A 115,336-nucleotide genomic window follows, 5' to 3' on the forward strand; every position below is an offset into this window, starting at 1 on the left:
ATTTACAGCAATTTACGTCAGTGATGTAAATTCACTGCATGTCTAATCACTTCAATGAGCAACATATTTTCATGAAGATGGACTTAAATAAAGTAAAGGAAGTGTGCTTTTATAACTCGTTGATTTGGTTATCCATTAAAACACCCAAATAAATGTCCTCAAAGACATGCAGCAAAAAACATGGTTTCCTTTGAAGTGTCAGTCATTTGGAATACGAATACGATAAATATCTGCTTAAATTCTGCACAAAGGTATGAAACAAATAAAACAAAGTAAAACGTGCCCCCCACCATTACCTTTGTAAAGTGGGACACTACTGGACGAGGATTAACATTTAGGTGACACTTGGGTGACATAATTCTTGAAGCACCAGATCAATCTATCTAAAAATATTTGAGAACTTTTGGCAACTATGTTTTGTATGTCCTTCTGTACTTTAGCTTAGGTAGACCAGACCACTGGCTGTTCAGTTACCACAGTATTAAGAAGAACAATTGTGAGTTTGACATCGCTTTAAAGGGGAGATATTATGGCATTTAATTATATTTTAAACAGGCCTTGAATGTCTTAAAAACAATCTAAAGCTTGTTTTTTCTACATAAATCAGAAATTCAGCCTGTGGGCCGTGTCTATAGTTTTACCGCTTCTAACCCCTTTTTCTGTGCTTCATTCTAAGGGAAGGGGGGGGTATGATAATGAGGCTCTGTGCTGATTGGCTGCTTGAATGACGTGTAGGAGGGGAGGAGAATAAGCCTCGCTCCGGGGAGAAGAGCAGCCGGCTACATGTCCCATGCCAGGGAGCTTCTGCGACAAAATAAAATCCATTGCTTTATTTTTTTTGTATTGACTGTCCTAACTGGCCGCGAGTTTAACGGTTTCAGCGGGGACAGAGAGCGTCTGATGTCACACGTGCTAGTCGAACGCTCGCATTCAGTTACACGGTGTAAACGGATCTTAGACCCCGTCCACACGTAGCCGGGTATTTTTAAAACCGAATATTTCCCCCCTCCGTTTATAAAATAATTTGTATCCACATTACATCGTTTTAAAAAAAAAAAACCTTCCACACATAACCGAAGATCTGCGTTTTCGACCACATTCATAAGCATTCCAAACCTGTAGATCATCTGCGGCTCCCGGGGAAGCTGCGCCTCCGCGGCGCAGCTTCCCCGGCAGGCGTGTCTGCTTCTCAGTTAACCCCGCCACGGAGCTGCCGCGTTATCGACACAGCCGTAGGGCTGCGTCGGTGTAACGCAGCAAACGGTGGTCAAGAGCAGAGACCATTTATTTAATAAATAGCTTGGAGAACAGATGGTGGATCATCTGTAGTTCTGTAGTAAGTAAGTAAGGTAAGTGTCGATGCAAAATCTAATTTCTACTCTCCCTCGCTGTTCAAACAGCCACCGCTTCTAAACAATGGCAGAGCTCGAGCCGGCGGAGAGAGCTGGTTGAGCAATATTCTACACCTTGGCTGATGTGGACATACAGAGCATAGGAGGCTATTTCAGCTGCTATATGGTTGGCTGTCTGTACAGTCATGCAAGTTCAATGCTATTAAAGAACAAGTTTTTTCATATAAAATAAACACATTTTTATGCAGTTTAGAAGTTTTGGGGCTTTTTTTTGGCTCCTGCGCTGCTGAAATCGGGGCGTCCTTTATTTCTATTTCTGAAAGTTGGCAACCCTAGGTGCAAAATATGCCATGAGCATCCCAATCTGGCCGATAAAAACTGTAACTTTTATACTGACTCTACAGACTAACACGCACCATAATTTGTTAATTCATCTTTATAAGTGAATAAATATCGTTTTGCCTATAACTTATTCCTGCATCCCTCTTTATCGATCCGGCGAGACGGGTCACCGCGTTTTTGGAGCCCCAAGTCACATATCCAGGGGCTCCTCTGAGCACCAGACCAAAATAATTATGTGCAGCCCTGCACATATCACATCTGACTGTAAATTACTTTTGTCTCTCACCTGATTTGTTTATTCCTGCCTTTTGTTCGTTAAACTTCTTGTATAAAAACCTTGTTACAAAATCACTCGAGGTCAGCATTTCAACCAGACCCCTGGTCTGTGTCGACGTGCTCACCGCCGGCTGAATAAAACTCATATACCACAAAGCGGACTTCTGAAATGGTTTGGTAAATTCCTCAACAATTTGGTGCCCGTGACCCGGATTGACAATAGACCTTCGATGGGAACTCCTTTTCCAGAACAACGGCACAATCAGCGACTCTATCTAAAATTTTAGAGGTAAGGGATCCACTTACAAAATCCCAAATTATTGTTGCTGAGTTGTTGTCGAAAGTCTGTGGACTGGAGTACCAGAGAAAAGGTTGGCGTCATCCTGAAACTTTAGGTAAGTCCGCTGTGTGGTCGTGAGCAAGGGGTTATTGGGAAAAGTTATTGTAGAGATGTTTAGGAATGCTGACAATTTCATAACACTTGAATTTGATTGTGTTGTGAGAATGCTTTGCTTATCCTGCCTTAGAATTTGACTCGCTCTTCTAAAAAGGTTTAATATCTCGGGTAACATTAAAGAGAGAAATGGCCAGAACGCCATGGTTGGTCTGAGTACCAAAAGAATAGTCCAGTGGGACTTATAAGCATATGCAGGACGTGAGGTCCATCTGAAGTGTTGGAACACTGAGATATTGGTGAGAAATAGACATATACTGTATGTAGAGGAACTGTTTTTATTTTATAAATGGGGATGACTCGCCCTCCCAAATACTTGGAGGTATATTTCATTTCAGTAAGAATCGACTCGCTCTCCTTACATAACAGGAATGATTTGTATGCTCAAGTAGACTGATGGTTGGAAGAACTAAAAAAAAAAAAAAAAAAAAATTGTGAATTGATGAAGCATTCCAACAGCACGTGGCCCCTGCAGGGACAACAGCGCCTTGCCCCAGTCCTACCTCATGCAGGGCTTTGAACTAGGACCCAACACCTTTGTGTTAGCTTCAAACTTCCTACCCAGCTCCCTACCCACCCCCCTGCAGACGACACCTGGAAGTTGGTTCAAACAGACTTGAATCACGAGAACACCCTATGGGGTAATTTAGAAGTCTGTGACAGTCATGCCAAATGTCTGATAATGACATTTGGCCACATATCACATCCAACTGTAAATTACTTTTGTCTCTCACCTGATTTGTTTATTCCTGCCTTTTGTTCGTTAAACTTCTTGTATAAAAACCTTGTTACAAAATCACTCGAGGTCAGCATTTCAACCAGACCCCTGGTCTGTGTCGACGTGCTCACCGCTGGCTGAATAAAACTCATATACCACAAAGCGGATGTGGCAGAGTGGAGGAGCTGCAGCCACTCAGGCTGACGGGACACAGGTGTGGCCCGTCAACCTCTCCACCCTGCCAGCCTTATAAGAGGAGAAGCTGCTGCTGAGACTGGTGGTCAGACTGAAGCTGAAGGAGCTGGAAGCACATGTCTTGGGTGATTTTGATATAATAAAAGGGTCTGCACTAAACTCCGTGTCTCCCCATCCTGTCGGTCGGGCCCCCGTGGCACTCACACTGCTACAGCGGACTTCTGAAATGGTTTGGTAAATTCCTCAACAGTTATCATAAAATCTTTTTTTTTTTAGAAGCTGTATAATAATTGAAATTTTCGATTGTGGTCACCCTTGATAACTTGAGCAAGTAACGTTAACGTTAGTTAGTGGTGATACACAACTTTTGTATGTGCTGCATGATTAAGTTGTTTTTCAAAAAGAAATACAATTTCAACATGTCCAAGCATCCCGAATCATACCCACTTTAATGACGTTTATAATAAACGAAATCGTTTGTAAATCCGTCAAGATTTCAGCAAGTAATGAGTATTTTTGTCTGTACAGACCACTCACCCTCCAACAGCAACGATAGCGCACCAAAGAGTGTCCCGACCCAAGATGGCCGCCGGTGAACGACGTTGGAGACTCCGCCTTGAGTCATCTAGCCTTTATATATATATATATCTATGGTTGGCCCCCCTTCACTACCTTTTGAGAAAAGAGGTGCGCTGGACTGTTATGTCTGGTAGTTCACAGACATACACTAAAAACTGTCACTTTAAGAACTGTTTCTGTTTACAACACTCCCTGTTCCGGTTTACGGCAGTTAGTGGTTTTTTCATGCGTTCATGTTTTGGTTCTGTGTAACGCTATCTTTCACAACATAAGAGACATGGCAAAAGAAATAAGAAGAAGCTTTCCAAAATTCAAAGACTAATTGTTTTATTATTTTATGTTGATCATAGTGTATTTTACAGCACGTATATATTCACATTTCAGACAGGTATACGTTTTTAACTTAAGGGGGAGGAGATGTGGTATTGCAGCAGATCCTTTGTTTGCATTTGTTCCTGCAGTTATATTCCTTGTTCTTACATTTAGTTATTTGGAGTTAACAACAGTAACACGTATGTTGCAGTACCTAATAGTCCCACCAGCAGGGGGCGTACTGAGGATGTTACAGATAAACGATGTTAGGAGAAGAAGAAGTCTGTAAACGGATATAAGACGTGTATGTTGCAAGCTGGTTCAGTAACCACAAACCGAGTTTCATGTGTAGACAGTGACTTATTTTGGGAAGATTTTTTTATTTATTTTTTATTTACTCTTAAGGCTGAAATATGCTTCTGCGTCACACCAACGCAGAGCACACGCCGCAGCCGTGACGCCGTGCTGAACCCTTCTGACTTCTCCGTCTCTCCGTTTGGTCGCGGTGCAGTACCCCCCGCGGCCACTAGTTAGCGATCTTTTTCTGAATGGTTTATCCGACTTTTTCCGGTCACAGTAAATCAAAGAGATAAGGACAACTATTGTGCAAAAAACAAAAACAAAATAAATCACATATAAACGAAGAAAAGAGCCCTGGAAGTTCACTACTGATTCAAACCGGAAACCGGAAATGCTTCGCTTTCAAACGAACCAATCACAGCCCTCTCGGTCTGCGTGTGGTCTGCGTCTCCTCGACGCGTAGTTACAATTTTCGGGAGGTGCACGTCAGAGAGGGCGCAGGTGACGGCGTGTCCTCTGTGTCGATCCAAACCACACGCCGTAGGCACGGCGCCATTTTGACGCAGAAGCATAATTCAGCCTTTAGTCCCTAGAGTATCCAAATGTAGATTTGGAGGCCGGATCTTCTGCTCCCAGGAACCATTACTATGGAACCAACTTCCAATCTGGGTTAAGGAGGCTGACACCACCTCCACCTTTAAAACCAAACTTGAAACGTTTCTGTTTAGTAAACCTCTAGTTAAGGTTAAGTAAACCTCTAGTTAGTGTTTAGTAAACCTCTAGTTAGTGTTAGTAAACCTCGAGTTAGTGTTAGTAACCATCATTGTTGTCCATCATTTTTGTAGTTTTTTATGCTGGTCCCCTTTTTCTCTTCTGTGTATGTTTGCAGGCCAGAGCCTCAGGAGCTGCGTGCTGACCTGCAGTCCCCCCCTCTGATCATCCCACTGCTGCTTCCACCTGTCTGTGTAGATGTCTGCTATATGCTTGCTGACATCCTGGCCTTCCCCGCCCCTCTGACCACCTCAGGGTCTGCTGTCTCTCTCTGTTTATATAGTCATCCCTGTAGGGCACCAGTTAGCGATTGTGTCTGTGTCTCTTCTCTCTCTGTTCTTCATTCTCTCTGTGTGTTTTGACTTTTCCTGCTCTGCCCTGCTGGCCTCCCGCAGGAGGGTCCTCCCTTATGATCCAGGTCCTGCTCAAGGTTTCTTCCTTCCTAAACTGTTTGGCTTAAGGTTTTTCTCCCACTAGAGACGTTACTACCTACCATTGTTTATGTTTATGTAATAATTGCTCGAGGTTCATGTTCTGGGTTTCTGGAAAGCGCCTAGAGACAACTTCTGTTGTAATAGACGCTACACAAATAAAATTGAACTGAATTGAATTGAACATAAACTTTTGATGGAGAATAATAGATTGTCTCTCTTTTTCTCTTTACTTTTCAACCTGCGTATCAGGTCAGCCAGAATCATTTAATGGCCAAAACATGTGGTTAAGGTTGTTTGTTGTATGGTTTGAAATGTAAAATAAAGACTTACGGTTCAATATTTTTGCTTTTATTTAAGCATATTTGTAATGCATTTGTAAATGGCCCATACCAGCCAGTGATATCATAAAGGTGACCAGAATAATTTTTTAATAGCAGATCAACTTTTCTATTGATTTTTGATCCACTGTTGAGGACTGCATGTGGAACAGTTTGTATTTTAAAGGGACGTGTAAAACAATGGATTGTATGCGAACCAGACTCCTGCTCCGATCATATAGAGACCGGACAGCCCTTAATACAGGGCCCCGGACTCCATACTCACTGAGCACCCCCCACAGAATGGCACGAGGGACACGGTCAAATGCCTTCTCCAGATCCACAAAACACATGTAGACTGGTAGGGCAAATTCCCATGAACCCTCGAGCACCCTGCGGAGGGTATGGAGCTGGTCCAGTGTTCCGCGACCGGGACGAAAACCGCATTGTTCCTCCTGAATCCGAGGTTCAACTATCGGCCGTATTCTCCTCTCCAGTACCTTGGCGTAGACTTTCCCTGGGAGGCTGAGAAGTGTGATCCCCCTATAGTTGGAACACACTCTCCGGTCCCCCTTTTTAAAGAGAGGGACCACCACCCCGGTTTGCCACTCCAACGGTACTGTCCCCTTCCTCCATGCAATGTCGCAGAGGCGTGTCAACCAAGACAGCCCTACGACATCCAGAGACTTGAGGTACTCAGGGCGAATCTCATCCACCCCCGGTGCCCTGCCATTGAGGACCTTACGAACTACCTCAGTGACCTCGGCTTGGGTGATGGATGAGCACGCCCCAGAGTCCTCAGCCTCTGCTTCCTCAGTGGAAGGCATGTCAGTCGGGTAGAGGAGATCCTCGAAGTATTCCTTCCACCGCCCGACGATGTCCCCAGTCGAGGTCAACAGCTCCCCACCTGCACCATAAACGGTACCGGCAGAGTCCTGCTTCCCCCTTCTGAGGCGCCGAACGGTCCGCCAGAATTTCCTCGAGGCCGACCGAAAGTCTTCCTCCATGGCCTCCCCGAACTCCTCCCAGACCCGAGTTTTTGCCTCCAGGACCGCCCGAGCCGCGGCTCGCTTGGCCTGCCGGTACCTATCTACTGCGTCAGGAGTCCCACAGGCCAACATAGCCCTGTAGGACTCCTTCTTCAGTCTGACGGCATCCTGTACTACCGGTGTCCACCTAGGATTGCCGCCACGACAGGCACCGGAGACCTTGCGACCACAACTTCGAGCCGCCGCGTCGACGATGGAGGCAGAGAATATGGTCCACTCGGACTCGATGTCCCCCGCCTCCCCCGGGATCTGAGAGAAGTTCTCTCGGAGGTGGGAGTTGAAAATGTCCCTGACAGAGGGCTCAGCCAGACGTTCCCAACAGACCCTCACAATCCGTTTGGGTCTGCCTGGTCTGTCCATTTTCCTCCTCCGCCAGCGCATCCAACTCACCACCAGGTGGTGATCAGTTGACAGCTCAGCCCCTCTCGTCACCCGAGTGTCCAAAACATGCGGCCGAAGGTCAGATGAAACGACAACAAAGTCAATCATTGACCTCCGACCTAGGGTGTCCTGGTGCCACGTGCACTGATGGACACCCTTATGTTTGAACATGGTGTTCCTTATGGACAAACTGTGACTAGCACAGAAGTCCAACAACAAAACACTGCTCGGGTTCAGATCGGGGAGGCCGTTCCTCCTAATCCCACGTGAGCATTGAAGTCCCCAAGTAGAACAATGGAATACCCAGTTGGAGCACTATCCAGTACTCCTCCCAGGGACTCCAAAAAGGCCGGGTACTCCACACTGCTGTTCGGCCCGTAGGCACAAACAACAGTGAGAGACCGTTTCCCGACCCGAAGGCGCAGGGAAGCGACCCTCTCGTTCACCGGGATGAACTCCAACACATGGCGGCTGAGTTGAGGGGCTATAAACAAGCCCACACCAGCCCGCCGCCTCTCACCCTGGGCAACTCCAGAGTAGTGGAGGGTCCAGCCCCTTTCAAGGAGCTGGCTTCCAGAGCCCAAGCTATGTGTGGAGGTGAGCCCGACTATCTCTAGCCGGTATCTCTCAACCTCACGCACAAGCTCCGGCTCCTTCCCCCCCAGCGAGGTGACATTCCATGTCCCCACTGCGAGGGTTTTGGTCCAGGGATTGGGTCGTCGAGGCACCCCGCCAAAACATCAACTAGAAATTTGTATTCTTAGCAGGTTTTACATAAATTCAGTGGAATCAGCCTTCCTCGGTTAAATTTCTTATTTGCAAATGTTTGACTTGCACAGCAGCTGTGACACTGTACTTTGGCAAGGTTCAGGGTGGAGCAACATTAGGTCAGAAATGTCTTTATTCCACTTTTCTACTCCTTGGAAATGCAAAACACTCAAGGCTGAACCACTGCCCCATTGTTAATGCTCTAGGGGCCAAATCCACAAAGAATAGATTGCGCCCGCAAATAGCGCTGTGAATTGCGGCGCATTTGCGCCCGCAATTTGCCCAACTTTAAGGTCCTATTCACAAAAGATTTTGCTCTAATGATATGCCGGCGCAAACACGCCCATAAAGTTTTGCGGCTGAGTGCAATTTTCCCTTGTCTGAGTAAGTGAGCGGAGCTGTTTCCAGCAGGCCCGGTTCTACGAGGGTGCATAAGCATCAGTTGAAAAGACGAAAAGAAAACTGACAAATGCGCGCTTGTTAAGCCTGATTTATGGTTCCGCGTTAAATCGACGGCGTAGCCTACGGCGTAGGGTACGCTGCGACGCGCACCGTACGTTCGCGTCCCCGCGTATCCTACGCCGTAAGCTCTGCGTTGGTGCAACGCGGAACCATAAATCAGCCAGTGTCCATCACTCATGCTTCCAGCAGTTTCCTGCACCAGCAAGACGCTGCTCTCTGCTGCTCCGTTAACACAAAGTAACGATGGATATTCTGAAGTGGTTCAAGCACAACCACGCCAGCAAGTTTACAGGACTGTATCAGAAAATTAGAATATTGTGATAAAGTCCTTTATTTTCTGTAATGCAATTAAAAAAAAACAAAAATATCATACATTCTGGATTCATTACAAATCAACTGAAATATTGCAAGCCTTTTAATATTTTAATATAGCTGATTATGGCTTACAGTTTAAGATTAAGATTCACAGAATATTCACATTTTTTGAGATAGGATATTTGAGTTTTCTTAAGCTACGAATTGTTTGTAACAAAGCAGCCCCTTACTGTATGGATGAATCCTGAGCTCCGTCCTGTTATTTCTATTTTTAAATCCAAGATAAGTCCACAACCCCACTTGATCTGACTGTCTACACAGTCATGTCTGACTGTAGATTTCACCCTTAATATCATTCAGTATCACACAGGCTTGAATGATATTGAAGAGAGAGAGAAACAGAGACAGAGGGGGAGTGAGGAGTGAGTTTGCGCGCAGTTAATACACGCTTCGAAAAGACGGTATTTGCTCCACTATTTTTGCGTGTGGCAAATAGCGCTGGCCTTTGTGAATTAGACGGTTTTTGCAATGAGGCTTATTTGCAATGGAGCAATTTTGCTCCAAATGTATGAATATTACCTAATTTACATGCATGCAAATGGCACAGGCGCACCTTGACACTATTTGCTTGGCAGCGCAGTTTGTGGTGCAATTCGCCCTTTGCGGGTGCTTTGTGAATTAGACGCTCTCTTTTTGTCTCATTTGCACCGGTTTAGCGGCCGCAAAAGCAGCGCAATCCTTTTGTGGATTTGGCCCTAGGTGTTTCTTTTGTAGAAATGCACCATCAAACAAGATTATATTTTGGTTTATGGTAGATCTGCCCTCAGTCGCCCCCTCACAGAAACCATGTACCACACAAGAGGAAGGACATGTCTAAATAATAAAGAGTTGACACATTGATGCATTCCTGTTTGTCAAGTAACGCGCTTGAAAGTTAACAACTTGCGCTTGACGTAAGCAGGTTTTAATTTCCGAGGGATGCTCCTCCTTAGAGTTTAGTTATCAGCAGTTGGTATCACATCTCAGTGGACACACCTCAATCATGACTTCCTGCTTTGCTCAATGGTGAGCAAACCTGAGCTGTGATACATCTCTCATCACTGTCTGTGAGTGAATTAAACAAGTGTGCAGTGTTGCATTTTTATCTTTTGTAACCGTCGGGCACTTTGGCTTTTAATCACATTTTAGACCAACATCAAGTAAAATAAGGCATTAAGGTATTTTGAGTTTAGGGAAGGGACTTACTTTTTCTCTTAGTTTCATTTCCCAGGAACCCACAATGGTGAGTAGCAGCTTTTCTGTGGTTTTTCTCCTCATTAATGCATCTCATTTATTATTTGTAATGTTGTTTATCAGTGTAAAGTGTGCCATTATGATGAATTCAACATATCATTCCATTTACATCAGGCTGCTGAAGAGAGACAGGGAAAGAGGTAAGGCACATTTTCAATGAAACAAAAATAATAAAGAGATGACCATGTTGGAAACAAAATTTAATTTATTAATTAATAGTGCTTTAATTAATTAATTAATTTAAAATTTTAATTTTTGGGTAATAATTGATTTTTGATTTTTCTCTTATTTTAGGGTCGAGTTCTTGGAAAAAGACCCCTTCAGGGAAAAAGCTTTCATAATCATTGAAGAAATGGTGGAAATGGAAAAGCAAACAGAGGGCAATTCAGCGTTGGTAGACGAGGTACGGCCAATGTGGACATGAAGTATGACACTGCCATTCATTTTCATTAACATATCCTTCCAATCATACAACATAGAAAATTCATGATCTGCAATCTGTCTGTTTTGACTTTACAGGTTCTTCACAGCATCTTCTTTTTGGGAGAGATCAGTTTTCCACCATTTTCCCCAGAAATGATCTTTCAAGGGGAAATAGACATGTATAATACCTTGAAGATGGACTATCCTCGACCTTTTGAACTCTACGCCTCTCAACTACCTCGACGGAGTCCAATGTCATGTGTGCTAGACATGGTGAGGCTGTCATTTGTTAGAAGATGGTCTGCTTATTTGTGAATTCTGTGTCATAGCAAAATCTCCCTGCTCCATCAGTAATTACTGCCTATAGAAACCTAACCACAGTAAGCGGCGCTGAACCATACAGTAACATACCATGAGATGGAAATATGCGAGAAAGTGGCTTTATCATGATGAGTGGTTCTCTTTGGGATCTTGTATTTGGCCTTCATCAGTCATGTTGAATCATCAAATACATGAATGTTCGCTGGAAAGCCTTGTTTTTGATGCACAACAAATGACCCAACAGAAAAAATTGACAGTCCGTCTGTGATTGGTTGCAGATTGTCCACCTGGAACGACCAGAAAATGAACTGCAGATAAAAAATAAACTGCGGAGACTCATGGAAGACCTGAGGGAAGTTGATAGGTCAAAGATTTTGTCGTCTTCAACCATCTGCGTCTCTCATGCCAGAACCTCAGAGTCACGCCACTATGGAGTGTCCATGTCCACGTTCGATTGTCTCCCTGGCAAAATCATGGTTGCTGCATCCTGCTTTAGTAATTGGGATGACTTTGTAGCTGATGCAGTCATGACTTACTTTCCGGATGAGAAGAAATACTTTGATGGAAGCATCAAGCTTCCTGAAGATATCAGGTGCCAGGCCTTTAACATCAGTGGGGGAACAGAAATGAATCCTTGCAAATCATGTGGCAATTTATTTGGATTAAACACGAATGAAACAGAGGGGTGGCCCTATGGCAACTGTGCTGAGGTTGAAAGTCTTAGCAATTTATTCAAGAATGAACAAGAAGTAAAAATCAGAGCAACACCACAGTCTGACTCTCGGACAGAGGAGAACAGGCAGAGAGCTAGAAACAATCTGTCAGGACATCTTAAGAAATGTTGGCTGAAAACAGTTAACTTTAAGTGGCATGATGATTTCTACACCTCCACCTCCATGAATAAATGATAACCCCTTGATGCCTGATGTGTGAAATAATAAACAGAAGAACATGGTTTTCTAAATTTAAAGTTTTATTTAAGTTTCCAATTTTTCTTTTTCCATCTCTATGAATACTTTGGGTAATTTTAAAAATGCTATCTATGTATTGTAATGTAATGTGTTTTTAATTTTTTTTTAGATTTTTTCATGTATCAATCTATTTTTATCTTTTTATTTTATTGTTTTGATGGTGGTGTAGAGGTCTCAGAATCGAAAATGTGACATCAGGCATCAAGGGGTTAAAAAAAACAGAGATTAAGGGGGGCACGGTGGCGCAGCTGGTAGTGCAGCTGTCTCACAGCAAGAAGGTCCTGGGTTCGATCGCCAACCCCACCATGGTTGGGGTTGGCGAAAGGGCCTTTCTGTGTGGAGTTTGCATGTTCTCCCCGTGTTCCCCTGGGTAGCTAATGGGAGCTACCCTCACAAAAACATGCACACAGTCCTGGGCTATACATGCCCCCTCTGGCCAACCGGGGACAGATGGGGTGGGGAGGATCCGGCCGGAATAACGTGATCCTTCCACGCGCTACGTCCGGCCGGAGAAGCCCCACCCTGTCTGGTGAAAAGATGCGGCCTGCTCACTCCTCAGGTTAAGGAGGAGACCTGAGCTCAGTGCAGGACCTCCCGGGGTTGGTAGAGGATGGCAATGCCCAGGACTGTCACTTAGGTAGGAGCACAGGGTGGTAAAAATGGGAAAAAAACCGGGATAAAAATATTTTAAAAAAACAAAAAAAAAAACAGAGATTATTAGATATGAAAACTTCAACGACACAAGGAATTGTAATAAATACAATTACAGTCCCCAGTGAGTCTCGTTTAGCATTCCTAAACTGGGGAGTTTTAGATTTAAAAGACGCTGGTTAAAGCGATGTCAAACAAAGCTAAAGTACAGAAGAACATACAAAACATAGTTTCCAAAATTTCTCAAATATTTTTAGATAGATTGATCTGGTGCTTCAAGAATTTGAAGTATCACCTAAATGTTAATCCTCGTCCAGTAGTGTCCCACTTCACAAAGGTGGTGGTGGGGGTCACGTTTTACTTTGTTTTATTTATTTCTTACTTTTGTGCAGAATTTAAGCAGAGTTTTATCGTATTCAGTGTCTCAGTCCAATTGACTGACACTTCAAAGGTGTTCGAGGACATTTATTTGGGTGTTTTAATCGATAACCAAATCAACGAATCATAAAAGCACACTCCCTTAACTTTATTTGAGGCCGTCTTCATGAAAATATTTTGCTCATTGAGGTGATTAGACGTGCAGGGTATTATGACATCACTGATCTAAATTGCTGTAAATTGATTCAGTGTTCAATGTCTTAAAAATAAAACACAATATGTTTATTTTGTCTCAGTCTCTCTTTCCTTATGCAACTATATTTGTATCTGTGTAGCTCAATTCACTTATTTTTAATGTGTTTAAACTGTGATAAAGCCAACATTTGTGATAGTTTATAAATACCACAAAAAAAGAAAAAAAAATAACAAGATAGGAGAAGCTTTCTATTGATAAAAGCATCTCAACATATATTATAAAAGGCTGAAGTGGAATTCACGGTTTGTACCAGACTCGCTTAACCAGTCAGACAGGAAACCTTTGCCGCGGTTGTATCAGCCTGCACAGATATTGAAAGTTAACAACTTCCGCTTGACGTAAGCAGATTTGAATTTTAAAGTGATACTCCTCCGCAGAGTTTAGTGATCAGCAGTTGGTATCACATCTCAGTGGACATCATGACCTCCTGCATTGTTCAGCGGCCAGCTGCACAGGTGTTTGAGGACATTTATTTGGGTATTTTAATCGATAACCAAATCAACGAGTCATGAAAGCACACTTTCTTAACTTTATTTTGAGTGTTCAATGTCTTCAAAATAAAACACGATATGTTTATTTATTCTCAGTCTCTCTTTCCTTATGCAACTATATTTGTATCTGTGTAGCTCAATGCACTTATTTTTTAATATATTTAAACTGTGTGATAAAGCCAACATTTGTGATATTTTATAAATATCACAAAAAAAGAAAAAAAATAACAAGAAAGGAGAAGCAAAGCTTTCTATTGATAAAAGCATCCCAACAAATCTTATAAAAGGCTGAAGTGGAATTAAAAAAAAAAACTAAAAACACTGTTTGTACCAGACAGTCAGACAGGAAACTTTTGCCACGGTTGTAACAGTTAATGGATAACAAAAAAGTCAATAAAAAATAATAAAAAAGTCACCAGTTTGTTTAGTCCTATTTTATTTACGTCAACATGGTAAAAAAGCACCACAGTTTCATACTGTATGTGTACAAGATTATTATAGTTATTTATCACAGAAAACAGCATCTCCACTTTATTTATCCACCTACGTGAATATACAACAGTATAAACTGTATAAAAATAGGGCTTTAATTGTAGTCCTACAACTTTCATTTTTAAAATTCAGATGGTACATCCACTGTATTCAAGGTGACCACAGCCAGTATATAGGCAAAAATAGGCATTTTTCACTTATTGATGATTTTTCAGGTAAAGTCCTTGATTTTTTTTAATCTAATTTATTTCAGTCGTCAATGGAAAATCAATAATTAATCGATCTCCATCTCTGAAAAGAGTTGATGCTGAGGGTGAATCAGAGGCAGTTCAGCATTGATTAGTCATAGGTGGGGGTGTAAAAACAGGCTGATACAAGTACAGTAAAAGTAGGTGTCAAATGCACCAGATGGCATCTGCTTCATCAAAAATGAGATTTAAGAATAAGAGCTGTATGTATTGATTTATTTAGAGGTTGTATCAGGGGTTTTTTCACTTGCTTGTGAAGTCAGCTGATGTAAGACCTGTGTTGATTATGTTATAACAGTGAAGCTCAGCTATGATGTTAATCAAAGTTCATGATTTGTTTTAGTTTTAAATATTGTAGTCATTTTTTTGATTTAACTGAATTAAACAGAACTTTTTTGTCCATCACCATGGAGAATATTCTTTGTTTGATTGCGTCAGAGACAGAAACAAAACCAGACACACAGGAGACAAAAAAAAAAGACAAATACAGTCCATTCCACAACCTGAGTCAGTGCTAGTCGCTTCACCTCAGAATTTTGATGTTGCTCTGGAATAATAAGCTCTTATGAAAAGTCTGTGGTTGCTAGAGGATCTCGATAGCGCCTCCTAGAGTTCACAGGCGGAAAAGGAGGAAAGTAGAGAGGATGGGAGCCCTCACTCGTCATGCTCCAGATTAGTTTTCTTTTAACTTGCATAGTGGTGCATTCACCACTAGATGGCAGCACTACTACGTTCAATCAAAAGTTATTATTTTAGCTACTATAATAATAATAATAATAATAACAATAATAACAATAATAATAATAATAGTAATAATAATAATAATAATAATAATAATAATAATAATAATAATAATAATAATAATAATAATAATAATAATAATAATAAATAACTTCATGATAATTACAGTGAAACCACATTCTCTTATGAAACCTCGGATTTGATTAGACGTAAGAAATAGAAAAAGCTGGCCAATCTTGTGGCTCCATTTCTAAAAAAACAAACTGAGATGTTCTTCAGTTTACAGAAATGGCAAGGAAATGCTGAAACAATCGTGCACAAGTGATCATAAGTCTTCTAACCGCTGTTCTTTTAGGGTTTGAGCTGAGTGGAGGAAATACAATCTTCAAACAGATGGATTTACCCAAAACACTAATTAAAAATTTAAACAGAATAAGAGCGTATACCAGGTCCAGAAAGATGGTTTGAAAATGAACTACTAAATTATTAACCCTTGGTCTGTCTGAACTTGCTGTGTCGACCATTTCAGCATCCAGATTTTTGAGAAGCAAACAAAATGCCGTTCCTGTGGAAAGCTGTCTGCTGATTGATGGGAAATGGGATTTATTTTCTACTGCTACGTCACGGTTACTTTGTTTGGCTTTTCCTGTGGCCTTCTCTCTAATAACATGTTTGTTTTCAGATCTATATTTGTGTAGCCAACTGCTACCGGTGAGGGAAATCCTGTCTGACCTCTTAGCCTGTTCTGATGAAAACACTGGCACTTAGTGACGTCAAGGAGAAGGAATGGGATTTTTCTCCCCTCCCTCCACTTTAAACCTCATTTAATTTGTGCCTCTAATCTTTGTGTGAACAGACGATCCTCTGTGATTTATAGAAATATTAGGACTTTCAAGTGGATGCCCTGGAAGGGCTCTCAGACACGGGGATAATGAACGCTGCATCGTGCTTGCATGCACACAAACACACAGATGGTTACAGTTAGACTGTAATACTTTTACCAAAGTTGCCCGTGGTGTTTCATGTCTGGAAAATCTGAGTAATGCTTATTCGAAAAAATCACTCTGATCTAATGTGGGCTTTCTTTAATTACCCTATAATGCATTTGGAAAAGCTCCGAAAATGAATACATATCATCATGATCACAACCGTTTACTGCATGTGTGTACTGTACATCACAAGCCGGGGAGTACCTCCCCATTTTTTTGAGAAACTGATTTAGTTTCAGTTTTAGTCAGTCATTTAAATGATTAAAAAAATGTCTTTTTTGACTGACCAACACAAAGCCCTGACACAACAGAAAATCTGCAGTTTTTTGGGGGCGATAAGGTATAAAACATCTTATACGGTGAGATGTTTAGGTGTGCAGGGGACCGTCGCATCCCTATTCCAAGATCAAAGTAGACATATCCAGCTTCTACATCTTTCTCCCCCTAACGTCACCATGCTTCTGGATCTGCTGCACTCCGAAGCTGCGAGACAGATTCATAAAGAGGCACAGCATGCAGGAGAGTGGAGCAAAGACTGAAAAAGCTGGAAAAAGGCTCCCTCTGTGCGGTACTCCGGTGGTATTTTGGCCAAAGCATGTCACAGACATTTCAGTAATACTTCAGGAAATTATGTCAGCCTTCGCAAACAAGGGTGTAGTCTGTCCCTTTGATTCAAATTGTGAAGAGTGAATTAGCATCAGAGCAGACAAGTGCAATCACTTAGAAATTCACCCACTTTCTGGACCGCGTCCACACACCCTACATCGGATGATCGGTCTGTTTTGCTTTTTTTTAATTGGACTGTCCGGTACCTACAGTATTCCAGTACTGGCAATGTTGTTTCCGCTGCTGCTTCTCCCCTCTGGAGACGGCTGAAAGGTGAAACCATCAAATCAGATCCCGTTCTTTTAGAGATCTAGTTACTGCCTCTCAGTGCCATGCTGCGCTGCACACACTGCATTCAGCAGCTCTAATGCTAAGCCGTTCCAGGCTTGCACTGCGGATCCCGAAAACCCAGTCAACTGTACATCAGTTTGGGTATAAACAGTAAACAGAACAGTGTGTATTGTGAGAAAATAAAGCTGCATACTAAGTCATTTGTTGTTGTTTTTGTTGGGACGTGTTGAAAGAGGCCAGTGCTTGCCACACACACATCCGGCACGGTTAACAATAGCTTTTGTGAAGGACTATCCAGATTTGCCAGGCAGTCCCAGGCCAGGCGGCTCAGCAGGGGGTTCGAGGGACCACCAAACTAGCGCCTCCAATCATGCCGTTCAGTGTGGCTAGTTCTGAATAGGTGACTCCGCTAGCCCTTTTTTGCACATTTTCATGTCACTGGTTGCTAACAAAAAGAGGAAAGCAACGCAGTGCTCGCGTTGGTGCCTGCCTGCGTGGAAGGAGTCGGGTCATCTCCAACAATCGCAGCCCAGGTGCTGTCTCTAATGAAGACTAAGAGCGTGTTTTGTAATTGACTGTTTGTGCTTTTCTCTCAAAACGTAACTCACTAACGGAGCTTTGTTTCCTGAGAAAGACCCTTTTTTTTTAATCACGCGTCATGGCTGGTCAGCCTCAGCTTCAGGGCCAACTGCACTCTTGTCTCCGGGACAAAGACACATAAGAGCAAGACCAGCATTTTTTTTTTCTTTTTTGTTTTTTCAACCTAACATGAAATCATTTATGAAGTGTTGGTGTAAGAGGAAAAAAGAACACTGAACGGCATCTCTTGAGCTCTTATATAACGGGCCATATAAGAGCGGATGGGCCCCAGCCCTAGTGAAGCTGTCATCTTCTGGAGTAGTAAAACAATGGGAGCGAAGGGTGAAAGATAACAGAGCACTACCCCTGCAGTGATAATAACAGTTCATTGGCTATATTTAGGGGGGGCACTCTTTAACAAAATTGCTTGCTGCGTGTCTGCGGACTTGTATTGCTCATGTTGTGGGGACATAAATCTGTTCATGCTGTCTCATCACAACGTGAAGATCTATATTGCAACTTTAGCTTTTGCTTGAAGACTCATTTCAGGTTCGGGGGAGGATAAGACATGCAGTAATTGTGGTGAGGGGCTAGGATAAAGTCCAGTGAAATGAATATGTCAATACAAAGTCCCCTGACGTGATGGAAACAGGACTTTGTATGAAAATGTGTGCGTGTGTGTGTGTGTGTGTGTGTGTGTGTGTGTGTGTGTGTGTGTGTGTGTGTGTGTGTGTGTGTGTGTGTGTGTGTGTGTCAGATGCAGCAAAGATGAGGCTGCCCAGAGGTGCCTATGCAGCTCCACAACAGCTTATAATTTAACTTTGCTTGTAAAAGCATTTTTAAATGGACTAATGTGCGCAGTTTCCTTTGCAACTTGCGGATGCGCTGTCACACTAAAGGACCGGCAGATAGATTAACTTTACAACAAAGACTTAAAGGGGACCTATTATGGCATCTAATATCTATTTTAAACAGGCCTTGAATGTCTTAAAAACAAGCTTTTGATTTTTTTTTGCTAAATAAATTAGAAATTCAGCCTTTGAGCCATGTCTTTATCATCCCAGTCTCTAACCTCATTATCTATGCGGGATTCATAGTGGGCGGGGAGGCTATGATAATGAGGCTCTGTGCTGATTGTTTGCCTGAATGACGTGGAAGCTCCGGTTGGCGGAGTTGTTTTTGTTGTTCCGGCCAGAGTTAGTTGTGGGCGTGGTTTCACGCATCGCTCTCGTTGTTACGTAAAGATGGGAGCAGAATCTGAACGGCTCGTAGATCCACATCACACTGGACGGCTCATCCGGGCGGCTGTACAGACACTGCAGAATTTGGTTTCTTTCCTCCTTCTCTGAGTTGGCAGGCTGAGGGGAGACCACTTTATATATGTTAAAGCAAGAAGAAACGTGTTTTTCATAATAGGTCCCCTTTAATTTGTAAGCATCCTTATACCGTCCTCTAACCATCCTCAGAGACTGCATGACAGGATTCATGCCAGAGAGATGCTGAGTGTTTGAATCAAGGTATGGCCGACCTTGTTTCAGACATGAAAACATACACACTCACAAGTTTATATCTGACCTTTTTGAAACAGGGACATTGTGGCCTTTCCCCGTCATTCTGAGTCTGGACCACAGCGCTCCTTTAATAAGCACCAGAGCTTGTCACCGAGGCATTCATTCCAATAAAAACAGCACTGACTCAAATGAGAGAATAATGACTTTTTCACTAGATTTTTTACTCACGTTTTAGGCCAGGAGGTGTGAGAAGGTCATCCTGCTTAGTGTTTTCTTTTGCGCTCCAAACTTTACTGAGAATAAAAATGTACGTTTTCTGGCCATGACGCAATGGTTCGGCATTAAATGATGTAATATGCACTCCAGACAGGAAATGTAAATCTGGTGTGTGTCATGTTAATGCAGTGAAGTCATATGCTGCCAGGCCCAGACTGGAAAAAGGTACTTCATGTGAACTTCATGCGGAGGGACTTGTGTTGCCACAGCGCTTTTTTCTTATATTTCTGCCATCCTTGTGGTGATGACTTGATCCAACAGAACGTGGATGTTCTCAGAGTTCATTTGGAAAATTCGAAGGCGTTAGCAGACTTGAAGAATCGTTTTGTCCTACCTTCCTGCGACTCAAAGAGTTTACGACTTTTTGCAGATGACGAAAGAAACATGCCAGCACCTGCAGTTCCTTGCACTGGACAGACTCCACTGACCTTTTGGTTCCAAAAACTGACTCAACACATCACAGTTAAAAAAATCTCACCACACCCTTTTCTTTCCCTTCTTGTGACGTCGAGGGCGGCATCAGTTAGCAGACAAGTTGGGATTGCTTAAAGGCTGTTGGCAGGTACCAGTGACACAGGACAGGCTCTGGCATCTCTGTTTTTGTCACACCAGATAACTTCCCTCAGTACTTTGTTAAGACATCTGACAGACGTTATGCACCTGCAGCCAGAGCATCTGATGCAGAAAGTTCTGTCTGGTGTTGTGCAGCTTATGTTACGTGAGGATGTTGTTGCATGCTCAAATGTGAGTCTTATGAAAACCTTCCTGGATGACCTTGAACTTCAGTAAGGCCATCACATATTCTGACAGTGAGGAATGTCAAGAAAGCTTTAGCTTTTCCTTGGGCAAGCTGGTTATTACAGTGGATTCAGCCACTCCAACACAACCTTTTTGTCTCCCCTGACTGTCTTTCTTAGTCCTATTTGGGAGTAGACGTGGTACCCAAGATGCAACCAAGGTTTCAGAGTTGTGAAATCTATTTTAGGCAACCCACCATTTGTTGCTGCTCCCAGACTTGCTGCTCTGTTTAGTCTTGAGATCGATGCTAGTGGGGCTGCTGCTGAAGCGTCCTTAACAGGGCACTGCAAAAATTAAACCACTTTGTCTATTGTCTTTTCTAAAATGCTCTCAGGTGTTCAAAGGACCTCAAGAAAGAAGCCCTTTGTTAAAGTTGCAGTGGACGTTTCGGCTTTAAATTCACTGACAGTTTAAGCTGCCCAGATGCATTCTGGGAGTTTGTTCCACAGGTGAGGAGCACAAAAATTGATTGCTGCCTCACTGTGTTTGGTTCTAACTCTGGGTGCAGCAAATAGGCGTTACCCTGACAACCTGACGGTTCTGGTTGGTTCACAATGGACCAGGAGATCAGAGATGTATAAAGACCATTCAGAGATTTATAAACCAGCAGCTGGATTTAAACTATTCTGTGACGGACAGGAAGCTGGTGTACCAAGCTGGTGTAAAGATCTAAGAACTGGAGTTATGTGATCCACTCTCTTGGTCTTAGTGAGGAATCTGCAGCGCGTTCTGGACTAACTGCCGCTGGATGATGGAGGTTCTAGGGAAACCCGTTAAAACAGCGTTACAGTAGTCCAGTCTACTGAAGATAAAATCATGGACAAGTTTTTCTAAGTCTATAGTCTATAAATCTTTCTAATTTCTAATCTGTCTTCCTTGGCTCCAATCACTGTCATTTCTGTTTGGTTTTCATTTAACTGATGGAAATTCTGGCACGTCCACTCGTTATCAATGCATTTAATCAGTGTTTAAATTGGATTATAGTCTCCTGCTGAGATAGTTATATAGATTTGTCTGTCATCTGCATAGTCATGACAACAGATTTTGTTCTTTTTCATAATTAAAGTGCGTGGGAGCATATAGATGTTAAAAAACAGTGGGCCCAGAATTTAACCTTGTTGAACTCCACACGTTATTTTGATAGCTCCAGTCATTTAGATAAAACTCAAACTAGGTAAGTCTAGAAAGTTCCACCTAGTTTTTCAAGTGGTCTAGCAACATATTATGGTCTACTGTGTGAAATGCAGCACTGAAATTCAGTTAAACCAAGACTGAAATGTTCCTGGAGTGGAGTTTAATTAAGGGCCTTAACGAGAGCTGTCTCTGTGTTGTGCTGTGGCCAGAAACCTGACTGGAAGACATCAAAACAGTCATTTAGTGTTGTGCAGCTGTTGTAAAACAGCTTTTTCTGTGATCTTTCTAAGCGGGAAATTTGATACGAGCCTATGGCTGTTCATGAGTAACCTGTCTAGGTTGCTCTTTTTGAAAACGCTCTTAATGACGGCTGTTTTTAGGCACTAAGGGAAAATATGTGAAAGCAGAGACATTTTTACAATCTCAAGAAGATGTGAAGCTATAAAAAAAACTGTAAAAAAATCCTGTTGGCAGAGTATCAAGGCAGCAAGTGGTGGAATTCAGGTGATGTACAGTGTCATCTAGGTTTTTATGAGTTATTGGACAAAATATTGTTATGGTTTCTCAATGGTGGACACAGACGGGGCCGTAGCACCAAGCTTTTCTGCTTCAATTCAATTCAATTTTTATTTATATAGCGTCTATTACAAGTTGTCTATAGGCGCTTTCCAGAGAGCCAGAACATGGCAGGTAAAAACTCCCATATAGTGGGAGAAAACCCTTAAGCCAAACAGTGGCAAGGTAAAACTCCCCTTTAGGAGGGAGGAAACCTTGAGCAGGACCAGGCTCACAAGGGGGGACCCTCATGCCGAAGGCCTGGTTCACTACGGCATTAAAAGCCTGGGATTTTATCATGTGCTTTACATAAAAACAAACAAACAAAAAACTTTGTAGGCATTACTTTTTGCTTTTGTTCCTCCTCTCTCCTTTTTTTTTTCTGGTAGCCTGATTTACTCTTTGAAAGAGACATGTTTGCTGAACAGCTAGAAATCTGAAGCATCAGAATTGACTGGTTTGCTTCACATCCATTATCCCATGTGAGTCCTGCCAGGTGGTGCAACAGAGCAATCTTAAATTTGAATTGGAACAGCAATTTTGAGATAGTCTTCATATGTAGAACATCGTTTCTATGATAGAGATAGTTCAATAAAAGAAACAAAAACAGCTTCAGCCTGGTGGGGGCAATGGTATCAATAATACTAATAATTTTACCATTAAATGTATCCACAAGCTCATTAACTGAAGGTGTGTAGAGGAGGAGAAGATTTGGAGAGGTTCAGTCATCCAGGAGAGTCGCCGTTCTTCTGCATCCGGGGCAGGGCTAAATAAGTTTTTTAACTTCTCCCTGCTCCATTTCGAGCATGCAAAGAAAGAGAAAAAAAAAAAACATGCCAGTGAGGCATGTTTTTGTTTATGATTGTTATGATTTGTATTATACTGTATTTATCATGATTATTATTTAACTATTATTCTTTGGTTTAAATATATTTATATATGTTTTTTTTTTTTTTAGCATGTTCGAAATAAGGTTTTTCATTCATTCATTCATTCATCCAGCGGACCCAGATGAGGTGGTTCGGACATCTGGTTAGGATGCTTCCTGGGGCCTGTACTACGAAGCGGGATTTGGGGTTAGCGAGGTAACTTCAGGTTTAACCCTGGGTTTTCAGGACTACGACGGTGGTTCACTTCTTACCGGGGTACATCGCCATGGTAACTTATGCTGAACAGCTAACCTGCTCCGGAGCATGTTATGTTCGAGATACAGATCGCCGGGTATAAAAGCACCGCCCACTGACCAATCAGCTCTCTTGGAAAATGGCATGCCCTTTCGAAGAGAATCCAGTGGAGCTCGGTGCGCGGATCGTGAGAGGATCCCTCCGATCTTCTTCTTGTCATTTTTTTTCCTGTTTGCTGCAAGTAATGTCAATGCTATTTCATTGTGCTTTTGTATACTGATATCATCCTAAAACAGAGAGTGATAGAGACACTAAAGCCTTGTACTTGTTGTACTTCTAAGATATGAAAGTGAGCCTACTTACCGCTTTGAATTATGTTTTTATATTTATTTTTTATTTGCTCCCATGTGCGTTTCACTCCGCTGGGGTTGCAGCTGAAGGAATGAAGCTACAATTGTCATACACGCCATACAAATACATCTAAGCAACACATGCATTTAACAGAATAGACAACTGTAATTATAATCAGATCTACTTATGCCCTAATGATGGGGCAGTGATGTTTATATCCCTATGAACTTACGCATTTATACAGTCAGCGATCTTTTGCCAGCTGTCTTTCCTGCATTTTGCAGCTGCAACTGTGTTGCTTTTTGCCTGTATTATATGCCTATACTCATCATATTTCCGTAAAATTATTGTTTGCTCTTCGCTACTGAAATAAGCGGCTCTGACAGCGGACTTCTCCATGCTTGCGATTGGTCATGCGCTGAAAACACCGCCCCTTTTATGTGCACGCGCTCATATCCAGATTGGAGAAACCTGGGTTGATATACCGAGTTGATAACCGCCGTCGTGTGACCGCTTAGCGTGATTGCAATTGTCCGGGTTAGTGAATCTGGATAAGGAAAAGATATCCTGCGTATGTTGAACTTGCTTCGTAGTACAGGCCCCTGGATGCCTCCCTGGTGAGGCTTTCCAGGCCTGTCCAGCTGGGACCCTGGGGACATGCTGGAGGGACTGTGTTTCTCAGCTGGCCTGGACACACCTCAGGATCCATCCAGTGGCAAGAGAGAGGTGACAAGCGTCAAGGGAGCTCACTGCATAAAGTCTCAGGAGTACACATAAGAAAAAACAGAGGAGTAAGTGGCCCCACATCAGCTTCATGCTTAGAGAGTTTTGTGTCCTTCATGAAAAAAGTGGTTCTAAGAGTGAGATCGGAATCTTCAGGCGCTCTGCTGAGTATCCATGTTGGCAGCATTGGGACTTTATCTTGATGGTCAGACCATTCCACCAAGGACTTACTAAGGTCATACTGTCATGTAAAAGGGGGCAGATTCTCAGAAGACAGCGAGTGTAGTGGTAGAGACCAGGTACGCAGAGTGAAAGAGTGACAGGGGAAAAAAGTGAGTAAATAAGAGAGAACCGAATAAAAAGCAGCATCATACTGCATTTCAATGGAAATTGTATGTACATAATCATATATGTATCAGACCGGGTTCACACATAAACCATTTCAGTTGTTAATCGAAAGAGTTGATTAAAATGTTTAAGAAATAGTAGCTGTCCCTTTTTGTAATGAGAAAAAAGCATAAAAAAGGCTTTCATGAATAAACTGAATAAAACAATTGCTACCAGCACATAATACAGTACATTTGTAATTGCTAAAGTATGCTAAAATAGAAGGCACGGAGTGATACTTAATGAAGGGGCAGTTAGCGAGTCATAAGAGCCAGCCTTGGGGCAAAACCGTCTAATCTTTCCAAAGAGCCGGACGTCCATTACTAGAAAGTCTCATATACTGATGTTGTGGTTGGAAAAGAGCAGGAGGGAGGGGAACGGGGATACATTCATCTCTGATTATATATATATATAAACTTTATTACAGGCTCAAATGTCCCACAGGGTATAAAGACAACAACATAAACTACATCAAATAAAAAAACATGTATAAAAGGTAAGAGAAAAAGACAAAAAAAAAAAAAACAAAGAAACACAGTGATTGTTATGCCCTGAGGCAATTAAAGTCAATCTTTCCACAATTCCTTCCAAATAAAGTGTACATCATTCATATAGGTCTGTTCTATACTTTTAATGTCACATACATTTTTTTTAATTTAATTTAGAACAAGCCAGATACACCACTGCTGCTTAGGCTACTGCCCCTGCAATGGATGGATGGATGGATGGATGGATGGATGGATGGATGGATGGATGGATGGATGGATGGATGGATGGATGGATGGATGGATGGATGGATGGATGGATGGATGGATGGATGGATGGATGGATGGATGGATGGATGGATGGATGGATGGATGGCTTGGTCCCTCTATCGTCTAGTCACTCCATAACTGTGATGGCAAACTGAAACATACCTGGGCTTTGTGGATGAAACATTTTGCCATATTTTTTTTAAGTAAATAATGACACCATGCTGTTTTTTACTTCAGGTTGTGTTTTCTTAATTTTAAGACCTGACTAAGACCAGAAAAATATTTCCTGTTTATGTAAACGCTTAGAAGTAGAAAAGGTTGTACTTTCTTTGTCACATGACTGTAGCTCTGTGACAATTAGACGGATGCAACCAAGGTACACACAGTACACTCCAACAGGTGTTTCCACTTGTTTTTCGCTGTTGAACTTCTTCTCATGTGCAGTACATCTGGTACTTTTGTTCTAAATCTTGGGACCACAATTTCTTTGTTAATCTCCGCTAGACTTCAGAACTAAAAACATACAGTATTAAGCTGCACCTGACCCTCTTGAACCAAATTTGGTGTCACATGTTGTTTTTGTTGTGAACACAGCTGGGAGGGATGTGTTGTATCCTGCAACTTCCCTTTTGCACAGGGAGTGGAAAAATCCTGCCGTGACCTGTGGCAGGGAGAGCAAGTTTATAAGTTGAGTAGTTTAAATCCAAAGTAAAGATTAGTAGGATGTACCAAGCACATTTAGATTTCAATGGGGAGCGAACATATAAATGTGCAAGCAAAGATTTAAGCACCATTGGTAATAATATATATATATATATATATATATATATATATATATATATATATATATATATATATATATATATATATATATATATATATATGTATGTATATATGTATATATATATATATATATATATATATATATATATATATATATATATATATATATATATATATATATATATATGTATAAGTGTGTATAAATATATATATAAATGTGTGTGTGTGTGTGTGTATATAAACATAAATGGATCCCCAGTGCATGGTACAGAGACAGTGCAGCACGTAAAGGAGAAATTAAGTTTGGATACCTCAAAAGATCAATACTCACATTTTTCAGACACAATCAACAGCCATGGGTTTTTCTGAAATGTTACCAAGGATTTTTATAAAAACAAATAATCAATGCCCACAAAGCAGGAAGCCTTGCAACAAAAGAAAAGAGACTTCAAGTTTCTTTTGTAGCTGTAAATGTGACATTTGTGAGGGAGAATAAAAGAAAGACATCCTTGAGGCCGAGGCAGCACGGGGGCTTAGTGGTTAGCACTGTTGCTTCACAGCAAGAAGGTTCCCGGTTTGACTCCCTGGCCCGGCGGGAGTCCTTCTGTGTGGAGTTTGCATGTTCTGCATGTTGCATTTTGCATGTTGCATGTCAGGTACTCCGGCTTCCTCCCACAGTCCAAAAACATGCGTAGTAGGTTAATTGATGATTCTAAATTACCCGTGAGTGTGCATGTGCCTGGTTGTTTGTCTCTATATGTGGCTCTGCGATAGACTGGTGACCTGTCCAGGGTGAACCCTTGCCTCTCGCCTGTAATTACATGGGATAGGCTCCAGTAGACTCCTGTGACCCTGGAAAGGATAAAGCTCATATAGAAAATGGATGGATGGATCCTTGAGGCCTGCTTAAAGGACTAGGAGAGCTTTTCAAGTTGTCTTGCTTGAGAAATGAACATCATCACAAGTCAAACACGTTGGGGAAAGGACTCATGAAAGATCATGTTAAAATTGTACTTTTTGTTTACACTCTGCAAAACTATGCTTGGAGAATGAAGACTAAAGAAATATCGGAAAAGAACAATCCCCAACTATTAAGCACAGAGGGGGCTTTACCAGGATTTGCAGAAAGTGGCCCAGAGAGACGATTCTATTAAATAAAAGTCCTCAAAAACAACACACGCTGTATGTGAACAAGCTAAAAATGCTGCTCTAAAACTGTCCTCATCATCCACACATTCTCCTGACCAAAACTCCATTCAAAATAAATAAATAAAAATAAAACTGGGAGTGGAAATAAAAAATTCAAGCGAGTAACATATGTATTGCGCAGCAACTGAGACCTCAACGTGTCACACATTGCAGGTTCACTCCTTTGCCATATATCAGCACAACATGTTTTCCTGTCATTGAGGAGGACACTGTGTTCCCTTCACTGTTTTCATTGGCTGGAAACCAGGGTTTCTGAAGCCATCATGAAGCGATAAGCCAATCAGGGTGGCCAGGCAAACCTCGGGGTTATCATCACTGCTGTTTACTTAACCCTGTTCACCACACATACTGAGCACTCGCGGGTGTGTCCATATGCTTTGTACGCTGCAGCGTGTCATTGTTATTACATGCAACGATCACGGGAGAATAGGTGCTGTGGGATCCCTCAACCTTTAAATCACTCACTCAAGGGAACATGCCAGCACATACACACACACACACACACATATAGCGTGTCTTTCTGTTGCTTGAGCTTCCTCTCCTCCCGCCCTTTTTGTTTTCAGATTCTGGACAGATGTGTCAGGGTTTGGGGGCGAGCCAGTTCCACAGATATTAGAAGTTCAGACACGGACCTGCAGAACAGACTCTGTTGTCCATGCACATCAGCACAGACACACATACCTCCTTTCTTCCGATCCCCCTCTTCCTGTTGGAGTTTGTTCCTGCTGTTCTGAGAAAAATAAAGCGAAGGCTTTTAAAAGGGAATGTCCCAGAAGTCAGCAAACTTTCGTGCCGGCAGGTTTCGGCACGGTCGACCGGTACGCACAGTCCTCCATCTTACAGCAGGCTCTCCAGGTTTGCCCCCGCTTGACCTTTGCTTGCCACCTTAAAAGGAATAGTCCTGCTGGGCCCAGGCAGAGAAATTAATCTGGACTTCGCTGAAAGTACTTCTTCTCCTTCATCTAAATTTTAAAGGTGAAGTTGCATTAATTCGCAAAGTAACTTTGACATGAGTGATGTTGTTTACTATTTCAATGGAGACACCCTACAATAGCTGGGGGACATTTTCATGCTGGCTTGACTTGTGCACAAGATGATGCAATTTTACATGGAGACACCTCCATGTACACTTCTATCAATAAAACACACTTCCCTTGTAGTGCTGAAGCTTGCAGAGACACCATACGCCTCTTATTATAAAGGCATTACATGAGGGAAGACATGCACACTTATTATGGGATAATGAAGGCCGGTTTGCAGACCAAAAATAACCTAGAACCACTTTAAACTGAATTAAAGAGATAATCATGTCTGATCTAAACTGGCCATTGTTGATTAATTGGCTCCAAAAGCTCTTGGCTTCTTGTTCTTATGAGTTTTCGTAGCTGACTCAAGTACGCTGCACTCACCCTTGCTCAGTTTAAAACGTTAACCTCTACAAATGACTGTTTTCATCGGGATGTCAGAGATTTGTTTAGTTTCTTTCCTATTTCTCAGCGCATTGCCAATTTCATTTGTTTTTCTTTGCAACGTTTAATGGACACTGAGCTCAGCCTTGACCTAAACAAATGTGGTTTAGATTCTGCGAGTGTTGCTATAAATATCCAGTCAGTCCTTTGGCAGCAGATAGCTGACACTTAAAGAGGGAGGCAAAGCATGATGGGAGGGAACTGCTTGCCTCCTTGCCTGCCATGGTGCATGTGGGGGGGGACTGAAATCTCTGCATAACCTAAGAAAACTTTCTCTTAATCTGTTTCACAGTCAGTAGCCTAATATACCAGGAATTTGCAATTACACAGCAGCGTTTCCAGCGGTATGGCGGGTCAGGCCAGATTTAGAGTTGATTGGCACTGGCTTTAGTGTAGTTTCTTTAAACGTATGGCTCTGTAGAGGGCGCATAATGCGTTAAGACAACTGGACTGTCTTAGTTAAACCATCAAAGAGTTGATTTGTATCCATTAGTCACATTTTATTTTTGGCAGTCATGGATGTATCAGTGTAAGCCAGAGAGAAGTTCACTGTCTAAGAATGTGAGTGCTTAATTACAAACGGAAAGACTGATCTTTATTAATATCTTCTTGTTTATTATCCCCTAAATCTCATTTATACTCCTCCTCACAGAGGGTTTGTTGTTATATTTATCTTTTACTTGGCAAGACTGATACTTCATGCCAGCCACACTCTCAGGATTCATTTGTTCTGCACATTATGAAAATCTCTGGTGGTGGGACAGACTCAGTTTCTGAGGTGCAATGCAAACATTCCAAGTGCTTTAGCCAAAGCAAAATTAAATTCCTCAAATGATTATTGCTCAAGCTCTTTTTTTTGTTCTTCTTCTTCTGCTATGCTCGCAAGTGAAAAGACTTGGAGATGTCAGAAAAACATTCCTCTATCATGCAATCTCTATTAAAGGGGGAGTTGTGTTCCCTGCGTTCTCAGTACTCTATTCCTGTAGCTTTCAGAGTCTCAGCCAGATGCAAGGGTGGCGTCTCACCATACGGCGATCCAACCCAAACATCTGCCTGGCAACGGCCGAGGCCTTCTCACTGAGACAAAACACAGGCCTGCTCTATGCGATACCATTACAAATGATTTCTCTGTTTGGTGGGGAATAATTGCTGCATGCTGCACAGATTGATGGAGGGTTGGAAATAAAGTTGGTCGGACTGGACGTTTTAACTCACCCAGCTAATCTAGCCATAACCCATTCCTCAATCAAACCACCGTTTGACTTAATACAGTGTGTCTTAAAGCATAAGTGTTGCTTCTGTGGCCTTAACCTCAAATCGACTGGCCAGAAATGGTGAAGTCATGTGATTATAACAGCACATTCATTAACTTTAGCGTTCAATATTCTAACCGAGGCCTGTAGAGTCTGAGATGAACATTCAGGTTTTCTGTGCAACTTTCCTGAGCATTGCACAGTGTGACCTCAAGATGAACTGCCAGGGACATCCATGCTGGGAAGATTCACAGCTGTCTTGAAGATTTTATGTTTGTGGATAATTTTTCACTTTGAAGATGTTTAATAATCTGGTACTGTTTGGAAACAGCTTTGTAATCCTTCTAATATTGTCAACAACGAGATAATTGATGATGTCTTTCATCTTTGGCACTGAATGTCCCAGAACACCAAAAGGACAAAGCATCTACTGATAGAAGTCACACTTGCGGAAAGTCAGTTAATTAAGTGCATTTGATTTGGCTGTGCCTGACACTTATTTTATTTCCTACTGAAATGCTGCTAAGAACTTAGAATTAAGTGTTTTACTCACCTCTAATTTTGTAAATTAAACAAAGGCACAGAGTAATATGTCATGTGTACTTCATATGAACTGTTTACCTCAGTTTAATACTTGCTAAGGTGAGGTTAATTTTTGAAATATGTCTTGACAAATAAAACCTTAAAAAATAGAAATAACAAAAAATAAAAGATAGTGCTTTAGTTTCAGAGACATCTGATAAGGACCTCTGATTGGAGCCCTGAGTGCTCAAAATACTGCCTTCCCTTTCCACATCTTTTCTACTTCCTCTTTCAAACCCCTACTTTCCATCTTCCTGTTTCTTTTTCTTGATGTTGCGGTCGTTTGAGATTGATGCATATATCAATGATGCTTTCTTCTGTGGTTTGACAACCAGTTTATCATTCAGGGATTTGAAATTCCACAGGATCTTTGCTCTTTCACTCTCGACCACTCTAAGGGTGGTAGAAATAAAGCCTCCACAGCTCACAAAGGGCCCGTTCTTGTGATACTATGATCAGTGCAGAAGATGTGTGACCTATAGAGATGTGGATATGACATCAATATCCACTGATTATATTCACACGCGGCAGCAAACTGTTCCAGTGTTATCTGAGGATCACAGTTCAATGGAGCCAAAAAGACTACATGATCTTGAAGTCACCACAACAGACCCCTTCCACCCCTTGGCTGCGCTGAGAAATTCTGTCCATAAAAATTACGAAAAGAACTGTAGACAAAGGGCAACACTGCCAGAGTCTCACTCTCATCTGAAGTGATTTATGACCAGCAATGTGGACTAAACGCTCCCTCCGTTTGAGTAGGGATTGAATGGGCTGTAGTGATGGACCCAATACTCCATTCTCGTGGAGCATCCCCCCTCCACGTTACATGGCCCTCTGTGTTTTCTCCAAATTCTCCAAAACACATGTGGACTAGCTTGGCCAAAGCCCTTTGCCCCCAGCAGGATCCTAGTGAGGGTAAAGCGCTGGTCCAGTGTTCCACCGCCAAGACAGAGCATGCATTGTTCCTTCTGAATCCGAGGTTCAGCCATTGACTAGACACTCTTCTCCGGCACCCCTGCATGGATCCTGCCTGTGAGGACGAGGAGTTCCACTGGAGCACACTTCTTCCCAGAAATGGGGAACCACCATCATCGTCCGTCAGTCCAGCGGCACTTCCACCAGTGTCCACACAATGTTGCAGAAGCATGTCGTCCCAAACAGCCCTGCAAGATCCAGAGCCTTGAAGGACTCAGAGCGGACTTCCTTCACCACCAGAGCCCTGCCACCTCTGAGCCTTATGACTACAATGACGACCTCAGCCCCTCTAATAGGCAAGCCCATCCTAAAATGTCCGGACTCAGCTTCCTTTGTGGAAAAAATACTGGTGGGGTTAAGAAGATCCTTGAAATGTTCCTTTCACCACAATATCCTCAGTTGAGGTCAGCGGTACCCAGCCCCCTCGAAATGCTCTGTATATAAGTTGCCTGAATCTTCATGGAGCTGATTGAAAGTTATTTCCTTTAGCCTCACAGGACTCCTCCTATACCCATGTTTTTGCCTGCAGATATCTGGTTTCACCGTTACATATCCACAGCCTCCAGAGTCCTATGGACTTATCAGCTCGTCAGCTTTCCTCACCCGGGGGGGTGGGGGTTTACGGATAGTCAACACGGCAACAGCTCCCAACAGCCACCTCGACAAAGGAGTTATGGATATGGCTCCTCTGGACTCATGGAGTTGTAGGTGGGAGAGGTTGTCTAGTGGCTACAGTGGTGGACATGGGCCTGAAGGACCCAGGTTCAAGCCCCAGAATTGCAACTAAGATGAACCACCTTGGGCCCTTGAGCAAGCCCTTAACCCCAATGTCTCCCCGGGCAAAAATGGTGAGTTTATTCTCTCAGATGTAAGTTGCTTTGGATAAAAGCGTCTGCTAAATGACAGTAGTAGTAGTACTAGTAGTAGGTTTTTCTCACAGGTTCTTCTGCCAGACTTTCACGCAAATCCCCCACTATATGTTTCTGTAACACCTGTAACACTCCTATATGGTTTTAAATTTGCTTGTAAAAGTAAAATCTAAAAAGTCTGTATTGAGATGCGTGTGTAAGTGTGACTTTAACTACTCGATGGCAATGGGATACCAGGAACCCAGAGTGAAAAGAATGTTCTGTTATTAGTGTGAAAGCTCCTCTTATGTGGATTAATCAACTGCTTTCACTTTGATCTCCAGATTCAGCGTAAGTGAGTTTGGAGGGCAGAGGGGGGCAGAGGGGGCAGGCCCACATTTCAGACACACAGACACACAAAAAACATATGTAGAACAATGTCTTTCATGAGTCACATAATCTAGGCTTTTCAAGGCAATTAAACATGTACAACTTGTACTTGTACGGGTGCGTGTGTGTGTGTGCGCGCATATAGTTGAAGGCTTATCGGCACCACTGGGAACCAAAATCTGTAAAACCCAACACAGTGTTCCAAGCTCTTAATACGATTTAAGTTTGTAATGTAGATGCCTGATTACATCCCAAGTGCCAGAAAAAAGAAAAAAAAATTGTGACTAATTTAGATTTCATAACAATAGAGGTGTTGGGGATTAATGAGGCGTGAAATTATAGCAAACAACCAGCCTTACTTGAGAAGGGATAGCAAAGACCAGGGGCCTCATCTATAAAGCTTGCTTGCGCAGAAAAAGCGCCTGAAAGTTGCGGAAGCCACCTTCTACGCAAATCCTCGGATCTAAAAAGAAAAAACTAACCGAAAAATCTGCTTATCTTTACGGCAACCCGGACCCTCCCGTAAGAATTTACTTAAGACACGGGGAACTGGCGACGCAGGGATTGAGGTGGTGAAATGAAGCCAGATTCATGTCATACTCTTAATAATGTCATCACACATCACAACATAGCCTATATCAGACTTAAAATAATAAAATAATAAAATAAAATAAAATAGCGCTGATCGTGTTCCTCTGTGTGAAGCTCAGTCAGTCAGGACTCTGGTGCTGCTGGAGCTGCAGCCTCGTCTTCATCCACCGCTTTAGGACAGAACAAATGAGGGGCTGCGTTTAGGGAGCCCCACGGAGCCCCTAAAGGGACTCAGATTTTTTTTCATATGAGTTTTACGCGAGCGTGAAACCTTTACGTGCAGGTGTATGGTGCCTAAATTAGGGTCCCGCGTTAAAACGACGCAGAGCCTACGGCGTAAGGTACGCGGCGACGCGCACCTACGCCGTAGGCTCTGCGTTGGTGTAACGCAGAACCATAAACCCGCCCTGAGCAGCTCTGAGGGGAGACGGGAGGGGAGGAGGGGGAGCGGGGGGTGAAGCAGGGCTGCGGGGCCGTTTTCGTATCGCTTTCATACAGTGTCTTGATAATTTGCAATTTAAGGCTGAGCCTACCTTTAGTTTTTAAACTGTAAAAAGTAAGGGGGGAAAAAACATGATTTTGAAAAGACGGAGGGACGTGTGTCCCCCTGTTGCGCCGGGAAACTCACGGCGTTTAGCGCAGCAACGGCGTGCTGCCACTTACTCGCTTTATTTTATTGTATACTGTTTATATACTTATTCTAACTTTTTCTGTGACCACCAAATAATGTGGTTTTCCTGTCCTCCACATCATCTACAACATCTATGTCTCCGTGAAAGTCAGTGTCACGGTGGCTGCTACTTCTCATCTCATTCAGGCTGCAGAAAGCCACTGCGCATGCTCAGTAGGCTCATCCATATGCATTTATGGGCGTGTAGAGGGCGGGATTAGAGGCGGAGTCAGCTGCGCAGGTCTGTGATTCATAAAGGAACGTTGCGTGCAAATCTGCGTGCACATGGTTTTATTGATCCGGATTTTTTTTTGCGCCCGGCATTTTCGGCTTTTGAGCGTACGTGCACTTTTAGTATGACTCCTACGCAGTCCATTTTAAATGAAGCCCCAGATGTTTTGTAAATTAATGAACTACAAAATAATTTTTGGCTCATTAAGGACAAATGATGGGAATCCTAATCCATAGGTGTTACTGATATTTAGTTTAGTTTAGTTTATTTAAGGATCCCCATTAGAAGCACACAAATGTGCCTCTAGTATTCCTGGGGTCCTGAACATAAAAATACAGTACAGTGCAGTCATACAATAAAAAAAACGACAACAAAAACATTAAAAAAAAAACAATTAAGCAGGCTGGACCTAAAATGATAAAAACATAAATTTAAGAGTAATACTGATAAACAGTAAAGTAAATAGAACCAAATTAAAAATAATCAAGAGAGAACAAAGACAATCAGACAGGCTGATTGTATAACAGACTATACAGACACAGAACATGCTCAACGGACGAACAGTATAATCCACAGAGTACCAACAAATAAACCAACATAAACAGACAGGCATAGCCACATGTGAGGACATACTTCTCTTATTTGGTGAGATATTTCTTGGTAAGTTTTTTGAAAGTGATTTTGTTATTTACAGTTTGTTTGATATGTTTAGGCAGAGAATTCCAGAGAGCTATTGATCTGTATATGACAGTAAGCTTGCGAGAATTTGTTTTTGGAGCTGGGAGCGATATATTACCAGAGGCAGCGCCTCTAGTGCTGTAACCGTGCTCTGATGTCATTTGTAACCGACGAGCCAAGCTCAATGGAAATTTGGTGCTAATAATGCATCGCAATAATGTTAGAAGATGTAATGATATTTTCTGCTCAACAGTCAGCCACATCAACTGTGCATACATGTAGTTTATGTTGGTTCTAAATGAGCTACCAAAAGCAAGCCGAGCCGCCTTATTCTGAGCAACCTGTAACTTCTTCAGATCATATTTTGAAGCTGAAGACCAAATTACAGGACAGTATTCCAGATGAGACAGAACTAGAGAATGCAGAACTGATTTCATTATTGAAGGAGTGATGAAGGTAGCACACTTTTTCTAGTCATGCCAATTCCTTTTCCCATTTTAGTGACAATGTTATTTATATGATTTCACCATGATAGTGAGCTATCAATGGTAACACCCATCAGTTTTAATGTGTTGACTTGCTCAATATTTATGGTGTTTATATCCAATTTTAATTGAGGGTTTTTTGCCAACATATGTCGAGTTCCAAACACAATGGACTTTGTCTTGGAGGTATTTAAAACTAGCTTATTGCATTCAACCCACTCATTCACCTGTTTTAGTGCATTATTTAGGGAACAAGTTACTGCTTGCTCAGACAAAGCAGCGTAATACAGGGTAGTGTCATCTGCGTACATAACTGTGTTGACATTTTGTATATACAAAGGCAAGTCATTGGTGAAAATTGAGTATAACAAAGGCCCAAGGCAGCTTCCTTGTGGGACCCCACAGTCCATTGCTTTCCAGTTCGAGTAGCTGCCATTAAGGAAAACACTCTGTTTCCTCCCTGAAAGATAATGCCTAAACCATGAGGTTGCAGTGGGAGAGAGGCCATAACATTGTAGCTTGCCAATTAGTAAGCTATGATCGATTACATCAAAGGCCGCAATGAAGTCCAACATTACTGCTCCCACTAATTTCTTATCATCCATGCCTGTTAGCCAGTCATCAGTCATATGTGCAAGTGCAGTGCAAGTTGAATGGTTTTTCCTGTATGCGTGTTGGCAGCTAGAAAGTAGATTATTTTCAGAAAAGTAGTCCATCAGTTGCTCAAATACAATTTTTTCAATAACTTTACTTAGTAATGGTAGTATACTACCATTAGGACTGTTAGGACCGCTAAACATTTTGTTTTTATCTTTTGGAAGAGGAATGATTTTGGCTTTTTTCCACATGGTTGGATGAATCCCATGGCCTAGGCATTGATTAACAATGTGACATATTGGAGTGGTAACAGAGCTGACTACAAGTTTGAGCAATTTACTTTCTAAGTTATCAGGGCCAGGAGAAATGGAGTCAGGCTGTGACATAAGTAGTTCGGCAACAGTTTTCCTATCAATCTGACTGAATTTGAAAAGGCAGTTTTTGTCTTTCATAATACTATTCTGTATCAACGTGTATGATAGTGACCCATCACTGCATTGCTTATTCGCTCTTAACTTTTCAACTTTACTTTTAAAGAAGTCATTAAAATGATTTGCAATGTCCTGAGGCTTAGTTATAGATTGCTCCATCTTCAGATTGTATGAACGAGATATGTGTGTTGGTTTTCCTGCCAATATTGGTTTTATAATGGTTACCGGTAGGTTTAGTCTTACTCTCTAATTGAATCTCTTTTAATGTTGTTATTGTCTTTCTTTATGTATTGCTAATTAGGGAAGATGCCCCATGTAGACATAGAGTTGATCAATCATATTAAATTGTCAACTATGGAGTTCTTACAGGGCAGCATGGTGACTTGAGGGTTGGCACTGTTCCCTAACTGGAAGAAGCTTTCCTGTACCCTGGTTTTTGTGTGCTGTGGATTTTGGGGATACACTTTTCCAGGTTGTGCCCCTGCCTTATGCCCATGGAAAGCTGGGATAAGCTCCAACAGACCCCTGGGACCCCAAATAGCAATGGGCATCCATCCATCCATCCATTTTCTATACTCTCTTTATCCTTTGCAGGGTCACGGGGGTCTGCTGGAGCCTATTCCAGCTCATTACAGGCAAGAGGCAGGGGTTACACCCTGGACAGGTCGCCAGTCCATCGCAGGGCCACATATACAGACAGACAACCAGGCACTCTCACAATCACACCTACGGGCAATTCTTAGTCATCAATTAACCTAGTAGTATGCATGTTTTTAGACTGTGGGAGGAAGCCGGAGTGCCCGGAGGGAACCCACGCAAGCATGCAACATGCAGAACATGCAAACTCCACACAGAAAGACTCCCGCCGGACCAGGTTGAACTGGGTATCTTCTTGCTGTGAGGCAACAGTGCTAACCACCAAGCCACTGTGCTGCCCTAGCAATAAGCAGCTAAAGATAATGGACAGATGGAGAACTCACATTGAAGAAGCGTATCATTTTCTTGTGTAAGCTGTGCTCAGTAAAAGAGGTTGATGAAGTGTTACACTCTTCTGGCACAGAGATGCGGCAGCGTGTGATAGTGGGCATTTCTGAAGTGCCTCCGCCAATCAAATTTACTCTTGCCAACAACTCCTCCACCCCCAGTTCACATGTATGCATTGTTACTATAAACACTCAGCTAACTTGGGTATGTTTGTGATGTGGCTGAAATCTGGCAGACCGCCCCCCCATCAGAATATCATAAAATCTGACAAAAGAAATATAATGTTAACTGCAAGGAAACTTGGAGATCACAGTCGTTCATTAACAACAACACCGATGCCCTGCATTGGGTCATAAGATAATCCAAATTCCACCTTAAAAGACCGGGAATGTTGACATAAAATGACCTCATAATCACATAGAAGATCCAGAAATGTTTCACATTAAAAAACCAAGGACTACCAGACTGCAGAGCGATTCCTAGAAAGACAAATTATTTTTTCCAATCTTACTTTGTGCATATCGTTGCTCTGTTAGCCACATATCTTTCTTATGTATTTCTCTTTTAAACCTCCATCTCAAACCCCACCTCTGCACCGTATTATGCTTGGAGAGGTAGCAGCATTCCAGCTCAGAGGTGACCATCAATAAAATCCAGTAGGCTGTCAACAACAGCACTCAGACCACCCAACCACAGACATGTTTTCCACATAGTCAGACCCACAAACACACACTTACACAATGAACACCAGTAAGACATGCACAACCACACACATTGCACCCTAGGAGAAACACACACATACACACAGACAAAGACTCACAGTGTCATGATGACCTTGGTTGTATGTGGCCGGACCCAGTTTTGTTTACTCCATGGTCTTTGCAGCGCAGAAGTTTTGACACAACCATTTGTGGAATCTTAATTGTCTCACACATGAAAACACAGCAGTGCTTTGATGTAGCTTTTTTCACTTGTACAAGCATTCTGTTCATTGTTTTCTAACAGCGCGGACAGTTTAGCCCATGGTGGTGGTGTGAGCCGAGCTCTGTGTGTGGATGACATGACCCTGAGAGTAACCTCTTCCACCACGTCTGGGATACTTAACCACTTCCCACAAAGGGCAAGTTAATTTTTATGTTTTTTTTATGTTTTTCGAATTGCTTCGGACATCCATGTGTTTGTGCGGTTGACCTATTTCAGTGGGAAGAGTCAAGCTGCTTCTGTTGCCATTACATAACTCTGTTACACTTTACCTAAGAATGCAAACACACAGAGCGGTGGGACTATCTGCCCATCGGGCCCAGCCAGGCTCCAGCCAGGCTCCAGCCAGGCTCCAGCCTTTCAGTTTGCAGGTTTTCATAGAAGGCTCGGTGCTTTAACGCAGTGCGAGCTTTGGATGGTCCTAGAACTTTTTCTAACCTAGACTCACTCTCAACATTTACAAATTACAAGAGTATTTGCACTCAAACCAACACAACTCATAAAAAAATGCTGCGGAAGGAACATTTTTGATGTAATCGTTGTTTTGGACTCATGTGATGCTTTATTGAAAACTGTAAGAACTCCTGGGCTGAAACACTGAGTAAATCTCCTTGAGATAACCTCTAGAGGCTTATGGCTTAGTTATCCAGTTGACTGCTTAACTGCCTTCAAAAAGTCGCAACATGTGCATCTACATGTGCACGTGGGCATGTGGTCAGCAGTTTCATGTTACTGACTAGAGGCACTGAACAGGTGCAGGTTTTGTCCTGGATCAATGAAGCCTGAGAAATGCAATGAATTATCTTTGTTTCTATAGAATCATACAAATCACTGTTTAATCACTATGCAGTTTTGTAAAGGCCTTTGTTTTCTTGTGCATTGTTATAGTAAACTTTGCTTTTAGCTTTGGTGGTTATTTTTGATCAGAATCAGCTTCTGTTTATTTGTGATCCCTCAGCGTACATCTCTTAGTTCTATTTTTTTAGTATCTGTAGGCTCTTACTGCACACTAAAATACACAAGCAGTGACAAACCATCCATTACTTACTGCTTATCCATGTCATTTTGTGGGGGCTGCAGCCTGAGCACGGAGGTCCAGACCGCCTGCGCCTGGACACCTTCTTCAGCCTTTATGGGGGACACCAAGGGGTTTAACCATCCCGCCAGGAACCATTTTCTCTATAGCATGTCCTGAGTCTGCCCCAAGACCTCATTCTGGTTAAATTCTGGTCATAACGTACGGCCTGTCCCTGGGTGCGTGCTCTGTTGTGGACCTGGCTGTGTCTGACCATTTCTGCGTGTTTTTTAACATCACCAGTTTTAACCAGCGGGAGGCCCCGGTGAGAACGGTGAGGAAACGTTACTCCTGAAGTGGCTGCAAATTTTATCCAGATTTTACAGAACACTCCTGCAGAGATTTTACCAGCACCCTGTGATTTTATCGTTGAAAATTTTAACAAAATACTCAAAACAACGCTGGACTCAGTGGCTCCGATTTTAACCAAAAGAATTAGCAGAAAACCTACACCCCCATGGAGAACTGAGGAAATAAAGAAACTAAAAATAAACTGCAGGAGTGCTGAAAGGAGATGGAGGAAATCAAAATTAACCATACATTATGAAATTTTATGCCAACTCCTTAAAAACTACAATAATACTATTAAAAAAGCAAGAACTTCACATTTCAAAAACTTAATTTTAAATAACAAAAACAATTCCAAATTCCTATTCTCCACAATAGATTTTTTAACAAATGGAAACCCTGACAGATCCCATAAAACAGCAACAGACCATTACTGTGAGGATTTTGCAGACCACTTCAGGGGTAAAATTGATGACATTAGATCCAGTCTTTTATCTCAACAGATTTTAACTCTTAACACACCTGGATCAGTGCTTTTATCTGAGGAAACACTGGAGAGTTTTGCCTTGGTTGATGCAGGGACACTTTGTAGAGTTTTCTCCAAGGTAAAGCCCACAACCTGCCTTTTAGACCCCATTCCCACACCGTTTTTTAAAACACTATGGATTCTTTGAGGAACAGCTTTTGTATTTGGTCAACTGCTCTCTTCAGACGGGTGTCTTCCCCACCGCCTTTAAAACGGCGGTGGTGAAGCCCCTTCTGAAGAAGAGTGGGTTGGACCCCAATGTTTTAAATAGCTACCGGCCTGTATCCAACTGACCGTTTTTAAGTAAAATTTTAGAAAAACTTGTTTTTAATCAAGTGAATGAATTTTTAAACTCAACACACATTTTAGAGGCTCATCAGTCCGGTTTTAGGATGAACCACAGTACAGAGACAGCACTTTTAAAGATTTTAAATGACATCAGGTGTAATTTAGATAACCAAAAACTCACAGTCTTGGTTCTGCTGGATCTAACCGCCGCCTTCGATACAGTAGACCATCACATTTTATTAAACAGACTGAAGCACCTGGTCGGCCTCTCTGGTACTGTTCTTAAATGGTTCACGTCCTACCTCACTGATCGTAGTTTCTTCGTAAGTATGGATACATGTTCCTCAGGAATCTATAAGATAAGGTGTGGGGTTCCCCAAGGGTCAATTTTAGGTCCAACTCTTTTTAATCTGTACATGCTGCCCCTTGGGGACGTCATCAGGAGACATGGCATCAGCTTCCACAGCTATGCTGACGATACGCAACTGTACATCGCCGTGTCTCCTGATGACACTAGGCCAGTTGATGCCCTTTTTAACTGTATTTTAGACATCAAGTCATGGATGGCAGCGAACTTCCTACATCTCAACCAGGACAAAACAGAGATTTTACTCATCGGTCCCGAAGGCCAGAGAGAGAAACTTTTACCAAAGTTACAGGATTTTAAACCCTCAAAATCAGTTAAAAATCTGGGCGTGATTTTTGACTCTGAGCTTACTTTTATTCCACATATTAAAAACATAACAAAGATAGGTTTTTACCATCTTAAGAACATAGCCAGAGTCCGCCCGTTTCTCTCTCAGGCTAGTACGGAGGTGCTGATGCATGCTTTTATCTCATGTCGTTTAGATTACTGTAACGCCCTGCTCTCTGGTCTTCCCAAAAAGAACATGTACAATCTACAATTACTACAGAATTCAGCCGCACGCGTGCTGACGAGGACCAGAGGGCGGGAGCACATTACACCTGTTTTAAAATCGCTGCATTGGCTCCCCGTGCGCTTCAGGGTTGATTTTAAGGTTCTTTTACTAGTCTTTAAGTGTCTTAATGGTCTTGGGCCATCTTATTTGTCTGCACTACTTTTACCCTATCGACCCTCGCGGACCCTGAGGTCCTCCGGCCTTTTAACCATACCAAAAGTTAGAACCAGGACACACAGGGAGGCGGCATTCAGTTTTTATGGTCCCCGATTGTGGAACAGCCTCCCGGAGAACCTCAGGGCCGCAGAGACTGTTGATGTTTTTAAAAAGAGGCTCAAGACCCATCTCTTTAATCAGGCTTTTAACTGACTCATTTAACTCTTTTACATTTCTTATGCTCACCCTTATTTCTATTGGATCTTACTGCTCTGTTTTATAATTAGTTTATCCTTTTTATCATAATTTATTTTCATTGTTTTATCTTAATGTTCTATCTAAATATTTTAGTCGTTATTTATGGTCTATTTTATACATTTTACTGTCTTATTCCTTTAGTTTTTAATGTCTTGCTTTCTAGACATACTTTTAGGATTTTACGTTATGTTATACTTTTTAAACTCTTTTAGTGTATTCTATCCTGCTTTCTTGTAGCTTTTAGCTCCAGTGTTTCTTTGTCCTGGGGGTGGTTCTGGCCTGGATGGTTGTGGAGCTCTACACCACGGCTTCACCGCTGTGGTGTGGACTCCTCTATCCGTCCGGGCCGGGATGGTCTCTGTGGGCCCCTCCCCTTGTAGCTGCGGGCTATGAGACCTCCTGGCATGGACGGCTCCCTGTTACCGTTTCCTCACCTGGATCCTCTGTGCCTAGCCATGTCTGCACCGTGTGTCTGCATGTGTGTCTGTGTGTATGGAACTTGGGTGAATTGTGGTCTGCTTGTGTCTGTCTGTGTGTGTGCGGGGAGGGGGGAGGGGGGGTGCATTAATACATTTTATGTTTATGTTTTATGAAAAGCACTTTGTGTTACATTTTTTGTATGAAAGGTGCTTTACAAATAAAGTTTGATTTGATTTGATTTGAAATCCTGTTGCCCACTAGAGCCACCCTTACAGGGGGGGCACATGTGATTTGAGAGCAGAAGCCTGCGAACAGGTTGGAAAGTAAAGGGTTAAAATTCCCAGAAACACCATTCCAGTGGCATCGTAGCCATGAGCCAGAACCCCCTCAAGAAGCTCTTGAAATGGAGGCACCCGACATTTATGCAAAACCAATTCATCGTCTGGCTATTCTCTCAACAGCGGTAGCGGCAATCACAATAATTTGTTAAAAACTAAATATGTTTTAGTCCATTTTCTTCAATGTTGAGATTTTATTGTTCATTGTTTTGAAGACAAGTCTTAGGAGAGTTACATTTATTTGTAAAACAGTATTCAATGGAAACACCAACCCCCTGCAGCACTATCTTTATCAAACTTTCAGAGATTCAATTTGTGTCATGGACATGCGGCTTGTGTTCCTCCCAGATGACTAAACTTCTCATCCTATCTCTAATGAGAGGGCAGTCATCCTGTGGAGAAAACTCATTTCAGCTGCTTGCATCTCATTCTCCTAGTTATTCCCCACAGATTATGACCTTCCTATCCTATCCTAAGTGAGGATAGGAAGATAAATTGACCAGGGAATAGAAAAACCTCTTCTTGTGGGTTATCTCTGTCTCTGTCTGTCTCTGACCACAACAGACCACTGCAGAGCCCTTATCATCGCAAATGTCGTATGGATCCGCGGGTCAGTCTTCCACGCAGTGGCGGCTGGTGATAAAAAATTTGGGGGGGGCGCACTGGTGAGTGGGGATTACAACACAACTATAAACTCTACTTGAACATAAATCATAAATTATTTTTATTACATATTACTACATATACTACATATACATATACATATACATGTAGCATATTTTACATAAACATATTTTACATTTTTCAAGTAACAAAATAACATATTTGAACCATTTTTCAGATTTTTTCAGTTATTATATAGATATTGACAGATATTGTCTGAAAATGGTTCAAATATGTTATTTTGTTATTTGAAAAATTAAAAATTTGTTTTGTTGATGAGAAAATAATGTTTCTCTTTTTTTCGTATTATTGTGAGGGGGGATATATATTGTTTTTCGGCACTACCTTGTTCTCTATAGCTGATATAACATGAATTAATCCTATGTGGGATCAATAAAGTTCTTATTTTAGCCATCTGAGAAAATTAAATATATTATATTTGGTGCCTAACTGTTTCCCAAGTATATTAGTGCGTATGTGAATGAATAAATGAGACGTAAAACATAAATTTCTTGGTAGAAAGGCGCTTTATGAAAATAAGTCCATTTACTTGTATTAGTTTACAGTGCAGTCTTGCCACATCCATCCAGCGTCGTTGACGTATCGCAGCAGCTCCATGGGGCGGATACGGATACATGTCTATGGCTGTGACTCCGTTTGTAGCGAGTGACAGATGCAGTCGCGCGTCTACACTGTCAGGGGTGTGACTTTGATTGACAGCTCATGAATCAATCAGATTGGATGAAGAATGACAGAAAACACGCTGATTGGCCACGGGCGGAGAGAGCTGTGCCCGGAGGAGAGTCTTTGAGTAGCCAATTAGAGACCAGCATGAAGTCACATGGAAGAAAAGTTTAAGAACATGCAATACACACTCATTTGGCCGGCGCCCCTCGTTATTGAAACCTATGTATTCCGGTCTGCACAAAAAACAACTCTGAATAAACCCAGTATGGGATGGGAAGGCTTGAAAAATTAAAAGTCAGACACATTTTATGAGTGCACAGATGTGATAATTACTTTTTATTACGTAATTTATGTGTACTGTGTCTATATTTTATTTTATTTTTTCCCTGTAATTTTAATGGGGGCGGCGCCCTAGCGCCCCCTATTGACAAGCCGCCACTGCTTCCACGCCATTCTTCCTCTTCTCTTCAACAACATTCTGGGATGCTAGAAGTCCTCCACCTGAGGCTGCACCTTGCCTGTCAGCCTTTACGGACTGAGAATCATGGTCTCAGATCTGGAGGGGATGATGATGATGATGATGATGATGATGATGATGATGATGATGATGATGATGATGATGATGATGATGATGATGATGATGATGATGATGATGATGATGATGATGATGGCGGCAGCAGGATCAAATAATCCGCTGTAGGTATAGATGGAATCCTGAGGCCACCAAATCGGACCACTTCACCCTCTGGAGTTCACTTTCTATCTGGGACGAATCTGACTTACGAACATTAACGGAACAAACTCTCAATCTATTTGCTCAGGAATGAAAAGGCCAGTAAAGAACAGAGCCAAAATCCAATTCTCCCAGAGCACCCCTCACAGAATACCTTGAGGGACACGGCCGAATGTCTCCTCCAAGTCCAAAAAGCACATCTGGACTGACTTGGCATATTCCCATTTCCCCTCAAGGACCCAGGCAACGATGCAGAGCTGGTAGGGCCAGAAAGGAACCTTCGCCCCTAAATCTGAGGTTCAACTTTCAAGTGGATGCTCTTCTCCAGCACCCCTGACACCTTACCAGAGAAACTGGGGAGTGTGATTAGATAATCCAGGGCTCTAATCCAGGGGAACTGCCCCTGATTAGGAGATGTTGGGGGCTCTGTACCCTGGTGTCCACGTGATGTTGCAGAGACATGTCAACCAAGACGGCCCTGCCATATCCAGAGCATTGTTAAACCTCCTCTGTAAAGACACCACACCACCTCTTGAACTCTCTCTGGGGGATTAGGTGCTCTGACATTAACACCTGTGGTTCGGCTTGAAACTGAAGGTTAGCTTTATCTCAATCGCCACGTCATAAAAAAATTTAAATAAAATTCCACTAGATGTCTCTTTTGCTGCCTCTTTACTTCAATCAACACAAGTGAATTTCAATCTTAACTGCAAAATTTATAAACCTGTTTTTTTTCTAACAATGGCGTCAGCTAACCTAAATAAAATGATTTTAAAAGCTTTCAATGCGCATATGACCCACAATTTTGATGCAACATGATAAAACCAGAAGTCACATACATCATATTCCACTATCTTTTGTCCTGCATCTATATGTCCATTATCCTCCCAGTACTCTTTGTCTTGCTAAAACTCAACAGAACTGTGCAAAAAAACTGCAAGACTAAGACTTCTGCACAGCACTCTTTATGGCCACATGGTGCATTGAAAGACCTTTGACCTCGCAGAGCCCTGTTTTAAACCTTACGAGCTGTCTTATCTTTAATCCCTTTTAGACTAGACTCTGGCCTCAGTTGCTGATCATGCTGCCAACCATTAGCTCCTGCGAGTGACGATCCTTGGATAAACACAGCCACAGTCAACACAATTCATGCCACAAAGAAAAAAAAAAAGAGACCACAACACACTGGTTGAAATGTTCAATCTGATAAGACATCGTAATCACAACTTGAATCAGAGCAAATACCACAGAACTGCCACAGATGTCAGAGAGATGTTCTGCCAAGTCCTGTAACTGAGTATAAACACTAACCCGTGATCTTGAGGTCCATATGTTTTTCCAGTGTACCTCCTGATGTTGCATTTGTAAACAAAGGCCTGCAGTGGAGCCCTGTTGCTTTAAATAGCCTATACATTTGACCTATTTACAGAGCAGACGTGTCACAAAGTCTGACACACATAGGTGTATGCAGTGTGTATGTGCAGGGCTGTGTATGATTTGCGACTTACATGTATTCTATATAAGAAAACGTCTATTTGGATAAGCAAAAAAACCCACATTATACCAGCCTGTTTGAGCTGTGGCCTGGCTGTTGCTGTAATAATGGATGTTTCACTGGATCTCTACAAATGTTCTGACAACAGATAAGATGGATGTCTCGGTTTACTTTAGACTGGGTGAAGCCCACATTTATAAACGGCCACTGGCTGATGGATGTTTGAAAGGGAGGAAGCTTGAAGATTACGTAAAACAGTCCAAAAATGGGCAGCTTGTTGAAGAGGTTATAATGTGTTAACGTCTTCTGCTATCGTGGTGAAATTCATTACAGGAGACAGTATGTGAGGAAGACTGGAAAGGTCTCTGGACTCTGGACTCTGGACTATGCTGGTACGTATGTGGTCACCACGACAGTACATGAGTCAAAAATACTGATGAACCACATTTATTCATGCAGTGTATGGTAATGAGCCAAAGTTAACTAAACTCAGTTGACATACCAGTTCGTTTCACAGAATAATTGATAAAATTCTGCAAAGAAACCATTTGGAAAAGCGCAAACACTTTGAAAGGCATATCTTGTGGTAACTTTGCCTGTGAAGGAGGAGATTCATGTTTCATTTCGTCCACCTTGTCTCATGTTGCGTTGCCATCCTAACAGATCAATCAAAGATGCTTATTTGATATCGCCCAGGTTCAAAACAGTAACTGTACACCAGAGCACCTTGCTCAGTGCTTTATACAACATTTTTAGAGCTCATACAATTATGCAGAGAAAACAACAAACAAAAGAAGGTCTGCTTTGGAGATTCAGATCAAGCAGACATTATCTGTGGTTTAAAACCTGAGGGTAAAACCTTTAATGTAATTTTTGTCGATACTTTTCAATCAATTTACAGCTCTAAACATTTGAAGACTGAAGACAGCATTCAAACTTCAAACTGTTGTGGGTGTCAGTTCAACCGACTTGGTCTTTATGGATCTTTACTGAGTTTTCAAGTTCAGTGGCGTTCGTTTGCACTTTTCTGAGGAAGTGAGTAAATAGTAAATTTCAAACTGACACGTTAGCTAGTAAACTCAAATTCTGCTTGCTTGTTAACTAGTGTGTGACAAATCTCCACAAATGTGTAGTAGTATAAGAGAAAAAAACAAAAGAAAACTCTTGACCAGTGCATTGTCAAGGCCAAAATGCTCACAGCTTAACAGGACTCATGGTTTTGTCGGGATCCCACCCCCTTCATGTGCACGTTGGCCAGTACAAAAAACATGTTGGAGCTTATTATGTTAACTTGTCACGGCAAAAATGATAATTACACATAAATGCTTTAGTATTCAAAGGTTTCAGCTTTTGATACGTGGCATCATAAATGCCAGAACTGTCTTGTGAGCCATTTAGTCTATAGACATGAAAAAATGGTCTGGGTATACATTTTCTGTTTTAATATCAAAATGATGGGCTTGTAAATGCCGGTTTGTCTAACAGTCATCAACTCCAGACTGAGGTTTGGTTTAAGTAGTAGGCTGTGGATTAAATGTGCACATACATGCATTTATGATCTAAAAGCCTTTAAATAACTTCATGAAACACAGAATCTTGTGCCGGTGTTATCACAAAGACTGTTAACGTGTTTTACGTATGACAGCAGCCAAGAGAGAGTTGATATGAGTCAGTAGTCTTGTTAAGCTTAAGTTACCAAGGTAACACAACGTACACTGCTTAGACGTGGTAACCCTAACAAATCACTGATTGTTTTGGGATTTTTTTGTATATTGTTGATTTGAGTGAAAACATTAGAGTTGAATAGGGAAACAGACCTAGATGTTTCTGTTCAAAGAATTCAAATCTTGATGTATGTATAAACTGATATTAAAACATTTAAACACATAGATGATGGTATAACATGTTGGTACACAGCCTATATCCTCATGACATGTATATTACATGACATGGCATGATATTAATAACAGTAAACGCTCATCAGGCTTTATAGGGCTACATTTTTACCGGGTGGGCACCTTGTAGGAGAACCAATGGAGACTATAGTTTACAGCCCTCCCTGATTAGTATTTAGTGCAACTAGAGGCAACTAGAGGCAATTCTCACATTCACTTGTCAGACTGAGCATTTCCAGATTTCAAGAGACCAAAAGACTGATTTATTAGTAAACTAGTGAGCATGCAGGACCCCTGAAGTTGTCTAAAAATGTAAAACATATTCTTACTAGTACCACTCAGGGATCTTACTAGTTAAGAATAAAACATTTTAGATAAACTAGTAAGTAAGCTGAATGTTTGTCTAAATGTCGGATGTTTTGCAGCTCACATAGACAGTATAGTTAACTAGTTTAGCCCAGAGGCTCACTATTGGGTTAAAAAGGGTAACTAAAAGTGGGTTAGATAGATTACAACAATAGAGAAACAAAGTATCAAATAAGAAAAGGTCAAAAAATGCAGTCAGTAATAAAAAATACAATAAAGTGAGAAAATAGGGGTACGTGGTGCAAAAAGTGCTCAAGTAAAAGCCCAACTAAGGACAGACCGCAAACTAGCAGAGAGACTGAAGTCTGAAATCAAGGATACACTGAAAAAAAGGAGACTTGCTAACAAACTTAAACGTATTGGTTCAATTAACAAGTAAATTAATTATATTAATCCAGCTGAAGTTAATGTTTGCAACTTATCATCTTATGTTGGATGTACTTAATTATTTCAATTGTTACTAATTGCACCAATTAATTCAAGTTTGTGAATAATTGTAATTTTTTCTGTGTATTGAATAAGAGCTCGAGCTGGTGTGATGCTGCTGACGTTGGTTCACCCGACTTGGTCTATGTGCTTCTTGCCAGATTTTCCAACCTAAGTCAAAAGTTCAGTGGCTGCTTTATTAAACTTTTCTCAGGCAGAGGTCATTTCTAGCCCAGTTTCGAGTCCAGTCAAATGCAACATTAGTGCCTTGCCACCCTGCCTGCAGCATTTAATACCCACAGACTGTAAAAATTGCTAGACCATAAGTCATCCGTAAGTTTTCAGAAGAGCAATTTTGCAGCCTCTGTGTCCCCGTTCCTGCCATTTTGCACATGGACAGAACAAACACCAGGACACCAGCTGGAACCTGATGTCAATAAAAGTTAGCCATGGCTTCCAGCTCTTTCAGCACATCCACGCTAAAGGAGATGTAGACCTGCAGGATATCCTGTTTCAAATGATGTTTCAATGGCAAAATCAGAAACCACTGTATTTAACCATTTCCATTAAAACTTTTTAGCAAAACAGAAGCAACAATTGACCCTTTGTCAAGCCCCCGTTGCTCAGTCGGACTAAAACTGTCATCTCTCCCGTCTACTTTACATTACACTTTATTTCTAATTATTGAACCAAAAAAAATCAACAGCAACTAGATATAAATAAAAAGGAACACTTCAGGTACCTTGTAGTGAATTTAAAAAGGTTTTTTTTTTTTTTTTTAAACAAGATCTTTTGATTAGTTTATCTGATAGCACGGTGGAAGGGTTGAACTGCGAGTCTGGCCGTCTACATAGCTTTATCCAAAGCAGACATTTTTCGTAATTTACCGTTGGTTTTGGGATTAAATGTGTTCCTGTGATTCTCTCTGGGTAGCGATTGTCACTTTTACAAGTGCCCTAAACACATGCTTAACCATTTTAAGATAAATAAATAAACGCTTTCGCGGTTGTAGCTATGGGTTGTAGCCTGCTGCCGAGCCGACTTTGTTTTGCCAGTACGGATCGGATTTCTGCCAATTTGGGGATAAAAATACGCTGCACCCTCACTACACTGTGTGCAGTTTGCTCTCAAGTTTCCTTTTACTAATACAAAGTTTAGAAAAATAATCCAGTGATTTAATGTGAAAAAAGTGCTTCCATTACACTTGAGCTAAGCTGGACTATTGACACTTCTGAAAAACCATTGTGTGAAAGTGTAAAAAGGTTGTTTTTTTTGTTCCTTTTACTAATATGACGTTTAAAAAAAAAAATAATCCAATGATTTAAATTTGGATACAAGGCAAGTAAAAACAACGCTTTTTCCATTGATGTGAACGAGAGAGACTGCTGTTTTGTCCAACCGGATATTCTGACCCAGATGTAGCAACGGAGAATGATTTTTCTGATTGGTCAGTCAGGGACCAATCAGAAGGCTGAGAAAGGGTCAATTCTGAAAGGGCGATACGGTGCTGCTGCAGGGGGCTGGTGTTTCCAGTGAACTGTGTTTTTCTGTTTATGAGCGTAATGCTCCCAGAATCTCGTCCTCCTAGACTTCTTTTCAAAACAAAGAAGAAGAATGTATCAATTTCAAACAAGATGGACAGAAAGATCTTAAGTTTTGAACAAATTATTACAACTGCTGTTACTGCAAAAATAGTGAACACAAGATGAAGACAGGGGAAGATCCTTCAAATGATTATTCAAAGGTAAAACCCCTATGTAATGCAGTCATGCATACTGATTAAGTTATAGCACAACTTCATCACATAAATGAGGCCAAAAACACATGCTAACTAGATGTCGATGGCGTTGGATTGACTGACAATGACATTGCTGCTGGAGACACGCAAATGTGAAAAAAGTGCGAGGGATAAAAATACGCTGCACCCTCACCACACTGTGTGCAGTTTGCTCTCAAGTGTTCCTTATACTAATACAACGTTTAAAAAAAAATAATAATCCAGTGATTTAAATTTGGATACAAGGCAAGTAAAAACTACACTTTTTCCATTGACGTGAATGAGAGAGACGGCTGTTTTGTCCAATTGGATATTCTGCCCGGAAGTAGCAATGGAGAATGATTTTTCTGATTGGACAGTCCAGGAGAATGACTTTTCTGATTGGTCAGTCAGGGACCAATCAGAAGGCTAACACAGGGTCAATTCTAAGGTTGGATATAGATTGACTTGCTTTTGAAGTCAGCCCTTAGTGGTCAGTCAATGAACTGCAACTTTTCTTAGCTCCACGTCGGCCTAAACGAGAGATGTCAGATCGTTGTTGCTTGGTGATACTAATGGCGCTTTTACATTAATACCTACTCAGCCCGACTCGACTCGCCTCGCCCCGGTTTTGCGCTTCTCCACTAGGGGTGGAGGCGGGTCGAGTAGATACTTTTTCTGTATCTATTCTGCCGAAGTTCTAATGGCGCTTTTATACTAGTACCTACTCAAAAGTCCAGACCAGATTCACCAGGCGCTTGGTCACTTCATAGCTGCTCGCGGCTCCCAGCTGACTTTTCAGCAGCGCCAAGACAAACAAATGAAAAAAAAAAAGCGTCGCCACTTGAAGCTTCTTTCACTCTCATTTTTTAACTTGATATCGAACACAAGCCACAGACCCAGCAGCACATCTATCATCTCCTCCAGGTTCTACATCCTTAGTGTTGTTGTCTTCTCCGTTTAGATCACACAATCAAATACGCCAGCAGCTTCGCTCCAACCCGCCTACTTCTCATCTGGGTGTCTAAAAAGAAAGGAGGGCAAGGCGAGTCGAGTCACGCTGAGTAGGTACTAGTATAAAAGCGCCATAAATTGCTGATTTGACAGTAATGTAATGTAACTGTGTCACCTGAGAGTGTCAGGTGACACATTTTTTGACAGGGATGGTTTAGTGCAAAGTACTCACGCATCCTGTCTTCAATTTGGACCCACTTTGCAGGATGAGATGTATAGCTTGACAATACCCTTTCTGGGTCTAGAGGCTCCATCAAAACTATATTGGGCTCGCTTATATTCGGCTGCTGTTCTTCCATCATTTTGTCATTCTGTGACGGCGCTGATGTTGACGGCACCAGTGCCACAGCGTCTTCCGCCGCGTCTTCAGGCCACGTCTTCGGGCCTGGCTCGGCCTTTGTGGTTCTGCGCATGCGCACAGTCGATTTTCAAAGTTTGATTGCCACGCCAATCATTTCTTGCACGATGTAAAATATTATGAGATGTTGAGTATTTGATCCTTCAAAATACACTACCCATAACATGAATTGCATTACACTTTGTGAACATTATACGATAAAGAGAAAAAAAATGGCAGAACACCGGTGTTCTGCCAATTTCTGCTGCGTTGCCAAAAAATGCTACCTAATGGTTTTCTACCTTTGTAGAGCAACAATTTTACTGTGTTTTACTCCCTAAACCACTTCCTTTCCCCCCAATTGGTCCTTGTCACTTGCCAGGCCGTCATTGTAAATAAGAATGTGTTCTTAATGACCTGCCTGGTTAAATAAAGGTGAATGACTGAATGAATATCAAATAAAGCGCTATAATTGTTTTTTTTCTTCTCTTTATCGTATAATGTTCACAAAGTGTAATGCAATTCATGTCATGGGTAGTATATTTTGAAGGATCAAATACTCAACATCCCATATCAATTTTACATCGTGCAAGAAATCATGGACGTGTCAATCAAACTTGGAAAATCGACTGTGATTTTCTGAAGGCTATACATTTTTTTAGAAAAATCACTTTTTGAATACACTAGAAACATTCTCAATATTTAGACACACAACAAAGCTCGTACTAAAATAAAATGAGCAGTAAAACCAGGCCACTATCCCTCTGATTGATGTGATGTTTCGGTGAGTTTTGACATGTTTGCAGCGCGCCGCTGGGGAGTGGGCGGGGCGATGGGCGGGGCCCCTCCCAGGGAGAGAAGGCGCGCCCCCGCGCCCCCGAGCGTCTGCGTGCTTGTGTGTTCGCGGGAGCGAGCCTGGGCCGGTCAGCTGGTCGCAGAGCGGAGGGAGAGCGGCGTGTGCACGTCCTGCTGCTCCGAGAGAAGCACAGCCGAGCCTGGAGGCGACGCGGCGGCGGACGCACCGAGATCCTCCCGAGCCCCAGACGCGCGGAGCCCGCCGTGCATCCTGCAAACCCCGCTGCCGTAAGATCCCTAGGAACTCATTTATCTCATACTGGTAAACTCATGCTCCACCATTGTAGCCAAACAAGCTGGTTTCTTATTAACCGACTTGTGAAGCCTCAAGCCTGAATTATGGTTCTGCGTTAAATCGACGCAGAGTCTACGCCGCCTTCAGATGGTGCGTTGATGTTGTTAGGAAAGAGGAGAAATTGTGCTGCATAGATACAGACCACGTCTCTACTAAATAAAACACTCCTTTTTTGAGGGTAATTTCTAAAAAATGCACCTACTGTCATGGCATTTGCTGGTGGTGGTGGAGGGAGTTTTACTCTTAAATGCAAAAGTCAACATGAGTGAGCTTGCATGCTCCATCACTGGCAGTGTTGCAGAGTGGTTATTTCTCCTCACTTTAACTGTGCTTCTTCTACTAATGCCCACATTTGTAAAGACGGTTATCTGGACCAGTAGCATGTTAAGGAGCTCCTGCACCATGGAGGATAAGCTATCTGAGTGTGTGTTGATGGTCTGTCATATGGCTCCTTTAACTGTGACTTAATATAGGCAAATCTCTGTATGCTGCTGATCTTCGCCTGCCTCCCTCCTGCTAGATTCAGGATGAAGTATCATAGGGGGATCTCACAGGAAAATGCATATAATAATAATAATAATAATAATAATAATAATAATAATAATAATTCATAATAACAAAAGCAAATATTTGAAACCATAAATGTACAATCAGTAAATAATACTCAACTGTAAACTAAGAGTCCACTTGTATTTGTAGAGATGTAGGATGAGCATGTCCACTGGACAAACACACCCTCCCACATGTGGCATTATTAAGTTGTTCGCAAGCTCGTTTAATTCTCTAGATCTCCCCATATGACCAGTAAAGCTGAATTATTTCTGTTCTCTGCAGGAGGAGCCACAAATGTCAGTAAATGTCAAGCACTTGGAGCTTTGGCATTGCTTTTCAAGCTTATTAGCTGTGCATACTATCAACAGGGCTTGCCCTTTTGGCCAGGGCTTGGATTGGTGGGAATAGCTCATACGAAGGAAAAAAAGGGTGATACAAAACTTGTAGATTAAGGGGGAAAAAATAAAGTGTGTCCAACTGTGCATACACATTTAGACATGCATTCTCAGTCAGCAGAGTGGCCTAAAGATAGCAGAGCCCCAGTGGAAACAGTAATTAGTGGGGTGAAAAGAGAAGGGGGGAGAGGAGAGGAAGAGGAGGAGGAGGAGGTGGGAGACATTGTTTGAACCATTTGATATCTGTTATATAATGTCCTGTACAATGAAGACATGCTGAGACAGAAAAGGAAGACGATTCAGCAGAGTCAAAAAAAGGTGAGGAGTTATTTACTCAGACAGATGCAGGATTCAGTTTGTGCATATATATAGTCATTTTGCTGAACCTCTGTATTAATTTGTGGTGCATTGCCCTTAAATCGACACTTTAGTTCCATACTGTAAAGCGATCTCTTCCGCTGAAGTGTTGTTGTTATCTTTGAGCCAGTTTAGGAACTTTTATGGGTAGATTGGGAGTTTTTAAAGAGAGCAGTGGATTCTGATGGCGTTTTGGGATTTCCACTAACAGATGAGTATGACTTTCTGGCCAAAACAATTAGACATGTGGAGACAGAAATCTGATTTAAAAATGACATTGACCAGGGCTGATGATTTATCTGTCTATTTTGAGAGGATCGGGATACGTTTCGAGTCCAACAGCAAGTAGGAAAAAAAAAAAAAAACAAGAAAAGGTTTAACTCTCTTGAATGCAGGAAAATAAACACAAGTTTAACACTGACCATGTGATGATCCAGCTCTTAAATACACACACATGCACAACGTCCAGCTGTTAACTCTCAGCAGATAAGGAAATAGCTGACTCCTATTTCAAGTTGCATAAGAAACTCCCAGTTTTCCTTCCACACCAGGCTGCAGGTGGTGAGTGGTCATGTGCTGCAAGTTGGAAAGGTTTTCATTTTTAGTCTTAAACCGCAGGCTTTGTTTGGGAACTGATGTGTGTGTGTGTGTGTGTGTGTGCGTGCGTGTGTGTGTTGTACACAAAGGCTGTGTTTACACTAGATTCAGTGTGCACACGTTTGTCCATGCGTGGACATTCAACTGCACATGCAGGTTTATTGTTCTGGAGGGAACCAGGTGTAGGGTTTCAGCTTATTAGAAATAGGACACCATATTTATCATTATTGAATGATATGTAGCAAATCCTGTTTTTTTTTTTTTCTCCTCAGTTATTTTGTTCATATTGGAAAGTCTTTTTCATATATAATTTATACTGTAGTGACAACTGTGATTATCTGCCTCTTTTTCTTTTTTTATTCAGTGTCATTTCTCTGCTCTGTCCCTCCTTGTGCAGGGTGCTGCAGATGTCAGAGGGTTTCCTGCAGGAGGGAACATCATGGCCTTAGCGGGATGCCCTGACTACTTCTTGCGTCACTCTAACTACCAGGTAAATATTTCATGTGACCTATATATGTTGACTTGATGGAGGCGTGCAGTAGCACATGAATCATAAATGGCATTTAGGTCTAGAAACATTTGGACCGTTACAGACCTGTCATGATTTTGCCTCCATATACAATCCAATGTGATGAAAGGATTAATTTCAGATAAAGGAATAAAGGAACTAAGCAAAGTACCTAAATTTTGCAGGGCTTTGCCAGGCTGTGGCTGCAGTCACCTTAAGTTGCTGCTTCATAAAGGGACTTCTCTGCCAAGCTTACAGTATTTGTGCAGAGATCAGGTGACTGACTTGGCTATTGAAGAATATTCAGTTTCTTTGCCATTCATTCAAACAGTTTTGAGTTGCTTTTCCAGCATTTTTAGGGTCACTATCCATCTGCACTCTGAAGAATTGTCGTATCACTTTTGTATCATTTGGCTTGATATAAGCATAGCGTAAAGCTCTGTACACATCATAATTCTGTCACATTATCGATAAACACCAGCCATACACGCCCTAAAAATGTCTAATAAAGCTTTCCCTACTTGAATGTCATCAGCAAACCGCTGTTGTAAACCCTCTGTATTTGCATTTCTGAAGGCGCCTCTCAATGGTATATTTTGACTATGATTTGGCCATGTCATCCCAGAGTTTTCTTGACTTCTATTCATGTTGTGAAGAGTTGTTTATGGCTTCTGTCACCAAGTAAATGGTTCTCTTTCTTTGTTTTTATTGAATATACAAAACTTAGCCATCTCTTGCTGATTTATGTTGTTTTTTCAGCCTAACAATGGCCTCCTTCACTTTCATTCCGATCCCCATGGACTTTATATTGAACAGCAGTCAAATTTCAGTTCAGTACCTGATATCAGTTCCAAACCTTGTATCTGCTTCATTTGTCCTGAAGTATTTTTATTTTTTCGTAAATTCTCCAAATATTTTTCAGTCCCTGAAAAAGGAAAATTGAAAATTAATCGAACGTCACATTTGGGGGATTTAACCCAAGTACTCTTGCCCATGTCAATGACTTCTGTTTTTGTCTTTTTCTTTAATTCAGTTATTACTTTCCCCACTTGTAAACATGAACTGTACCCTTAGAACATACAGCTGCATTTACATAAAAAAAATAAAAAAATAACTTTTTCATAACGTTTTTTGTGTCTTCACATTTTTTTAAAAAATAACAGAGATATGAACTATTTTATTAAAAAAGTATCTCAGTGTTAATATTTACAGCACAAACCTTGTCAGTGATTTATGAAGGAAAAAAATTTAAAACTAAATGAATTGCTCATTAAATGAAATGGAGGTATAATGTTCAACAGTGATGCTGTTTTGAACTCACTTAATGCTTGTCTTCACGAAACCTCTTAAAGCTAAAAGTCTTCACTGTTATTACATCTCGATTATTATTTTTTTCAATCTCATTATGGCGCTGAAGGTAAAATCCTAAGATCTCTGTCAGTGTGCTTATATTTCGGACGTAACTGGACATCTACATTTTTCCGTGAAATATCCAGTGAAAGCTCACATAGATGTGTTGAGCACGATTTAGCCTTGACTTTTACATATTTTTCTACTATATATGTTTTCAATTTATTTCCAAAATATGTTACTGTTGTTGTTGTCTTTTTTTATTATTAGATATGATACCCTTAAATATAGTGATGTTTTCCATGTCCAAGTGAAGAGTTGGTAGGATCCCTTTATGGTGTATAAATATTTCTAACATTCACATCTCAGTAAATGATTTTAAGATGCATTTAAAGATGGAAGTCATTTTGTTCAGTGCATGTTTATTCATCTTTGTTTGCTTAAAGTGAATAGAGGTTATCCAAAAGGGTTGACTACCTTTTGGTAAAAAAAAAAAAAAAAAATGTTTTGTTATATTAAGGACAGTTTTCAGCTTGCAAATAAACACAGTGCCATACCAACACGTATAAATCCACCTGTGGAGCCAATTTCCCTCTTTGTCTGCTGTTAGCCAAGCTTTGCTGACCATTGGTCTTAACAAAGTTGGTCTCCTCACATTGCAGAACCACACCTGGAGAGAATAAGACAAATAATGTTGTTAAGATCTTTCCTGTCAAAGAAACAGACTTCAACCTTCCAACGTTTTCCAAAAGTACAAAGCTGAACCAAAAATGAAGCTTTGCTAGACGACATTCCCACCATCACATTCAAAGCACCAAATATCTTATTTAATATTTTGGTGTTTTATTCCTCCAGTATACTTTTAGAGACTTGAACAACTGCTACCAAGAAGTGTTAAAGATATTTTTGAGGCCCAGCATCTTAGTAAGATGTTTTTTTTCCTCCGCCTTGCTCCCTTCATTTTTGTGCTTAAAGTTATCAAAGCTTTTTTATGGAAACCTGTTGAAAATTTGGTTAATTGGAAACCCATAAGGCCTTAGTTGGAAATATCTTTCAGCTTGACAAGGCTCAATGATTAAATCTTAATAAAAATGACTCGTTAGAAGACATAGGTGCACGTACCGCTCTATACTGTACATCGTCATGTGTACAGTGGCTCTGTAAACCCACCTTCTTGACGGTGAGTGACTCCTGGCCTCGTTAGGTGAAATATGGCATCTCTGCAACACAACAGTCCCACTTCCAGTGTCCAACTCCTGCAGAATGAGCCCTTTGTTCTTTAGCTTGGATTTTCTCCTCTCCAACCCTCCAGTAACCTAAAATATTTGGCTAAAGAGCATTGTGGAGGTCTATAAATAGAGTGCTAAGCAAACAACAGTATCAAGCTGTGGACTTTGTGTGACAGGCATGAAAGCATACTATTGATGGCGTGACGTGTCACTGAGGCTGATGGGACGATGGCGGTGACGTAGCCTCCGCTGCTTTACTCCTCTTGGTGGAGGTACAAACGTAAACTCATGTCAGCCCCTGTTGAACTGGCAGCAAATTTGATTGATTTAATTTAACATCCAGGAAAAGGTTTTTCACCAGTAAGACTACTGTGAATAGTCAACTGAATTCCCACAGAAAACAGTGTTCCTCCGTCCTGCAGAGTGAAAAAAAAAACTCAGTTTGAAGGCTAGACTTGAGAGAAATGGGTTACAACATTGCTATGTGTTCTGGTGTAAAGCTTGCCAGTTGACATGAGACAGCATGACACACACAGCAGGGAGTTTCTCTGTAGGTTCGTGTGTGTAGATGAGGAGCAAATGGGCCCTTTATTCAGTGTATGTGCACATATTTCTGTACATTACGTTGAACATGTTTGGGAATCTGGGAACCATTCCAGGCCCGGCTCCAATATGTGTGTGTTTGCGAGGGTGTATCTATCTTAGTCAGAACTCTGGGTCCGTGCCAGAAATGTCTCAGATTGAGCAGCCAGCCACTCTTGTCTACCTCCTCTCCTTAGCTGTCCACCTCCCTGTGTAGGTTTGTAAATGTGCTTGCGTACGCGTTGTATAGCACTAAAAGACACAAAGTCTGAATTATGCCTTCAGTTGTCCAGATAAGCAAAAAGAATTGAATATTAAACAACTCTTCCTCCAAGATAAGTGTTTGTACCATTTGTTCCTGAACTGCCTATCTGCTCCTGGACCACAGTCCCTCTGTCTTCGGAGATTAGTGACAGTGGGCACACCCTTTTTTCTTTTTTCTTCCTTTTTGCTTTTGAAGAAGTGTAGTTTTTAATGCTAAAAAACTATGCAGATTAAGCTGTGGGCTATTGAGGCCATGCGAGAAGCTTTCTTAGAACGAAAGAGATGTCAAAATGTCTCTCCACAGCAACTTACGTTAATTAAGATGATTGAAAGATTTCCTTTGCCATTTTTGACTTCAAGAAGTATTTCCGTGATATAGTGAGAAGTTACCGGAAGTTAGCGACTAAAATTCAAGAAAGCTGCATTGTGGAAATCACCAATGTCCTTACAGTGGGACTTGAAACGGGTGTAACATCTTGTTCCTGTTGCTCGACTGATCCTTCCAGAAGTCCATTCATTCCTATGGGAAACTCTGCAGTCTGATATGTAATGACAAACTACTCCTTCAGATGCTTTTCGGAGTGGTATTTACTTTTGGTGCACAGAAAAATTTCAACTTCAGTGGTGGATTTTGGAGTCGGCGTATATGCTGCGCTGATAGCACAAATAACTAGCAGCCTTTTAAAAGCCAAGCTTCTTTCCTTGCTTCCTTGTATAGACTTGATGTCTTCGCATTTATTCCAAACAATTGGGATCAGGTGTGTAAATGGTTGGATTGGATGGTTGGACCATTTTTGATTTTACTGAATTACATTACTTATTAATAATTTATAGTTTATTCAGATAATTATTGTTTGTCAATCATTTTTAGCGTTGGTTTGCGTCAGACCGAGAGTAGGCGTAACCTTCAACCGAGACTAGCAATTGTAGCTAGTGAGCTGACGTCAGTGTTAATAACTAAGTTTGACAAGTTAGACAAGTGACAAATCTAGCAACTTTGGTCAGGTGTCATTGAAGACTTTTGGTGACTAGAAGACTGGTATCGCTCTCGCTTTCTTCTCAGCGAGCAGCCGGTGCTGCACAGCAGCCGCTTTCAGCTGCAGTCACAGCAGTAGATGTTCACCTCTCCACCTCCAGACTGCAAAGAAATTGTACATCCGCAAATCCAAAGCTGGCTGATCTTGCACTGGCCCAGTCCTATTGAATAATAAATTATAATATTTCATATATGATTCCAAAAAATGTAATGATTAGAATAAACTATAAAAGGTGCTGCACTGACCTATAGTCAGTGCAAAGGAAGATGGTTGTAATTGAATATGAACATATGAAGGATCGACAAAAAAGTTAATTTGTAGTTTTAAACTGTACTGTGGTTTTACTAAGCAGATAAACCCGTTGAGAATTTTTTTGTTTGTTTGTTTTGCTACAAACTGCCACATGAACATGGATTCCACGGAGCTAGCAGGTGGGTTAATTACAAATCAAAGTTTTCAAAGCGATTAGTTCTCTCATTGTTCATTAATTATTCATCATTTCATATTACATTTTAATTATACATTCAGTTTATACTGAATGAAACATTTGAACCACGATTAGTTTTGCTTTGAGCTACAGGTTACCATTGCTTCGGCAACTTTTAAACTCCCCCCAAAAAATGAGCAAAATAAGTCTCATCTAAACTAAAGTCAAATTCTACATGCTGTTTCATCTGCACTGACCTTCAAAATCTCCATCAAACGCCGTCTACTCATGCAGCTGTTGCAGTTATGGGATGATGCTTAGATGCGTCTCATCATCTGATTGTCAGGAGGCTACGTGTATACGGTTGCATATTATATATATATATATATATATATATAATATATCATTTTTTAAACTTCACATTTCACAAACAGAATGGAAATGAAAGGAATTTCTAGTAAAACAGCAATCTACAAACATCTTCTAGTTGTATGGATGGCAGTATTACTTGACCCAACAGCTTCACACTAAAAAATCTACCACATTGGCTGGATTAATGTTGCATGTTTTGTAAACATTCTCATTGTAAATCACCCCGTGACTTCTAATCTTTTGCTTGTGCAGTAATGTAATCGTTAAAAAGAAATGCACACAGTGCATATTATCAAACAAGATAACATGACTAACACTTCATGCCAACTGTCAAGCACAGTGTAAGGGTGATGAATTGGACTTGTGTGCCAGCCACAGAACTTGGTTGCATTGAGTCGACTATCAACCCCCCTACATACCAAATTAGACTCAAATCAGAGGTCATGTGACGGCTAAAGTTTGGCTGAAAAGCAATGATACGTCAGGACAGTTATCACAGGTACGCCAGCAAATATATAACAGAATTAGTGAAAAAGTCCAAGTCCACACCCCTACCCATTTTAAATGCTATGACAGGACATTCGGAGACATGTGCATAAACGAATGCGTGCAAACTTTAAGTGAACTAAAGAGCAATGGGCCAACATTTCTCTACAACTATGTATGAGACTGGTGCCGTATAGAAAATGATCAAGTTGTAAATGTTTTTATGAGCTGCTGAATTATGGTTTATCACTCAAATTTCTCCAGTGTCCTTTTGCTTTTTCTTTTTTTCCTTTTTGCTTTGGGCCTGTAAAAGGTTGTATGTACTGAATTTTAAGACCTGGTAAGGGCCAGAGGATTTTTAATATATACTGCTCAAAGAAATAAAGGGTACACTTAAACAACAGAATGAAACTCAGTCAACCACACTTCCATTTGCACAGGCACGTGGAGGCGACACCCACTACTGAGCCTCATTTTGTCATGTTTTAAGGACATTACATCAAAGTTGGATCAGCCTGTAGTGTGTTTTTCCACTTTAATTTTGAGTGTGACTACAAATCCAGACCTAAATTTGATTTCCGTTGATAATAAGAAAGTATTTAATAAGAATAATTCATTCAGATCTGGGATGTCTTATTTTTGTGTTATCTTTATTTTTTCGAGCAGTGTATGATCGCTATGTATGAACCTGGATACAATCCTGTTTGTATTAGATTTGTCTGAAGGCATCAGTTTATTGAAATAATATTTGATTGATTTACATGAAAAGGCCTGCAGAGAAGTCTTTGTCTATGCTCTTTTCCCCACACTTGGAACTACGTTTCTGCTCTGCCTCTACCTCCATTTTTTTAAAACAAAACTTGGAACTTTGAAATTCAATTAAGCATACCTCGTAAAGGATTGCTTTGATATTGCTGCCCAGTTAGTAGGGCTGTAATGATTCATGGCCCTACGTAGATTTATTGATGAACGATCCAATAGCGTTGATACAAAATGAAATTATCCCACAGACACATGTGAAAGTCATCAATACATCAATTAGACTTCCGTGGTCTATTTTTATCTTATTTTGTCATCTGGCTGGATGGCCGCACCAGAAACAAATATTGTGATTATGAAACTTGTGATTTATTGGAACAAAAAAATGTGCATGAAAAACTTTTTGAATGTTGAAATTTGATTTCATGGAGACTTTAATGATTTTAGAGTCAGAAAGTTCATTGGAGCTTTTATTGATCTGTGTCAGCAGTGCCTTGTTTCTTTTGTAGAACTGGTTAGAGTTTTGGATAAATACTTTTCACTGTGTCCCAGTGTGTTTTCTGTAACTAAGTTGTTGTACCACAGCTCGAGCTGAAGTCTGCAGTCAGCTCACAGGCTCTGCAGCCAAGCTGCCTTCCTTGGAAAGCTTTTGGCTGCTTCTTTTCAGAGCTATAAATCTTACTCAAGGCATTTATGGATGTTTTCGAGTCACAGAGGGGAGTTGCGAGTGGGTGTGTATGTGCGTGCATGCACAATATAACCTCTGGCCACGAGCAGTTCCTGGAAGCAATGCTTCCACGTTATTCTTTTTCCTGGAAAATGGAAGATTTAGAGTTTGGCTTTTTTCCTCCATTTCTCCTCTGCAGCCTTCTTACCTCAAAGCTGCTTCAAATTATACAATGTATAAGGAACATGACAGTTTGTCTCCAGGAATGTGGAATGGTTTCAGTTTTCTAGGGATGTTGTGAATCTTTGTATCTGTTTAAAAAGAAAAGAAAAGAAATTCATAGACAGACAAACTACAGGATATGTTTCATTTGGTAAAATTTCATGTCATGGCGCTTGAATGTGTGACGTGATGTGTCTTGCGAGCACAGGAACCCAACTTTTATCTGGCTATCTGACCTCTGAAAATAAGGCGTTGTGTCACCATTCAACAAAATATGAAGAAAAGTATCTTGTTTTGTCTTTTGACAGGAAAGGATGGAGCGCACTTCCTCTCGCAGGCCTGAGGAGCTGATTGTTTCAGACTTTCAACGCTCATCCAGTCAAGCCTTGCCGCATCACCATGGTAACTCGCTCGCCTTTTTTGAAATCCGGCCAAGGCTAGATTTATTGAGTAACATCAGCAGGATTATGCGAAATATAGTGATTAAGGGGACTTGTAAAGGGGGCGAAAAGTTCTGAGAACATATCCCAAACCATAATATTATGAGCCGCTTAATATTTTGTAGGACCTCGTCATCCTGCCAAGAGAGCTCTAACCAGTTAGGGAGTGGTTGAAGAACATCTGAGGGTTTGTACAACCTCTGGCAAAACAAGTAGAATCACCACTTCTGGACAATCTTCATTCAGCTGTTTGAATTTGTTGAAGTCGTGACATAAAACTATTTCATTTAACAGCTGAACATTCTTGCTTTGTAAAGCATACATTAAAAGTTTAATAAGATAGATATTTTACTGGCAATTTTTCTTCCAGATGAATAAAAAGAAAAACAGTTTTGAACTGTGAACCACAGAAATCCCTCCGAGTACATAGCTGTATGTCCTCCGGCTCTTATGGCAGCTACACCTCTTTAAGGCATGGGCTTCCTTATTGAAAAACAACATCCTCCATACATTAGTTTAAAAAATTTGACCAGTAGCAGTTGATGGTTAACTTTGCAGGATGTGGCCTCGTCATGAATCTTCTTCCCAGTTTCAGCCATAAATCTTCAATAAGATTCACATCCACGCTGTTTAGTGGCCGTCCTGTTGAGGAGACGCGTCTTTCCTGAAGAAAACATTGAGCCCTCTTTGATGAGACAGGATGCGCTACTATCCTGAGCAATGTCTTAATTGCTGAATAGACTGGATTGATGAAATGAGAACATAATTGTCAATATTTGATCGTAAAACTAGTCTTGAAGCAGTTTTCCATATTCGTAGAACTGGCTACGTACACACACTGTAGGGGGAACCCTTTGTCTTGACCTTTGCTCTAGTCTAGTCTGATTTGCACCTTTCCAGAAACTACCTGTTGCGTTGATGTAGACTGCAACAAATGTGATTGGTCCACTTGTTAGCATTATACTTTTTTCAGCACTGTTTTTTTTTTTACGTCAGAAGGAAAGATTTCATAAATGTCCGGTGAGAAAAAAAAAAAAATCTCCTGCTCAATATTTATAGGATATGCTTAATTTGCTCTGTTGCTCTCTTAGCTACCTTAAATAGGAACCCACATCACTTAGTGTTTGGAGGTGTAATTACAAACCATCACAAACGACTACAAACAAGTATACAAGTATATCAGTGTAGGTTCTGTTCATAGGCGATGTGTGTAGTTGCTATATAGAACCATAAATAACACTTATTTCAACCTAATTTTGTCTGATTTGGAAATAGAGAAGCAACAAGGTCTCCCATTACACTGGACTGACCTCTCAGAACCAGAATAATGACGCTGTTTCCTGATTGGTCAAGTGGGCCTCCTCTCAGATCTTCCCGACATTCCCCACTCATCCTGGTGATAACAATGGGGCGGCTAGACCCATCCTGTCTTTGTGGACCAACCTAGCTATGTTCCTGCTTTACGTGGGGGGCATTTCTGCATCAGTTGTAACGTTCAAGATAGGAGCTCACATTCAAAAAGAAAAAAATCCCAAAGTCCTAGGTAGTTTGCTCTGTCGAGTTTTTCCTGTGTCATGCAGCTTTTGTTCCATCCATATTTCAGGCCTTTCTCCCTTTTTATGTGCTCGTCTTGATGGGATTTATGGGGTCCTGTTGCAGCCAACACCTTTTTGCCAGCCCACGTAATGCTCTTCTGGACTTCCTAGAAGTTTCTCCCTCCCTTTGTTTATCTTCCAGTACATCTAGGAAACTGCCTTCTTCCATTTCTGCATACTTTGCACCAGATGGAGAGGTCATTCTCGCTCTCACTAACACTCACACACACGCCCATCATAAATCCATTCAGTCATTTTAGAAAACCTTAAACATAGCTGACCTGAAGGAAAATCATTTTCTCCTTCCTCCTCTGAATTGTTTATCACATTGATCTGCTCTGCTGATGCCAGGCTGCCGTGGTTATGTGACAGTACTATAAATACAAGGAACTGGATTTTTTTTAGAGGTCTGTAGGTCAACTGGCACAGGGTAGAAGTAGGGCTCATAGTAAGTAGGGCATGTGTATGGAGCTGGATATTAATGCATGTTCATTCTGTTAACATTCAGTGATGTTAAGAGGATAATAAGATGAATGATGTCCCATATTTATATGGGACATATAAAATCTAAATCTTAGCGTTATCGTGACTGCTAAGTATTTTCTTGTCTCCACAGGTAACAAATGAAGCTTAATTGACAGGCTGGTTTTATTTCAGCTCCCATCATATGTTATGATAGTGATGTCAAACCTCTGTGGTAATCACATATGATTGGTCAGGGTGCATTTTTATTATATATATATATATATATATATATATATATATATATATATATATATATATATATATATATATATATATATAACAGGTCAATGTCTTACTGATTATCATCCACTCAAAAAATAAATTGACTATTTCATATCTGTTTCACAGTAGCTGGAAACATAATAATGACTCTTTGTATTAAAATAGATTCCAGAAAATTCAGCTACAAGTGTCCATGTTCTGAACACATTTCAGGACGTATCTGAATCGATTTCAGGTTCGATCACTTGTGCACACATGTGATCGTGGTCTTGGGACACTTGTGTCCACATTCTCTTCATTGTCTGAACACAAAAGTCATTTTGGATCCATCTGTGGCAGATCTTTTTTATATTATTTCTGGTCACAACTTCTTATTTTCAGTTATTCTTTTAGGTTATTAACGATTTAATTTTTGCAAGCAAAAATAAAATGTACTTTTATGGCATCAGCGTTGGGGTCACATGTGACCGCTTAGGACCCATTTGGGTGAACTTTTTAATATTAGGTGTGAACATGCACTAAGCGCCGGCCACTTGTGATTGCATTTCTCAGGATGCATGTTAATGCCAGGTTTGACCAGACAAGGATTGTTGAAATACAGGTTAATAAGTGAGGAACATGACACGCCAGTTGTAATTCTTCTTCATAATCATCTATCAATAATGATGCCTTTACACCATTTTAAAATGTTCTTTTTTTAAATTCAGTTGTTTTTTGTTTTTTTGTTTTTTTTTTTCAGTTTAATGTTTGAATTTTAGTAGGCTCACATCTAAGTAAAAATTGTGACGCATTTGTTCTTATGCATTAAGGTGCAGATATGGAATATTTCATCATCTGTAGTGCATAATATCCTTTCAGTAGATTCTGGGAAATATGAGAAGCCCAATAAAAATGTTGGGTACATCATTAAATGAAAAGAATATGACAAAGAAGATTTAGGAACATTGAGCAGCTTGAATCCTTAAACAGACGACAGAACTCTCCTAAAAACTCCAGCAAGTAGTCGTCTCAGTTGCCAGATGTACATGTACCGTGGATAAAAGAGCAAACGGTGGTTAAAATTGTCCTCTCTCAGCTTTCTGGAGATGCGTTGCTGCCAAATTCAAAATGACCCTGTTTTTTCTCTTCTTTTTGTTAAGATGTTACATTTCCTCCTCATATGGAGAGATCATCCCACATCTTCCTTACATTTCGGTACACGAGGTGATTCCTTCTGGCTTTGCACAGCAGAGACGCCTCACATCAGCCTGGAGCTGCAGCCATTAATTGAATCAAGCCCCATTTGTGTATTTGATCATCTGAGGAGATCTTGTCTGCATGATGATGCACAACATACATGAGCCAACTAGTGCCAGAGTCAATGTTTTATTCAATGTCTTTATTTAATTTATAGGTTTAACCCAAACCAAGCCTACCCCCTACCAGACGTTATTAGTTACACCAGTTGAAGCCAATAAACAGTCTGGCGACTGCAAGTGTCAATGCTCATTGTTAAAGTAGAAAATGAATACAAATTTATAGTCCACAACCAGATTTATATGTCATGGCAGTTGTCTGAGAGCACACTTTCACTTTTTCAGACATGGGCTACATTTAGTACAATTTATGAATGTACAATTAAAAAGTATTTTTCACTTTGCAAACACCGCGTTTTTCATGCAAAATGTAACGTGTTGTTCCTTTTCATAATCGAAAAACCTAGTTGCACTTTGTCCCCAAAATCCTGAACATCCTGCTCTCATGACTGACCCCTAGACAGCTGTCAGAGATCAACAATTTCTGGTTTTCGTGGCCAGGGATTGCATGCACTCATTCAGTGTTTTTTGGCATCTCTGAGGAATGAGCTGGCCACTTTTGTATGGCATGTTTTGTTGTCAGATGCTAACCAGACTGCTGCAGCATTCCAAGTCAAACTTAGTGGACGAGAGGGAGAAGGTATTTTCTCTCTATATGTCCTCTGGGTTCCCCGTCTTGAGCCAAGAGTGCAGCATGGGCCAAGCCAGCCACAGGAGGAGGTAGAGGAATGCCATTGAAACCATCATTATCCTCTTAAAACTGCATAAGGCTACAGTTTTTATCTAAAACACCAGTAGCCTGAAAGATAAAGTGGTATTGAAGCACTGACCAGAGCAACTCAAAGGCTTAAAGCTCGTCCCATTAGCAGACATTAAAATGCCATTTTAAATGTAGCTACTGTGCTTTGCCAAGATGGTGATGAATTACGCATTTACATAATGTCCACACAGCTCTGGATTCACCAGCTGAAGCTACGCAGCCCAAAGTCAAATCTTTGCCACTCTAAATAGGACCCAGTTGATAATGATCTTTCTGTATTTTTCATGGAGAAAATTACAGTAATTGGAGCTTTGGTGCTGCAGATTGAACACTAGGATTGGATTATAGACCTGTTTTTGCAAGATTTTTGTTATATAGGTTATACATGGTCAGTGACGTCAACTCTGTCCTTGCTGCCTGAGCAGTGGAGCTTTTTTTTTTTGTAGCACCGTACCACTACAAACAAAGCAATTACCAACAGGTTGCAGCTAAACCAATCTGTTTCCTGAATCACCCCCCCCTCCCTTCTCACCTAAAGCTGAGCAGGACTTCCCTGCCAAATGCATGACTTGGGCTGAGTGTCCTGTGGCTGACCTTTTGAACAAAACAGCTTCCCTCCCTCTGTGCAACGCATCAGTCTGCAGGATGGGAGGTAAAGAAAAAGTCAGGCATGTGAAATGGTGGTTTTCCACAGACAGCGTGATTAATCTCCTCACATGCCGCCTGACACTGATCCGCCCTCTGGACTAGATCTGCGGCTCCCTTTTAGGTTAGGTCGGTCAAGGAGCTGGTCAGGTCAGCAGAGTCTGAGATGAACCCCTCATATAATCTGGTCAGCCTCAAGAAATGCCTCATCTCTGTTTTTGGTCTCGGGCTTTGACAGGCTGCAATCATTGCAGTCGGAAGCCGCACAACCCCGAGAGTACCCCGGACACTGTTCCTGCTTCGGTCCAACTGCACACTTCATCCTGTTGGCGGCGAGCCCAGCCGTTCGAACACCGCAGCCACCTGCTGCTTAAACCCTGCCTTTGTGTCGCTGCACACCATGACATCATCCAGATCAGGGGTCGGCAACCCAAAATGTTGAAAGAGCCATATTGGACCAAAAACACAAAAAACGAATATGTCTGGAGCCGCAAAAAATGAAAGGTCTTGTATAAACCTTAGAATGAAGACAAATGGTGAAAGGAGAAATGTCGAAAAAAAAAAGTCAAAATGTGGAGAAAAAAGTCAATATTTAGAGAAAAAAGTCAAAATGTTGAGATTAATGTTGAAGTACAATCTCGAGAAAAAGGTTCAAATGTTGAGAAAAAAGTCGAAATGTTGAGAAAAAAGTTGAAATGTTGAGAAAAAAAGTCGAAATGTTGAGAAAAAAGTCGAAATGTCGAGAAAAAAGCAGAAATGTCGAGATTAAAAAGGAAAGGAAAAAGGAAGAAAAAAAAGAGGAAAAAAAGGAAAGAAAGAAGAAAAAAGAAAAAAAACAAGAAAAGAAAGAAAAAAAAGAGAAAATAAAGACAAAGAAAGAGGAAAAAAAGGATGAAAAAAAGAAGAAAAAAGGGAAAAAAAGAAGAAAAAAAGCAAAAAAAACAAGAAAAGAAAGAAAAAAAGAGGAAAAAAAAGAATAAAAAGGGAAAAAAAAGGAAAACATTTTTGAAAAAGCTCCAGGAGCCACTAGGGTGGCGCTAAAGATCCGCATGCGGCTCTGGAGCCGCGGGTTGCCGACCCCTGATCCAGATGGACGACAGCATATGCGTGATGTGGATGCTCTATCTAGTAGTCTTCAGGTGACTGGCACACGGAAAATCCAAATGTGTACAAACTGAAGTGTGAAAGAACTTGTTTTTCTTCTTTTTTTTGTTCTTTAATCTCCGTCGAGTCTTAAGACAGGAGGGTGTGGCAGTAGGGTTTGATCAACTTCACCTTTTGTAAAAATATGAGGTGTGCCATATCGCTCTAAGAAAGTGGAATATGCGTTAACCATGTAACGATATACACACAGAATCATATATTCATCCCTTTTGGTTTAAATATATATGCATGTTGAGCAAGGCTAGGCTCTCCTTCTTTTACTCTCGGGTCCTACATGGATTTCCTTTTAAAACATTTTTTCCCTTTGAATGCATGATTACCGAATGCACTGTCTTACCCAGGAGAGCCTCAGCTTGCGAGTCCTCGCATCGAGGGAACGTGTGCAAAAGTATTTTAGTGACACGGGCAACGTGTGCTCTGCTGATAGGGAGTGACATGGTGATCACAACGGAGCGGACTGGAAGTGGTGAAATGTGACACCTCTGGCCTAAGATTGTCTGTAGCTCGCTGTACTTACCAGAGGGATGGACACAATCGCTCTCCAGGCTTCCTGAGGGTTAAAGTGGTGGATCGGTGTTTACCTGCCTCCGCCAGAATGTTCATCCCAATACTCAACACCTCCTGCCACTTGGCAAGTAGCTCGGAGTTGGGTGTTCAAAGCATTGCAAGCATTTTAAGAACTGTCATAGCTTTATTGTGATGATGATGTGATGACGTTCTGGTTCTAGGAGCAATTTGTCTCTCGACAAGTGTCCGAGTTAATAGTTGGCTGGTGGTTAAAATCCTCTGGAGTTCTGGTGAACCACCTGCACAGAAGTTTCTTGCCATTTATCTCCATTAAAGTTGCTCTCGTCAACGAAAATTATGACTAAATATCATCGTCAACGGACCTTTATCACCTGAGGAAAACGAGACGAGACGCAATGAAAATGCTGGTCATGTGACGATAAGGTTAATTAAATATATAATGCAATATCGTAGACGAAACGAGACGAAATGTTCTACCAAAGATCTTTAATATCCATGTTTTCAGTAGTTTCCTCTGGTTTAGTTCTGCTGCTGGGTGACGTCACGTCCTCAATCCCAGTCGCTGCAGCGGGGAATCAGATCCAGAAGATGCAGCTGCAGGTTAGAGGCTGATGCCGTTAACGCAGAGCTCTAGGTTCACGTCAATTAAAAACAAAGTTACATAGAGAAACGCAGGGATCTTCTCTGGGGTTGGGGGAAGAAGAAAAGACCATCTTTGGATACACTTTCCTACATAGATGTGGAAAAGAAAACCAAATGTGTCGTCAAAAAAGATGGGGAGAAATGCGGAAAAATAAATATGTTGTAAACTCAAATTAGTGTCTTCTGTATCTGGAATGAATGTATTCTTGAGTCTATAAGGTAACAATAATATAATAATAAGATAACCTTGTTTGAATTGTAAAATGGGTTTGACTAAATACAATCTTTGACTGAAACGAGACTAAAATGGTCCTGGACAATTCTGACTAAAAAAGACTAAAATGCTCAGACTTTTAGTCGACTGAAACTGGACACGACTAAAAGGAGAATGAACGTGACTAAAACTAATAAAAACTAAAATGATAGATGGACCCAAAGACGAGACTAAAACTAAAATTGAAACAGGCTGACAGAAACAACACTAATCTCCATTGTGTTCATCCTTGAGAGTGAACATCTTTGACTTCAAATTCTCATCCTGGATCAGCACTGGTCAACTCCACCAAGCGGTGGTCCGAGTTCTCTGGGTGTTGAAAACATCACCCACTTGCCCTTGTGAGCCAGAATGTGTCTGTGCTTTAGCTAGAAAGATGTCATAAATACTGCCAGTTCTGCATGCTATACAGTAATGCTCGGCAGCTTCACAGAGGCGCTGGTTTCAGGGATTTTCATTGCATAATCCACCAGGACTAACGGAAAGTGATCGCAGTAAAATGGCCTGACTAAATACATCGTGACAAGGGTGGTGCTTAATGTGGGAACATCTCCATTCCAGGTGTCAAATCTAATATCCCGTACACATTTTCTCGTTGAAAATATACCTAAAATACAGTCCCACAAGCTTATAAAAACGTACTTTCTACTCAGAATGCAGAACTCCAGATTGAATAGGAAAGCGCTTCACAATAAAATAAGAAACGTTAAAACTTGAGACTAATTAAACGGATATAAGCGGCTCCGGCCCCAGCTTGACCAGACTTTTCCCAGGAGTCTGTCCTCATCCAAACCCCCCACCTTCACCCCACTGTCCTCCTGCCCCGACCTATTTGTTTTCTCAACACGAGTTGATGAGAAAGGAGGATCAAGCCAAGTTAAACCAGCGGGCCCAGGTAGCATCAGCGCCAAGCTCAAGTCCTAATCAGATCAGCTGTGTGATGTTATTAAAGGCTTGGTTAACCTGAGCCCGATGCCGGGGAGGGAACCACAGCTGGTCTTCACCCATCTGCACCCCCCTATACAGCTAACTCATGAACTCCTGCCAGTTTGTCAGTCCAGCCTGCCATCAAGTTTGATGATTGGGACTAGGGCTGTTCGATTTTGCCCAAAAATAAAATCTCGATTTTTTTCTCTCAAAATCCGATTTTCGATTACGATTATTTTGTGAATTGACAAAAGGCAAAGAAATGATTTCAAATATGCTGTTTTTTTATTGAACATTTGCCCCATTGGGCTTTAAGTGCAAACTTTGCTCTTATTAAACCAAAAATGAATGAATAAAGTGCAAAACTCTGTAAAATAAGTTGAAAAAAAGTTTTAAAAAATATAATAAAATATAAAGTTTTATCTCTGAAAAAAAAAAAAATCAGCAAATCAGCACTTGCAAACATACAGTAAGTTATATTTCCAATTAAATAAAACAAGACATTTTCTAATTAAACTAAACTGGGTCTTTGCATGCTAAATGATAATACAACCCATGAAGGAGGTAGAGGTGTGTAATGTCAGTCATTACATTTGCTATTCACATTTGCAAGTTTTTTGCAAGGAACACGAGCCGGTCTACCGCATCTGGCTTGAGGGATGCCCGGTGGCATGTTACAACGCCCCCTCCTACACTAAAGAGCCTCTCCCATGGGGCACTTGTTGCAGGTATTGAGAGGTATTTCCATCAATCATTAATATGGTATCAATCATTAATATGTGTGCAGACAAGGTAAAAAAAAATTAAAAATTAAAAAAAAAAAAGTGAAAAATCGATTTTACGATTTTCAAGTTTTAACATCGTTCTAATTACATATTCGCGATTACGATTTAAAATCGATTAATCGAACAGCCCTAATTGGCACTTTTGAAGTTTCCTATTTGATCTTTGAAATAGTTTCACAAATCCCGTAATTTTCATAGCGCCTCTTCATGCCTGCTGGTGAAATGGAAACACAAATGTTTCAGAGTACTGCCCAGCTCACTGTGAGCATGCTGACGTTAACCTGTAAAAAGCCTATTTCAGTGTTTTGCACCTCTGTTAGTCATCTAAGATGAGTTACTTACTGCTTTTTTGCTCTTTGCACACCATATAGTGCTTTACTTTCATTTTGTCGTGCAATCGATGCACAAGTTCATGTGCACGGCATCGTGCCAATCCTGCCTGCAAGTGTGCTTCAGGTGTTGTGTTTTGCTGTTCTGCTCGGTCCTTTCTGGGCACCATGTGCCACGAACAGGCTGGTTAACGTTCCCAGAGCGCTCTAATTTCTTCCAACAGGAATGTTAGGAATTCTGTGTGTGTGGCGTTGGGCTGGTACTTACTGAGAACCGAAGGGCTTTAGACACACACACACTCACTCAGAAACTGAGGGTGCACTTGTAAGGATATTTCAGAGGGCTTATTCCTTCCCTAATGTAAGACTGGCTTTATTAAAGGGATTTCTGTCCCGCTGGTACATTTTTTTAATGATAAGCTGACAGTGCACATTAGCTTGTTAGAGGTTTAAACTCCTAGAATGTATCGATGTAAGCTCATAAGCACAAAGTAATGAGTGTTGTCTTCGTGATTTCTATGTGAGGTTTATTTGAAATCATTTAGCGATGAAGTTTAGTCTTTCAACATCATACAGGAGCAAATGAAATCAAGTCACTTAGCCTCGAGGGTCACTTAAAGTAAGCCTCTCAAATCCCGGGAGGATTTAGTAAATTAATTATGGTTCAAGTGAAAAGACGAGCGCTAACAGCTGACTTGCAGGAGCTTGCTGGAGCGCTGTTTCACACAGGTTTGATGTAGTCGGCCGGTGGGTTGCTGCTCGTACGAACTCGAGGAGGCAGGTGGAGGAAGAGCTGCTAGCGTGAGTGGAAGGAGTTTACAGTGTCAATTAAAAAAAAAAAGGGGGGGGGGTTTGTATTGGACAGGCAAAGCCAATACAATCAAAATAAACCAAAATCCAGTTGCTTTAAGGGTTAATACTGGCGTTTGCTCAGGGGTGATAATTCGGTAGACAGAGGGCATGGAAGAGGGACACCTTCCTACGTGGAGTATTCACTGGAATATGATTTATGATGGTAACATTTCAAAGGTAAGACAACATTAAGGTGTTGGAGAAAGTGATGTTTTTGCTGTTGTTTGACTGCCGTATCGTGGAGTTGCAGAGTGGTCGCCTTTCATCTCTGTAGGATGTCTCCACTTTTCTACTCTGTGGTGTTTTTGTTTTACAGAATAGTGCAGCATTCTTATGGAAAGTAGGGATGCAGTTACATTATTGATCTACTTTTAGAGTAAGGCAAATTATAGTAAGATGCAAACTCACATTTTTAGAAATGATTGGTAGGATAAAAGCTGGGAAGGGAGAAAGTCTTTGTAGATGCTTTTCAGAAGGAGTGATGTAGTTGTTAATTCAGTTTGTCTATAATGTACGTAAAAGTGTGAAATGGCCACAAAGGAAGCTGCTGATCGTGATATCAGCCCTGAATTAATACCCCTCTCAAACTCAATCGACTACTGTTCTGAGCGTATCCCTGTCAATACCCTGAACATTCAGGCCAGGGGTCCTCAGATTAGCACTTAAAAGGACACACGCACACACACGCGCACAAACACAACCCTACTTCTATATTCATCCCTTCTGGGAAATGTAAATTCACTGAAGGTTCATTAGCCACAGGTAAATGGCACCACCTAAACCCCCGTAGCTTGTAAAATCTGTTAACTTGATGTTGTTCGGCATGAAAAACCTGGTTGCCTGTTCACTTCCGTGACGTTTCAAGCCAGAGATGGAACAGAGAAAGGATGCGGCACTCGTGATTACCTGTCCCTCACTGCCGTCTGTCTGTCTGTCCTCCCTCCGTCTCTCATCCAGCTGCCTCCACAGACGACGACGTGGACCTGGAGCAGCTGGTGAACGACATGAACTCGTCCATGGAGAGCGTTCACTCCACGCAGGCGGACACGGCTCTGCTCCTGAACAACGGTCATGCTCACAGCCCGCAGCAGCAGCATCACCAGCACCACCACGTCCACCCGGGTTACATGGGCCACAGCCACGTGCACCGCCGGCACACCCCGCCGCTGCCCCCCTGCTCCCCCTCCAGGGAGAAGCTGAAGCACTCTCAGCCCATGCACATCCAGGCTGTCAGGTAAACATACCTGACTCGGGCCTCTGTGTTGATCTAACTGGGGTATATTTAACATGAAGAAAGCTGGCTCTGCTCTGGTTACAGTTAGAACTGCTCAGCTTTTTTTATTTTATGTTTTTGCATTTTTAATTAGCATGCATCAGGAACTGAACTACCAGTTCTTATGAGGATATAATGGTGAAGTAAGTTTGATGGTTTTGATGGGAATTGCTTTTCTTTTCAGCCACCCGAGGACACAGGAAATGTTTTTTTTTCCTTTTTTTTTTCTGAATTTTAACCTTTCTCAATTATTAAATTCAATAATACTTCAAAATCCATCAAAGAAGTTCACCTTTTTTCAATTCTAAAGTTTTAAAGTCATACAAACGATGGCGCTCCCTGTTTGAACCATGTTTGCAGAGTGTTTTTTATTTTTATATAACCTTTATTTACCCAAGCAAGCAATTTAAGAACCAATTCTTATTTGCAAATGCAGCCTGAACAAAGAACATAAGCACTTTGAGGGGAGAAGGGAAGGGGTCAACGGGTGCAAGAGTCAACTGCAATTAGTTGCAGGTTTTGTTTGAAGACAGACTGTGATATGAGGGCAGAGAGTTTTAGTGTTTTGTAGTGTGTTCCAGTCACTAGCTGCAGAAAACCGTTACCTGGACCGTTTCTGTCGTTCAGAAGTGGAAAACTATGACTATGACTGTAGACCTTTGGTTAAGTTCATTTATCGCTTGACTTTAGCATGTAAAACTTTACTACATTTTAGTTTTGATCCATTGCAACTGTACATTGTAAAGAGGAAGCACAACAACCATCTCAGCTCCTTCAGTGCTGATCCTTTTGTTCCACTATGTCTTGCCTTTTTTTTCATTAATCTTTTCTTTCGAAGCCATGGTGTCATTCATATATCCAGTTTCACCAACTAGGCAGTGTGTGTGTATGTATGTATGTTTATATGTGTAACCTCACTCATCGTCTTTCCAAATCCTCTACCACAGGCCCGGGAGCTTCAGGGTTCTACGCAGCATCTTTGCTGCTTCTGGGACTTCTGGCACCACCGTTTTCATGTGCCACATCTTTTCTGTTTTTGCCTTTAGCTCTTACTTGGGATTGCTATCTGTATCACTGCTGCTTTGGTCTGCAAGTTGTGGACCACCTCAAAAGTTACGCTGGTTAGTTAGCCAAGAGTTTATCAGTCGTGAGTTGGAAGTCCCACAGGATCTTTGCTCTTATATTCTCCATCACTTTTGGGAGTATCTCCCATCTTGACTTAAAGCAGCACTATGTAACTTTTCCACCTTAATATCATATTTCCAGAGTCATTGTGATGGTACATCAACTTCCAACATGTTTAATGAACCTCTGTCATGGTCTGAGGGGGTCTGTATTACATTCACTGGCACTATGTAACTTTGAGGAGCATGGTAGGAACCCTGCCACACTAGAAAACTACACATTTTTACGGCTTTGACGGCTTTACGGCACATACGTCACTTCCCCCTCCTTCCAGATTCGTAGTCGAGACGAAAGCTGGGCGGGACGTGGAGCGCAGAGCTCAGGCTGGTGGTGAGCTAAACGTGGAGCTGCTATCATGGCCGAAGCAGCGAAAAATCAGAAGAAAATAAACGTTTTATCGGAGGAAGCGAAAAAAGAAAGCGGGAGAGTAACAAGCTAAATGCCCGGACAAGAATAAACATTGGCCCGGCACGGCCCTAGTATTTTTCCTGAGAACTGTAAAATTGTGCAGGGCTGATCTGCAATCTGCAAAATATAAGGAATGGGCATTCAGTTATTCACAGGTTATAAAGTATTTTTTTATTTTGTCAGTAAGTATGTTGGACTACTAATTTATGACGAAGTCCCTCTAAAGAAACGTTTGTAATTTGGGGCGCATTATCTCGCTGAAACAGGACAGGGCGTGACTTCACTAATAAAACCAAGTTGAATTTAGTGATTTTCAACATCGTCATATTATATTGTTTAGCCAAAAATAGATACATTACCTTTTTGCTATCCATCCTGCAAACGACCGCTGAAAACAGAAAAGTAGTTTTGAAAGTCCGTCCCGTCTTATTTCATTCACTATCAAAACAAATGCCCGCAACGGGAGATCAGGATCTTTCCGGCAGTACGCGCTGGTGCTCATGGAAAATGTAGTGTTCTTTCTGGTAAAGCACTACCGCTTTTGTCCAAAGGAGCCGCCAAACTCAACAAAAGCTGAAAGTTACATTGTGCTGCTTTAAGGACTTCCAGCCCAAACTCAGTACAGATGATCCTACATTAGTCCAGCTACCTGGATGTGATGTCTCCCACATCTGCCCTGCGTGGTCCTTCAGACCAACACTGGTAGGACTTGTTGATGTCAGACACTTGTCCAATCTGCTGGTGATACGTGCCATGCATGGACTTCTTTTTCCTTCCATCTCCCCACTGGACTTCTATTACCTGAGACTTGGTACCCATTATCTGAGGGAGGATGGGGATAATGATATATCCCCCTGACCTGATGCCCTTGCTCCCCCTTGGTGTCATCTTTGTTGTAGATCATGTGTGTCTTCTCAGGTTCCCTGGTTTAGATCTATGTTGGTCTGTTATTGTTACACCTCGAGGCTGGAAGACTGTTATAGATTGTAACGAGAGATCTTTCATGTTAGAAAGTTCATCAATAACAGTGTGAGAGGCTGATGGCTCAGCTCTGTAATGCTTTGTAATTTTCCTTTGAGGGTTAGTATATACATCACACAGAGCATCATACGGACCATCTCTTTAAGGGGGACCTATTATGGCATCTACTACCTATTTTAAACAGGCCTTGAATGTATTAAAAACAAGCTTTTGATTGTTTTTGCTAAATAAATTAGAAATTCAGCCTCTGAGCCATGTCTTTATCTTCCCATTCTCTAACCTCATTATCTATGAGGGATTCTGAGTGGGCGGGGCTATGATAATGATGCACTGTACTGATTGGCTGCCTGAATGACACAATACACCGCTACGAAAAAATGGCAGGCGGAGTTAGTTGTGGGTGTGGTTTCGCGCATCGCGCCCGTCGTTACGTAACGACAGGATTAGAATCTGAACGGCTCGTAGATCCACATCACACTGGATGGCTCATCCGGGCGGCTGTACAGACACTGCAGAATTTGGTTGCTTTCCTCCTTCTCTGAGTTGGCAGGCTGAGGGGAGACCACTTTATATATGTTAAAGCAAGAGAAAACGTGTTTTTCATAATAGGTCTGCTTTAAGTTATAACCGATGGTGATTCTACAAGTTTTACAATCACAGGGGGAGTTTTACCACACAACATTAATTTTTTTTATGTCCTGATATGTAAAACCTTACAAATGAAAGAGGGTGGAGTGAGTTACTGCAAGGTTTTATTGCTATAATGAGTGATGTAGTAAGTCTGATTTCCACTCCTCTGATTCTCAGTCAGGGTAAGGTCTGTATTGACTTGAGTATTCAAAGACATTTGTATATTTCTCCTCCAACCAACCAATATTTTTTTTTTTGGTTTAGTTATTTTTATCTTTGTTAGTTATTGTGTGAATGGTGAACCTCCAACCCAGTTTTGAGTTTCTGGGAAACTTTTCCTTGGCGCTACCACCTCCATGGATGTCCGTGGGGATCTCAGATTTGCACATGTGGGATTTACTTCGATGTGCATAGAGTTCGGTTTTAGTTTCATTCCAGCAGAACATTTTCTTCCACATGTTTTGAGAGTCTGCTAAAGCTTTTCTTACTTTCAGCTTAATGGCTTTTCTTTTTTTTTGGCCTTTTTTGCCCTTCCGATAGTGTTTAAATGCTGTTATATCTCACTTTTTTCAGAGTATTTATACCCTTTGTCACTTGGACTGGTGGAATTTGATGTTTAGTTTCATTAATATTAATCTTTTGTGATGATCTGTATCAATAATAATATCAATAATTTGCATTTCCGTACATTTTCCTTCCTTTTTTTAACCATCCATCCATCTATTCAGGTAAAAATAGGTGCTTGACCCCTCTATGGTCAAAAGATTCAGTTCTGTGTTTACACTGCTGAGTCTTCCACCCGTCACAGTTGAGTCTGTCTCCCTCTACAGGTGCTTGAGGGCAGACCAGCAGCTGCGTCCGGCCTCCCTGCCAGCTATCCCCAATCCTTTCCCAGAGCTCTGCAGCCCGGCAGGATCCCCTATTCTCAGCCCCATGCAGAACTCCGACAGCCATGCAAGTACACTCAAAACATGTCGCTCGCAGTTTGACACACTTATTAAAACTTAGTGAAGGACAATTATTACAAGCCTCGACTTCTCTGTGTTCAGTTGGTCACATCATTGCTGAAATGCATTCAACATTGCATTTGCATCTTTATTTGTTTCTTTATTCAGTTGCACAGGTGAGGCTTTATGTTTGAATACCGCTTATGTATGTGTGTTTTGAAACATCCACGCTAGCCTGTTATGTTCGGGTCAGAGTAGCACTTGTTGACTTTGGCTGTGAGCAGCCTTTCCGTCCATTACACAACGGCTCACCCTGGGTTATCTGCTTCTCTCTGCGTGTGAACGCTGTTGCGGATACTTGGTTATCAATCACATGTATACCCACGCACTTGTTTTTGCTGTGGAAGGAGGTGAGTAGTGCGTCCAGGATGCTGCACACTTCCGTGCCAGAGCCGGGAATACGGCTGGGAACTTCTTCAGGTCGGATCTCTCTGAACCTCCTGGATCTGTCTACTGGCTCTGGCAAAGCAGGCACCTATTTCCGGTTCACACGCTTGAACCCAGACTGTTAGCGTGTGTGTCTGTGTGTGTGTGTGTGTGTGTGTGTGTGTGTGTGGACTTGCCCTTCCTTCCTCCTGCCCAAGGAATGCTCTATCCTTTTCAAAGATGCTTTCAGGATGCACACCCTGAACAATAAAACTTATTTTAGATGCTCACCCAATTGCTATGGCTACATCTCTGCACGCATAGGTACACACTCAGATGTGGCATTTTTCAGTTCACACACACCCACACACACACACACACACACACACACACACCTAGACATGTCACAATGCTAAGCAGCATTTTCCCATTGTGTTGACATCATCTCACAAGGTCTGGAGTCACAAAGCAAGTTTGCAATTTGCATAAAGGATCTTCTGTGTGCATGTGAGAGCTGGCTAAACATGGCCTCATGTCCTCTTCTCATTTCCCCTCATTATCACGGTCTTATCCAACTCTTGTATTGTGTATCTAAACAGGCAAATAAGTTGTCATCACTTGTTGAATGTGTGTTTTTGTCGTTGTTAGTCTGTTTCTATTGAAGATTACGTCTCATTTACTCAACCTGCAGCAGGAAGGACGTTCTTTATTCTTGCTTAATTACGGGAAAACAGGAAGGTGCTGTTTTTATTTATTTTTCCAGAGTGAATAGTGAGTAAGCTTATTCAAGGAGTTGATGGCATGTGGAAAATTGTCTTGGCATTTTCCATCATGTTTATCAATGTAGGCAAAATAGGATGATTTTTTTTTTTTTTTTTTTTTACAGCTAGAGAACTAAAAGACAGCAAGAGTGACCAGTTCTTAGCTGGAGGTGATAGGGATCATGGGAACTGGAAGTCCCCTCAGGAAATGTCTGCGGCATTATCATAGACTGATTAATATGGCAGCGGTAGCGTCAGTGCGGTGGTTTGTAGAAGGATATCCCGCACATGTTTAAGGTTTCATGCCACCGTCAGCTCTCAGCAAAAGAAAAGGAGGCCCAGTTGTCTTGATCCAAGCCTCTAAGAGTCACGCCGGCCTGGACGACTGCCAGTCTAAAGCAGAAAAATGCCAGTTTGCATTTGTGCTTTTGAGCAAAAATGTATAGTAGATGGCCATTAACTTTTTGAGCATTTGTCAAGGTACAACCACATTTCCATAAAAGATGAGCCGCTGTAATACACAGATGAAAAACAGCCTAGTTGATGATGTATATAAAACTCATATTTAATAGAAAACATTTTGGAGAATCTTTTAGGAACTCACAATGACAGCTGGCCACTGGGAGCAGTAACAAAAAACTGTCTTGTCCTTTTTGTTTCTTTGTCTTTTTGTGTGTTTTTGTTTTGTATTACTTTGTTGTTTTTCCTCACAGTTGAATGTGTTATATTGCTGTTGGGTCTATTACCGGTAGTCAGAAGTCCCTGACTGGCTCTGTGTGCAGGACTGTGATCAACACTATGTAACCCCCGGCTCCAGCTATAGGAACTGCAAACTTGTAAAAATGCAACTTGAGCTGCAGGTGGTGGCACAGGAACTACCTGGTTTATGTAATATTATCAGAAAATAGCGGTAATTTCAGTAGACATGACCAAAACACAACACAAAAGCTAGCACTCATTTTGACAAGTTTTGGTCTTGAATCAGAAACCAGACTGCTGCGACTGAAAATTAAACATTTCTGTGCAGTAAAGTACATGATATGGGTGCATATCTGTGGATCTGTCAGATATAAGATTTAAAGCAGCATATAAATGTGTTTTTCAGCAAGATACTGATACCAAACTATTTTGTATTCTTCTTATTACGACATGGCTCCACGGTAGGAGTCTGACGGTCCTTGTTGAATGCAGACCACCTGATAATCCAGTGAGAATGTGATGGAAACAGCAAACTTTTGAGTAAATGAAGTACTGTGGTGGACAAAACAACCGCTGGGGAAACATTTCACTTTCAAAGCTTCTCTAATATTTGTGGTATTTAGAAGAAGAGGTAAAACAACCAAATGGTAAACAACTGTAACGCTTTTGTGGCAGTTTAATATTAAGTATAGTATATCAGTATTTAGTATAGTAATATTAGTATATTAAGTAGAAATTAAGTAAGACGTAAGTAAATGGTAAATGTTGCTGATCTTTTCCACATACTTAATTAGTTTCTTTTATGTCCTAAAATCTTTGAACTGAACGAGGGTGAGCGATGTCACTGTGAGAGAGGTGAATGAAACGTGGACCAGCAGGGCTGTAGACTCCTGACAACATCAACTGGGCTCCTTCGGTAGGTCCCTGGGAATCTCTCTCTGTCTCCTTCTCTAATGTCCTGATGCTCAGAGAGAGCTGGGAGCTCTTTAGCAGAGGAGGTGTCTCTGTCAAATCATTTAAATATAGAAGACTGTCTCTGACATGACCTTTTGCTGCTTCCAGGCTGTTGCGTAATATGATATGTAAGCGAACATTAATGCAGGGAGACACAGTCTGGGCGCTGAGATGCATGAAAATATGGAGCTTTGTTTATTTAAAATTTTTTTTTTTTTTAATTTTCTAAGAAAACAAAGAGGACTGTCAAATGTGTTGTGCACTAAATTACAGTTTCATTGTGTTTGCATCTCAGATTTAAACATTTTTCACAAAGCTTTGTTCTTAAAGTGGCACACAGGTTGAGGCAGTAAAATAAGGCCTTTGATTTATCGTGTTTATGGTCCATGTTCCCTCAGGAGACATCGATATGTTTGTTCTCGTGCAATTTACAGGCTTTGTACAACAGTAGAAAAGGTGATATTTCTGTTTGGTTTTAGAAACCGGCTTGAGAGAAGTCTTTTCTTTAACTCCTTTAATGGATTTTGGTAGTTGCTATGAAGCCGTTTCAGTAGTTTGACTGTACTTCATGATTAAGTCGGATAAAGACCCTTTCCCATGCTAATTGTGGCATTCTTACACCATTCGGTTTCTCAAGTGTTTAGTCATGTCTTGTCTGTCATCACTGGGCAAATGGGTTTGCTTTGGCTCCGTGTCTGCGGCTGAAACGCAACTCCTGCTTTTATTTGCAGCCAGAGGCAGAATTACGGACATCAAGAACATCAGAGTCCCAGTTAAAGATACTGTCTCTCAAGCGAAGGACTTGGGCTCATGCCTCGCCGGTTGGCGAGCCTCCACCCAGCTGAAGGGCTTTGAGCAAGACACTGAACTTGATCCAGCTTTGAGTTCACAGCTCTTTAACTGAGTCTGACCTCCGACCCCTCTGTGGAAAGATGTGACGGGATGTGAAATAAGTTTCTCATGGTCGCGATCTGTGATTTGACTGACTGAAATAGTCACTGCTTGTGAAATCTGACATCATGTGTGAAGAATGAGCAGATTTTGGTGACACTTCAGTATTCTAGAGATGGGAAAGTGGATTGATTGGCCAGTGATGTTGGGTTCAGTGATCATTAGTTGCAGTCCTACTGTTGTTGCATTGCATATATATATATATATATATATATATATATATATATATATATATATATATATATACACACACTGCATCAGCTTCAATTATAGTTTTTTCATGATGTAATTACCAATCAAAATGAATTTAAATCTATCTCCAATCAGTAAAAATTGCTATGTATTTTTGATAAGAATTGTCATATAATGAATGCCAGTGTTGTTAATTTCAGGTTTAATAACTTCCATCACATTCTGAGTGGCCTGACAGTTTTGTATTTGCATTGGAGTTGTAATTTCGGCCCCTGCATCCCTTCACAATAATGAAATTAAGGCTGCTTGCTCACGCTGGCTTTTTTCAGTTCTCTTCAGGGTTCTTGATTGTAGGTTTGCTTCTGGTAAAACTTTGTTTAAAGGACTCGGCCCATGGTTTCAGCAACGCAACAACAGTAGGGCTGCAACTAACGATTATTTTGGTCGTCAACAAATCAGCTAGTCAATGATTATTTCTGCCGTGCCCTCCATCTGCCTCCGTAGCGCCGTTGACAGATGAGGGCTGGATCGCACAGCTCGCTCAGATGGCTGACACAGTGGGTTAGGGTGGCATCGCCACCGTCACTCTGACCGCTGCAAGGCGGCAGGACCTCTGTCGTGTGGCCACGTTGCTCATTTGCTGCCTCCATCCTCTCGTTTCCCCGATCGCATTTCATGTGTTCTTCTTTTCTCCACTGATCCGAGGAGGTATACTGTCCTGTAGAGCATTACAGTAACAAATATATGCTTTCTAATGAGCAGTAAAGTCCGTTCCTCCTGACATTTATCTGCTTTTATATGACGCATCAGCATCGCATATGTACACCATGACATGTACTGTAACTCAGTCTCTTTTTTTCCTGTCTTTACTTCTGTTATTTAAAAGGACTTTGAAGTGCCTGGTTGCTGCAATGTGCTACACACATAAACTTGCCATGCCCAAATCATGCTTTCTATTTTTTATTATCTTTTTATTTTTATTTGATTTGATTTCATACTATGTGATTATGTTTTATTGTCTGTAAACACTAAATCACCTGGCTGTTGAATTATGCTCTATAGATAAACTAGCCCTGCCTTGACTTGGTAATGCTACAATTCTGTTTTAACACATTGTCTCAGTCGATCATATCTGCTAATCCTTGTTGCACATCACTGTTTTTCGGGCTTGACTATCTGATAAAATCTTTGGTTCTTGAGACCAAAGGTAAAACCTTTTTGTCTCTGTGTCGATGTAAATTGTGGTCTGGCGTCTCCGTGGTTTATTTATTTTTTTATTTGATTTTTTTCTTCCCCAGAATATTTGGCTGATAATTTTTTCATGTCAAATAAAGCATAAATGGGTCTGAAGGTCTTGAGTCAGGCCACCCACGGGGCCTGCAGATGAAGCGAAGGACATAATTGTACCTATCGGAGGCTTCCAGAGCCATGAACAAATGATGTGAAATCATCTGCACTGCTTGCACAGTCATCAACCTCCAAGCAGTTTTAGTCGTTAGTGATGCCAAATTAAAAGGGAAATGATCTGACCAGGGCCGAGATGTTTGCCACTATTATGTCCATGGTATCAGTTTCTTTCGGAGAGAAAGGTTAATGGGATCTTCTACAGTTCAGGTTTTTTGATAGTCTGTATCAATGTTCATGTAGACGTCTGCTGAGCTCGAAGATGGCAGTGTGAAATTACTGCAAGCTCTAAGACGCGACCCCCCCCACTGGAGCTGGTTGACTAGTTTTACAGGAGGTGGAAAAGCAGAGCGCCGCTGGTTCAGGGATGTGCGAGACACCTGGGTTAAAATCCAAAACAAAGACGTAGAGGTCTTCACCGAACACAGCAACCCGGTGGACGGCAGCATCAAGTTCAGGATGGAGGATGGAGGTCTGGACACGGAAGTTCATCAGAAACTTTCACACACAAAGCTTTTTTGATTCACACCGCTCTCAGGAACGCGAACTGTCATCAGGACTTTACACCATTGAGTGTATTCCTACCGAGACAGAGGAAAGAGGAATAAGGAACATGAGCACATCAAGATAGCGCTTCAAATCTGCACGTCCAAACTTCCAAAACTAAGAGATCCAGAAAAATCCCAAAGCTCTAAACGGAGAGAAGACCAAAGAGGAGCAAAAATGTTATAATTCATATGTGAGTGTCTTCTATAAACACAACATACCCCTCCACTTCAGACCAGACCCCGCCCTCAGACATAAACTGCTTCACCTGAAGGACAAAACATCTACGCAGAAACCGTCCACTGCAGTGACGAGTCTACGGACCTTTAACATCTCAGAAATGAAACTCATCAGATCAAGGCTCAGTGGTCCATCTGCATCTCAACAATAAGACGGTATTCTTGAGAAAAGTAGTGCACACAATTTGGAGAGAGAATACAGACGGTTTGAAGCCATCTAGGTCAAACATGAAAAACTGAGATTTCCCTAAAAACCTACGAAGCAGCAGCCTTGGACGTCCAAGCCGGTGGTTTCACAACGTTCACACTTTGATACAAGTCACTGAACCCAGTTTAACAGCTGACATGGGAGGCTCTGTGATTTGACTGTGACTTTTATAGATTATAAACCCCAAACTTTCCTCCAGTCTGTTCAATCTGTTGATGGCTTCTGGTTGGAAGGTGAAATGTCTTCAGGAGCAAAAGAAAAGGAAGTCCAGTTGTTTTTTTTAAATCTTTTTTATAAACCATTTGAGTGTGACCTAAATTACCTAAAAGAATCCACACCAGCGTACCTCGTAGTAGTTTCTACTTCTGACCGTTGTGCTTTACGCAGATCTCTGATTAAAGTGCATGTCTGCAGAGCAGCTGGGGCTGTAATGTTTGTTGGTTTAATTTGCATTTACAGGATCTGAGTTTCTGCCAAGCATGAAATATTTTGCGCAATGTCGTGATGTAATTTTATCATTTGAGAAACCTCAGGGATTTATGAGCGTCATAACTGCCGGAGTAAATCCCCCATTTTAATGAATACGTTAATGAATTTTCCGTTTTTTTTGAGATGTGCTGTTTTCTTGAGCGTAAGGTCAGAGGGCCGGCACGGCCTCGACGAGGAGAAGATGATTACGTTACGTTGTCACTGTGACAAGTTTGCTTTGTTTTTCAACATATCTTCTGCATCTTAGCTTGTATTTCTGCAAAATACATCACAATGACGGATGTCTTCTGGTTGAATAAGTAATGTGTGACTGTTTTAAGATCTGCTGCAGACCGACTGATTTTCTTTTTTAGTTTTGTGTCTTTCCTTGATGACTTTTGCATATCCTCCCTGTGGTGACTGAGCAGCCACCGAGCACGTGGCGACGGTGTCGCAGATTTCACCACGTGTCCTGCTTAGTCTGAGCAATAACTATATCCACAGCTGCCTCCTAATTTGGTCCTCTGGGTGAAATGTACAGATGTATTCTTGTTTCAGTTAATTTTCTCACGACTCGCGAGCCAAGAATTTCAAATTGCATCTGATTGCAACACCGACTGTGATGGACGAAATGACTGGATATCAATTCCTGAGGAGGGTGTTCACACACATTGTTCGGCTGCTGGGATTTTATCACACAACTCCCATGTAATTTAATTTAGTTCAGAATGAGTCAGGACTGTGAGTGAGCTTTAAACATGGAGACGAATCCTTGTGTTGAGTAGGCAGTCACATGGTGGTGTTGAGGCTGCAGATGTTTATCATTTTCACAGGCACAATTATTAGGTTTGTGCAAACAAGTCCCAGTACAGTCAAATTAATGTTTCTATGACCTAATTCTCTTCATTAAAGCATAAATCATTAATATACACCAGTAAGTATGCACAAATAAGTGTGGAGGTGTTTGGACGATCATACTGTACGTGCGGCGTGATTTTTGCTCTGTACACTCCTGAATTCATCCAGTCACTTCTGTCATGGGAAACCATGGCACGTTTATGTTGGGGCACATTTCAGCAACGAGGCAATTCCTGGTGCCTTACGTCACGAAAACATGAAAAGAGGGAAAAAAAATTGAGTTACAATGCAAAAGCATAATAAAGAAAAGTTAGACTGAAGCTCGAGTTACAGCTAAAGGCTGAAATTAACATTTGGACCTGAATTCGGAAGGGTTTCAATAATTCCGTGAAAGGCAGTTTGTTCCTGGTCTGTGGAGCTGAACACAGAGTAGACCTGAACCAGAACCTGAGAGGAACCCGTCGGTGTGTGTGGTACCGTCACCTCTGAGGGGAGGAACGGCCTTTCACGCTCTGCAGGTCATGTGACTGTTAAGACAGCGGCCGGTTCTGGATCCAGCCAGGTCGGGGATGTGTGTGAACACATGTTTGTGTATCTGCTAATGTGCATCCAGGTGTTTGTCCCTCAGACCAGTATGTTGCAACTCCAATCCCTCTTTTTGTGTGCGTGTGTGCGTGTGTGTGTGTGTGTGTGTGTGTGTGTGTGTGTGTGTGGGTCTATAAACAGCATAGAGACAAATATACTACTCACCTTCACGTGTTTAGAGTGAGAGAGAGAGGAAAGGAGGGGGGGGTTAATGTAAATATAAGGAGATTTATGGCCAAATATTTCAGAATTACTAGAGTTATGTCGAATATAGAAAGTAGCACATGACCATCTGTGGATGTAAGGAATTAGAAAGACAGGAGATGAAACAGATGTTAAAAGTGAGTTTTATTTAACTTTTATTTCCCCTCTCGTGCTCATCTCATGCATCTATCTGTAATAGTCACACACACTAGTAAGTGCGTGTAGTTGTGTCGGAGCCAAGTGCCGGGCTGCCGTCCAGATGGGCTCTGAGCTGTATGATGCTGCAGTAAAGTTGGAAACTACAGAAAACCCAAACTGCCGCTGCTCATAGTTTACATCTCGCCTTCCTCCTTTGGAAGTGAGTGTGTGTGTGTGTGTGTGTGTGTGTGCGTGTGTGTGTGCACCTAATCTCTCATGCACACTGTATTAGAGGCCAGCTGCTTTGGGCTGTGGACTACACATGAGCCTGATTATGACTCAGTATTGCATTACTGACATTCCTTCATAGATCTTCACTCTTTTTCTGTTACTCTCTGACCCCCTCCCTTCTTTTTCTTTATTTCACTTTCTCTTTTTATACCCCCTCCCTATCTCTCTGTCTCCCTCTCTCTCTTGAGGCAGCTTTTCTGAGCGACCCCCCCCCACCCGTCCCTCCCTCCTCACGTCTCCCATGACTCCCTCGGCAAAAGCCGGAGCGCCGGGCCCGTGATCCATACTGCTCCAGATCACATCACTCCACTTTTGTTCATTCCTCTTTCCTGTTCTTTTCTTCTCCTCGTGCAAACCTCCGAGCCGTCGGTGTACATTACACATGCTGCTATGGGCCAACACTCTTGCACAGTATTTCACATCCAGCTGAGGAGGAGGAAGAGGAAGATGAGGCGGATAAGAGGGAGGGAGCGGGCAGAGCCGAACCCGTCGAGCAGCGCGGACAAAATGTCAGGGGGATGCCGGAGAATAAGGGGATGTGTGATCGGTGATGGGCTGGGTAGTTGAAACTTGTCCTCCGTCTGTGTCTGTGTGTGTGTGTGTGTGTGTGGAGTTGAGGGTGTGTTACTTCTGCGGAGGCTCCATCAGTAAAAGGAGCTGAGAGGTTTATTTATTTTTCCTTCGGCTGGGGTGGGAGTCGGGGTCAGGTGGATGAAACTCAATCCTGAGGACAGAGAGTACGTGACAGGTAGCAGCTCACCGTTTAAAAATCCCTCACTGGGTTAATCCATTGTGAAGAGGGAGGGGGGGGGGGGCAGGGAGGAGGAGGAGAGGAGGAGGAGGAGGAGGAGGAGGAGGAGGAGGAGGAGGAGGAGGAGGAGGAGGAGGAGGAGGAGGAGGAGGAGGAGGAGGAGGAGGAGGAGGAGGAGGAGGAGGAGGAGGAGGAGGAGGAGGAGGAGGAGGGAGGAGGAGGAGGAGGAGAGGAGGAGGGAGGAGGAGGAGGAGGAAGGAGGAGGAGGAGAGGAGGAGGAGGAGGAGGAGGAGGAGGGAGGAGGAGGAGGAGGAGGGAGGAGGAGGAGGAGGAGGAGGAGGAGAGGAGGAGGGAGGAGGAGGAGGAGGAGGAGGAGGAGGAGGAGGAGGAGGAGGAGGGAGGAGGAGGAGGAGGAGGAGGAGGAGAGAGGAGGAGGAGGAGAGGAGGAGGAGGAGGAGGAGGAGGAGGAGGAGGAGGAGGAGAGGAGGAGGAGGAGGAGGAGGAGGAGGAGGAGGAGAGGAGGAGGAGAGGAGGAGGAGGAGGAGGAGGAGGAGGAGAGGAGGAGGAGGAGGAGGAGGAGGAGGAGGAGGAGAGGAGGAGGAGGAGGAGGAGGAGGAGGAGGACTGCTCATACCACTCCTCGCTGCTCAGCCTTTATGCTGCCCGCGAGAAGAGGAAGGGGGGAGGCTGTCTCTAGTCCGCTCCGTCTCTCCTTCACTCTCGTCCTTCCTCTGTCAACCCCCCCCCCTCCCCAACCCTTCCCTGTTACCTCGCTTACGTTTGCCTCACCAATCCATCCCTCTCTCCCTCCCTCCCCCTTTGTGCTCTTGTTCTCTCTCTCTCTCTCTCTCTCCCTCTTCCTGACTTCCTCTCCTCCTGCTCCATTTCCTCCCTCCCTCCCTCCCTCCCTCCCTCCCTCTCCGTCCCTCTGTGTCACTGGAGAGCGTCTCAGTGTGAAAATGCCATCCTGCTCTCCAGACTGTTGCCTCTTACAGGCTGTGGAGGTAAGAGACTCGTGCGTGTTCGCTTCTTTACCGGATGTCTGTCGTGAGGCGTGCATGTGTGTGTGTGTGGGTGTGTGGGTGTGTGTGTGTGTGTGTCTCTCCTCACGTGCGTGTGGTTGTCTGTTTGGACTGATGAGGACCGTTTTTTTTGTGTTTTATTTTTATTGTTGGGTTTTTTTTTCCCCTGACTCGCTTTCAGCACATCTGAAACTTTTTCTCATACAAAACTTGTGCGTCATAAACTGACCCTTTTTCTTTTTTTTTTTCTTTTCTTTTTTCTCTCCGGTGACATTTTGGAAGAGAGGAAGCTCTCTACAAGCTTTGCAGGGGGAAAAAAGTGCCATGACGTTGTTACATTTTACTTGGTGTTTCACTGTCGTCGCTTGGCGCTTTTAATATTTTGCATTTTTTCTGAGGCACGTTTAAAAAAAAAAAACAAAAAAAACCTAGCTTCTGTTTTTATGTATTTCTGCTTTGCACTGCGATTGTTCGACCCCCCCCTTCCCCCTGCGCCCCCCCTCCGTGTCTTGTTTCATGTAATTTTCAACAGTTGCTCCCCGGTGGTTTTCTGTGCAGGATCCCTGCTGTGGACAGAAAGTGTTTGTATGTGGGTGTGTAAGAGTACACACATAAACATACCCACATACCACTCGTGTCACGTGTTGGGGAGATGATCTGAGTTGTCTCTCTGGTTTGCAGACACTTTCGGTCGTGCATTTGCACATACTTATGTTTGTGTAATACGATAAATGGGGGAGCGAGCTCTACGTGGTGTGTGTGTGTGTGTGTGTGTGTGTATGTGTGTGTAAGTGAGTGTGTGTGCATGGATCTGCTCATACAGTAGTGTGAAGCAGCTGGTCTGTGGTTATCTGTGCAGTAATACACATGAAGACGGCAAGATTACAACCGGTTTAAATTTCGTTTCGGGCACTTGGCTGAGATGGTTCAAAATGGCGCAACAATGGGAGGTTCTCGAGCTTTCAATCCAGCCTGCCTGCTGCTCCCACTGGTGACATTTTTAATGACAAAATGCAACACATTTAAGTGCACCGGGCTGTTTCACCATTTAAGTGTGAATATCTGCCGGTTCGATTGTATTTCCCGTCGCAGATATTGTTGGATGTGACAAAAACGTGTCCTTTTAGGTTCAGATGCATAATTGCGGATGTGCATTTGGGGAAGTTAGCCCGGGTTGTGGACAAAGGAGCTGAACTCAGAACGCAGGGGCAGGCCAACATTTCCTGGACGTCATCTTTGGGCATTTTTTTTTCCGTTTTTTTTTTTTTTTTTTTAATCTCGAGCACCTTTCATGTCTGTGTGACACAATAATGTGAACAGGACTTTGTAAGGGTGGACTTGATAGAGCACCTGGTCATGGAGGTAAATGCAGAGTCACTCTTCTCTTTCATTTTCTTTTTTTTTTTAATTCTAAATTTTTCTGTAAGTTAAAATTCCTGGGATAAAACTCGGGACCCACAGCCGTCCTAGACTTTTTTTCATTATTTGGGGACATTCGACCTTCACCGCTCTCACGCTCATCAATCCCGTGTGTGTCTGCAGATAGTGAAGGTGTGGAGCGAGGATGGAGCCGGAAAAGTGGTGGAGATTCCAGCAGACATGACGGCGAGAGACGTGTGTCAGCTGCTGGTCTACAAGAGCCACTGTCTTGACGACAACGCCTGGACGCTGGTGGAGCACCACCCCATCCTCGGCCTTGGTAAGATTACGTGGCTCGCGAGTCCCGGGCTGGCTGCGTGGCATCTCTTCTTATCTTTATTTAATATTCCCCAATAGATTTTTTTTTTTTTTTAACTTTTTGCAAGGATGGACATCAGGGCTATTTTGTGCTTCTCTGTCTTTATTTTGTGTGCACGGTTGACTAACTTTCTACAAGAACAGCCAGATTTAGAAAATGACTTCAGCATCTGCTGTATTTTCTAAAACAAGTTTTTTTTAACCACCATAAAAGTGTATAAAACGCAATCTGTAGATTAAAGATATGCAAACTGGGCTACCGTGGATTAGCTTTCGGCTACGTCCCTGAATATTTGTCGGCGCAGGATTTCGTGGCCATCGTCATCTGCACATCTTTGTCTAAACTCAGTTTGTGTCCCTGCAAAGAGAGACAAACACTACTGTGTGTGCCAAGTGTGTACATGTCCACTTGAGCATGGCCGGAGTGTGTGTGCACGCCCGTAGTTGTGGGATTAAGTGTTTTCCATGTTCTGCTCATAATGCCCGTTCCCTCCCGACTAATTTGCTCAGAGGGATGAAAGAGAAGGAGGGGAAAAAAAGAGAAGCGCGAGACTCGTGCTTTGCCTCTTCACTTTTGCCGTGACTCCCTTTGAAGCTTTACTCATTTCTTTTCTTCTTTTTTTTCTTTCTTTCTTTCCTCCTCCTTTTCTGGGTCTGTCTTTGTCCTCTGTTAGGCTTTCCTACTCCGGAGTCGTATTTTTAGAGTCAAAGGATCGCTTTGTGCTTTCCTGCTTGTTCTGCGTTTCTGAGGGGAGAGAAAAAAAAAAAAGTGTACTGGAGAGATGGAATGTGAGGTGAGGAGAGGGAGGGAGGGGAAAAACGGAGGGAGAGATGAAGGGAGAGAGAAAGAAAGGCGGAGGGCGGGGGGGGCGGCAGAGAGGCCTGGACCGAAGCGTCATACCAGAGCAGCAAGCAGCCAATTGCTGGTCTCCGTCGGACGAGCCCCTAGCCTCCCCGACCAATCACACGTCCCCTAACCTTCCACAGGAAATTCCCCTGGTTGTAGCCAGCACACACACACACACACACACACACACACACACACACACACACACACACACACACACACACACACGTGTACACACGGTGCAGACAGAGTGCAGACATTTCCAACCGTGAAGTGCAGCCAGAAACTCCTTTTAGCTGGAGGAGTGACCACAGTTTCACCAAGATATATACGTACAAATGTGTTTGTGTGTTTTGATTAATGAGACTTTTGAGTGGATCTTGGAAGGAAACCCAGTCTTTGTGTGTGTGTGTGTGTGTGTGTTTGTGAGAAGCTGAAACATATCTGTCATATCTGAACAGTACGTCCTATCCGCCTCACTGTCAGAACACACGCCCTTCAACTTTAAACACAAAAAGATGGATCTCACACGCAGACACACAGAGACACACACACACACACACACACACACACACACACACACACACACACACACACACACACACACACACACACACACACACACACACAGACACACACACACACACACACACACAGACACACACACACACACACACACACACACACACACACACAGACACACACACAGGGGAGCAGAGAAAGTGATCCGGCCCCGTGTGAGCAGGTTAGGCCTCTGTGAGCCCTCAGCGTGCACTTGTGTGTTTATCTGTGGCTCGTACTTTGCTTATGGCTTTGCTGCTCTCAGCAATCAGCCTAAATACATGACATCATCTTCCTGCAATATTCCCTCCTCCCCATCCTTCTCCCTCTTCGCCATCTCACACCACTTCTCTTCAACTTCACCTCCTCCCTCCCTCTGGCAGGGCTTCTTGTCTTTCACAGCCCCTCCTCATTTAACCTCGTGTTCGTCTCTTAGTAACAGGCGCTTTTTCTTGCTGCGTCATTGCATGCAATTGTCCAGACCGAGATGTGGCAGTGAATACAAAAGTAAACTACTGCTGGTTTAAAAAAAAAAAACAAACAACCACAAAAACCCAGATTATTTCAACATAAATGTAGAAATGCTAAATAATATTATCACATGTGATGCAGGTTATTATTGTACAATTAGAAATGTTATAATTTGAGTAAAATTGTTGAGTAAACTGTTATATATGTCTCAATATTTAAGTGTTTTGCACAGTTTTACTGGATTTTAATGGGGATTTGGAAACAAGGATCATACATAATGTTCTGTCAGTGTTGAACATATTTGGAAATTAAAAAATTAAAAGAAAGCTGCCTTATTGTGCCCAGCCCTACAGTTACTCTGCCACGGAGGAATCATTTTTGCATTGTAAATGCTACAATCTGTATTTACATACAGCAATACTTATCTAATCATATGCCACAAAGTGCTTCCAAGAAGCAGCAGATAAAAATATTATAAAATCAGATAAACGGCTCAAGTACAACAGTGCAGCCATGCGACGTTGCACTGATTTGAAACAATCGGGCTTCGCTTCAGTCGCCGTCTCTGAAGAAACGAGCCAAAGATAACGTGGTGGACGTGGCTAACTGGCTCTGTCTGTGTGTGTCTGTGCAGAGAGATGTCTGGAGGACCACGAGCTGGTGGTTCAGGTGCAAGCCTCCATGAGCAGCGACAGTAAATTCCTCTTCAGGAAGAACTATGCCAAATATGAATTCTTCAGGAACCCCCTGGTGAGTCTATTGAATCTCTGAAATTACCTTGCTTTGACTACTCTGGCTTAGCATGCAGCTGCCTGCACACAACCCAACACACACACACACACCCAGCAGGAGCTCGCATGATATTTTATCTCAAAATCTTTTGGAGGAATTGAAGCTTAAAATTTCAATAACTTAAATCATTTACATAACACATTTTTTTTCTCTCTGAGCAGCTTGAAAAAATATAGTTTGTTCCCATGAAACCTCATCCGCGATGCACATGACCAAGACTCCTGTCAGCGCAGCCGCTCTGTGAAGCCGTATTTCAGCACGGCAGGCCTTTGACCTAATGGTGCTGACATCATCTTTCATGCCCACCAATGATGATAAATCAATGCTAACGTGCTGATGTTGGGTGTAAAGTTTCACTGCTTCAGTGTGTCAGTGTGTCAGCAGCCTGAGATTTATTGATAAGCGCAGAACGCGCGACTGCAGCTCAGGATATTGAAAAACTTCAGGATTCCTGCACATGGTGTCATGTGACTCAGTTGAAGCACTTCTGCTTATTTACTCCACCGGTTAAATAATTAACATCCAAAACTTGTTCTTCATGAAGAAAAAAGGGTTTTGCATTCAAACATTTCACCATCTGCAAGTAAACACTGAGAAAAATGATATACATGTGTGTGTATATATATATATATATATATATATATATATATATATATATAAAAAGAAGTGGCTTTTAAATGTTTTGAATTTGTTTTATTGCAAAGCTCGTGGCAAATATATTCTTTAAATTCCCTTTATGGAGATCAGTAGTTGTATCGCCACAAAGTTTAGTTTTTAAACACTGGAAAACAATATTTCAGCGAGAGTTTGGACTTTGAACCTTTCATGTTTACAGAGACTTCAGCTATAATCAAAGTTGAAGGTTCAAAGCTGCTGAATCCTTTGATTAAAACTTGATCCAGTCAAAGACACACACGCAGAGAGAAGGACAAATGTACTGCCAAGAACAATAGATGGGGAGGAGGGTAAGATCTGATTATACGTGGTGATGTGGTACGGCAAACTACACCAATATAAATGTATATGGTGGTGCTAATAATGCCTCCAGCTTTGTGCAGAACTTATCAGGAAACATAATTTCCTGATATGAAAATAAAAGGTCTGAGGGATGTTTCTGTAAATGTAACACAAGCAGGCGGATTTTAGAGACCTCTCTGCTCTTGGCTCTGTTGGATATGTTCTTTTGAAGTGGTCAGTAAACCTTTGTGCTACTAAGACTGACCTGAACACCGTTTTATGGGCTCGGCGGAAGATTACAGAGCTGCGTGAGCGACTGAGGGAGGCGTGTGTGAGGCCGGCCGAGGAGCTCAAACTCGCACGAGACGGAGAGCAACATGTTCCTGTTGGGGGGTATTCCTTGTTAAGGCTGAGTTATGGTTCTGCGTCAAAACGACGCCGTGCCTACGGCGTGTGGTTTGGATCGACGCAGAGGACACGCCATCACCTGCGCCGTCAGTGACGTGCACCTCCCGAAAATTGTAACTACGCGTCGAGGAGACGCAGACCACACGCAGACAGAGAGCGCTGTGATTGGTTCGTTTGAAAGCGAAGCATTTCCGGTTTCCGGTTTGAAGCAGTTGTGAACTTTCAGGGCTCTTTTCTTCGTTTATATGTGATTTTTTTTTTTTTGTTTTTTGTTTTTTGCACAATAGTTGTCCTTATTTCTTTGATTTACTGTGATCGCTAACTAGCGGCCGCGGGGGGTACTGCACCGCGACCAAATGGAAAGACGGAGAAGTCCGAAGGGTTCAGCACGGCGTCACGGCTGCGGCGTGTGCTCTGCGTTGGTGTGACGCAGAAGCATATTTCAGCCTTTATGGTTCTGCGTCAAAACGACGCCGTGCCTACGGCGTGTGCTACGCGTCAGTGACGGTGTGTGCTACGCATCACTGACGTTACAAAAATTTTAACTACGCGTCGAGGCGACACAGACCAAACGCAGACGAGAGGGCTGTGATTGGTTCGCTTGGTAGCAGCGCATTTCCGGTTTCCGGTTTGAAGCAGTAGTGAACTTTCAGCACTCTTTTCTTCGTGTGTGTGATTTTTTTTATTTTTTTTTTGTTTTGTTTTTTTGCACAATAGTTGTCCTTATCTCTTTGATTCACTGTGACCGGAAAAAGTCGGATAAACCATTCAGGAAAAGATCGTGAATTAGCCGTCACGGGGGGTACTGCACTGCGGCGAAATGGAGTGCCGGAGAAGTCCGAAGGGTTCATGACGGCGTCACGTTGACGGCGTCACGTTGATGGCGTCAGGGTGACGGCGTAGACACGGCGTCGTTTTGACGCAGAACCATAACTCAGGCTTTAGAGGGAAGTGCACCACTCAGCTGACCTCTTCGGCTCTCAGCGGGGAACAAAATGCAGCATGATGTGAAGCTGCGTGGCGACGGTTTGCTACTTGGCTTGTGACGTCACTGAATCCTGCAAATCTGAGCTTCTCGGTGAAGAACAGATTTTTCGACTGATGTGGCCGAAAGGCGGTGACAGCGTTGTTATGTTGAAGCTCTGGGCTTGATTGAGGCTTCAAACACCCAAATACATGACCTCACACTAATCAGTTACTGCTTTTGCGTATTGTGTCACCCTGTAAAGCTCTGTCAATGCTGTAGAAGCAGGCTAAAGCATATTGTACATGCATGATGACTTTCTTTTCTTCCGGTAGATGAAGTATTCATGCAAATGTAAAGTGGAAAGCAAGCGCTGGTTTCGAGGTCGCCCGTCTTCTCGCCGGCGGCGGCGCAGTGTCCTGCGTGGCATGTTTGGGTTATGTGGACTCAGCTTGAGGTTGTGCTGTTGCGTGTTGGCAGGGTGTGTGATGACATTACTGCCGTGATGATTTAGGTGCACGCTGGAGCCAGCAGGTGACCTCAGCTCTGTGGTAATGAACACAGTAGAGTTGCCCACGGCCTGTCAATCACGCTAAGAGTGCCGCTGCTGGCTGAAAGGGGATTACATCAGCGGGTGAGATCATACTGCATCTACTCCTACGCTGGAGTGCCCTCTCCCCCCACACCACTTTGTCTTCTAGTCTTTGGGCTCATCACACACACACACACACACACACACACTGAGAGGTATACATTGCAGAAAGACATACAACCTCACTCTTAGCCTCCATATGCGCTGACAGGTTTCTGGTAGCTGTCTTGCTCTTTGTGCTTTTCTCTGTCAGTCATTGTCTGTGTGTGTGCGTGTGTGTGCGTGTGCGTTTGTGTCTGTGTGTGTGTGTGTGTGTGCGTTTTCCATACAGAACTTTTTTCCAGAGCAGATGGTGGCTTGGTGTCAGGAGTCCGATGGCTCGATCCCTCAGTCACAGCTCTTGCAGGTGAGAAGTGTCACGTTTGAAGACCTCCGTTGTCCGTATCCGGATTAATTTAGTCTTACATATCTAAATATCTACATATGGTAAATCTACATATGCTACATATCTCCTTCCCTGTCTTCCATGTCGTCCACCACAGTGTTGAAAACTGGACTCGAGACAAATATAAAGAGTCTACCACTGTGTCTGAAATAACTTGGATATGTCAGAAGTAAAAGCATTACATCATTGTTTGTTCCATATCAGATTTTGCTGAGCAGTTTGATTTGTGTTTGAATCAAATTGAACAAGAGCTGCTTAGACAAGCCAGAGAAGCCGCCAGCTTTGCGTCGTCAGTGCAGAGAAAATTCTTGTAGCTTATTTCCTCTTTTCCTTTTGATACTCTGTCAGTCCCGGGTCTTCCTCCACGGACCCGTTGCTGTTTAAAGATGATGGAGGGTGGTTCTCTGTCTACAATCTACGCTATCCTTCTGATCATTCTGGGGGTGCATTTCCACTCGGTTACAGTCCCACGGACCTTTTTACCTCTTAATACTTGTATCTGTTGTCATAGGAGCATGGAGCTCCCTGCTCTTTACTCCATGTTCAGTGTGGGGCAGATAAATGCCAAACTACACCATGCTACACCCTTTTTTTGAATTGGCTGAATGTCTGCTAGAAAAATGTTAAGACACCAGAGTTACTACTACCTTCACTCTAGCTATTACTTTTTATGACAATTTAGGAATGAAAATGCAAAAATAAACCCACAAAACACACATCTGCTTTTATAGAAATTGATTCAAACTTTCAGGGGGTGAATGATGGCAGCTTCCTTTTTTTATTAGTTATCAAAGCTGCAGATCATCAATACAAGGAGTTTAAGTCATTATAAATCATTATTACTATGTTACATAAACCAACCAAAAATAGATGTGTAATTTATCAGCATAAAAGAGTTTTCTGACACCATGTTGCAGGTTGTTGGCTTGATGAAGATCATCATTTAAGCACAGATGGGGTAAATGTGAAATGCTGATAATTTGCTGGTTTGAGAAGCAAAGTAGGACAGAAACATGTTGAGTAACTCAACCTCTGCAAGTCTGGCTTCAGCCGGCACAGTATTAATGACTCTGATCCATAAAAGTTTATTTTAATGGTTTGAATTGGGAACTTCATATTAAAGGTAGGGTAGGAAATATTATTTCTGACCTGAAATTCTCTTTACGCACCAATGGCAAACATTAAATCCACTCTCATCGAAGCAAATAAGGTTAACGCTTGTGGAAGCAACAGGATTCTTAAAAACCCACCCATATCCACCGTGAAGCCCAGAGAAGTGATTGGACCGTTGGCTCGGCCCCCCGACCCCCAACCAGCCTTTAACACACCGAGTGGGAGGATCATGTTACATGATTTCTTTCTCCCTGTTTAGTTGCTGCCAGGTCTTTCAGGGATATTGACATTAATTTGCACAGATTGCACAGATAGTTCAGGAGCAGCTCGTCCATTTACAAGACATGCAGATTATTTGCAGCAATGTAAAGTTTGTTTGTTTGTCTGTTTGTAGAACTTTCTGAACTCGAGCAGTTGTCCAGAGGTCCAGGGCTACCTGTACATGAAGGAGCCTGGACGCAAGTCCTGGAAGAAGTTGTACATGTTCCTGCGACGCTCCGGCCTCTATTTCTCCACTAAAGGAACATCCAAGGTAATCAGCTACCGCTGCAGGGATAAGAAACAGGTTTTGACTTGAAGTTTACTGTGCAGTAGGGCTGTTCGATTTTGCCCAAAAATAAAATCTCGATTTTTTTTCTCTCAAAATCCGATTTTCGATTACGATTACGATTATTTTGTGAATTGACAAAAGGCAATGAAATTATTTCAAATATGCTGTTTTTTTATTGAACATTTGCCCCATTGGGCTTTAAGTGCAAACTTTGCTCTTATTAAACCAAAAATGAATGAATAAAGTGCAAAACTCTGTAAAATAAGTTGAAAAAAAGTTTTAAAAAATATAATAAAATATAAAGTTTTATCTCTGAAAAAAAATCAGCAAATCAGCACTTGCAAACATACAGTAAGTTATATTTCCAATTAAATAAAACAAGACATTTTCTAATTAAACTAAGCTGGGTCTTTGCATGCTAAATAATAATGCAACCCATGAAGGAGGTAGAGGTGTGTAATGTCAGTCATTACATTTGCTATTCACATTTGCAAGTTTTTTGCAAGGAACACGAGCCGGTCTACCGCATCTGGCTTGAGGGATGCCCGGTGGCATGTTACAACGCCCCCTCCTACACTAAAGAGCCTCTCCGATGGGGCACTTGTCGCAGGTATTGAGAGGTATTTCCATCAATCATTAATATGGTATCAATCATTAATATGTGTGCAGACAAGGTAAAAAAAAAAAAAAAAAAAAAGTGAAAAATCGATTTTACGAGTTTCACGTTTTAACATCGTTCTAATTACATAATCGCGATTACCATTTAAAATCGATTAATCGAACAGCCCTACTGTGCAGCATTTTTCAGGGGAGTTATACTAATATATGAGATTCTAATAATGGACTAAATGAACGTAAATACCTACACGACAACTGATGCTAGCTCTGCTTCTGCTGTCCTTCCCCCCCAACAGGAACCCAGACACCTGCAGCTGCTGTCGGATCTGGAGGACAGCAACATCTTCACCATCATCATGGGCAGGAAACTTCACAACGCCCCGGCGGACTACCCGTTCTGCATCAAGGTAGAGCACGCCCACACGGCGCTGTGGCGCTGCCCCCAAACAAGGAGCTGTACGTTAAAGAAGCCCTCGCACTTGGGGCGTCCGCCTGGCCGCGATCTTTATTAAAACCACTACATAACGAGGCCATCTGGTCCCCCCCCCCCCCCTTTTACCCCTTTACTTAACATGGTATCATGTGTGCGTCTGTGTCGGAGGACACACACTCAGCACCGTGTCTCCCACTCCGGGCATTATCTCTGGTGGGTCAACTGCTGATCTGGGATAAGCCTGGTGGGATAAGCTGAGATGGTGGAGGGAATGTGGTCTGCCTAACCTCCTCACCTCTCAGTCTCTCTCACACACACTCACACACACACACACACACACACACACACACACACACACACACACACACACACACACACACACACACACACACACACACACACACACACACACACACACACACACACACACACACACAGGCCCGATGATCCACACGTCAGTAGGGTGACAGAGCAGCAGTGGGTGAGGGTTTGGAGGGAGTGTGGGTGTGATATGTTGTTATAGCGACATGATTGAATTTATTCATAGCTTCAGGAGCCGTAGGTCTTGTTAGTGGAGAGAAAAGGAGTTTTTTTTTTCTACTGATCATTGAAAAAGATAAAAATGAACAAATATACTTTCAGTTCCTCTGAACGTAGATTGCTTGAATTTAATCCAATCCAATCCACTTTATTTATATAGCACATTTTAAAAACAACAAGGTTAACAAATTGCTGCACAATGAGTAAAATAAAACATGATAAAATAGTAAAAACTAAAAACAGAGTAAAATAGATAAGAGCACATAAAAGCACGAAATAAAAACACACCAGACAGACAACAACCAGTGATTCATAAACATAAAAGACAGGACAGAGACCACACAACTCTCACGCTCGATTAAAAGCCAAAGAATAAAAATACGTTTTAAGACGAGATTTAAAAATTTCTACTGTGGGGGCCATTTTAATGTGGGGAGGTAGCTCGTTCCAAAGTTTAGGGGCTATAACTGAAAAGGCTCGGTCGCCCCTGGTTTTTTGCCTTGTTTTCGGAACAACGAGACGTGACTCAAACCGAAAGTCAGATCTATGTCAAAAATTGCTGTTGCCTCAAATCGCCATTTCAGTTTCCCTCTGTTATTATAAGACGTGCAGGGGCTGTGGTGGTACACGAGACTCGTCATCCCTGTTCTCGCTGCTTCGCACGTTTGTAGGTCACCGTTGACTGCTGGACAGGCGACATTTATGTCATTAATTTAACACTCGTGGTGTGTCGTCTGTTCGGTCGACAGCCCAGCAAAGCGAGGAGCGACTGCAAGGAGCTGAAGATGCTGTGTGCCGAGGACGAGCAGAGCAGGACCTGCTGGATGACGGCCTTCAGACTGCTCAAAGTAAAGCCTCTCCCTTTATTTGTTGGAGTCAAATCCATAGATTTAAGTCATATTACTGCTTGGGTTCTGAGCATTACGCGCGCTGCCAGATGGCCTTCGGCCCAGCAGTTGATGAGTAAATTCTCCTTTCTCGAAGTGGAAACTTGAGTTGGTGCCATCTCCTCCCTCCTGTCTTCACAGTACGGCATCCTGCTGTATCAGAACTACAACGTGCCCCAGCAGAGGAAGTCCAGCATCTCGCCTTTCTCTGCACCTGTGGTGAGGATACGCTCTCTGACATCACCTCAGCGCCACAGCACTCCCCCGAGACCACTCCACACCCACCCAGTAATTAGCTGCTATTGGCACCAGCGATTCCTCACGTGGTGAAACAAAAGTACATCCGACACATGACATCTTATCGGCGAGAACATTTACATAACACTACGGTGGAAACGGCGTTCAAGCTCTTCATACGCGCCGTTTCCCCCGTTTTATCCCCTCACACCATGGGAAAAGGTGGCATAAGCTCCTTATGAAAGATTATGAATTAAATTAAGTCGCAAGTTGCCAGCGTGTACAAAATTAGTGCAAAATGTTAGATTTGCAGTTTTTCCACATTCGTAAATCTCGTCAGAAAAGTAGCTAAATATTCTAGCTGCTAAACAAAAAATGGGACTAATTTTCTTGATTTTTTTAGAAATTAGTTTTTGCAGTTTGAAATGAGGAAAACCAGCAGCCTGGAAATAAACCTCAAACAGTGTGAATGGCATCTTAAATGGATTTGTCAGAAATATGTAGTCTGGTTTACCGAGAAATCTGAGGCTAATTTTTTGCTAAATTTGTCGAAGCAGTTCCACATGGATGCGCTGCCGTCTGCTGGACTAATGACTCAGAGACTGCAGACTGATCTCTTTTGTTTTCATGGAGAAGATTTCTTCTAAACTAGTTGAATGCATCGTTTTCTTTTATTAAAGTAAAGAGAAAATGAGTCCAAACCATTAAGGCTGGAATGAAACCTGCGCAGTTGGAGCGGCGGAGCCAGAAAGCCAGCAGGCTTGAGATTTTCCTCAGAGGAGCATTTGTGGATTGACTAAATTGGGTCTGTGTGCAGACAGGATTTGTCATGCTCCAGTGACTGTGTCTGGCTTGTTTGACCTCTGACCCTTGTCTGCCCCCACCCAATCACCACTACCCAACCCCATTTGTTGCTTCCCCGTCCCCCACCCGCTGCCACCTTTCCTCTCGCCCCCCCCCCAACAGCGGAGTATATCCGAGAACTCTCTCGTTGCCATGGACTTCTCTGGCCGGACCGGCCGCGTCATCGACAACCCCCTGGAGGCCCAGAGCGCCGCCCTGGAGGAGGGCCAGACCTGGAGGGTAAGCACATGGATCTAAAACCGCTCAAATCTACCTTTGACAAGTCACAAAATATCATCAAGTATTATTATAATATATATAACGCGATAAATATCTATTTCTTAGAAAAGAAGCCAGCGTATGAATGTCTTGGGCAGTCCCAGCCCCCTGCATCCATCCTCTCTGAGCACAGGTACTCTCACTTTAACCCCCAACACCACTGGAACATCTGCCTTAAACACATCTAAAATGCGGCTACGTGTCATAAAAACAGTTGTTTTTCTGTTTTTAGTGATCCACCGGACACAGATATGGTTCCACGGTCGCATCATGAGGGAGGAAGCTCACAAAATGATCATTCAACAAGGCCAGGTTGACGGGTGAGTCCAGACAATTACGTACGCCGATTTTATCTCACTTAAGAGTCAATTATTTCATCATTTAGAACCCCATGATTTGGATCATTTGCTGCAATGTAAAACAATTAGCAGATAATCAGAATCATGCTCTTATCATCAGCAGTGCTCATGTGAACTGTGGCTGAAAGCTAACTGTGTAAAAATCCTCCTTCTCATGGCGTTTCTCCTCGTTCCAGGTTGTTCCTGTTGCGGGACAGTCAGAGTAACCCCAAGGCGTTCGTGCTCACCTTGTGCCACCACCAGAAGATCAAGCACTTCCAGATCCTGCCGGTCAGTCAGCTCATGCAGTCAAGTATAAATGTATAAAGGCGTTTTGTAATCAGTAGCAAAGAATCCTGCGGGTGACCAACAAGTTGGATTTAGATTTAAAACAAAAGGATATTGTCCTACCAATTTATTTATTTTTTAAACAAAGGGCATATAATGAAAAACCACAATCCCTTTTTGTCCTTGAGAACACCTGAGGGCGTCTGAAATAACTGCTAGCACAAAAAAACTTTGACAGAATTCAGTCATTTTCTTTGTTTTCGGCCACATAAGTCAAAACGTATGTAACTGAAGCCGACGTGGAAGTAAGAGAAGGTGCAGTTCCCCGACAGACCACCGGGGGCTGCGTCCAGCGGTTACATGACACATGAGCTTTGAGACCGAGGGAAGTATACACTGCAAAAACTAAAAATCTTACCAGGAATATTTGTCTTATTTCTAGTTAAAATGTCTCATTTCTAGTCAAAAAATCTCATTACACTTGAAACAAGAGTCATTACCAGAAAAATAACTTATTTGACAATTTTCACCTGTTTCAAGTAAATTTTCACTTGAAATAAGTAGAAAAATCTGCCAGTGGGACAAGATTTATCTTCTCATTACAAGCAAAAAAATCTTGTTCCACTGGCAGATTTTTCTACTTATTTTAAGTGAAAATCTACTTGAAACAGGTGAAAATTGTTGTTTTTTCCAGTGATGAGTCTTGTTTTAAGTGTAATGAGATTTTTTTGACTAAAAATGAGACATTTTAACTAGAAATAAGACAAATATTCGTGTTAAGATTTTGAGTTTTTGCAGTATAACCCCTCTGATGTTGAAGATGGTGGGACTTGTGCTGGTAGTGGTGCCAGCGGAGCACCGTGGTGGTTCTGGTCGGGCTGGGAGTGTCTCAGGGTGACGGTGGTCGCCCGGCGGAGCCGTCAGCAGCTCCGTCAGCAGCTCCGTCACCACTGCAGCTCGGCTCAGTGTGAGTTCTTTCCTGTCCTTTCAATCCCCAACCGGGAGAAGCGGATGGCCCCCCACCTGAGTCTGAGTTCGGCCAGAGGTTTCTTCCTGTTTAAGGGGGGGGTTATTTCCGCTGTCATCTTGTGCTTCCTCAGGACGGGGGATTGTACCTTAGTCTTGGTTCAGTCTTTTGGTTTCCTTAGCTCGGCAGTAATTCTGGCATCATGATGGCCAAAAGGCTGTAAATCTGCTCATCAGAGACCTCACAGACCAGGTCCAGGTCTCTTTATCGTTTTATAAAGATTACGCCGTGACATAGCACACCCATATCCAAGTAGCGTCATCCAGCTTGTCCATCTTCACATCCTCTCCATTACATTGACATCTCGCCCCCAAGGACCTGGTTGAAAAAATCAAGTTGTTTGGTTGTTTTGTTTTTTTAAACCAGAACACGTCAGAGACATTTCATCAACTTTCTGAAACGAGGTCATAATCTTTTAATGTTGGCGTGTAAAAGGGGGATTGAAGGATCACAGATCTCAGAGGTGTTTACATTTGTGTGTACCAAATGTCAGGAGACTTAATGAGGGTGGTCGTCAACATTTCACGCAAAACTACACACATCATCATCTTGGCTGCACACGCTCTGGTGCAGCGTCACGTTGCACCGGTTTTTATCCAGACTAATACAACACGGATGTTTGTTCTTGTGAGGGGAACAAAGGCAAAAAGGAACCTCAGTGGTGTAAATAAATCTGAACAGAGAGCATCCATCTGCTCAGTATCCGTCAGCTTTGGGGTAAAACCAAGATGGAGCCACTAGCGCCCTACAGCGCTACATGCGTGTGATATCGTGTTAGCGATCTGATCGGGTTACGTTTGTCCATAGTATTTACAGGCAGGTCAGTTACCACATATTGTGCCTTCTCTTTTACTAACAGTTTCCATGGAGACTGTCCAAGTTGGCTCTGAGTAAAACACTCACATCTTGACACAGATGATAAAATGAATCATTTTAAATTGAAATGTTGGATGTTTGTTTGGACAAACAGGATGAACTGAAGTCATTAGCGGTCGCCTCTTTGGGAACATCTTCCTCCAACGTGGGTGGAGGACGATTGACATCAGTAACTGCTGGTTGTCGGGGTTAAAGACACAAACTTGACAAGACAAGATTATCGATTGGTTTAATTGACCCTTTGTCAAGCCCCCGTTGCTAGGTGGGTCAAAACTGTCATCTCTCCCGGCCACTTCCATTGTATAAACGGGGTTTTACATCACTTTGTTTCTAATTATTGGACCAAAGAAAACCAACAGCAAGGTTTTCGATGAAAACAAGATATTTTGATGAGTTTAGCTGATAGCACGGTGGAAGGTTGAACTGCGAGTGCGGCGTCCACATTTATTCAAAGCAGACATTTTTCGTTATTTACCGTTGGTTTTGGGATGAAATGTATTCCTGTGATTCTCTCTGGGTAGCGGGTGTCACATTTACAAGTGCCCCGAGCACACCGCTTAAAGGAGCATGAGGCAAGAATAAGAAATGAGACTCATTAGCGCCACGACGGCCGTCGGGGGTACTGCAGCCAACAGTAAAGCCGGCACGGGAGAACGGGGAGAACGCACATGCAGCGTCATGTGACGTCACATCCGCAGGACAGCGCGGGAAATTCGGCCCCACAATTGCAGCACATTTTGCAGCACACAGCCTGTTCAAGGCAACAGAGAAATACACTAGAGGGCTCATTCTTTTTGGTTTGGAACGCTTCATCTGACATCATTACTAGAAAACTTAAAACCTATACCAATTTTTTTCATAAATCCTGCCTCAATCCTGCCTCATGCTCCTTTAACCATTTTAAGATAAACAAATAAAACACGCTGTAGCTATGCAGCTGCTGCCAAGCAGACTTTGTTTTGGAAGTACTGATCGGATTTCTATACTCTGCACCCTCACTACACTCCCAAGTGTTCCTTTTACTAATACAAAGTTTTATAAAAATAATCCAGTGATTTAAATTTGGATACAAGGCCAGTAAAAACTAGGCTTTTTCCATTGATGTGAACGAGAGAAACGGCTGTTTTGTCCAACCGGATATTCTGAACCAGATGTAGCAACGGAGAATGATGTTTCTGATTGGTCAGTCAGGGACCAATCAGCACGGCCATGTAAACACCAATAACCCCTTTGAATAACCCGAATTTGCTCATATTCCGGTTTTTAAAAACCTGAATATGACCCCTGGGTTACTCCTTTTAAAACCCGAATATTCGGTCATGTAAACGCCTAACAGAATATCACGATCAAACATGAATTTGTTTTCGGCGCACGCTCTTTTTGCAAGGAATCCTGGTCTTTTGAGTCCAGGAAGTTCTTATAAACACGGCGAAACGCAAAACCACGCCACACTTTTGGAGTGAGGAGGAGACTAATCACTTCATAAATGTAATGAAGGATATGAACATTTTGGCATTTGTAGACGGTAGAAAGTACCGGGATAGCGAGATTTAAAAGAAGGTGACCGAAAAGTTGCGCGAAGCAGCATTTGTTTTGAATTTGGATACAGGAAGAAGAAGCGTAAATGACGTAATTGCGTCATGATGTTCTCCTCGCGTCGCTGGTTTGATCGAGATATCCCAAATGATTAATTACCATGTAAACAGGGATAACCCTGTTTGCTCACGCATGTAAACGGAATATTCTGAATGATTCAGTAACCGGAATATTAGCAATAACCCGAATTTTGACTGCATGTAAACGTAGTAAATGTAGTCAAATGTCAGTAGCTGTTGGGGGTGACTAACTGTCCTCTCTCCTCCCTCTCCCGGCGCTGAAGTGCGAGGAAGACGGTCAGGTGTTCTTCAGCCTGGACGACGGAGCCACCAAGTTCACGGACCTGATCCACCTGGTGGAGTTCTACCAGCTCAACAGAGGAGTGCTGCCCTGCAAGCTCAAACACCCCTGCACCGCCGTGGCCTTGTGACACTCCCCCCCCCGACCCCAAACCACACCCTTTTTTTGCACACCTCTCACCCTGAGATTCCCCCGCCCCCCCTCCTCACCGACACAACATTGTTAAGGAGAGGGAAGAAATCAAAGCCGTGTTTCTGGTGATTAGACCGACCCAGCAGGGGGGCCAGCGCCGGGGGCTTAACGCCCTCCGTGTTCATGCCATATCTGGAGGAGAACCGCTGGGGCCGTCCAACTGCTGCCGATTGTGGACTCAGCAGTGGCTCAACTTCTGTAATGTTGTCCCGGAAATTCGGTTGATTAGTTTTTTACCGTTTTAACCCTGGAGAGGCACGACGTGACGCAGAAACACATCTTCACAGTGGAGGTTCTGAGGGTCTTTGGGATGGATCCCGCCCTCAGAGTCTCTCATCCTCGCGCCCAAACGACCTCCCCCCATCCTCCAGGCCTGATAAGCTGTGGTGCCTGCCCCACCCTTGCCTCCCTCGTGACCGAGGCGGGCAGGGAGTGCCACCCTCTGACTTCCTCACTGATCATCAGGGATGGGCGGGAACTTCTCTGGGTCCTATCAAGCTCGATCCAGGAGTTTCTCAACCTGTGCAGTCCAGTCTGGATAAGCTGACACCCTGTCCCTCCCTCCAACATCTCTGCAGGCTGGGCGTGACACCTGTTGCCGCGTCCAGGCCCCTCAATCCCTTGGTGCGACCCCCCCCCCCCCCCCCAATCCTGCCTCTACAGAAGCTTGGAGAACAGTTGAGAGGGACAAAAAGAAGTGGCTGAAGGAAAGACGAGCAGAGCAAGGGTTTGCTGAAAGGACAGAGGAATGTTTATCAGGAAGGCCATAACAAGCCTCTCTTGTAGAGTTGATTACTTGATGTCATTTTAATGCTGTTTTATTACTGTTGATTCAATGCAGAACTAGTTTTGCACTCCTGGGCGGACAGACGGCAGCTCTCCAGCTACACGAAGCTGCCGTCTCTTCCTCCTCCACTCCCCTCCTGAAAAGCATGCATGTGAATTTCATCCAGCTCTGATTGGATTACGGTGGCGTGGGAGCGCAGAGTTGCAGCTGATTATGCAGTGCCTTTCTGAAAGGTCTGGTAACATCTCGGACCTCCGCGCGGCTCGCACCGAGACGGCATTACAGGAAATGCCTTCTCCGACCGGCTGCAGCGGCTCTGCGAGGAAGAGGAGGAAGACTGTAAAATAGACTCCTGACAAGTGTCCACCACCCAAACTTCTACCGTTTCAGTCTTTTTTTTTTTTTTTTTTTTTTTAATAATCAAAAGGGTTATACTTGGTGAAATTCTCTTTGAATGTCATTTGCTTTTCTTAAGTTTGTTCTGAGCTCAGCGCTTGCACATTTTAATCCTTTTGATTTTGGGTTGGAGCTGTCGCGTTCTGATTCTGACCACTGTTCCCTCGTACAAAGCAACAAAGCACTCTCATAACCTTTTTTTTTTTTTTTTTTTTGTTATAATTTAAATATGGAATTTGAACGAATGACTTGAAACGTGAACTCAGCCGGCGGTGCACGAACACGCAGCCGGCTGAGCCTCACCAGCCTTAAGTGAAAATTGTGAGCCTTGTTGTATGAAAATTGAGGAAGCTGTTTTTAAAATGCACATACACAGATACATTTGGAATTAAAAGTGATGGAGCGATCGATACAATGAAGGACGGGGCAAGATTTTGGGAAATTTTCTTTCTGATACCACTCACGTGTCTGTATGCTAAATATGAAGCTTGCATATTTACAATAATCAGCTGACGACTTCTCTGAGATTATGACGTCACGCATTTTGCAGGAAAAGACTCAGATTCTCTGATATAAAAGTCGCAGATATACGAGAACCACCTCGTTTCAGTTTGCGTAGGTTAAACGAACCTCATCGCTCCGCTCACACGTACACAGAGCTGGTACACAGGAAGCACCACATGCAAGCTTTAATGAGGAGAGACATCATGGCAGCATAATCACCTTATTGAAATCATTATGTTGTTTTCTTCAGAATAAAACCCACTCCTGTCAGTGTCTCCTCCGAGTCTGGGTGCTTACAGTGTGACGATGTGCTGATTCTGGGCTAGTCACGAGCATTTCCTTGTTGCAAATCCAATTTTACTGTATAACTTGATTAGGTCATTCAGTGCAGGGTTGAGAAATGTCTGAGTTTACTCGGTGAAGAGATGTGGTTCCATAGCAACTTACTGACCTTTTTCTTATATAATATATATATATATATATATATATATATATATATATATGAAAATATCTAGCTTTTTTTACCGTCCTGGTGGTTGGTGGACCTCCTGTAGAGACCACCAGCAGCTTCACATTTACCATACAGACAACCGTCCCGTCATGAGTCTTGACCTTTCCCGTTGCCCTCAACCTTTCTAAGAGTGTCAGATAAACTAGAGCACAGGAAATCATCTTCTGTCTTGTTTCAGTCCAGTCGCCTCGCTCTAAAAGAAAGCAAGCACTTTCCAAAAAACGTTTTCTTAAGCCTTCAAAGTGAAAATCGGTTTGGACACTATTTAGTAAACGGGTACTGCTGAGGCAATCTGGCATCAAGAGAACGTGCAACACCGTGTCCAGATTCATCCAACAGCTTCATGGGAGGTTTTTAGTGTGTGCTAAACATCGCTGGCCTCAGTGCCAAACAATCAAGCACTAAGGGCTTCTTTTTTTTGTCTTGAAACTAAACTGAAAAGCCATTCTACTACTGTAATGCTAAAAAAAAACAAAAAAATCCATTGCAGAAGAGCTTTGCAGCCTCAGAGGTTGCCCTTGTGCATGCATGTTGCATTTTCAGTAGTACCAGTGTCTTTAATTGGTTAAATGCCCAGTTGATGGACATAAAATCATTTAGCAAGTAGTGTTACTAATATAGACCTAATAATTCCCTTTTCTCAGATTGTATGATTTGCTTCTTTTTCTAATATTTTTAGTAAAGGGTTTCAGTTAAGGCCGCTCTGTGTAACGATAGTTCCACATGACCACATGGGGGCAGCATATGAGAAAAAGCTTTACACATCTGCTTGGGTAAGGCATCGCGGTGCATCTCTGGTGAGACAGACTGGTATTACAAGACGTGCCGCGTCGTCTTCATCCATTTGCAAAGTATTCTTGTCAGTAGCTGTTTGATTGGTGCAGCAGATCCGATGTAAACTCCCCCATGTGGTCAGAAGTGGCATTGCTTCATAGTGGCATTTACTGTTCAATTAGGATTCCAGCTTATGCTCTTAAGAGATGGTCTCTTTCTTTTCTTTTTTTTTCAAAGTTCTGAAATTGTAATGAATGCATAAGGATAATTAGCACGCTTTTTTTTGCACCTTTGGGCCATTCTAGTAGTTACTGCTCAGTGGGGATGTAGTGCTGTAATACCCACCCAGAAGGAAGCTTGTGTCAGAACTCTAAGCTAAGGATTTAAGAAACAAACATAGAAAAATAAAATTAAGTAAATAAGAAGAAAATAGGACAGTGTTACAACTGAAACTTTTAAAGTCAGCCTAACATTAAAATTCTGAACTGAAACAGAACAATGAAGTGGCAGGACGACAAAAAGTAACAGCATAAGAGAAAGCTGACTCATAAGAAAATGTAGCATGCTTTTGTCATTTTATTGTATGTTTTTCGTCCATTATTATTATTATTATTATTATTATTTACTTTCAGTTTATTTACTTTTATTTTTGGGAGATTTTGTCAGATTATTAAAATAGAAATGAACCCCCCTACACCCTCCCCTCCAAAAAACAATATAAAAAGGAAATGGAACAAAAAAAGCACCCACGTTGGCACCCTCTAGTGGTAACAATGAAAAAGACTAACACAGCAAATGATCTAAATCATCGATAACTAATCTCCTCAGAAGCTACAAAAGTACACACATTCCACTATAAGTGGCTTAATGATGATCTGAGTTGATTTTTCTTTATTTATTGTATTTTCTGTGACTAACGTACATCAGATTGAAAGTGAGCAGGGTTTCCAGGGTTCACTAGCCTCCCTAACCCGCCCAACTAAACTGCCCAAGTCCTCTCATTGACACACAACTCACTGCCACCACCAAGTCTAAGTGACTTCACTCACCAGCTCCACCCCCCACCATTCAGGCCTTCTGAGTCCATCAGGGCAGACCCTCCCCAGGGACTGGATAATGCTTGAATTGCCCCTCCACCCCTCCCGCCTGTGTCCAGCCTGTAAGCTATGACCCTGTGGTGAACATGTGTTTTGTGTGTGGATGGCCAGACTGTTGAAGTCACTCTTCCCCTCCGGAGACACGTCCAGGAATCCTGCCTGTCGGTTGGTTTAAGCTAAGTTAAGTAACGGATTTGGAGTAGACGGGAGTTCGGCTGGAGATTCTTGAATATCTGTCAGGGAGGGACGCAAAGCCGCGTTGCTGTGGGTCAGCAGGGACGACTCGCCGACCTCTCTTCTTCCCTCCCTTTTTTTTTTTTGAAATCACTGTGCTCATTGCAATCCTTTACACAAGTCCAGTTATTTGAATATAACAGTATAAAGTATCATCTGTTGTCTAAGTATGTGAAGCTATGGAGAAGAAGTAGATCCAACACTGTACCTAGGTCACAGATCACTATATATGGGGTGTTATGCTTTTGCTCATAATACCATGTAAAATTAAGAATGATTTATTTTGTCCTTTTTTTTTCATTATTTGATTGTGTGTATGTTAACATTTTTGTGTTTTTGTTTTGTTTTTTTTTCCCACAAAATGACCTTTTATATATAAATATATATAAAAAGAATATACCACAGTATATACAGTATTAAATTAAAGTTTTTCTTGTTTTAAGAGATCAAACTGGACTTTTGGCACTTGTCAAATTTCTGAACATCAGTTGTGCGTATAAGCTGACAGGCTGTAAGAGTCGTCGACTCTGCCGGCATCCAATCCTGATGTCTTTCTGTTCATATCTGATTCATTTACTTTCTGCCTCAAGAAAACACTCCAGTAGATGTTTGGATCCTTATCTTCTAAACATGCACACCGATGCTTAATCCGCGAGAATATTCATCGTAGCTTTTTGTAGAAGTTTCATCGCAAGTAGTGCAATTATACGCTGTAGCTCAAGGGGATTGTACAATTCTTATATTCATATACTCCTTTTTGTTTAGTTGTGTTTTTTTAAGGTGCATAATTCATTGTTTTGAATTTTGTTTTTTTCTTTACGAAGTCTTGCAGCCGGTGCCTCTTTCTAAACCATAGCAAGGCATTATTTGCCATCCATCCGTTTACTGCATTCATTTACAGCTCGCTGTGACTGAAATGTAACCTTACTGGAACTTGATACTAATGTTGGCATCACACACACGTCCCACTGAGTTTGGTGATGCACAGTGTTGGTGAAGTGAAACAGTGTTAGCTGTGTCTTGTTATTGGGTTGAGAACATCATAAGCTGAAGTCAAATAAACATTTCAGGGAACGAAAGAGCAAATGAACCATGATCATTATTTTTCCACGTGACCCCGCCGTACTGTGCTTCATTCTGTCTGTGCAGCTCCTGGATCTACATTGTATCCTCTTCAGGTATTTTTGTACAAATAAGGGACTGATATATTCTTTGTTTATTGGAAATTAGAATAAAAGACAACAATGCTACCAACCACATATGGCTCAGCAGCTGTTCTGTTACTCTATTTCTTTAATTGAAAACCGACGAATGAGTGCAAAGTATCTGACATGTTTTCACCACTTGTAAATCCATGCTATTTAGCAGTACCACATCTGACCACATGGTGGCAGCATATCCCAAGAAACACCATCGGTGCGTCAAAAATGCCATACTAAACAGTATATACTAAAAAGTATACTTAAGTTCGGCACACTTTTGAGTAAATATCAGTAGTATGCATTAATTCGGACGTACTATTCAGAGGCACACGTCACTTCCTGCCGTTGGGAGGAAGTGACATGTCGCAGTAGCAGCGCACCGCTCCGCTATTTCCTGTTTATCCTGGCTGAAACAAGATGATATTATATAATATTATTATATACGAATATTATAATATTATTATATAATAATATTCCATCCATCCATTGTTCGCAGGGGCAGCAGTCTCAACAGAGATGCCCAGACTTCCTTCACCCCAGACACTTCCTCCAGCTCCTCCGAGGGGAGTCCGAGGCGTTCCCAGGCCAGCCGAGAGACATAGTCTCTCCAGCGTGTCCTGGGTCTTCCCCGGGGTCTCCTCCCGGTGGGACATGCCTGGAACACCTCCCTAGGGAGGAGGGACATGCCCGGAACACCTCCCTAGGGAGGCGTCCAGGAGGATCATCCGATACAGATGCCCAAGCCACCTCAGCTGACTCCTCTCAATGTGAAGGAGCAGCGGCTCGACTCCGAGCTCCTCCCGGGTGACCAAACTCCTCACCCTATCTATAAGGGAGCGTCCAGCCACCCTGCGGAGGAAACTCATCCCGGCCGCTTGTATCCGCGATCTCGTCCTTTCGGTCACTACCCAAAGTTCATGACCATAGGTGAGGGTAGGTGCGTAGATTGACCGGTAAATCGAGAGCTTCGCCTTTCGACTCAGCTCCCTCTTCACCACGACGGTCCAGTACATCGACCGCATTACTGTGGACGCTGCACCGATCCGTCTGTCAATCTCACGCTCCATCGTTCCCTCACTCGTGAACAAGACCCCGAGATACTTGAACTCCTCCACCTGAGGCAGGACTTCTCCACCCACCCGGAGAAGGCACGCCACCCTTTCCCGGTGGAGAACCATGGCCTCGGTTTTGGAGGTGCTGATTCTCATCCATGCCGCGTCGCACTCGGCCTCAAACCGCCCCAGTACATGCTGAAGGTCCCGGTCCGATGAAGCCAACAGGACAACGTCATCTGCAAAAAGCAGAGACGAAATCCTGTGGTTCCCAAACCGGATCCCCTCCGGCCCCTGGCTGCGCTTAGAAATCCTGTCCATAAAAATTATGAACAGGACCGGTGACAAAGGGCAGCCCTGCCGGAGTCCAACATGCACCAGGAACAAGTCTGATCTACTGCTGGCAATGCAAACCAAACTCCTGCTCTGATCATATAGAGACCGGACAGCCCTTAATAGAGGGCTCCGGACTCCATACTCACTCAGCACCCCCCACAGAATGGCACGAGGGACACGGTCAAATGCCTTCTCCAGATCCACAAAACACCTGTAGACTGGTTGGGCAAATTCCCATGAACCCTCGAGCACCCTGCAGAGGGTGTAGAGCTGGTCCAGTGTTCCACGGCCGGGACGAAAACCGCATTGTTCCTCCTGAATCCG

General features: G+C 42.3%; 2 protein-coding genes and 1 long non-coding RNA gene across 3 annotated transcripts; all 3 read left to right on the forward strand.

Annotated features, from left to right (window-relative positions):
• The first annotated feature begins 10,120 nt into the window (after positions 1-10,120).
• On the forward strand, positions 10,121-10,721 carry LOC133461044 (uncharacterized). The gene is made up of 3 exons (XR_009784163.1): positions 10,121-10,307; positions 10,433-10,458; positions 10,613-10,721. It is a non-coding gene; the product is annotated as an uncharacterized LOC133461044 (long non-coding RNA).
• A 130-nt stretch (positions 10,722-10,851) lies between these two features.
• On the forward strand, positions 10,852-12,011 carry LOC133461158 (uncharacterized). Its single transcript, XM_061741947.1, has 2 exons — positions 10,852-11,014; positions 11,341-12,011. The coding sequence occupies exons 1-2, from the start codon at positions 10,895-10,897 to the stop codon at positions 11,968-11,970; spliced, it is 750 nt and encodes a 249-aa protein (XP_061597931.1). The 5' UTR covers positions 10,852-10,894; the 3' UTR covers positions 11,971-12,011.
• A 41,038-nt stretch (positions 12,012-53,049) lies between these two features.
• On the forward strand, positions 53,050-113,681 carry LOC133460479 (growth factor receptor-bound protein 10-like). The gene is given in 19 exon segments (XM_061741049.1): positions 53,050-53,254; positions 55,620-55,712; positions 63,434-63,527; positions 75,066-75,176; positions 75,212-75,297; positions 75,299-75,342; positions 79,416-79,539; positions 91,771-91,927; positions 94,479-94,594; positions 97,889-97,963; positions 99,510-99,647; positions 100,580-100,690; positions 102,006-102,104; positions 102,285-102,362; positions 103,347-103,463; positions 103,569-103,635; positions 103,735-103,822; positions 104,038-104,131; positions 107,911-113,681. Coding segments are annotated over 18 exon segments (1,797 nt in total). The 5' UTR covers positions 53,050-53,254; positions 55,620-55,661; the 3' UTR covers positions 108,058-113,681.
• Positions 113,682-115,336: the final 1,655 nt, after the last annotated feature.

The sequence above is a fragment of the Cololabis saira genome, chromosome 15 (assembly GCF_033807715.1).
Source record: "Cololabis saira isolate AMF1-May2022 chromosome 15, fColSai1.1, whole genome shotgun sequence".
Taxonomy (NCBI): Eukaryota; Metazoa; Chordata; class Actinopteri; order Beloniformes; family Belonidae; genus Cololabis; species Cololabis saira.

Coding starts and splice junctions, on each gene's coding strand:
- LOC133461158 (XM_061741947.1), top strand. CDS start 10,895: ATGATCTTTCAAGGGGAAATAGACATGTATAATACCTTGAAGATGGAC. Junction 11,015..11,340: donor TGTCATGTGTGCTAGACATG/GTGAGGCTGTCA, acceptor GATTGGTTGCAG/ATTGTCCACCTGGAACGACC.